This window comes from Phocoena phocoena, chromosome 7, assembly GCF_963924675.1.
Source record: "Phocoena phocoena chromosome 7, mPhoPho1.1, whole genome shotgun sequence".
NCBI classification, from domain to species: Eukaryota; Metazoa; Chordata; class Mammalia; order Artiodactyla; family Phocoenidae; genus Phocoena; species Phocoena phocoena.
In genome coordinates, this window is record NC_089225.1 from 71,774,470 (window position 1) to 71,889,074 (window position 114,605).

General features: G+C 36.3%; 1 protein-coding gene across 2 annotated transcripts; it reads left to right on the forward strand.

Moving 5' to 3' along the window:
• Nucleotides 1-34,707: 34,707 nt before the first annotated feature.
• Nucleotides 34,708-113,466, forward strand: GLS (glutaminase). Of its 2 annotated transcripts, XM_065881220.1 has the most exons (18): nt 34,708-35,150; nt 49,495-49,591; nt 49,947-50,068; nt 54,809-54,938; nt 55,659-55,738; nt 58,566-58,729; nt 63,352-63,410; nt 71,124-71,156; nt 71,246-71,304; nt 74,506-74,572; nt 75,183-75,233; nt 77,678-77,854; nt 80,014-80,145; nt 81,520-81,612; nt 109,381-109,442; nt 110,562-110,638; nt 110,723-110,786; nt 113,310-113,466. In XM_065881220.1, the coding sequence occupies exons 1-18, from the start codon at nt 34,708-34,710 to the stop codon at nt 113,464-113,466; spliced, it is 2,067 nt and encodes a 688-aa protein (XP_065737292.1). The 2 variants fall into 2 exon arrangements, with proteins under 2 accessions (XP_065737292.1, XP_065737293.1); XM_065881221.1 differs by lacking the exons at nt 109,381-109,442; nt 110,562-110,638; nt 110,723-110,786; nt 113,310-113,466 and adding an exon at nt 82,649-82,795.
• The last annotated feature ends 1,139 nt before the right edge of the window (nt 113,467-114,605 follow it).

Sequence of the window (114,605 nt, forward strand, 5' to 3'; positions counted from 1 at the left end):
TTTACGGTTTTTTGTTCTACTTCTGTAAAAAATGCCATTGGTAATTTGATAGGGATTGCATTGAATCTGTAGATTGCTTTGGGTAGCATAGTCATTTTCACAATATTGATTCCTCCAATCCAAGAACATGGAATACCTCTCCATCTGTTGGTATCATCTTTAATTTCTTTCAACAGTGTCTTATAGTTTTCTGCATACAGGTCTTTTGTCTCCCTAGGTAGGTTTATTCCTAGGTATTTTATTCTTTTTGTTGCAATGGTAAATGGGAGTGTTTCCTTAATTTCTCTTTCAGATTTTTCATCATTAGTGTATAGGAATGCAAGAGACTTCTGTGCATTAATTTTGTTTCCTGCAACTTTACCAAATTCATTGATTAGCTCTAGTAGTTTTCTGGTGGCATCTTTAGGATTCTCTGTATAGTATCATGTCATCTGCAAAGAGTGACAGTTATACTTCTTCTTTTCCAATTTGTTCCTTTTATTTCTTTTTCTTCTCTGATTGCCATGGCTAGGACTTCCAAAACTATGTTGAATAATAATGGCGAGAGTGGACTTCTTTGTCTCCTTCCTGATCTTAGAGGAAATGCTTTCAGTTTTTCAACATTGAGAATGATGTTTATGTGGGTTTGTCATATATGGCCTTTATTATGTTGAGGTAGGTTCCCTCTATGCCCACTTTCTGGAGAGTTTTTATAATAAATGAGTGTTGAATTTTGTCGAAAGCTTTTTCTGCATCTACTGAGATGATCATATGGTTTTTATTCTTCAATTTGTTAAGATGTTGTATCACATTGATTGATTTGCTTATATTGAAGAATCCTTGCATCCCTGGGATATATCCCACTTGATCATGGTGTATGATCCTTTTAATGTGTTGCTGGATTCTGTTTGCTAGTATTTTGTTGAGGATATTTGCATCTATATTCAACAGTGATATTGGCCTGTAATTTTCTTTTTTGGTAGTATCTTTGTCTGGTTTTGGTATCAGTGTGATGGTGGCCTCATAGAATGAGTTTGAGAGTGTTCCTTCCTCTGCAATTTTTGGAAGAGTTTGAGAAGGATAGGTGTTAGCTCTTGTCTAAATGTTTGATAGAATTCACCTGTGAAGCCATCTGGTCCTGGACTTTTGTTTGTTGGAAGATTTTTAATCACAGTTTCAATTTCATTACTTGTGATTGGTCTGTTCATATTTTCTGTTTCCTCCTGGTTCATTCTTGGAAGGTTATACCTTTCTAAGAATTTGTCCATTTCTTCCAGGTTGTCCATTTTATTGGCATAGAGTTGCTTGTAGTAGTCTCTTAGGATGCTTTGTATTTCTGCAGTGTCTCTAATTACTTCTCCTTTTTCATTTCTAATTATATTGATTTGAGTCCTCTCCCTCTTTTTCTTGATGAGTCTGGCTAATGTAATGGTTTATCAATTTTGTTTATCTTTTCAAAGAACCACCTTTTAGTTTTACTGATCTTTGCTATTGTTTTCTTTGTTTCTATTTCATTTATTTCTGCTCTGATCTTTATGATTTCTTTCCTTCTGCTATCTTTGGGTTTTGTTTGTTTTTCTTTCTTTAGTTCCTTTAGGTGTAAGGTTAGATTGTTTACTTGAGATTTTTCTTGTTTCTTGAGGTAGGCTTGTATAGCTATAAACTTCCCTCTTAGAACTGCTTTTGCTGCATCCCATAGATTTTGGATCATCGTGTTTTCATTGTCATTTGTCTCTAGGTATTTTTTGATTTCCTCTTTGATTTCTTCAGTGATCTCTTGGTTATTTAGTAACGTATTGTTTAGCCTCCATGTGTTTGTGTTTTTAACGTTTTTTTCCCCTGTAACTCATTTCTTTTTTTAAATAAATTTATTTATTTATTATTTTTTTATTTTTTATTTATTTATTTTTGGCTTCATTGGGTCTTTGTTGCTGTGTGGGCTTTCTCTAGTTGCAGAGAGCGGGGGCTACTCTTCGTTGTGGTATGCAGGCTTCTCACTGCGGTGGCTTCTCATTGCGGAGCACAGGCTCTAGGTGTGTGGGCTTCAGTAGTTGTGGCTCGTGGGCTCTAGAGCACAGGCTCAGTAGTTGTGGCGCACGGGCCCAGCTGCTCCGCAGCATGTGGGATCCTCCCGGACCAGGGATCGAACGCATGTCCCCTACATTGGCAGGCAGATTCCCAACTGCTGTGCCACCAGGGAAGTCCCTGTAATTCATTTCTAATCTCATAGCATTGTGGTCAGAAAAGATGCTTGACATGATTTCAATTTTCTTAAATTTAACAAGGCTCGATTTGTGACCCAAGATGTGATCTATCCTGGAGAATGTTCCGTGTGCACTTGAGAAGAAATTGTAATCTGCGGTTTTTGGATGAAATGTCCTATAAATATCAATTAAATCTATCTGGTCTATTGTGTCATTTAAAGTTTCTGTTTCCTTATTTATTTTCATTTTGGATGATCTGTCCATTTGTGTAAGTGAGGTGTTAAAGTTCCCCACTATTATTGTGTCACTGTTGATTTCCTCTTTTATAGCAGTTAGCAGTTGCCTTATGTATTGAGGTACTCCTATGTTGGGTGCATATATATTTATAATTGTTATATCTTCTTCTTGGATTGATCCCTTGATCATTATGTAGTGTCCTTCCTTGTCTCTTATAACATTCTTTATTTTAAAGTCTATTTTATCTGATATGAGTATAGCTACTCCAGCTTTCTTGTGATATCCGTTTGCATGGAATCAGTTTTTCCATCCCCTCACTTTCAGTCTGTATGTGTCCCTTGGTCTGAAGTGGGTCTCTTGTAGACAGCATATATATGGGTCTTGTTTTTGTATCTATTCAGCAAGCCTGTGTCTTTTGGTTGGAGCATTTAATCCATTCAGGTTTAAGGTAATTATCCATATGTATGTTCCTGTGACCATTTTATGAATTGTTTTGGGTGTGTTTTTGTAGTTCCTTTTCTTCTCTTGTGTTTCCCACTTAGAGAAGTTCCTTTAGCGTTTGTTGCAGAGCTGGTTTGGTGGTGCTGAATTCTCTTAGCTTTTGCTTGTTTGTAAAGCTTTTGATTTCTCCGTGGAATCTGAATGAGATCCTTTCCAGGTAGAGTAATTTTGGTTGTAGTTTCTTCCCTTTCATCACTTTAAGTATATCATGCCACTCCCTTCTGGCTTGTAGAGTTTCTGCTGAGAAATCAGCTGTTAACCTTATCAGAGTTCCCTTGTATTTTTTTTTTCATTTTTCCCTTGCTGCTTTCAATAATTTTTCTTTGTCTTTAATTTTTGCCAATTTAATTACTATGTGTCTTGGTGTGTTTCTCCTTGGGTTTATCCTGTATGGGACTCTCTGTGCTTCCTGGACTTGGGTGGCTATTTCTTTTCCCATGTGAGGGAAATTTTCAACTATAATCTCATCAAATATTTTCTCAGGTCCTTTCTCTCTCTCTTCTCCTTCTGGGACCCCTATAATGTGAATGTTGTTGCGTTGAATGTTGTCCCAGTGGTCTCTTAGGCTGTCTTCATTTCTTTTCATTCTTTTTTCTTTATTATGTTCCACAGCAGTGAATTCCACCATTCTGTCTTCCAGGTCACGTATCTGTTCTTCTGACTCAGTTATTCTGCTATTGATTCCTTCTATTGTAGTTTTCATTTCAGTTATTGCATTGTTCATCTCTGTTTGTTTGTTCTTTAATTCTTCTAGATCTTTGTTAAACATTTCTTTCATCTTCTCGATCTTTGCCTCCGTTCTTTTTCCGAGGTCCTGGATCATCTTCACTATCATTACTCTGAATTCTTTTTCTGGAAGGTTGCCTATCTCCATTTCATTTAGTTGTTTTTCTGGGGTTTTATCTTGTTCCTTCATCTGGTACATAGCACTCTGCCTTTTCATCTTGTCTATCTTTCTGTGAATGTGGTTTTTGTTCCATAGGCTGCAGGATTGTAGTTCTTCTTGCTTCTGCTGTCTGCCCTGTGGTGGATGAGGCTATCTAAGAGGCTTGTGCAAGTATCCTGATGGGAAGGACTGGTGGTGGGTAGAGCTGGCTGTTGCTTTGGTTGTCAGAGCTCAGTAAAACTTTAATCCACTTGTCTTCTGGTGGGTGGGGCTGGGTTCCCTCCCTGTTGGTTGGTTGGCCTGAGGCGACCCAACACTGGAGCCTACCCAGGCTCTTTGGTGGGGCTAATGGCAGACTCTGGGAGGGCTCACGCCAAGGGGTACTTCCCACAACTTCTGCTGCCAGTGTCCTCGTCCTCACGGTGACATACAGCCACCCCCCGCCTCTGTAGAAGACCCTCCAACACTAGCAGGTAGGTCTGCTTCAGTCTCCTATGGGATCACTGCTCCTTCCCGTGGGTCCCGATGAGCACACTACTTTGTGTGTGCCCTCCAAGAATGGAGTCTCTGTTTCCCCCAGTCCTGTCATTGCCGTGCAATCAAATCCCACTATCCTTCAAAGTCTGACTCTCTAGGAATTCCTCCTCCCATTGCCAGACCCCCAGATTGGGAAACCTGGTGTAGGGCTCAGAACTTTCATTCCGGTGGGTGGACTTCTGTGGTATAAGTGTTCTCCCATTTGTGAGTCACCCACCCAGCAGTTATAGGATTTGATTTTATTGTGATTGTGCCCCTCCTCCTGTCTCATTGTGGCTTCTCCTCTGTCTTTGTTTGTGGGGTATCTTTTTTGGTGAGTTCCAGTGTCTTCCTGTCAATGATTGTTCAGCAGTTAGTTGTGATTCTGGTGTTCTTGTAAGAGGGAGTGAGAGCACGTCTTTCTAGTCTGCCATCTTGAACCAATCTCGGCAATACATTCTTTGACATAAATTATAGCAATATTTTTTTTTGGATCTGTCTCCCCAGGCAAACGAAACAAAAGCAAAAATAAAAAAGTGGGGCCTAATTTAACTTAAAAGCTTTTGCACAGCAAAGGAAAACATCAACAAAATAAAAGAACAACCTATTGAATGGTAACAAATATTTGCAAGTTATATGAGATAAAGGGTAATATCCAAAATATATAAATAACTCATACAATTCAGTATCAAAAAAACAAACAACCCAGACTTCCCTGGTGGCACAGTGGTTAAGAATCCACCTGCCAATGCAGGGGACAGGGGTTCGATCCCTGGTCCAGGAAGATCCCACATGCCATGGAGTAACTAAGCCCATGCACCACAACTATTGAGCCTGTGCTCTAGAGCCAATAAGGCACAACTGCTGAGCCCACATGCAACAACTACTGAAGCCTGCGTGCCTAGAGCCCGTGCTCTGCAACAAGAGAAGCCACTGAAATGAGAAGTCTGCACACTGCAACGAGGAGTAGCCCCCGCTCACTGCAACTAGAGAAAGTCCGTGCCCAGCAATGAAGACCCAACCCAGCCAAAAATAATAAATTAATTAATTAATTTAAAAAAAGATACTCAAGTGCTTTAAAAAACAAACAAACAACCCAATTAAAAAGCGGTCATAAGACCTAAATAGACATTTTTCCAAATGAGACAGACAGATGGCCAACAGGCACATAAAAAGATACTCAATACTGCTAATCATCAGAGAAATGCAAATCAAAACCACAATAAGATATCATCTCATGGTTGTCAGAAAGGCTATCATCAAAATGACGACAAATAACAAATGTCGCAAAGGATACGGAGAAAAGGGAACCCTTGTACACTGTTGATGGGAATGTAAATTGGTGCAGCCACTATAGAATACCGTATGGCGGCTCCTCAAAAACTAAAAATAGGGGGCTTCCCTGGTGGCACAGTGGTTGAGAGTCCACCTGCCGATGCAGGGGACACGGGTTCGTGCCCCGGTCTGGGAAGATCCCACATGCCGCGGAGCGGCTGGGCCTGTGAGCCATGGCCGCTGAGCCTGCGCGTCCGGAGCCTGTGCTCCACAACGGGAGAGGCCACAACAGTGAGAGGCCCGTGTACCGCCAAAAAAAAAAAAAAAAAAAACTAAAAATAGAACTACCATATGATCCAGTAATTCCACTCCTGGGTATATATCCAAAGAAAACAAAAACACTAATATGAAAAGATATGTGTGTGTGTGTATGTATATATATATATATATATATATGTCACACACACAATGGAATATTACTCAGCCATAAAAATAGAACAAAACAATGTCATTTGCAGTGACATGGATGGACCTAGAAATGGTTATACTGAGTGAAGTAAGTCAGACAGAGAAAGACAAATATCATTTGATATCACTTATATGTGGAATCTAAAAAAATAGTACAAATGAACCTATTTACAAAACCGAAATAGAGCAACAGATGTAGAAAAGAAACTTATGGTTACCAAGGGAGCAAGGGTGGAGGGAGAGATAAATTGGGAAATTGGGATTGACATATATACACTACTATATATAAAATAGATAACTAGTAAGAACCTACTCTATAGCACAGAGAACTGTACTCAATACTCTGTAATGACCTATATGGGAATAGAATCTAAAAGAGTGGATATATTTTTTAAAAAAAGAAAAGATACATACACCTCAATATTTGTAGCACCATTATTTACAATAGCCAAGATAGAGAAGCAACCTACTTGTCTACCAACAAATGAATGGTTAAAGAAGATGTGGTACATATATACAATAGAATATTACTCATCCATTTAAAAAGAACGATAATTTGCCATTTGCAACAACATGGATGGACCTGGAAGGTATTATGCTAAGTGAAATAAGTCAGACAGAGAAAGACAAATACTGTATGTTATCACTTATATGTGGAATCTAAAAAATAAAACAAATTAATGAATATAATAAAACAGCAAACACTCATAGATATAGAGGTTACCAGCTGGAAGAGGTCAGAGGGAAGGGGTGACATAGGGGTAGGGGACTAGGAGGTACAAACTAGCATGTATAAAATAAATAAGCTACTTTGTGACCACCTAGAGGGGTGGGATAGGGAGGGTGGGAGAGAGACGCAAGAGGGAGGGGGTATGGGGATATATGTATACATATAGCTGATATACTTTGTTATACAACAGAAACTAACACAACATTGTAAAGCAGTTATACTCCAATAAAGATGTTAAATAAATAAATAAGCTACCAGGATATATTGTACACCACAGGGAACATAGCCAATATTTTATAATAACTTTATTATTTTTTTAAAGATTTTTTGATGTGGACCATTTTTAAAGTCTTTATTGAATCTGTTACAATATTGCTTCTGTTTTTATGTTTTGGTTTTTTGGCCCCGAGGCATGTGGGAGGCATGTGGGATCTTAACTTCCCGATCAGGGATCGAACCTGTACCCCCTGCATTGGAAGGTGAAGTCCCAACCACTGGACTACCAGGGAAGTCCCCAGAGTACTTTAAATGGAGTACAATCTACAAAAATCACTATTTTACTATGAATCACTATGTTGTACACATGAAACTAATGTAATATTGTAAATCAACTATATTTCAACAAAAAGAAAGAAGGAAAGAAAAAGAAAGAAAAAACAACTGTCTTAAAGATGCTGAAAGAATTAAAGGAAGACATAGAGGAAGTCAAGAAAACACATTAAAAAATGGAAATATCAATAAAGAGATGGAAACCTAAAAAGAAACCAAAATTCTGGAGCTGAAAAGTATAATAACTGAAATGAAAGACTCACTCTAGGGACTCAAAAGCAGATTTGAGCACATGGAGAAAAGACTCAGCAAACTCAAAATAGGATAATGGAAATCATTGAGCCTGAGGAACATAAAGGAAAAGATTGAAGAAAAGTGAACAGAACATAAGGGACCTATAGGATACCATCAGGCAGACCAGCATACAGATAGTGGAAGTCCCAGAAGGAGAAGAGAGAGCAAAAGGGGTAGAGAGAATGTTTAACGAAATAAAGGACAAAAACCTTCCATATTTGATAAAAATCATGAATATAAATATTCAAAACCTCAATGAAACTCAAGCAGGATGAACTCAAAGAAGCACACACCGAGACACACTGTAATCAAATTGTCAAACACCAAAGGCAAAGAGATTCTTGAAAGCAGCAAGAGAGAAGCAACTTATCACATAAAAGGGATCCTCAATCAGATTACTAGCAGATTTCTCATCAGAAACTTTGGAAACAGAAGGCAGTGGGCTAATATATTCAACATTATAAAAGAAAAAACAAAGTCAACCAAGAATCCTTCAAAAGTGAGGGAGAAATTAAGACATTCCCAGATAAACAAAAGCTGAGGGAGTTCATGACCACTGGACCTGTCCTGCAAGAAATGCTCTAGGGAGTTCTGCAGATTGAAATGAAGGAACACTAGGCAGTAACTTGAAGCCATGTGAAGAAATAAAGATCTCAATAAAGGTAAATACATGGGCAATTATAAAAGCTAGTGTTTTTGCTACAATGTTTGTAACTCCTCTTTTTTCTGCATTGTTCAAGAGACTAATAACTTACAAATTATTTTATGGTTTGGACACACAATGTATAAAGATGTAATTTTGTGAAATCAACAACTAAAAGCAGTAGGAATGGGGATGCAAAGGAGCAGAGCTGCTTTTTTAAAAAAATTAATTAATTAATGTATTGGCTGTGTCAGGTCTTCCTTGCTGTGTGCCGGCTTTCTCTAGTTGTGGTGAGCAGGGGCTACTCCTCGTTGCAGCGCACAGGCTTCTCATTGTGGTGGCTTCTCTTGTTGCAGAGCACGGGCTCTAGGCACGCAGGCTTCAGTAGTTGTGGTATGTGGGCTCAGCAGTTGTGGCTCACGGGCTCCAGAGCACAGGTTCAGTAGTTGTGGCGCATGGGCTTAGTTGCTCTGCGGCATGTGGATCTTCCCGGACCAGGGCTCAAACCTGTGTCCCTTACATTAGCAGGTGGATTCTTAACCACTGCACCACCACGGAAGCCCAGGAGCAGAACTTCTATATGTTATTGAAGTTAAGAGGCATAAATCCAAATTTGAGTGTTGGGCTTCCCTGGTGGCTCAGTGGTTAAGAATCTACCTGCCAATGCAGGGGACACGGGTTCGAGCCCTGGTCCAGGAGGATCTCACATGCCGCAGAGTAGCTAAGCCCGTGCACCACAACTACTGAAGCCTGCACGCCACATCTGCTGAAGCCCACGTGCCTGGAGCCCGTGCTCTACAACAAGAGAGGCCACCGCAATGAGAAGCCTGCACACCGCAACGAAGAGTAGTCCCCTCTCACCCCAACTAGAGAAAGCTCACGCACAGCAATGAAGACTCAACACAGCCAAAAAATAAAATAAATTAATTAAAAATAAAACAAATTTGAGTGTTATAACTTTGGAATATTAAATGTCATTCCCATGGTAACTATAAATAAAATGATACCAAATATACACAAAAGAAAATGAGGAATTTAAACATTTCACTACAAAAAAAACTAAACACAAAAGAAGACAGAAATGCAGAAAATGAAGGACAAAAAAGCCAGAAAGCATATAGAAAACAAACAGCGAATGACACAATAAGTCCTTCATCAGTCAACTTTAAAAAGAAAGGAAATTCTGACATATGCTACAATGTAGATGAAATTTGAGGATGTTACATTAAGGGAAATAAGCCAGCCACAAAAGGACAAATGTTGTATTTCACTTACATGAGGTACTTAAGGAAGTCAAAATCATAAAGACAGAAAATGGAATTGTGGTTGCTAGGGGATGGGATAAGGGGGAAATGGAGGGTTATTGCCAAATGGATATAGAGTTTCAGTTTCACAGATGAAAAAAACTCTTGAGTGGATACATAGTGATGGATGCATAACAGTACCACTTAATACCACTGAACTGTACGTTTAAAAATTATTAAGATGACAAATTTTATGTTATGCGTATTTTACCAAAATAAAAAAATTGAAAAAAAATCCATAATAAGGGCCTAGGGAATGTTAGGGGTAATGGAGTTTCCTTTTGGGGTGTTGAAAATATTCTAAAGTTGATTGGGGGTGGTAGTTGCACAATTCTGTGACATATGCTAAAAAACTGAATTACACACTTTAAATAGGAGAATTATATGGTATGTAAATTATATCTCAAAAAAGCTGTTATAAAATAACAATAGTGATACTACTAATAATAAAGAGTTAATGAGGGCTTCCCTGGTGGCACAGTGGTTGAGAGTCCGCCTGCCGATGCAGGGGACACGGGTTCGTGCCCTGGTCCGGGAGGATCCCACATGCCGCGGAGCGGCTGGTCCCGTGACCCATGGCCGCTGAGCCTGCGCGTCCAGAGCCTGTGCTCTGCAACGGGAGAGGCCACAACAGTGAGAGGCCCGCGTACCGCAAAAAAAAAAAAAAAAAAAGAGTTAACGAGTCCTTAAAATTCTGCCAATTATGTGGTCTTAACTTTATAGAAAGACATAGACTCTGAAATATACCAGACCATAGGATTCCCTTGTCATTTGGAATCTTTCATTGATCAATAATTGAATAAGCAAACTGAACCTTAAAATATGGACTTCTAAATACAATCTCTATCAGTTCCACCATAACCAAACTTAAAACTTCAGTGCTATAAAGTAAGAGAGAATGGTTCAGGATTTTAAAAATAGGATAATCAGTCTTTTCTATTTAGAATGTTTCTTTAGTTATTTATTCATTTTTTTTGCAGTACGCGGGCCTCTCACTGTTGTGGCCTCTCCCGTTGCGGGTCACAGGCTCCGGACGTGCAGGCTCAGCGGCCATGGCTCACGGGCCCAGACGCTCCGCGGCATGTGGGATCTTCCCGGACCGGGTCCCGAACCCATGTCCCCTGCATCGGCAGGCGGGCTCTCAACCACTGCGCCACCAGGGAAGCCCTTAGTTAGATTTTTGATCAAACAAATAAAGCTTCTCTTGCATTATATTAATTTGTAATCATACATTTAGGGATTTCAAAATGAAGCCATAGCAAAACATATTTTGTTAGTATTGCTCGGAACTACTAATTACTCCTCCCGCCCTTTCCCCTTTTAAATGCATAAGGAAATGGAAACATGCCATCTCATAATAGGGTAAAATATGATGATGTGTCATAAACAAGTTCTGTGGGCAAAGCTAGTATCCAAAATTATTGCTGAGATACTCAAAAAATCTTGATTTCCAGAATCTGGGAAGCCTGCCAGTTTCTGGAAAAATCTGTACATTTAAATGGAAAAAATTAGGAAAATAACATAATCTCTTTGGAAATTCAAAATATCAAACAGCTCTTCATGTCAGTGAGGTATCAAAAATGAGACAGGTGGACCAATGCGATGGAGGATTTTGCACTATCTCCCTGGGTCCTCCATCCTTTTCTCAGCACCGTCAAGGACTGGGAAAGGCAGAGGTCAGCCTAGCTCATAGGACTCCTTGCAGGATGTCTACTGTAGTTCAGCCTTTTCTGCTCTGCTTGGACCTGTCCCCCAGGGGATCACTCCTGTAAAGATAAAATATCAGCTCTTCAAATCCAATTCATTCTTCTAGTAGAACTAAAATTGTGACTGTACCTTTCGTTGATCAAGCCTTGAAATTGGTTTGGATATTTCATTTATATTGTTCACCTTTATTCTTCTTTTCCTCTAATATCCGACCTATACTGACTCATACTTCAAAGTGTCTGTCCACCTTTCTCCATTTCCACCCCTGGGACCTAAGTCTACTCCACTATCATCTCTCACCTGGGGCCTCAGCAATAGCTTTCTAACTAGTATTCCTAATTCCACTTTTTGCCCTCTTCATCACATTCTCCACCCAGCAAGCCCATCAGGTCACATGACTCCCCCACTGAAAATCCTCCAGAGGCTTCCTGTTGCACAACTCCCTATTGGGCCTCTTCCTCCCTCTTCCTTGCTCTGGCCCCACTCACCTTATTGCAGCTACTGGAATACACTAAGCTTGTGTATGTCTCTCATTTGCCCTCCCTCTGCCTTGAGAGTTCTTTGTGTGGCATGTCCTTTGTGTCATCCCAGGCCTCAGTTTAATGTTGCCGGCTCAAAGAAGCCTGCAGTCAGAGGTAACACTCCTCCACCTTGGTCACCCACTATCACATCATGTTTGATGTTCTCCATGGTTACCATTCTCTAAAATTACTTTGTTCATTTCTTTGTTTATGTGTTTGTTGATATTTCTACCTCCATGCAGTGTGAGCTAAGAGCAGGACCTTTCTGTTTTGTTGACAGCTGTTTCTGCAGCACAAAGAACATATCGGCATATGATAGGGATTCAAAAATCATTTGCTGAATGAATAAATGAAAACAAAATTTGATTCTGTTTTCAAGATGGCATATCTCTCAATTTCACCCAAAACTTAGAGGCCCAGTGACTCAGGCTTGTCACCTTGTTATATTATCCTTGGTTTAGCGGGTTAAAAAAAAGCATTTTATAGACCAAATTTCGTATTTTGGGCCCTAGTTCACAGTCCCAAGCTCCATATAAAATTTCTAATCAACTACCTTCTCTTCAAACTTATTATTTTCAAACCTATAAAAGAGTTGAACGAAAAATAAAAGAGTACCCATATACTCTTCACCTAAATTCAACAGTTGTTAACATTTTGCTACGTTTGCAGTCTTTCTCTCTCTCTTTACACACACACACACACACACACACACACACACACACACACACACACACCCCTCCTAAATAAGTTATTATAGTGATGACTGCCAAATGGTAATTTTCTGTTTCTATTATTTCTTCTATATTTATTAACTGACATCACTCATAACCAATGACTTCTTGACACTAGAGCATATGGAGGCAGGTTTGTATTAACAGTAAAGTAGATTCAGAAGAAAATCTTTTAATGATCATGATGTACTTTTGAGTCAACCCTGTTAGTACAGTTCCCAAACAAAGAAAGTACATGGGGCTCAGAGCCCTGAATACTGGAATTTACCACTGTCAGAAAGATGAAATTCTGAAATATTCATTTCTCTTCTTTCAGTATAACACGTGTAAAAGTGTCGCTATATTATTCTGTTGTCTTCATTGTTCCATCTGATCTACAGACATTTTAAGTTATTTTGTTACTAACACTAAATCCAAAAAGAAAGAAATTGATATGTGTTTGAGGTAGGAGAAACATTTTGAAATTGAATGAAAGCTAATTTTGAATGTGTAAAACATTTTCAATTGGCCCCAGAGAATTGAAGAGGAAACTTGGCAGTCAACATTTCATTGTTGGCACTAATGCAGTGAGGCACTAATGCATTATTGCCATAATGCAGTCTAGATATTCTCAACAGGCAGATAAACCAAACATAATTTCTTAAGTTTAAAAATATTAAGTGGGCTTCCCTGGTGGCGCAGTGGTTGGGAGTCCACCTGCCGATGCAGGGGACGCGGGTTCGTGCGCCGGTCCGGGAAGATCCCGCATGCCACGGAGCGGCTGGAACCGTGAGCCATGGCCGCTGGGCCTGCACGTCCGGAGCCTGTGCTCCACAACGGGAGAGGCCACAACAGTGAGAGGCCCGCATACCGCAAAAAAATAAAAATAAAAATAAAAAAATTAGTAGGATTTTTGCCCCCAGCAGGTTTGACTAAAATTTTTTCTTCACAGGTTAGTATTAGGACTAGTCTGATGGGGGAGGTTTCTGGAAGAGGAGTCAAGGGGAGCCAATGTGGAAGTTGAAATCCTTCCAGAGGTATAGAAATTACCTCTTTTCAGGGTTTTAATACTGGATTTTCCACGAATCAAATGATGGGAACTTGGATTGCTTAACTAGTGAGATACCCTCATATGTGTTCATTTATTCATCCATCAAACATGAATGGGGTACATCATGCCACCTACATGCCAGATGCTGGGAATCCCCAGGTGAAATACCACCATTCCTGCCATCAAATGTCATCAGTCTCCTCTGGCTCTGTGGAAGTCTCTCCCTAAGAAAGCAGGATGGGGGAGAGGTGAGTGTAGGAAGGAATGGAAAGGAAACGAAAAGAATACTAAGGGGTCAACAAAGAGTCTAGGCAAAAATAAAGATTAACAGAAAATGCAGATGGACCTTAGAGGTGAGAAGACTTAAGACTATGAGATGTGAGTAGGGCAGCCACAGACAGATTTTCAGTGTGAGTGTTAGGCAGACACTTGATGGAACAGCTAGGGGAACTGAAATCCAGACCCAATTTCACTTATCAAAATTCATTCTGTGCGGGGTGGGGGAGACTTCATCTGCCCCTAAAAACAGGCACCTTTATTTAATTTGTGGAAAGACTGCATAGGCTGTGTCCCTGGATCCAAATGGGTACCTTTAAAACTAAAAACATTAAGGAAAGTGACAATTGGCAGTGCTGATACTCTGCACTCAATCAAGGGTCTTCTTTACAATTTTCTCACATGTACAGAATTCAAAAGCATATTTTTCAAGACTTCCAGGTATATATTTTGGGTTTACAATAAGCTATAGCAATAGATTTTTTAACACAGGGCTTAAGGTCTACTTCGAGAGTGTACTTTAAGAACATTTGAGATGTAATATGTTAAATAAAACAAAATACTCATGTCTCATTTACATTTATATTATAACATTTTAAGAATACATTTTAAGAATTTTAAGAATAACTTCTTGTTATTATTACTATTATTGTCTTACCCGAGGAAAACACCAACTTCCAGGGTAAACCGTGGTCATTTATTATTTCGACAGGATTATTTTCATTTACATTGCTTCAAATCTTAAAATTTGTGATTCTACATAAAATAAGAGAAAGTGGCCTAATCTTTTCAAATATAGAGTGCTGATGTGGAGTTTAAAGTCCACTTCACTTTTATCCAGTTTCAATTTGCTCTGAAACACCTGGAAGCATTCCTCATGCTTAAAGAAAGCAGCTTGTATGCTCAGGTTCATAAAAATTGTACTGTGAACTTAAAACACAAAACAAAACTTTGTGTGGGTGTATGTTTTCTTGAACCTGGAATTTGATAGCTTTCCAGCAAGCCAATCTAAGACACATTATTTTTTATTCCTTAAGTGTCAAATTTTATTGTGTTCATTGTACAAAGCACTGTGAAATTAAGCAAAGAAAAGATACTGTTTCTGCCCTCAAATAAGGTTATTTTGGCATTGAAATATTTCTTTTCAGAAAGCTTATAGCAGCACCAGTATGGGTAGAATATGGGCAAAATTGTTTAAGCTGTCTTCTATGTTTTGATCTCTATTTGAGGCACCCAATAGCCTCTCCTGATCTCTCAGAGGTCTCATGGCTCAGCTCTGGAAATTCTCTGCATTCCAATTCCTTCTTTTAATACGCCTGTATCAAAATCACTTGCTTATAATCTATTTTCTTAAGGACTATTTGCCAAAATGCCAACTAGCTAATCTGGTAAATTAATCCATACTAAGGTATGTTCTAATTTTATCCTTTTGAGTAACATATTTACATTTTACTCTCTTTTTTTTAGAGACAATATGTAAATGCATAGAAATGACTCTAATGGTGGGGATTTCCACATGCATGATTGATCAATCTTCTTGTGTCCATCAAATACATCATTTGAGGGGCTGCCCACATTGTTCCCCTGGGCTAAGTGTTTGCATTGCTTACAAGAGTTCCTAATAGCATGCTTACCAAAATCTGTGAGAGGCAGGTGGTTTCTTCCCCACCTTTGTAGCATTCTGTTTCAATAAGCCCAGGCCAGTTTTCCACAGTTCCTACTGGAAGAAAACTTATTTCTCAAAAAAGGGATGAAAGTGGCATTTGGGGCAGGACAATTCTTTGTTTTATAAAATGTTATTATACATGGCAGGCTATTTTAGTATCCCTGGTCTCAACCCACTAAATTCCAAAAGGATATCCCCTGCCACCCCACCTGCCCAGTCACTGTGACAACCAACATGCCTCCTACACATTTGCAAATGTGTGGAACAATCTTGGTGAGAACTTTTAGCCAACCCTTTTTAGAGTCCGTTAGAACCTTCTCTAATGGGAAATACAACATGCTCCAACATCCTCCAAGGGGTCGAGTTGCCTTGGACCTCCAGCGACCATATCTCTGTTCAGGAATACAGTGTGTGAATGGGCAAAAGCTGACATGAACTTTCCCTTCAATATCCTCAGACTAATGCCAGTCGACTCTCTTAACATGAGTCAGAAATTCAGACTAAAAGGATGGGAAATTTTTCTGATAATCAAGGCTTTCTTCAGATGGCATCTTAGTGAGGAGTCGTTCAGTGCTTTGACATTGATCTTTCTAATATTGTGACAGCATCCCTGGAAGAAACTATTCCCTTGGGGGGAACATAACTTCAGAATTTCATCTAACTACTGTTGGAGTCACAATTGGTCTCATTCAAAAGATCATTTTTAAAGAATCAGTACATAAGGAAAAATAAGAATGGAAGTACCATTGTCTCAAATGCCATGGTAACCCACTAAAATATAGATTTTTTTAAAAAAATTTCTCACTGGACACAGTTTTAATAAGTCAATTTCTACTACTGTCATTAATTTTTCACAATCTTAGGATTAAATGGTTTAAAGATGTGGGTAAGGATAAACACTATATAACATCATAGCAAAATGCGCTTCCAGTTTATGGTCGGTAGATCAAAGTTTCAGGGGCCATAAAGAGTTTCACTGAAGGAGTGAAGTCCTTTTGTTTTCATTTAGGTAAGATATATGTGTAGAAGGCTCGTGAGTGGCAATAGTGCTATTTTATTAAATAATGCTCAAAGAACTTGACTGACAAGAAAATCATATGGAAAATAAATTTTAAAACAGTTTATTTAAAAGTAAAATATATAATATCTGTGGTAGCTTTGAGAGGATGGAAGGTAGGGACATGGCTTTTGAGAAAATGGACATGTTCTCACAATATTAATGATTATTTCTGAACTAAGGATTAAGATTGGCTTCCACTGTAAATATTGGACACTTGGGACATAATGCTCCTGATCTGGTGTGATATAGGTGGTTAAATTGTTGGTTATGTGGATAAGAAAGTCAATTATATTTCTTCTCTAATGGTCCAAGTGTTGGTCGGATACCAACATAGGAAAATAAAGTGACTCTACTTCGAGTTCAGGAATGCAGGGGCCATGTTGATATTATTCTATCTCCAGTGCCTGAGCACAGTGCCTAGCCCATAGAAGGTCCTCGAAGGAGTGGATGCGTTGAAAAACATTCATTCCTTTCTTCTAGTGTAATAGCCATAGCTCTTGGTGATTCTTCCCCTGAACCATATTCAATTCAACAAACTCTGATTGTTAATAACAAGGCATCATAATGCATTTATTGTGTGCCAGACACAAGATGACCATTATTTCATTTGATTATTAAATCAACCTCAGGGCACAAGCATTATTATCAACATTTTCAAATAAAGAAGCTGGATGTTAGAGAGGTTAGTAATTTGTTTGGGATAACATGGCACTGAACTGCAAATCTAGGTCTCTAAGACCTGGGTTTATTTATTGAGTGCCTGGTAGGAGTGAGGCATTGAACCAGGAGGTAGAGGCTTCCATAAGACAAGCCTCTGCCCTCTAGTGGAGGAAAGGGCCACAGGTCATTCCATTCACTATTAAATGGGCTATAACAGAAGAAGTAACAAGGCAGCAACTAGTAGAATTTAAAGAGGAGTTAATCCTATGATGATGGGAGGATCACAGGATTTATATGTTGGCTCCCCAGATTCCCAGAGGCAAGCAAGTTATGTAAGATGAGCAAAACCATCATATCTGGGTGTCAAATAATCCTGTCCCCAGGCCCTAATTCTCTTCAGGCAGCTCTGCACAGCAGGCCAGCCAGTGTATATTGAGCAGCGCTGCTTAGCCTATACAAAGCTTACCTTGAATGCCACCAATACAACTCTTGTATGATAGCTGTACTTCACACACTACTCCTACCAACTTGAAAATCTTCTCCCTGTTATTTTCTGAGAGTCACCGACCGGGGTGCCTCACATGGAGAGACAAATCAAGTCTTTCCTCTCCTACTTGGGTTCCCTCTTGCCAAAGTCCACTGCAACTGAAGCTTCCTTAAGAAAACTGCTGCCACTACTGCTAAAGACTGTTAAGCATGTTGCATGTCAGGGATGCCACTCCTAATTCTGCCTTTACCCAGCAGAGCCATGGAAGGTGGGAGAAAGCCCCCCTCTACAGTCAACTGGTCTCCAAGACCTGCATTGCTAGCACCCAGTGTCTCTCAAAATAGAATTTCTTCCTCTAACACCTTTAAACAAAAACGTATCTCAACAGAAGGGAGAAGCAGCATTCTCTGTGAGTTCCCTATTCTGTTTATATGCTTCCAAGAAAAATGTTTTCTTTCCCTACCACTGAAATACAAGTAAACGTGAACACACACACTCACACTGGGGACTTGGAGATAGAAATCTAGCCCAAGGCTACACAATCAGCCATTTCCCTTCCCAAACCATAGTGTTTAATGTCCCATTCAGGTTAACAGTACTTGCTCTTTTTTTGCGTAACTAAAAGAAACCATTCTGTTTTTTTTCTTCCTAAAACAAAGACACAGTTTACATGAAAGATGAATGAATATTTATTTGTAGAAACCAAAAACACACAAAAAACCGTTCACAAATTTTAAAGTACATTCTAGCCAAGGCATTCTATTACATCTAGGTGAAGAAATGAAGAGCTGGGAATATTAAATTTGGTGGTTAAAATCATAGAGCAGCAGAGCCAGGATTAGAATCTAGGTTTTCTGATTCCTAGTCTAATGCTCTTTCTTCAGGGAGGGAGGTGGAAGGAGGTTAAGAGAGGTGTAGTGTGATACTTTTTCCTCTCTAGGAGAAAGAAGAATGGATTTCTCTGTTCTCTCTTGGTTAGCTTTTGGTCAGTTTTTGGTCATCTGCTTGGTATGTGTCATTTCTGGCTCTTGCATTTTCAACACAGCCGACCCTTGTATACTGAGCTCAGAGGCTCCATGGTTTTCTGGAATGCTCAACACGGGCCTCCTCCATAGGGAGAGCTGCACTGCCCTCCTTGTTCTAAAAATATGCTGTTTTGTTGAAATGGTTAAACTATTAAGGCTTGTTTTGCTATACTTTGAATTGTAGCTAAATTACTTTCATAGTTTTCCTTTTCGCTTCCTGTGTTCTGGTTTTTTGAACAAACTGACTATGATATGCTCCACATGGCCTAGATGCATTTACTTATGCTTCTTTATAAATTGCAGTTTCTCCAGACTGTCATTAATGTTCAAACCTTTTCCCTTAGTATGGTTGCCTAGATATACTGCCAGAGGGCCTGGAACATGATTTCCAGCACTAAGTGCGATGTTAATATTCTGCTCAGTCTCCCTCTCCTTGGTACAGGGAATGGCTTCTTTTCCTCATCTTCATCGGGAGGTAGAAACCTATGCATCTGCCAGCTTCATAACCGCTCTTGGCTGCCCTGAGTGTGATGTGGAAAAAAATGTTGAGGGTAGGTTTGTAGCAGCTGTTTTACCACATTCTTGTGAAAATGCCTGCAGGCATGGACTGCTCCACTCAAGGCACAAAAAGTCTTTCTCCAGCCCTGGTAAATCCACCTTGGCAGACCCCTGTTAGAATGCAGGGTCTCAGACTTTAGCATGCACAAGAAACACCTGGGGGTACAGACTCCTTCTGCACCCCACCCCGAGTCTAGGATTCTGTCCAACTAGGGTAGAGCCCAAGGACCCATCAGCAGCACCCAGGTGATTCTGATGCAGGCTGTCTGCAAAGCATTCTTTGAGAAATACTGATTAGGGTTTTAGAATTAGGCTCATTATTATTTTAAAAATCTTTTTCTTAAAACTGTGGCTGTATGGCCAATTTGAGGAATGTTAGAGGGATTAATGAACAGATAGGGGAGTGGGCTATATTTCTCAAGTCCCTGCCTTCTCACCTCTATGATTCTACACTTCTGTACTTTTTTGGACTAGACATAATACATCTGAATCCATGGTGTTTAGGCACAGTATGGAGAGATTCTTGGCCTCTTTTCTCCCTACTGACGCTCCTGCAAGATGAGGGGTTGTGCCAAAGTGTAGAAAATGTGTGACTAGAAGCACTGACACCTTTCTGAAGTTAGTCTTTGCTAACTAAATAAAACCACAGGCTACAGACTATGGTCTCTCCCCATTCTCATCTCCTGGGCAGTTTGCTTGGTTTTACAAGATTAGGACTGAAGTGGGTAGTTTCTGTAAATAGGAGCAGAGGAGGAATGTGCCCTGAGAATTGAGGTGACTGTTAGAACCCAAAGGGGAAGGTTTGGAACATCGGGACAGGGCAGGGCTCACTTATGGGTGGAACAGACAGATCTTCTGGGGTGTGATTTTTAGAGGAGACAAAGACACTATGGGATGAAATTTCTTTATAGGGGTTTAAGCAGTTGAATGCCAAAATCTTAAACTCTGTAAAGATAAAACTTAAAGATATCTACCTGGAAGATGATTTCTTAAATTCACACTATTATACACAAGAATTTCCATGAAAGTTTCCAGAAAGCTATTTTTAATGTAGCAAGGGAAAACTGCCATAGGAAGTTGGAGTGAAGGGGGCAAAGAAAGCAAATGAAATACAGTATAAAAAATAGATCATTGACACCATGACTGTTCTGATTCTGTTTATCGTATTCAGTAGGCAAGACACACAGTAGAATTTTGGAGACAAAGACCAGAATATGTGGCCATCTCAACTAATGGAAGGATAGAAATTCTGAGCAAACTTAAAACACAAAGGGCCCTGACAAAGCAGATGCCACTGTGTTCTCATACTTCAGAGGAAGGGCCTCGGGTCCTTACTCAGAGGAGCCTCAGACCAGGTGGTTAAGCGGTAATATATATTTAAACACAGACACGGAAATCTCTCCAAGAACTTCCCTAGGACCTACCTTCCACATTGGGAGTTTCCAAACAGGCATAGTCTAAAGGATGATGTGAGACCAGGCTGGGGAAAGGAACCTTAAAGAAAAATCAAAGCTAGATAGGAGGAAAGACTCAAAATGGATAAGAAAATGCAGGAGAGACTGTCAATCTAGATAGACTGCCAAGGCCAGAGAATACAGAAGGGGTAGTACCTATCACTGTCTTTGGCACTTAGGGACATTTCATTAAGTATCATGGAAGGAAGGGAGGGAAGACGGAGTCTCCTATAAAAGCATCCTGAGTTGTTGGAAGAGGTGGCAGGCTATAAAGTGTGCTATCATGACTAAAACAAACATGGGGCCGAATCTGGAATCCAAACAGAAAAGGATATTACTACTTCTCTTCAGAGACCTATGCAAAAGCACAACTCAGGAAACTAAAACAGGTAGCTTAGCTCATTGATAAATGAGCCAAAGCACATGTGACACAGACTAGAAGCAAGGTACAAAGATAATACCTGGCAGGGTCTTTTCTGCTAAGAGCTCAGGAAAAGGAATGCCTTGAGGCAGTACTCGTGGCTTATCTCTTCTGTTCATAGTTGGTGGCCTCTGCACTTCCTCCTTCTCAAATCCCTCTTTCTACATAAAGTTTAGTTTTGCTCCAGAACCATCTGTTGAAGTGTAGTGAAAGGAAGGAAAGGAAGGAAAGAAAGGAAGTGAGTTAAAGAAGAGAAAAGAAGGAAAGAAAGGAAGTGAGTTAAAGAGGAAGTAGAAAGAGCCCAGGATACAAAGGTACAGTCTTTGATGGAGGCATTTTCTTTCTCTTTTGCTCCTGCATGTTGACTCAAGATGCACCCTCAAAATTTGACATCAGGCTGGCTGGAGTAATGCTCTTCAATTTTTCATGTCAGGGTCAGACCTTCTGCTATACCTTTGGGTGGACTTTATTAGTTAGTAAATCTTTGACGTCAGCAAAAAGTATTTCCCACATCCCTTCTCTATGTCAGACTATGGCCTTGAATGAAGCAGCCGTGCTTTCCTGGCCCTTATGAACCTTAGAGTCCAGTAGGAGAGAAATAGTCACATAGGATTATCCATTTTCTTGAAAGAAAAGAACAAGAGCTATGAGAGTTCTTAACAAGCAAGCATATTTGACTAGGTGACATTTAAGCTGAGACCTAAAGAGTAAGATTTCACCAGCAACAAAGAGGAAAGGTAAGGGTTTCAGGCAGAGGGAACAGCAAGTGCAGAAGCAGTGACAGTTCCCAAATTACAATTTAGGAGGGCCTTAGAGGCAGCGATTTGACTCTGAGTGGCGGGCTACAAGCTGTTTTTGCATAGCATTTTACATAGATTTTTAAAATATCAATTGTGCATATCAAAGAAAAGATGGGCTTGATGAATAGAATATTAAAAGATAAAGCCCCCCAACTCTCCCCTTGTACTACTATCATGCAGGAGCCATGAGATAGGTCTGGCTTATTTGAAGACCTGAAAGAAGGCAGTTGTGGCCAGAGCATAAACCTCAGTGGGAGACTGGCTGAAGATGCAGCTACAATTTAGGTAGAGCCAAGGAGGCCTTCTAAGGAAGACTGCAAATTTTTAATTTTATCCTAAGGGTAGTGGGAAGCCATTAACGGTTTTAAGCTGGAGAGTAACATGATCTGATTTATAGTTTAAGGAGATCACTCTGGCTTCTGGATAGAAATGAACTGCAAGGGACAAGGAGCTAACATCTGTTGAATTTCTGCGTGGGCCTGTCCCTGAACAACACACATGCATTACTCACTTAATTCTCACAACAGCCCCCCCAAAGTGGGTGTTAGCATCTTCATGTTACAAGTAAGGGAACTCAGAGGCCCTTTGAGATTATATAAACTGCCCAGCATAACACAGGGAGAAGCAAGGAAATGAGTGCAATTTGTTTTATTATTGTGCAGTGAATGCATAGGGCTTACTTTACAGCCAATAAAATCCAATGATTGTTTTCTCATAAAATTCTGTAGGTAGTTGATAGTCATATCCAGAATGCAGTGATCACAGAAAGGTTAATACATGTTTTTTTTTCAGCAAGGGTATTCCTGACCCTGGCTGTTCATCTGAGAGATAGTGGATATAGCTGTACGATTGGAGCTATTATAGGATTCTGCTCTTAAAACCTCTCTTATCATTGTTAAATATGCGAAAGACCTCTTTTCACTGTTTTGATCTTTTTGTCAGGTTGTTTTCCAGGAAGTGGTTGCTAGGAGTGAAAAGTTTTATTATTTAGAGATAAGTGGAGCCTAGATATCCCATCCCCTTAAAAAGTACAAAAAAAAAAAAGCCTACAGTAATTGACTTGAAAAGTATTTTTGCAACACCATTTGTACCAGTCCACCTGCTTTCTATTTACTTCTGGTTATCTCCTTTCGCTAATGATTCTCTGAAAGCACACACTAAGGTTTGCACCAAAATACTGTCCTGGAGACTGTTGGAGGAGTCTGCAGGGCTCTTAGAGCCAACAGCTGCCTCTAATGACAGTGAGCACGTGCACACTGAGTGACTACAGAGCCCCCTGCCATAAGTGTGCGTGTCAGCCAGCTACACAGTACATGAATTACCCTTGAATATAATTGCCTTTACATTCTGATAATGTCTACCACCGGGGGAAAATCCATCGAGATTGAAGTTGTACCAACCAGGTTACAGGGACACTGTTCCACACACTGGGACAAGTTCCTACCCAGGCCCTGAGGTTCTTAGCTGTGTATGCCTTTGTCCCTTCTCATACCATTCCTTTAAAAATCTTTGATTATTAAGCAAAAGGTGTGTGAACCCTTCATTGCTCTTGCAAAACTGCTATATGTTAGGCTCCTCATAACTTTTGTCTGGTGACTTGTCTGGTGACTGGACTTGAAACATTCTGTAACCTTGTTTGATATTTATAATGTATGACCTGCAATTCCCATAATATCTGTTGGGAAAAAAATAGACATGAGATTTCATCAGTAAGTGACTAATAATCTCTAGATAAAAGCCACAACTGCTTGTAACCAGTGCTCAGAATCACAGTTCAGACCCAGGTGGCACATTTAAGGTCACTTAGGCTAATCTTCCCACGAGGCAACTGAGGCACTGGCAGATCAAGGGACTTCCTAGGTCCACCAGGGATGCAATGGCCAGGCTCAAGCTAAATTCTACTTGCCTGACTCTCAGTTCAGAAAGACTTTAGAGACCCATATACATTTTTACACTTTTTAATAAAGAACCACAAATTTAGACTTCAAAATTAGACTTAGAATTTATTTATTGTATTTCTTACTGTACAAGGACTTGATTTTCCTCTCAATATTTGGGCAGATCCCCAGTATAAACACTTGAGGCATTTCCTTTGGCCTATGTCACAAATTACTTAGGAAAAACAACATTATGAAGGAAACTAAGTTTATCTCCAGAGTTATTGTCTTTTTCCCCATCCTCTCCCTTTGGTTTTCCTCTTAGTGTTTCTGGTGTCTTAAGATGTGTATCCCAACCTATTCATGGGTCCTTGGCCTTACATGCTTACAGCTTAGGATACCCCTTCACATCTAGACCTTTTTAGACCTCATTTTCTCTGCCTATAAACTTACCTATACAGTATATACTATCTTCTTAGCTCCTCCTTTCAGGTAGTATGTTAGCAAAACTCACGTGCTAACTAACACAAAGTCCTCCTGTTTTTGCCTATCACAAGATGTCAAGTTCTCACTATTTTAGTCACTCTCTTGGATTAAGACATTATTTCTACAAACCCCTGTTAAAATGAATCACTTTTAGCTGGGAGGTAAAATCCATGAAGACAGTACTGTGTGAAGGCACTCCACCATGCTGGAATTAATACATAAGCCTGTCCCCCTCCGAAATGGTAAGCATTTTCATTTGTACCATGCCTCTTGCAGTAGAAATGTACTAGCACCCAGTCCTAATCACCAAGTGTAGCTAATATATATCAAGGCGGCAGATACCTCTGGATACTTTTTTCTGCATCTGGAACACTGATGGGAATAAGTCAGTTATTATGTAACTGTGAGATTAAGTAAAGATAGATTATGAAGACACCTATTTCTTGATTCAAATTACATTTGTCAGCTTCAGAGTTAGTTACAGAAATAAGAACAGCTAGTCAGAAGTGGAATTTAACTGAAAAAGCATAAAATATATTTACATGAATTCACTGATTCAAATATTTTGTGCAAACACTTTTAGGTAAATGGTCATTTTATAGGCTGACCTTTCTATGTGCTACCAGTAGGACTGGCTTCTCTATGATCCAAAGCTCTTTCTCCTACCTTCCTCTCATATTAGATGGATCAATCAGGAAAGGGCAGCCCCAAAAGCAGAGAAGCTTAAAGTAACAGTTTCTTTCTCTGAACTCGGAGACCTAGGTAGACAGCAGCCACCAGCTTTAATCATTAATAGTTAGAATGGCATAGGGAAAGAGATAATAAAAAATTATGCATTGGCTTTTTTTTTTTTATGCATTGGCTTTTTAAGCTTATAATCACATTTCCCTGGCCAAAGCAAGCTGCATGGATACATCCAACTTCTAGGGAGCAGGGACATACAGTCCTACACAGGAGGAGACTGGAAATATTTAGTGGAGAGTGTTAATAATACCACACCAGATTGCTCTGGTAATTAATTACCTGAACCTACCATTTAACTTCACTCTTTTTTGTTCTTGACAGAATGCCCTTGTTAACCTCTTACACCTGAGTTTCTATCTGGCCAATATCACCTACTTTCTAGAATATTCCATAATCTCCCTGAAAGAACTTATTTTATATCATCTTTATCCATTGAATATACATATATACATAATATTTATGGCATCCAGAATACTATATTTTAATTAGGACTTTATGTATCTGTGTTTCATCTATCTCCTTAGACCAAAATACTATGTCTTATTCATCTGTGCAATCTAAGCTCCTGTACGGTGGTTGGCACAGGCAGACAGTCACTAAAACACAGGGTGCTTATAAAGTCCTTTTGCAGTTTGAATTTTTAATAAGCATCCTCCTTTTTGTATAATATAATAGGGAAGGAATTTACTCAAGATTCAAATAAAACTGTGAAAGTTTTATTTGTTCTAATATATTTCTTTTATTTTCTAGTTAATAAGCTCCTATGTTATATTAAACAGCCTCAATTATGTTATTGAAAATGATATTCAAAATGGTAGTGGATATGTTAAAAGCTAAAAAGTTTAAATTATCCTGTCCAGTTGGGACAGAGGTGAATATGAATAATTAGAGTAATAGAATAAATGAAGATATCACCAAATAAGCCCTGATATAGAGTAAAAGAACCCTTGAACTCTTCCCAGAGAGGTCAAGGAAGGCTTTGAAGAGGAGACAATATTTGAGCTGAGTTCTTAGGAAACAGAAGGTATATCCAGATGCGAATGGTATATCCAGATGCGAATGGTAAGGGGTAATAGTAAGGGTAGAGTTAAGAAATATGTGGTACTTTTAAGGCAACTCACTAAAATGTTGAACAGATTATTTAATGTTTGTGTCAATTTTCTCACCTGCAAAATAAGACTGTATGTACCTGCCCATCTCAAATGGCTTGTTATGAGGCAAAAGGCTATTATGTGAGAAATTGGAGAGCACCATGAAGATATAAGATGGGGACCCTGAAGGGTCAGTGGAATTTTGATGGATAGAGAAAGGGGCTTAGGACATATAAGGTGATAAGAATGGTATAAGGAAAGACTCCAAGGAGGAAAGTTGGTTAAGCCAAGGAAAATTGATCATTTTGGCAAGAATAAATAACAGCAAGTTAAGGTTCAAACACTAACCAATCAGAAACAGGTAGAGAAGTCTAGTTTAGCAAAAAGGTAAAGTTGGTTGTCTTAATATGTCTCAGTATTTTTTGTTGGGATAGAAGGGAAGCAAATCTAGAGTTATAGAAGTGATTCAGGATCCAAACTGAAGGTTGGGGCAGGCTCCTTAATGCTTACTGTATCTCTAACTCCATCCCTTTATTTTAAATCATGCAAGGGTATCATATATGGTCCCCAAACAATTGGGGGAGTCATATAATATGTAAATAGGTTAAAACATAGATAATATAATTTAGTGGGGTTAAAAAATGAGAGAGAAAAAGGTTTGATAAATTGCACTCAGGGCAAAGAGAAAGATAAACACAGAGAAAGAGTCTTCTATAATGTGATTTTGAATCAGTCAGGTTGTTTTAATGGAAACCCAGATCCAAGATGGTTTAAATACTAAAGAAATGTATCACATGTAACTAAGGAGGGAAGGCATCAGAGTTGGTTGAGTCAGTAGCCCATGAATGTCATGGAGATTCCAGATTCTTTCTATCTCTCCACTCTGTTGGCCTTGGTGTGTTGGGTTTGCCTTAAGGCAGGCTCTCTCCTGGTACTAAGATAGCTGCAGCAATTTCAAGGGAAATGGAATTTCCATAGCCGGCTAGGACTAATGGTCTGGAGTAGAATCTGCTCCAGGGATAAACCTCAAAAATGTTATATTGCTATCATCATCTGATTGTTCTGGGCAGAGTTGGAAACATGATGGCCCATACGCCAAATTATTCTTGTAGATGTTTTGTTTGACTAGCACAGTGTTAAAAGAAAATTGAATGAGCTGCATTTAAAAGTCAGATAATTTTGTTTATTTCTTAAAATAATATTTCTCTATTATCTTAAAGAATCTGAAGGTTTATCTAAATGTGCTTGCATTCCACTTAGCTAAAATTGGCTAGAGTGGATTAGCTACTGCCCCTTTAGACAGAGCATTCCGATTCCACCTTACTGGGCTTCATCATTCCCTAATGTATTAACCTGGTCTGCTTTACTCAAGTTACTTACGGAGCCTCTCACTGGGGAAATTACTCTTAAAGATTTTTAAGAGCCATGTGGTGTTTTTGCACCAATGAGCATATCTTTTGTAGGCACTTCATCAATGGTTCAAAAGAAATGAGGGCAAGGGCCACATCTTGCTGGAGGGCATGTCTTTGCCAACTCTATTATTAATTAGCTGTGCTATCTTATTAACTTATAATTTCTATAGCCATAAAATTTAACAATTAACACCTGTCCCCAACAGGAATGTTACAAAGATAAATAACTTCTTTAAATTCAAAGGAAAAAAGGATGTACTTTTATTCATATTGTATTAATTAAAGAATTGCTTTCATATTTGTTTGATATAGTCAAGAACCAGATAATTTTTATATAGGTTTTTCAGTTAAATATTAGTCACTTGTACCTTTTGTAAAGCCTTTAGTTCAAGGATATTGTTTGTTGGTTGCACACCTGAACTATATTTACAAGGTAAATATATGCCTACTACCTGTATCATCCAGCATTGGTTAGGCAAAATTAAAAAAGGTTTAAGGGCTTCCCTGGTGGCGCAGTGGTTGAGAGTCAGCCTGCCGATGCAGGGGATACAGGTTCGTGCCCCGGTCCGGGAAGATCCCACATGCCGCGGAGCGGCTGGGCCCATGAGCCATGGCCACTGAGCCTGCGCGTCCGGAGCCTGTGCTCCGCAATGAGAGAGGCCACAACAGTGAGAGGCCCACGTACCGCAAAAAAAAAAAAAAAAAGGTTTAAGAGGAAACATCAAAAATTGAATATTGGATTTGTAATATTTTCTACACTTATAATTTTTAGAGAAAAGTAATGGCTTTCAACATTATAACAAAGCTGCATTTCTTTAATTAGGAAATATTTCAACCACAGAGAAAAAGAGAATATAACAAATACCTGTGTATCAATTATCGCGGTACCATATTCACTTCAGATTTTAAAAATTATTATTTAAAAATTCAGTCATTACAAGGACTTCCCTGGTGGCACAGTGGTTAAAAACCTGCCTGCCAGGCTTCCCTGGTGGCGCAGTGGTTGAGAGTCCGCCTGCTGATGCAGGGGACACGGGTTCGTGCCCCGGTCCAGGAGGATCCCACATGCCGCAGAGCGGCTGGGCCCGTGAGCCATGGCCGCTGAGCCTGTGCATCCGGAATCTGTGCTCCGCAATGGGAGAGGCCACAAAAGTGAGAGGCCCGCATACCGCACAAGTAAAAAAAAATAAAAATAAAGAATCTGCCTGCCAATGCAGGGGACACGGGTTTGAGCCCTGGTCTGGGAACATCCCATATGCTGAGGATCAGCTAAGCCTGTGCGCCACAACTACTGAGCCTGCACCCTAGAGCCTGCAAGCCACAACTACGGAGCCCACGTGCCACAGCTACTGAAGCCGGCGAGCCTAGAGCCCGTGCTCCACAGCAAGAGAAGCCACCGCAATGAGAGAAGCCTGCGTACCACAACAAAGAGTAGCCCCCACTCGCTGCAACTAGAGAAAGCCTGAGCACAGCAACAAAGACCCAATGCAGCCAAAAATAAATTAAATTAAATTAAAAATTCAGTCATTACAGACAGTTCATTCATTACAATTGAAGCTCTTTGTATATTTCTTCAATCCCATTCCCCATTTTACACACCCAGAGATAATAACCACTGCACTGAATTAGATGTTTATCATTCTTATGCACATTTGAAACTTTTGAAACCATATATGTATCCATCTATAAATAATATATTGTTTTGCACATTTTACAATTTTATAATCATGGTATCATAAAATACATATCCATCTGTAATTTGTTTTTGAAACTTATCCACTTTAATACATGATACTGGGGATCATTCATTTTAAATAATATATTTTATCTCATTATGTAGAAATATCACATTATTTTAATCCATTCTCCTACTGATAAACGTTTAGATTGTTTCTACAGAGATTTTTTTTATACGTCACACCGTTCGTTTGTTGTACTATCTGGGGTGCATGTGAATAAAGCTCTGCGTCAGAACATACCACATGGTGTTGTCACTATGAGAAGCAGAGCTATCATAAGTCAACCTTTCTTTTGTAGAGTTGCCTCTTGCGACTTATAATTAGACAGAGGGACTCACATGCTAACTGTAAATGTCAGATGCTTGAAAAGTAAAGATTATTTGAAGGAACCTGCTCTTTACAGAGAATGAATACTGATTTCTCTTCACCCCAGAACATCAAAATACATTGCTGTGGACTCTGATGCTTTTTTCCCAAATGTCTGAATTTTGGATTTAGCTTCATAAATAGTGATTTCAGCAGAGTTCAGTAATTGTTTTCCAAACTGGTAATACGATCTTACCATTTGATGAGCATAAAGTGACAAAAGTCCAGGTTCATTTTTCTTTTCCAGGGCTTAGAAAATGTAACAAATTTCAGACGTGGAACCAACATTAGATTTCAGAGCATAAAACCAACATAGCATAATTGATATGGAGCTCATACTTCAAACCACTGTTAATTTTCCCCAAAGTGTCCAAATATATATATACATCAAACATCTCCTAGCTGAACTTTGGTTTTAATCATCCCTGAAAGAGAATGCCTATTCTGAATATGCCTATTCTGACTGTCCTCTTAGTGGTTCTCAGTTTCAACTGCTCTAGAGCAGGGGTCCCAAACCCGCAGGCTGCAGACAGGTACTGGTCCACAGCCTGTTAGGAATCAGGCCGCACAGGAGGTGAGAGGCAGGTGAGCGAGCGAAACTTCATCTGCTGCCCCCCCATCACTCTCCATCGTTCACATTACCGCCTGAACCTTCCCCCCCGACCCCCCGCACACATGGAAAAACTGTCTTCCAAGAAACCAGTCCCTAGTGCCAAAAAGGTTGGGGACCACTGCTCTAGATGACTGCCTATCTTTCAGAGTTCTCAAATACTCTTTGTTATCAATATTAGTCTCATGGCTGCCAAATTTTCACAAGTTGGATGATGTATCAGTCAACCTAAATCATTCTATGGTAATAATGCCCAAGTTGAGATTACTTACAGTAAGGTGTATTTCTCTTCATGTTGTTTGTCAATCAGTCATCTTCAGCTTTGTTCCATCAATCTGGGATCCAGGTAAAGGAATCATCCCGTCTTTGGAACCTGCTGTTCATGTACCAAAAGGAAAAGAGAGATGATAGAACCAAGTGATGACTCACATTATCTGCTCAGCAGTGGCCTACATTACTTCCATTCACATTTCGTTGAACAAAGGCATAAGGCCAAGCCTGCCATTTATCAAGGTGAGGAATTAAAGACCTCCCATTGAGAGGGACAAAAATATTTGGGAACAGTAATACAATCTACCACAGAGGTTGTTTTCATAGTCAAATAGGTATCCTTTTGGCTGACTTTTAGGATACTTGTAAAATCAAAACTTTTTTAGGTTTTGCTAATATACAAGTAAGACCTTCTGATATCTAGGATGGGATTTAGTCCAATTTAATATTTTCTGTGAATCTACAAAAAAATTAAAATCACTTTGAAAAATCAATAAATATCTGGAGGCCCCATGCATGTAATTGTGATCTAAGTCTAAACAATATTAATTTATAAACTGAACTAACTGAAATCTTTACCATATCACTCTGAATGAAGAAAAATGACTGATTACCACTGCACTTCCATCCCAGCCATCAGGGGACCCTCAAAAACAATTTCATATGGTTAGTATTTTAAATGAGACCATGCAAATAGTCTCTTCAGATGTGATTAAAATCTCTCTTGGCATTTTTGTGTGATGTTGCAAGGAACAGAAGTTCATTTTACTTTACATAGATGGCAAAGGATAGATTTTTAGCTTTAATTGTATGTGACATGTATATCCAGGCCAGCTTTTTTTTTTTGTCTAGCAATTCTTTGTTTACTACTTTTTTTTTTAGTTATTTGTAAGTAGCTTGTACGTTGGGCACTGAGCCCAGCTTTGCTTAATCTGACTGTCTTTGCAGCAGTCTCTCTCTGTTTTAAGATACTTTGGAAATTATTGGTTTGTTTTCTAAAAATGAAGAAAATGATCTCATTTTAGGGAGCTAGCTTCTTCTTAAATGCTATTTTATGATTAGATGGTTTAAAACAATTCCCAGTTTTCCTTTTCAATAATAGATGTGGCAACTAATCACATTGCACATCAAAATTTATTCACGCATGGAAAAATAATAATTATAGCTAACACTTATAGAATGCAACTAGCATTGTTCCAAGTGCTTTACATGTATTGATTCATTTAATACAACAACACTATGAGATATGATACCAATATTATCCCCATTTTATAGATGAGGGATTTATAATACTTTAATAAAGATCCAAATTCAGCTTTGGAAAAATAAGTTATGTTTGGCAGGGTTTATCAGCGAGGCTAGGAAGTTGGCCAGTTGAAGCAGGAAACCAAGAAAAGAAAGGGAAGTAGTAGTATTCTCTAAACAGAAGAATTTCAAACAAACCAACAAACCTAAAAAACTTAGGCAACACTTTTAAGCTGTTAGTCAAAGGAGAATTATTTTCTATTTAGTTTTTGTGATTATACCCTTTTAGTCTCTATGAAGGGCAAGATCTGGAACTTATATATAGGTTACATTACCATCTCGAAACATCAGCCTTTTCTAATCTTCAAAAGAACACAGAAGCTCAGGAACTGTTCTTCTAGTTAGAATAAATACAAAGTGCAAAAATTCCAATTTTTCCTTTCTATGACTGACTACCTTCTCAATGGCTATGAGACCACAACCTATTGTAGGATAGCTGCACGTATCTAGTAGCAAAGAGGAAGTCTAAGAGCAGCTCTTAGACCCAGCCACATGTTAATCTGAAGAGCCATTTTCTATTTGTAGGAATTTTGGTAGACTATTGTATGTGTATAAAATGCTTGTACAGTGATAGACTTTATTTTATATGATTATATGACTCAATAGGTGAATAATTAACCTAATGGAAATAGTAATTAACTCCAACTCATAGTTCCAAAGTTGTATTTGATTTAAAAAATCACTAAAGATTTAAAAAATTATATGATGAAGAAAATAATCAAATTAAAGTATTAATGAGTCACATTTTAATTCAATTTATAGTAGTTTCAATTTGCAAACTTTATTGGTCTTCTCAAACAAGGGGTTAAATTTCAGCAGACTCGAAGTTCTTCTAAATGTCAGGAGTAACATCAGTGCATTCTCACCAGCTCATCCTTGAAAGTAGAAACTCTAAAAAATTATCTTTTACTAGGTTTATTTTCTACATTTGTTAAGTATACTATAAAGTATTTAAACCCTTAAACACTAGAAAGAATTTTCATAGGAAAATTAGAGAAACTAAGAGAAAAAGCAGGAGGAAAATAATAATTGGATTTGTCAATAGCTTGGATGTGGCTGAGAGAAAGGAGGCAGTCCTTTAACTAGTTATATCGAAGAGATGGAACAATATTCAGGTTTATGTCTTTGGTAAGTCAGACTGGAAATGTTAGGCAAACGTAGTATGTCACCTTTCCTCCAAAACTTAATGTTCCTTTTCCTGAATATATTGTTACTTTGACTCTTATCAAATTTTAGTGACAGGTAACATTAAGTGGTAATAAAAGCCCTCTAAATAATTTGCAATTGTCTTAACTTAAAAAAATGTGGTTAAGTGCTCTACACATACAGCTTTTTCCATGTTCTTCTGGTTAAAGAGTGGATAGAAAAAACTTAAACATGGCAAGCCTGTGACATGCCAAAGGTCACATAACCTGTAGGTACAACCAGATTTCCTAATTACTAATCTAGTACAATATTTTAAGATGATGATTACTAAATCCGAGGATCAGTTAACGATGCCCCTGACACACACCCGTCCCGTTTCATAAAAATTATCCCAGTAACCTTTGTGAATCCATGCATTAAAACCTAATTGCTTCAGGATATCATCTAAAGTCTGTGGTTTTCGTTTTTTTGTTTGTTTTTTTGGCGTGGAGTGGACTGTACATGTAGGCTCAAAGAAAAATTCAGAGTTTATCACCTCCTTGGAACTCTTTTCCTACAGGTCCAAAAGGATAAATGGATAAAGTGATACTAGGCTGAAAACGATTTAGAGAACCAGTATCCGTATGCTTCTATTTTACAACAATTAAGCAGCTTTAAAGTAGGAGAGTGTCTACAATTTTGCATTTTAAAAAGCAATTTTTAAAAAGGAAAGCTGTCGTGTTCCGGAATTTCCCCCTCTCTCTTTGCGGTCCCCCGAACTCCAATCCTCCAAATGGCTAAGTCGCATAGCTGAAAGGATTTTGCTCATTTTTTCCAAAACACTTCACATCTGGGCAGTCGCCAACCATGGAAAGTTTCAAGTAAACGTAACATTTGGGAGAGGGACAAGCTCGTCTGGGGCTGCCGCCGCGGATCCGCGGCCCTCAGAGGCGTCGCCACACGCCCTTACCGGATAGCCGGGGACCAGCGGCAAGCTTTGACCAGCCGAGCTCCGACGGCCAAACTCCAGCCCCGGCCAAGCCCCCTGACCGTCGGCCCCTGGGCGGCAGGGGCTCTTGCCAATCAGTCTCCGAAACAGTTCGAGGCCCCAGAGTCCAGGAGCCCATCCTCTTCGTAAATGACGAGACCACTAAGGCCCCAGTTCTCAACGAGGGCACCCTCGGCGCTGACGAAGCGAGAGCAAAGGGGCTACTCCGGATCCCTGCCTGGCTCCCCTGCCTCACACGTCAGTTTGACTCCTCCCCCCCAGTCCCCCGCCAATCTTCCGCACCACTCTCCGGGCACCGGGCGCCGAGAGAAATTTGACTGCTCCAGTCACCAATCAGAAGCGAGGTCGGTGATCTGAGCTAATCGGAGCAGGCGAAGGGGGCAGGCCGCCGGCGTCCTCCCGCCCCCAGGAGGGTGAGCGCCGAATGTCTCGGGCCCGCCCCTGCGCCTCAGCCTCAGTGCGGAGTCCTCCGCGGTGTGAGAAGTAGCCGCGGTCAGCCTCAGAAGCAGCAGCAGCGGCAGTAGCGGCGGCGGCGGCGGCGCCTGTGAGAGCCGCAGCGGGGCCACACCCACCTCACTGCCCTCTTTTGCCCTCTGGCCGTTCCCGCCGGAGACCAAGTTCCCGGAGGAGAGCGGCCGCCCACGTCCGGAGCATCCTCCCCTGTTGAGCGGGCATTGACGGACCCGGCGGCATGATGCGGCTGCGAGGCTCGGCGATGCTGCGGGACCTGCTCCTTCGCCCGCCCGCCGACGCCTGCGCGGTTCTGAGGCGGGCGCAGCCCCTCGCCACCCTGTGCCGACGCCCCTGGGGCGGGGGACGAGCTGGCCAGGCGGCCGCCGCGCGGCTCTACCCGTGGTGGGGCGGGGGCGGCCGGCCTGCGGGGCCCATCGTGAGGGGCCTGTCCAGCTCCCCCTCGGAGATCCTGCAGGAGCTGGGCAAGGGGGGCACGCAGCAGCCGCAGCAGCAGCCGCAGCAGCAGCAGCCGCAGCAGCAGCAGCCGCCGCCTCCGCAGCAGCCGCAGCCCGGGGCGTCGCCGCCCGCGGCCCCGCCGGCGGCCGGCCCCAAGGACAGCTCGGGGGAGACAGACGGGTTCGGCAACAGCGAGGGCAAGGAGTTGGTGGCTTCAGGCGAAAAGTGAGTGTCTCCGCGAGGCGCAGGAGGCCTTGTCCCGCGTGGGGCCCGAGCCCGGGAGGGGCCTGCGGTGGGGAGGGATGGGAGCGGAGGTTCGAGAAGGAGAAAGAAAGAGATGCCGGGCGGCCTGCGCAGTCTGCGCCATGTGATTAGGCCCGGCCCCGCCCGCGCCTTCCCCGCCTGAGCCCCTCACTCGGCCCTCACTTCCCTTCCCCGCCGCCGGGTGGAGCAGCCAAGGGGCCGGAGGGGCCAGAGGGGCCAGCCTGCCACCCCCCTACCCCCCACCGCGCTGGAGCTGTGGCAGCCCGGCCCACGCCGCGTGCTCAGCGCCCCGGCTCCGGGCTGCAGTGCCTGGCCGCCCGCCCAGCTCTTGGTGGGTGGTGCCCCACGAACATCACCGAGTGACATTTAGGAGTCGGGCGATGGGCAAAGCGTGTGCCTTCCTGACTCGCTGCTTTTCTAGGCTCGAGTTTCCTCTCTGCCTGCCCTCCTTCGATCTCTGCCACCGTCTCTTTGGAAGCCTAACGTAGCAGAGTATTCTGAATATTTCTGGAGTGGCTTCTTCAGGCGTCTGTAGAGCCATGTGGGGCACCGGAAATAACGTTTCCGAAAGGAGATTAGGAGGAAAAGGGTCATGTGGCCGAGAAGACGGGGCACGCAGTACAGACCACCTGTTGGCACTGAGGACCAGCTTTGGCCTGTCTGACATCTTCCACAAGATGGGCGAATTTTTGAAAATACAACTCAAAATAGCCAAGATGAAATGTGACGGGTAAAACACTAACTCAGAAAAAACCCGAGTTAAGTAGCGTTTGTGGATTACATAAATTGTGATAGGGTGTTAACTCATCTATTCCGCACAGCAGCTGAGTTTTAAAACAAAATTGGTTTTTGCTACGCAGTATGAGAGGCAATTTCCTGGATATTTTGTCTTGAGTTAATATAAATGGATGCAAACTTTTTCTCACTGTAGGTAAAAATTTACCTGCCTGCTTTCTTTATATCCTGCTATTTTTCTGACTTTGCACTGACGTTATGTGACCTCTTTTGCTTCCCTTCTACTTACATTGCTTTTTCCAGCCCCATAGTATCATAAGTCAAACTGAAAGTGTGATTCTTATACTTTCAGTCTCAGACCTGGCTTAATGTTTCCTGTAATTGAAATTGGCACCTTCCTAAAACGTTCCAAGCTAAAGTTGTTTTCCCAGACTGAAAAATGTTATTTTAAAAAAAAATCACTTGGTGATGAGCAAAATTTGTGATATCCTGTGATAATGGTTTTATGCCACAAAGTAGCCTATGACTGTGGCAGGTCATTTAACATCTTCAGTTGGATGACTCAAATGTGTTCACCTTCTAAAAAGCTAGATTTTTGTCAAATTTCTACCTCTTTAATGTTCTTGAGAGACTAGAATGTGTATGCTTTTTTTTTTTAACATCTTTATTGGAGTATAATTGCTTTACAATGGTGTGTTAGTTTCTGCTTTATAACAAAGTGAATCAGTTATACATATACATATGTTCCCATATCTCTTCCCTCGTGCGTCTCCCACCCTCCCTATCCCACCCCTCTAGGTGGTCACAAAGCACCGATCTGATCTCCCTGTGTGCTAAGCTGATCTCCCTGTGCTATGCGGCTGCTTCCCACTAGCTATCTATTTTACGTTTGGTAGTGTATATATGTCCATGCCACTCTCTCACTTTGTCACAGTTTACCCTTCCCCCTCCCCATATCCTCAAGTCTATTCTCTAGTAGGTCTGTGTCTTTATTCCCGTCTTGCCCCTAGGTTCTTCGAATGTGTATGCTTAATTTCATTAGGTACTCACTTACCTTACTTAACATCATCTGAATTACCAGGCATGTAACAAGTTTAAGTACAGGTGCCCAGAATTGAAAAATGAGGTTACTAGCATTTAGAAGTTGTCCTTAAAGGTTATATGATGGGAACAGCTTTCTATTGAAAAGATGCCTTGCATTCTGTCTCTTCAGTGGTTCTTGTATCCCTCTTTTTTGCCCTTCTGTCAGATAGAAAATTGAGCAGCTTTTGTGATTTACATGTTTCCCAGAAGCTTCTAGCTCTATTGCCGTCAAAATAAGAAATCATTTCTTAGCAATAACTTTGAAACACTATTTTGTCTAATACTTATTGACAACTCTACATAAAAAATGTTCCATCCTGTCCCTCCCAGCCCCCCCAATAAAAACCTGTTTAGTGAGGGAATCCTTCAAGAATATTTGCTCAATCCCACTACTGGTCATATACCCTGAGAAAACTATAATTCAGAAAGAGTCATGTATCACAATGTTCATTGCAGCTCTATTTACAATAGCCAGGACATGGAAGCAACCTAAGTGTCCATCGACAGATGAATGGATAAAGAAGATGTGGCACATATATAGAATGGAATATTACTCAGCCATAAAAAGAAACGAAATTGAGTTATTTGTAGTGAGGTGGATGGACCTAGAGTCTGTCATGCAGAGTGAAGTAAGTCAGAAAGAGAAAAACAAATACCGTAAGCTAACACATATATATTGAATCTAAAAAAAAAAGGTTCTGAAGAATCTAGGGCCAGGACAGGAATAAAGATGCAGACGTAGAGAATGGACGTGAGGACACTGGGAGGGAGAAGGGTAAGCTGGGACAAAGTGAGAGAGTAGCATGGACATATATACACTACCAAATGTAAAATAGCTAGCTAGTGGGAAGCAGCTGCATAGCACAGGGAGATCAACTCGGTGCTCTGTGACCACCTAGAGGGGTGGGATAGGGAGGGTGGGAGGGAGACGCAAGAGGGAGGAGATATGGGGATATATGTATAGCTGATTCACTTTGTTATAAAGCAGAAACTAACACCATTGTAAAGCAATTATACTCCAATAAAGATGTTTAAAAAAACCAAAAAACCCTCAGTATATTAAAATTAATAAAAGTATTAAATATAATTATATTAAATATATAAAATAAACTTAAAAAAATTTTTTAAAAAAAAGGAATATTTGCTCAGATGCCCTGGGAGTTTGAATGGCCAATAGCAAAACCTTGTTTACCTTAGTTCAAAGGAGCCTGTTTCTGCCACCAAAGTTTGGAGCAATAGCTAGACGGGTTTAGGAGCAATCTAGGTATATGATAAACCTGAGAGCTTTCAATCAAGGATTTCAGGAGTGAACCCCAGCTATCTCCAATTTACATTATAAAATTAAGAGCATTGGCCTCAAGATTGTGAAAAAAATTTTTAATCTGGTTAAAGGTTTATTTCCTGAATGATCTTGTTTTTAAGTGTAGCTTTCTTCCCTTGACTTCATCCATTTTGACTTTATGTGGTAAACATTTCTTTTATTCTGGGAGGTAAGGTTCCAGCTGATCCTGTTATCCTTTCTTATGCTCAGCTTCCAAAGCATAGGTCATCCCTGAATCATCAAGCCACCTGGAATGCCAGCACTCAGGTTTCTGCCAGGTTCTATAGAGGATTATTAAAAGAAATAGCCACGTGAAAATTAAATGAGTTAACATTTTGTAAAAGGCTTATTGGGACAATATTTGTCATTTGTTAAATACTCTATTTTCTCATTTTAAAAAATTGCTTCATTTTTTGTAAAACCTTACAAGGACATTGGCCTTTGAATTTTAGGCTCAAATGAGAAATTTCTTTTTTTTTTTGGTTTCCAGAAAAAATTTCTCTTGAGAGATCGTTGTACTTCTGTGAAAATGTGATACGCACTGTTTACTTTTTTGCCCTGATTACCAGTAAGCTCAGAGTGAATTTAATACTTAACCATAGCAATTTTATTGGTTCATGTGGCTGGGATATTTGCTTTTCCTCCTTCCCTTGGTCTAACTTTATATTTTACTAACCATACCATATTATATTCTGGAAGGAGGTACGATGTAAGTGAGTTATCTTCTTTTTCCATAGTCAGACTCTTTGAACCACTGTCATCCTAGCCATCTCGTTCAACCAACTTCAATTCTGGTTTAGGTCACTGGTTAAGGTTAAGATTTTACTACTGTCCTAAATATCTTACAGAAAAATATAATGTTCATTGCTCAGTTTTCCCTGCAGTGCTCTTATTTAATTTTGTTATTATTCCATCATTTTGGAAACCACTTTGCATGGCTCTCTTCATTTTTTATTTTATTTTATTTTCCTCACAGATTTTATTTTATTAGTAGTATTTTTTTGGAATATAATTGCTTCACAACGTTGTGTTAGTTTTCTCTGTACAATGAAGTGAATCAGCTATACGTATACCTGTATCACCTCCCAGCCCAGCCCCCACATCACCCATCTAGGTTGTCACAGACTGCTGAGCTGAGCTTCCTGTGCTTTATAGCATCTCTTCATTTTTAAATTGTTCTCTCTTGTTCTGTGGCTCTTTTTGGATTTGCTCACTGGGTAAACCCTGAGGCTGAGAGGCCTTTGCTTCTTTCCCACTTGTCTACCTTCTCCATGGCATATCCTCTAATCTTTGTGTAGATAATAGTTCATCTTTCATCCAAGCTTTGTTCTCATATTTATCTCCACATATCTGATGACTTCAGATTTAAAATCTGTACCCCCATATCCATTCTTTTGTCTCATTTCAATCTATTTTGCATGTTGTTTCAAGATTAATTATAGAGTTTTAATTTCAAAATACCACTCCTTCCAGAAAACCAGTATGGACTGGGATGAGCATTATATCAAACAGTGCTATGTAGCATTTGAGATTCTTGATTAACCTTTATTTTAGGCCAATTATTGCCCAACATGAACGTTTTTATCACACTGTCTCTTCTCTCTCAAGAATGCCACACTTCATTTCTGTAAAACCCAGAAGTGTATATTCTTCTTAGTGAAGGATCTCTGGGAAGCGTTGGCAGGTGGGGAAGAGGGCACGTATTTTTAAGTTACTTTTTGTTAGGGCATTTTATTTTTTAATTAGAAAGGGAAAGAGAAAGAAGGACCATGCTGAGAAAGTATCAGCACGTGTATGCTCTTTAGAAAATAGGTAATTCATACAGGATACAATATTGAAAGCATTTCATTAAAATAAGATCATTTTCCCCCTGTCAGATTGGCAGATGTTAAATTAAGTGATGCCAAGGGTATAGGAAATAGGAACTCTTAAGTTGCTGATGGAAGTATAAATTCACCTGTTTTGGAAGGCAGTTTGGTAGTATCTGTTAAAAACTGCATACCCATGATGCAGTAATTGTATGTTTGCTCATCTATATAGTTACAAATATATTAAAAGAGAAGGTGCAAACAAAAATGATTTCCGCTAGCTTCAGATAATATGATTTTATTTTGGTAGTTCATATTCTTTTTTTTTTAACATCTTTATTGGAGTATAATTGCTTTACAATGGTGTTAGTTTCTGCTTTATAACAAAGTGAATCAGTTATACATATACATATGTTCCCATATCTCTTCCTTGCGTCTCCCTCCCACCCTCCCTATCCCATCCCTCTAGGTGGTCACAATCAATGGAAATCAAGGGGGAAAGAATCGTTACCCCACATGCTGTGCAAATTGAATTTCAAAGATTAAGTACTTAAGCATTTCAGCAACATTGAATTAGGTCTGTTGTATAGAATAGTACTGATAACGAGGTTGAAGCAGTATTTGGGAAATATAGATAATATATTTTGGAATAGAAAGAACCTGTGTTGAAATAGGGGACAAATTCTGTTATGATCCTTTAATAATGCATTTGCTTTTAATTTGTAAAAGTGAACATGTTTACAATTCACTTAAACTAAAATCAAGATTGGAAATACATTTAATTTTGGGTGTGGGCCTTCTCAGTGAACCCCTCAGTCATCTTATTTGCGATTTCCTCAATATTAAAATTCTATTCTAGATTACAGTTATCAGTGAGTTTGAGTTTTGTTTGAATGGCCAGCCATAATATACATCATAACATTTTTTGCTGCCTAATGTTTATTTTAAACCACATGTATCTATTTAGCTATTGATAATATCTGGACATAATCTGTAATAAACTGCAAGCTCTTAATTAATACTTAGATGTAATTCACTGAAGGAGCATGAACGAGATCCTGAAGTTTAGTCTACTTGAGTTTCAGCTTCTTGTTTCTAGGCTTTACTTTTTTTTTTTTTTGCGGTACACGGGCCTCTCATTGTTGTGGCCTCTCCTGTTGCAGAGCACAGGCTCCGGACGCGGAGGCTTAGTGGCTATGGCTCACGGTCCCAGCCGCTCCGCGGCATGTGGGATCTTCCCGGACCGGGGCACGAACCCGTGTCCCCTGCATCAGCAGGCGGACTCTCAACCACTGCACCACCAGGGAAGCCCGTAGGCTTTACATTTTTACAAAGAAGTCTGCCTACCTAAAAATCAACTAACTCAGGAAGTGCCTACCAAATAGAATTCAGTCTTTTTTGGTGAAGGCTTTTATGTAGGGAACAGTGGGGGTGGGGTGGAGGGGGGGAGGCACAATTTTAGTCTGAAAAAGATAAAAGTCACCTTGAAGAGAAATTTGTTGGAAGATATTTGTGGGTTTCTTCAGGTTTTAAAAAATCAGTAAAAAGCTGCACTACTTCCTTCTTGTGACATTGAGGTGGAGAAAAATTATGACTGTAGAAACTGAAAGTCTACTTGTAGGATTTGCATTTTTTAAGGACCTCAGCCTTCAAATCCTATATAAACCAAGGAGTTGCCTTTGTGTGCCATTTCACTTGTTAAGTCATTTGATACTAAGGGGAATGCTTAAAGCTAAGTGAACAGATATATATCTAAATTATAGATATCTCTAAATAAGGTAAATAGCTTTCAGGTAGAGACGCTGTTACTATGATTTTATCCTGGAATCTACTCAGGTATAAAATTGCTTTGGTTATGAAACACAGGTGCATAGGACTGAGAACTGTGCTTGGTGGTTTTTCTGACCACCTACAGTGTAATAGAAGCAAAATGTTAATCTTGGCTTCCTTTGGGAAGTATTCTCTGGTTGGTGATTTCTAAAGAAATGTTTACAGTGGAAGTACTATTTTAAAACAATGAACTATCAATGTTGCATAATGAACAAAAGATTGATAGCTTTCAGGATTTAGACTTTTTTTTTCCCCTACTAATTTCTGGTATAGGCCTCAAAAGAAGATTTTTAAATTGTCACCTTGATGAGGATATTTTGAATGACATAGGCACTTAGATTCTTGGTGGGAGTTATTAAAAGAGTACAGACTTTCTGAAGAACAGGTTTTAAGCTGTAGAAAAGCTTTAACTATATTTGTACCTTTTTAGGAATCTAGGCTAACAAAACAAACTGAGGTGTAGAAAGATTTATTCACTAATATTTTTGGCACAGTATTATACTTATTAGAGAAAAGTGGGGAAAAACTTGTGGTCCACATAAGTGGAATGGTTAAGTCAGTTATGGTACATCCACATGAGAATTTCTTATTCAGTAATATAAAATGAATACAGATAACTTTTTAGGGATATAGGAGAATATAATGTTAAGTCAGAAGTTATAATACAAAATTTTCCATGCGGTTTGATCTCCAGTTGCTTACAAAAAGTAGTAGAAGGGGGCTTCCCTGGTGGCGCAGTGGTTGAGAGTCCGCCTGCTGATGCAGGGGACACAGGTTCGTGTCCCGGTCCGGGAAGATCCCACATGCCGCGGAGCGGCTGGGCCCGTGAGCCATGGCCGCTGAGCCTGCGCGTCTGGAGCCTGTGCTCCGCAACAGGAGAGGCCACAACAGTGAGAGGCCCGTGTACCGCAAAAAAAAAAAAAAAAAAAAGGTAGTAGAAGGAAATAAACCAAAATGATGTTAGCAGTTGTGGTTTGCGAGAATAGACGTTGTTTTTCCTTGCCTCCTTATAATTACTTTTAAGATTTCTCATTATGATAACTCCTGTCATCAGAGAAAACACATCTGTTAAATTTAAAATTTGTAAATCTCTACCTTACTGTCCTAGTCTGCTATCCTAATAGCCTGTTTTTAGTATGTATAACGGTAAGCATCCTCACATTGAAAAAAGTTATGAAAAAGTTTATGAATGGATTTATACAGCTATTTATCAGCATTATCTAATTGTCTTCTCTTTTATCCTCAAACATCAAACTTTTTAATTTCTAAACTGTTTTCGGCGTAAGTCTCCTTAGAAAATGTTGCCTATTTTTCTAACGTATTAAAATTTATATTATAAAATATAGAGTTTAAGATTTCTTGTTCAACTTAGGTTTACTGTAAGGGGGTGTTATTGTACTGTGCTAAAATACAGTTATGTTCTAAGACAAGTATTGGCAAACTTTTTCTCTGAAGGGTCAAATAGTACATATTTTTGGCTTCACAAGCTATCTGGTCTGTTAAAATTATTCAGATCAGCTGTTGTAGTGAAGAAGCCATAGACAATAGGTAAATGAGTGGGCATGGCTGTCTTGCGATAGAACTTGATTTACAAAAACCTGTGGCCATTGCGGTAGTTTGCTATTAGTGGCCCCTGCACTAAAATGTATTTATTTGTGTAAGGTTTTCTCTCATACTCTGATTGGTTCTGTTTTGAATGGTTTGTTCTTCTGTGGATTTTTGCATCTTGTATCAGTTGCTACATTTTGTTCTTGGCCTCCATGTCCCCACTTTAGCTATTTTCCCTCACTTTCACCTTCTGTATCTAATTCCCCTTAGCTAAAAAAAATTTGAGGTAAAATTAATGTAACATAAAATGTACTCTTTTGACCATTTTTAAGTGTACAGTTCAGTGGTATTAAGTACTACCATTACTTTTTTAAAGAACCCAGATAATTAAGCTTTATATGTAAAATATGTATCTATAGATCCTTTATGTCTACATAGGTCCTGAGTGAGTAAAGTTTATGATATTTAGTATAGGAGTTTAGGAGGACATCTATTTTGAGCAGCTCAAAAACTGAGAGTTAGAGTTGGAAGTGACTTTAAAGACATCTAGTTCCACCTCATTTTACATATTTTATAAACTGGCTACAGGTATTAAATGACCTAACCAAGTTCGTACAATATTAGGACTTATTGTGTTTTTTCTTCCAATATTAGGAGAATAATAAAGTACTTTATTGAATTGATTACTTTTTTAGGTTCAGTATTCGAAGAGACCTTAAAAACCCATCTTCACAGCTGAAGGTTTTTTCTCTTCTGTTATACTCCCTACAGGTTGTTATTCATCTCTGCTTGAATACTTCTTGACAAGAGAATTTAGTCCCTTTGAAGGCAGACCATTCCATTTTCAGAGTTGTTTTGTTTTTCCTTATGTGTAGCTAGTCTGCCTTTTGTTAACTTCTACCTATATATTTTAGTTATTTTGAAGAAGTCATCTCTAGTGTGATATCAAAGTGATTGCAGTAACAGAATTCACACATCTGTATTTTTACAACTAGAATGATTTGCTAACGGATACTTGACTGAAGGAATACAAGGTTGGAAGGACTAACAGAATTGGACCTTAGGGACTTGATCTGCCCAGGTCCTCATTCTCCCATCGGAGTCAGGCAGACTGTCCCCCTGGGTTAGACTTCTAAAGCTCTACACATGGACAAATTGCCATCAGCTGATGTGGACAGCCTGGCCACTTCCTTACGTAAAGCTGGCTTTTGTGCTTCTTACTTTGACTTGCTCTTGAATAAATTTAAATAAAGTCCAGCCAAAACAGCAGCCCTAATTTAATATAATCTCATCCTTGCTTTGTACAAGGTACAGTTTCAACAAGGCAGAATAACAATTTAGTCATCTAACATAAGTAATTCCCCTATTAGCATTTTGGTTAGAAATTCTTCGATATGTAAGGAGTCTCATCTTTCATTATTCTGAATAAACTCCAGGTATTCCTCCTAAAATGGAGTGTAACAACTCAGCACAGCCAGTGTGGCATAGCAGGAGGAATCTGGGATTAGGAACCAAGTACTGGCTTTCTAGGACTAAATCTGGTCCAGTCACTTAAGAGTTGTGTGACATTGGACATACATATTGCTTGACTTTGAGACTCTGTCCTTATCTGTAAATAGGGGACAGTTTACCCACTTTGCTTTATCATATGAAGTTATAAGATGAAACAACAGAAAATCCTTTTTTAACAATAAAACTTTAAAAGATGTAAGATTTTGTTTTTAAATTCCCCAATAATTAGCCTTGGGACAAAATGATTTAGAGATTGAGCAGAATTTATCACTTTGTCAGATTTACAATGGTATATGGTCAGCCACTATCAATTCAGCTTTCATCCTTCACAGGTTTAATCTGCTAATTTACTGGTGTTGATGGACACTTTCTATCAGTCAGATCACTCTGAAAATCAAAATGATAAACTGATTTAGAAACAACTCCAGATATTTTTTAAAGATCATTGTTTTAAAATGAAGACAAAAGTAAAAACACCAAACCATTCTTTTTTATTCTATCAGTGAGCATCATTTTTTTTAAACCTAGTTGAAAGTTTTTGACTATCTAATAGGTTTACCACACTACACTGTATTACGCATTTGAGTTATATGGGGTTGACAAAAAAAAAAAAAAAGACATTACTCCAGCTTTTATAGTTTGGAAAGGTCAAATGATATGAAACTTTATTTAACAATAAGACAATATAGTTAGTTTCCATTTCTTTTCCTCTTCTCATTTTGCAGTTCATTTTCCTCCTTTCATTTGATAGTACAGTTTTTTATGTAGAAAATTTTGATAGAATAGATAGTACCAAGCCAAATTATAAACTGAATATCAGACTGAGGAGTTTTTTTTTTTGCGGTACGCGGGCCTTTCACTGTTGTGGCCTCTCCCGTTGCGGAGCACAGGCTCCGGACGCGCAGGCTCAGCGGCCATGGCTCACGGGCCCAGCCGCTCCGCGGCATGTGGGATCCTCCCGGACCGGGGCACGAACCCGCATCCCCTGCATCGGCAGGCGGACTCGCAACCACTACGCCACCAGGGAAGCCCCCAGACTGAGGAGTTTTAATTGTCCTTTGGTATTGGGAAACTGGTTGATCAGTAATCAAAGACAGTGTCTCTTTTCATGTTTGCAGAAATGCCCCTGAATTTAAACTCCATATGTAAATTTTTGGTAGTCTCTTCATTTGGTTGATTTATATATATCTCTCTCAACCCTGAAAATTAGGTATTTTAACAGCTCATGGGTGGAAACAGGCACCTTAATTCACATATACTGTGCTCTAACTGTTCGCTGTTCTTTGTGAATACCCAGTGAATGGTTACCTTCATTGCTGTGGTCATTCTGTTTCCTTGGCCGGAAACCTCTTCTGTTGCCATATTTCCAGCTTCTACCCATCTTTCAAGTCTAGCTCTAATTCCACCTCTCCTAAAACTTTACCTTATTAGTCCACAGTGAAGTAATTTTCCAGTGATTGGATCCCATTGTTTCTTTCTTGTAATTCCTCATGATGTATGTCTTCTATTTCCCTTTTAGACTGTAAGTAATGACTACCATAATGCTGTACATGTTATAGATGCCAGTTAAATACATGGGATTTTTTAAAAAAATTTTTTAAAGAAGTCATTTCTGTGTTGTAGGCAGGTATTTTGTGAGGGTAAAGTAGGAGAAGGAATGAGTAAAAGAAGGAACAAAATAGCAGTGAAAAGATCTTAAAGGCAGAAATTAGAAAGAAAATGAGGGAGAATAAAAGGGAAGGAATAAAAAGGTATGAAACAAGGACTTTACTTTGGATTTAAATATCCCATTTTAGTTGCTGAGTGTCATAACCATTCATGTTTTTCCTTAAGGAATCTGAGGGCTTATCAACAATTGTTATTACAATTTGAAAGCCTGTTATAGTCTATTTTTTTTGTCATTAAAACTTAAATACTTCTCAGGAATATCCTAGTTACTATATAGTCTGAAAACTATAATTTTTAGCTTTTGAGTTTTAAGAGCAAAATGTATTATCATGAAGCGTTGCCACAAAACCATATTAAATTTGGGGAAAGAAAAGGGGGTAATACCAAGAAAGGTCTTTGGAATAACTTCTGTGTTGTTTGGGGAGAATCTGTGCATTTGTTCACCAGACTGTTGAAGTGAACTCATTCTCAAATAAGAGTCTGAGCTTTTAAATGCTGAGATTGGTAGTACATTTTTTTTAAAAAATCAACTTTGAACATTTATTTTGTGAGCATATTTTTTAGGGATGACTTAAATCTCTCTCCTATGGATAAAAATTAGTCTCTTCTCCAAAAGCAAGTAAATATTTACCTTTTTTTGCTGGCTGTGGAAGTAAACATGGTCATTTTAATTTTTTTGCCCTATGTACCATAAGCTAAAGAAGTGTATATTTTATGTTACTTACATAGCTTTTAGGCAAAACAAATACCATTTACTGCTGTGATAAATACATAGAAAGCTTATTCTGCAGTTTAAAGTGATAAACTACCACTATCTGAAGTTTATTTGACAAACCACTTTCTGTAAATAATTGGTATGTTATTTTCCACTGATTGTTTTTGACAGCTGGCTCAGTTTTTCTTTAAATGTATTATATTAAGTCATCAGTATTGTTGAATCCTGTTTAATGGTTTTAGATCAGGGTAAAACCTAGAAAAATTGTACCTTATAAAAGTAATAACTAGCTAGTACGTTTGAGAGCCAGTAAAACTGTAGTGGTATATAGTTTGGACTCTGGATTCAGAGAAACAGAGGTTCTAACTATATCTCTACCACTTTGCAGTCTTGGGAAGTTTGTTGACCTGTCTGAGCCTCTGTGAAATGGGGATAGAGTTAGTCATTTTTTTTTAATAAATAATGAATAAATTGAGCTTCTACTGTGTGCCGGGAACCACACTATATTTTGGATAATGGTACTTTCTGTTATGACATCTTTGGAGGGATTAAATTAGAACGAATGTAAAACAGCAGAGTACTTAACAAAAGTGATCAATAAATTTTAACTCTTATTATTAAAATATCCCAAATACATTTTTAAAAGTTCTTTAAGAGCCAAAATTGCTTCAGGGAATATTTATATATCTGGGATATATCATTAAATTACAATAATCCTATGTGTTAGGTTTTTTTTAAACATTGGTATGAAATTCCTATACTTTAGGGTTGACTTTAAAAGTTGGTATAACAGCTTTGAAAACAAGTATAAATGATATTAATGCCAACATTAATGTGTCTTTTAGGAGAAATTTTATATGTCCATATGTAAATGTACATGCTCTGTGAAACAACACTGTATTCTATTGACTTATGGACCACTCTCTAATTTTCTCTTTCTTGAAATACAGGTAAAGTCTTTCCAGATATTTTATATATGTACACATTCTATACATATACACACACGTATATATTTCTACCTTTGATTTTAATAAATAGTGATGGATGGAGAGGGGATTGGTCTACCCTAGATCTAAAATTCTCATAACATCACTATAATACTTATGGCAGTCATAGATGTTCAGAATATTGAAATGTATTCATTTCAGTTTCAGAGCCCCCAAAAAGAAGACATTAAATAGGTTCATTATAGTTTGTTTACCTGAAAGCTTTTCAACGGATAGGAAAAAATTTTTCTTGATTAAAAGTTTGGTTAATCATAGCACTTTATACTAGATTTTAATGTATTTTTATGGTAAAATTTTTATTCTAACAGTCTTTGTGATTTGTGGCATTTGATCTGTACATGTAAAAGCCTAGGTCACTTTAGAAATAGTAACTACAACTACCAACGATTGAGTACTTACTCTCTGCCAGGCAGTGCTCTAAAGATATTGAATGTATTAAGTCAACTGATTCTCACAAGAACACTGTGAGGCAGGCCCTATTATCTCACTTTCTCAGGTGAGGAAATTGATTAACAGAAAGGTTAATTAATTTATCCGGGGTGACTCAGCTAGTAAGTATTGTAGCCAGGATTCAAGGACTTACGCACTAGTCTTCACTGTCCAGTACTTAATTGTTCTCTCCCCCAGATTTACAATCAGGTTAACTTTGAACAATATATATGTGTAGTCATCATATTAAAAAACAATAACAACAAGAGAACAAAGTATTGACTCTTACCTGAGCATTGGCTAGGCTCCATAATTAATATTGGGTGATTGTATTAGGCTGTACAGGAAGGTATTACCATAACAGATGGCTAGGCATTAGCACCACTAGAAATAGTACTCAAGATTTTAAAACTTGGGATTAAAGGATATCTGTATTAATTAATGAATCATTTTTTAAACTTGTTTTTCAGTGCGGTTTCAGTAATACTGTTTGATTTTGGTAAATCAGCATTTATTATGATATTAGGTCTTGATAAATAGATCAACTCAACTGTAGTCTGGTTCAATGATGATTTTTAAATGGATATAGCTAAAATCCACTTGAATGTCCACATAAGGGTTAATTTTGTCTTCTTTTTTCCCCCTTTAGTAAAATAAAGCAGGGTCTGTTACCTAGCTTGGAAGATTTGCTATTCTATACAATCGCAGAAGGACAAGAGAAAATACCTGTTCATAAATTTATTACAGTAAGTTTTTATATTTTTCTATCTTCACTTTTTAAAAATCAGTAATACTGAATCAATAATATGGTAATATTGAAATGTAGTCTTAAAGGTCATCTGACGTGTAGATTCTGACTGACACTGTTTCTCTTATTTTCAAATTTTCGTCATGCTCATTTCAAGGTAATCAATGAAAGAAAATGAAAGAAACAATGAGAAACTTGTCTAGAAAGTGGGTAGTAGTGACACTAAAATGCCATATACATATTCAGGTCTTGTGTAGAAGTTTTTATATACAGGAATTAAAAACTTGTAGTTGGAATAAGCATATACCTTATTTGCACTATATATTTACAAACTCTTATTTTTTTAAAAACAGGCACTCAAATCTACAGGATTGCGAACGTCTGATCCCAGGTTGAAAGAGTGTATGGATATGTTAAGATTAACTCTTCAAACAACATCAGATGGTGTCATGCTAGACAAAGATCTTTTTAAAAAGTAAAAATTTCTGCCAAACCTTTAATGGTCACTTGCTATGCTATATGGTGATTTTTCTTTTAAAACGAAATTGCATCTTTGAAGACCAGTGCTTCCTGTGTAACTGAAAAAAAGGGGGGAGGGGACTTATAAACATAAATTGTTTGGAACAACTTGGTGCACATTAAAGTTCTGTAATACATTGGGGCTAAGAATATACTTTGAAACTGTTCTGAGGAAGCGTAGCCATGGATGTTTCCAATTTATAGTACCTGGAGATTGCATTCGGTTTGAATAGAGCACACTCATTGTCCTGTCATGGTTTAAATTGATCTCTTAATTCATCTGCATATCTTGCAGCCTTTCTCAGCATGGTCTCAGTTCTTTCCTACCAGGTGTTTTAGATGACACCGTAAAATGAGAAGGCTTCAGGCAGCCTATATTCGTTAGTTTTATATGTCTCTGTTGTCTGCTTCTCTCCTCTCTTCAGACATATTACTACATAGGCTTTTGGCTGTTTTTGTTTTTTTCATAATGTTTAAAAACTTAATGCTAATTTTGGACATGAATGCCTTCATTTGGTTGAATGAGAATATTTATTTTGACTTTCTTATATTTGCATATCTTTATTATTTATCTTCATTAATGTGTTCCTACTAGTCTGATTGCTTAGTGATTTAATAGACAGCAAGTTTGTCATGGATCCCAAGGAGGTAAATGGTATTTTACAACTAAAATTAAATGAAAACTTGTATAAAACTGTAAACACTACTGTAAGGTATTGGCTTTTTCCAGACCATAGGCTTAGGTTGGAATAGATCCAAAGAATTCCAGCATCTACCTTGAAAGTTTATTTGTATGTATGCATTTTTATTATTTTTTTCTTTTATTGTCTTTTGGGGGCTAGATGATTTGTTCTAGGTGTCTCCTGGGAATATCCTGGAATATTAAGTCATCTGAAGGTATAAGTATTTAACTGAGATCCTCCCAAGTATCTTGGCATACTGTGAAGCACTGCTGGCAATTTTAGATCTCTGTCTTTTCACCACAAGGTTCTTGATTCTGTGAACTCAGCCGACCTTATTAAGTGTAGATTTTAGTTCCATGTTGGAATTGGTGTTAGGAATTTTGAATCTTCAGAACCTGTTTCTTTGTGAAGGGAAGGAAATCACTTCTAGTTAGCTGTGCCTTTGCAGTAAAGATTATTTTATTTTTAGTGTTCATGAACTCTCTGTGCAAAGTATCTTGATTGTGGGGTGCCTTCTGGGGGGTTATTTTGGTATATCTGAGAATGAAGTTGTCAGAGAGTTGGTAGGTAGGTCTGTTGACAATGGGTATAAGGAATTGCTTTGGAATTCCTAAGTGAAAGCAGTATTTTATACCTTTTTAGTACTGGTTAAATTTCTTTTGTGCTTCATAAACATATTGCTCTGTTTAAATATGAAATTGAAAGTAATTTAAATACACTGAGTATGAAGCCAGGAAACAATCATAAAATTTTCTACCCATAAGTATATTAAAAACTAACAATTAGCATTATTTTAAACACTAATCCAATTTTTAAAAAAAATTGATGATTGTAATATAGGCAGTTCCCAACTTGACAAATGCTTAGTGGTATATGTGAACAAGCAATGGAAAAGTTTATGTCTATAGGCATATGATTTCTCTTTTCATCCCTAGAATGAGGTGATTCAAACCTCTGACTATTGGGCTTCCCTGGTGGCGCAGTGGTTGAGAGTCCGCCTGCCAATGCAGGGGACATGGATTCGTGCCCCGGTCCAGGAGGATCCCACATGCCGCGGAGCGGCTGGGCCCCTGAGCCATGGCCACTGAGCCTGCGCGTCCAGAGCCTGTGCTCCGCAATGGGAGAGGCCACAACACTGAGAGGCCCATGTACCGCCAAAAAAAACAAAACAAACAAACAAAAAACCTCTGACTATTAACCTTTTCAGGTCACCTGGAACGGTGATTGCTTCGGAGAAGTTTTTTCTCTGTTTTCAAAATGAGAAGTTTTCTAGTTAGTTTTGCCAGAAATAATCTCACCTCCATGCAGGTGGGTGCAATGGAATTCATCTTCCCAAAGAAGTAATTTATAAAGGAGAGTGGAAAGGTTTGGTTGAAGTCAACGTGTTGATATTTTACCTAAAATACATTGTTGCTTAATATATTTAGCCTTTGAGGGTAATCTGAGAAACATCTAATATGTAGAATTTTTTCTGAATGGGAAGATGAATTCTATGCATACTTTTTGGAGCATGGTCTGTTTGAAAGTTGGAGACTGCCTGTACCTATCTAGATAATCAATTGTTTTTAATACTAATAATCTCAATAGAAGTAGAAAATTTGTACTGAAAAGGAATGCCTTATTTATTCATGCATTTTTAGCCATATAAATATTAGAAATATTTTTATGTGTGATCATAATTTTTTTATCTTTTTTGTTTTGGAGGAAATGAATGGTAGTCTTTGTATTTGCTTTTTCTTAAAAAATTCTTATCCACTATGTTATTTTACTAATGAAAAATTATATGTGAGATATTTTGTAAAACATTGATGTGCATTACAGTTGCTAACCCTAAACATTTAAGTAAAGAAGGAAAGAAAAATTATTACCAGTTTACAGATGAGAAAACTGAAAAAAGCATGAGAAAGATGTGACTGTTGAAAAGCATAAGCACTTCCTCCTCAGGTCACTTTATATCCCTTCTGGTTTTCTACTTAGATTCATGACATCTATATTAAAATAACTCCCAAGAAAAACATTACAGTTTGTTCATCAGCGTGCAGCTAGACACTCTTTTGAATGGTATTGCCTTGGTTGGCCATAGTAATTCACCAGTGAAGGCTGTTCGCACAGCTTTATGAGCACCTTCTGATAGAGCAAAAAAAAAAAATCCCAGTTTCACTGACTGTACAATATTGTTAATGATAAAGCCTCCTTTTAAAAGTGCTGTTTAATTTTGAGTAGTTAAATAGTTAGTAGTAAGGTTAATAATTTATGTTTGGCAGTCCTCATATTTTCTCATGTAATACTTCTTGAAAAAGTGGGCATGTAGATTTGATTTGATACAGATATAGTGATTTAAGGTCAGGAATTGTCCTAACTTCTTTCTGCTGAGAAATGTGTCTTTTGTTATATATTACTTGCAACTCACGTGCAAGTTGAATTGCTGTTTGGAGCATATTAAATATTAAGTCAATGGCAAAAAGTATTTATTAGATTAACATTGAAACTATGTCAAAATTTATCAAAGTTTATTGAAGTAAATATTTGTTATCTCTTGGATGTCAATTATTTCTACATCTGTAGATTAATAATGGAAATTAGGACTGTAACTTTTTCATGTTGTAACTGAAGCACATCTTTATCACTGAAAATAACCTATTTTATTTTAAATCAGTGTTTTAATTTTATGTTGACCAAGTGAGTATATATTCTGGATTTTTATTAATAGTTAAAGTGTGATAGCTGGCTTTTAATTCTAATTTGTTTTATTTAGAACAACTTGAATTAAGATACTGAGATATAAAAATTTATCATTTACCATGGATTGAAAAAGAAATACCGAGAGTGTCTACTTCTCCGACTCTCCATTTATAATTAGTGCATGTTATTTACTTGAAAGTTAAACACAGATTTTTCTCATCTGTAAAGTGGGGAAATCATCTTCTCAGAGTGTTCATGTTTTGAAGGTTAAGCAGGATAAATAGTACTTGAAACTTAGTACTTTTTAGTCTGTTATGGGCTTAGTCTTAAGTTGATATTATGGCTTGATGCTCAGGTCTGCAAATGTCTTTATCAATTAACTATTCTGTTACTAAGTTTCTGAGACTCTCTTAAGAAGATGAATTTAGAGTATATGGCTGGCTGTTACCTATTTTTAAACTCTTTAAGGTTACATTAATAAGTTGATTTTCTAGCTTGAATCCTTTTTAAAACAAAGTAGAATATTGGTTCAAATCATTAGATTTCATGCTCTCCTATCCAGATGGTTTACCATATCTTTTAAATAATTTTTAACAGTGAAACAATTTTATTCTACAATGTATATACACATCTTACAGTGAATAGAATAATGTAATTTAACATTTTTGGTGATTCAAATAATATAAAATTATTATACTACTGTATATAATTTTTAAAGTTATACATTATTTTCATAAGCATTTTAATAAGTATTTCATATAAGAGACAAATCTGACTAAACGAAGTTGGTATTATTTCCCTTTTTTTAGCTTAGAAATGCAAATTTTTCAAAATGTAATTTAGGAAAAATTATTAAAATACAAAATGTTTATTTTTTTGTGAAATACTAGTAATATGTAGAAATTAAAGGATATGTGTCTGAGGTTATTTCATGGAAGAATAAACAGGATCTCAGCTATATATTAAAGTCTGATTTTTGTTAACCAAATGTCTTGCTGAATGCTTATCAACTCTGGTAGGCTGAAAAGCTTGTTTTTAGATGGTCTTGGTACTTAATCTGGTGGAATGCTCTGCTGTTTTAATCTTTGACACAATTTTTAGGCTAATTTATTTCTTTAACTTGTTCAACAGCTTACAAGCAGCTACATGAAAGGCTGCTTGAAGGAAAGAAAATAATGTGGAAAGAGTATAATTTATAGAATTTAGTTTGTTGTTTAAAATGTTGAATTTCTTTATTGTTTGAATATTCTCCTGATTAATATTGTTATTATTAGCAAGTACTAATATTTGAAAGGTACCCAGTCTATTAATTTTTTTCTTGTATTCCACAGATGTGTTCAAAGCAACATTGTTTTGTTGACACAAGCCTTTAGAAGAAAGTTTGTCATTCCTGACTTTATGTCTTTTACTTCACACATTGATGAGTTATATGAGAGTGCTAAAAAGCAGTCTGGAGGAAAGGTAACGTTTTTCCTAAGCCTATCACTTAATAAATTCAACTAAACTTGAGGTAGAGAGTAAAATTGTGTAGTTTTGTGTTTTGCTAATTAAGAAATTTAAGTGAAGCCACTGGAGTAAGTGCTTTTAAAATATTTCAAATAGTTAACTTAATTGTTATTTTGGCCAAAGAGAAATCTAAGCTTAAGAGTTCTTTTTGATTTTCAAATGATTGAGATGGCTTTTAAATTTTCAATTAATTAAAAAGTAGCTTACTGGGAATTTCTGCAGGTATGATATCCTTGAACATTAAATAAAATGTTCCCAGTTTTTAAAATCCTCTACATAATATAAGCGCTATTTTATTTATTCTCCATATTGAAAGTTTTTAGGTAATGAAACCCTATTAGCATGACCCCAATTAAAGAAGTTCTCTGTTTCCCTTAAAAAAAAAATCAAATCCTAGTTCTTTTAGACTGTGCTTTTTTAGGAAGACAGAATGCATTGGAAAACATAGTAGGTGATGGAGACTGAGAGAAGTCACTTAGATTTCACTTGTAATCCTCAAGTCTGTTGTACCCTTAGTTTTTATGAATATTGTTATAAAAGATAGACTACAAAGCCACTGAGTACTATAAAATAACTGTTCATTGGTAGAAGCTAAATTGAGATCAGTTTTTTGGTAGAAGAAAATACTATTTGCCTATATTATATCTGTTAATTTCTTTCCATTGTTTTGCATAGGTTGCAGATTATATTCCTCAGTTAGCCAAGTTCAGTCCTGATTTGTGGGGTGTGTCCGTTTGTACAGTAGATGGACAGAGGTAAGTTTATTTCAGATCCATCAAAACCAACTCTAAGCCTTAAATTTTGCATAACAGTGAACATGAGGTAGAGAGGAGCCTCTTCTGTAATAGTAATTAGCCCCCTGACCTGACATAAATTCAAGAAGGTAAAGAAGTTTAGATTTTAGTTTAAGTTAGAAAACTCAACTGAAACAATACCTTATACTAAATTTTATGAGGCATTTCATCTATCTTATTCACAGTTGTAGTCTTGTTACTTGAATGCTTATTGTTCAAGGAACTGCAGTTCCACATTTACTTAGGAAAAGTGGATTTGGCAGAACATGAAATTATTCACTAATGAACTGACCGCTAATAAAATTAGTCCACCTTTCTTGGCTTAACATGGGTTACCTATCCTGTCATTATCTTTGTTCCTCTTGCTGCTTATATGATTAGCATGGTAGTTAAGGCAATATAATGTAATAAAGTCTCTTACCCATCAGTCATTTTCAAAAGATTTCATGAAGTCTACGAAGGTGGTCTTTGGGATGTACTCACACTCCGGGCATAACCACTGACATTTGATGTAGAATTATAAAAAGGATAACAATATGAGGGCACTTCAAAGAGAATGATTTGATTTAAAAAGTCAATTAAAAAAAAAGTAAATTAAGAGAGGCCCTTGGAAAAATAGAGTTCTGAAATATTTTTTTAAGCATGACCTTTTTTATTATGCTATGAGTCAGACATAAGATTTCTTATTGTGTTGTAATTTGGTTTTATCAGTCAGAAAAATTATGCCAAAAAAAGAAAAATCAATATTTTTTTACTCATTGGAAGACTTTAGCTCAGAGGTATAATCTTTCTGGTTTTTTCTTTGCTTTTACTAAGGTAATTTTTTTTTCATTAAAATATAACTTAAATAAAATGAGATATACAACTCCGAGGTGTATATAGCTTGATGAATTTATATCAGAGATGTAATTTTATCCTAAATTTTGTTAAAACTACAAGTCATTTAGCCATATAATTTTAGATTTTATTTTTCAAGATAATGTCCCAGTTAAAGCTTTTCCACCCATTTATTACAATTTGTATCCCTTAAGTGCCTTCATTGTAAGTGATCCTTTTATTTTTTACTACTTATCTTCCTCAAATATTTACAGTTTAAAAAAACATGTGGTTTGGCTCATTCATTCTTATAATAAGGAATCTGAGGTTCAGAGTTTGTATAAAACTGGCAGAGGTGAAACTAGCACCTGGGTCTGTTAAATTCCAGTCCATTGTTCTCTCCATTATGACAGGCTTTTATCCTTATCTGGGCCTGTGAAATGTACTAAACACTTGTGTGTTGAATTAAATATTGGGTGCTATGAACAGACACAAATGCATGAGAAGACATGGCTTATCCTTACGGAGCAAATTCCAGTAGGGAGTGGTATTCCTATTTTTTTGTATTTGGAGGAAATGGTTTATCATGTAGTGGAAATTTTTATATTTGGAAGAAATTATTATCACCTAATTATTGCACATGTGTTTTTTCTTCTTAAACATACTTTGTGTGTAGAGATGATTCTTTTAGTTCAGATTTCTTATCTAGAGATAAGAAACTTGACTTTGGGCTAGAACATAGGTATTTTTAAATCCAGAGGTAGTAAGACAGGCTTTTGTCAGGTTTCAGAATGATTGCCAAATTGAAGTTATGGTCTGAATTAGAAGTTATTCATAAATTTGACAGGAAAAATATTATATATATTTTATATATTTATACACATATTTATTTATATTCCATCATATACTTAGAAGTAAGTGTCTCTTTGATGTCTCCATTAAACCCCCTGTTTGCCCAGGGGTAGTTATTATAGTGCCCAGTTTCACTGTGAATAAATTTCACTCAAATAAATGAGTGCCTGTAATGTGTTGGAACATTGTTTGGGGCACCTGGGATACTTCAGCAAATAAAACAAAGATCACTGCCCTTGTTAAGCTTACATTATAATGGGGCCAGTCACAGTTTTTTCATTTTCAAACCTATTCTCTATTTCATTTTCATCTTAGTTTGTTCTGTTGTTTATCTACATGGTGATTATGATTGCCGTTAGTGCCAGCTCTATCAGGTTTATAAAACTGGATGCTGTTTCTTTTAATGGGGCTGAAATTGTCAATAGATATGGTTCACAAGATGAGGTATTTATAGACAGGGTCTCAGAGAGTGGTATTGAATAAACTGAGCTTCATTTAAAAACTAACCACAGTTTAGCCATTATTAAAGCTATGAGTAAAAAAAATTGTGACTAATTTCTAAAAGGGCTAGTTCATTTTATATGATTGAATACAGATAGGAGTAAGGAGGGCCATACCCTGTTGCCCTCAGAGGCAATTTTTTCTTTTTCTTTTTCTTTTTTTTTTTGCGGTACGCGGGCCTCTCACTCTTGTGGCCTCTCCCGTTGCGGAGCACAGGCTCCGGATAAGCAGGCTCAGCGGCCATGGCTCACGGGCCCAGCCGCTCCGTGGCATGTGGGATCTTCCCGGACCGGGGCACGAACCCGCGTCCCCTGCATCGGCAGGCAGACTCTCAACCACTGCGCCACCAGGGAAGCCCCAGAGGCAATTTTTTACATTACTTATTATCTAATTTTGAACCAGTCTGTTACCTGAGTACTTGAAAGCTTTTGCCTTTTTATTGCAGTATCCCTGTTAAAATAAACATACTTATATTTATTCTTCAATATCCAAGTAAACTTGCTGTTGAATTATGGGAAAACTGTTATAAATTAGAATTAACATGTAAATAACAGCTCCAGTTATTGTTACATTTTTTCACAGTTGATCTTAATTATTTTTTAAATCTACTTTTAAATAGGCATTCTATTGGGGATACCAAAGTTCCATTTTGCCTTCAATCCTGTGTAAAACCTTTGAAATATGCCATTGCTGTTAATGATCTTGGAACAGAATATGTGCATCGATATGTTGGGAAAGAGCCAAGTGGATTAAGGTTCAACAAACTGTTCTTAAACGAAGATGGTAAGAATTATATAAAAGTTACTTGGAAGAAGAAATACCTCATTTTCCTGTGTAAATCTAACTACTTTTTTTTTTCGAAGAAAAAGAAAATTAAAAGCATTGATACTTTTTCATTTGTCATGGAACTTCTGTGAAACCCATAGAGATAGTTAACCTACTTTAAAAAACAGGTTTTTTAGGCGTCTCATACCACTGGAAAGTGGGCTAGAGAAAAGACAGAGGCAGGAAGTAAGATTTTCACTTTATAACCACCTATAGGGGAATATCTTATAAAGTCTCACAGGGTCCAGAATTTGCTTTAAGATAATTCAGTGGAGTGTAGCTGGGAGTGATGCATGTGATTATTACTCTATGTTGGTAATCATTGAAGCTAAATGATGGGTACATGCATGCTTATATACTTTTCTTTCTACTTTTGTATATTGTATATATTTGAAAACTTCCATAATAAAAAGCTTTAATGGTGGCCCTGGTTGAGGTGATGTTTTGTTTTTTCTCCTTCATAACATTTAGTATTTGAAAGAAATATCTTGTGTTAAATAGTTGGATAACTAACAAGTCTTATTGCTTTACAGGAATCCAAAAGAAAAGGGGAGGACAAAGGTAGTTAGTACTTTTGATCTGATAGAGGTTTTAAATCTAAACACCAACCTATAGATTGGTTTCTGTTTTTTAATCTTTCAGGCATATGCTAGGTTCCTCATTGTGTGACAAGTTAAAATAGAATTGAAGAAAACGAGTGAAGGAATTACAGTAATGGTTGTGAGAAATATACTTTTGTATTTTTTCTTTCTGCTGGATGAAAAATAAAAAATATGCCTTATACTCAGTATTGTTTTATGAGTTTTTAAAATGAAGTTACAAGACTGATACTTTCTTATGCTTCTCTTTCTATTTGTTTTGAGGGCAGTTGCATTTTCTTACTTATTTTACCATAATCTTTCTATCCTGATGCTACATTTGATTTTATGGAGATTACTGTAAACTAGCAACTTCAATAAGGACATATGCAGAAGTACCTTATTTATTAAATTCACTGACATCTAGATTTAATATGGAAAGAATATTTTTGTTCTCACAAGATTAAACATTTTACAAGAAAAATTACTATTTTCCCAAAAATACAAACTTGAATAAACTAGGTGGTTCTGGTGAATTGAGTGGTAAGAAATAAAATAGGCTTGGGGTAAATGACTTTAACATTGTAAGTAATACATTTTTTTGCCATATACATTTATTGACACTAAGTCTATAAGAAAAATCACAATAAGAACTCAGGAATTTAGCACTGTTTTGTAATAACTGAACATAAAGTTTAACAAGAGGTTTTGCCTTGATATTCTTTGACTTTTTCCAAGCCTGAGCCAATACCAGGAATCTGGGAAATAATGGGAAAATGAAGGCGTCACTATACCATACCACTCCTTCTTGAGTTCTGCATAGGTTCTGTGCTCTAGAGTCTTGGTTTTAGATTAGCCCCAGCAAGAAAAGAGTTTGTGGGTCTTTTTTATATTGAAAATTTCAAGGGTAATTTATGGTGAAACTGCACTCTGTGTATGTATGTGCATGTGTGTCTATCTAGCGTTATAAAATTAAAAGAAACAAATAATATTATCCTAGCTTTGTAAGATTATGATGATAAATTAACATTAATCTGAATATAATGAATAGATAAAGAAATTATAGTAGTTACTCTTTTACTATCAGCCTCAGTCATGACCCACATCTTTGTAAGGTTCATATACTTAGTTTGAAAAGCTTTTTCTGGTATAATATGGAAGAATTTTTTGCTTGTTTTATTCCCTTAGAATAAATATTTGTTAAAATTAATCATTTTTTTGCATTCTAGTTAAAAACATGCCCCAAAATTTCAGATGTCCATTTTGTCATTATACTAAGCTAATATATGTCATTACTTCAGATAGTAGCCTTTATTAATTAGCTTGTGTTATTTCTGTTGTCATAATTCTTTTTAAATTAAAAATTCTAAACTGAACCCTTCAGTTCTTTCCTTCTGACTATGGCAGAGCAGAGCGGAAAAGGAGATTTCCACTTTTAGACTGAGGTTTTATAATGCAGTAAAGCTGGTGTTTTAATCTCTGGTGTATTTCTAAGTGTTCAGATGTCTGGCTTTTAAGCCAAAGTCAGAGTGAGCAGTGCTTACATCTGAAAATTGCTCTGTCATCTGAAAATTGCTCTGTCATGCCATGAAATGCTTTAGTGTTCTTGGAAGATCTTCTTAAATGTAGCATATGTAGTATTTGCTGAATATTTATGATTTACAAAATAGTACAAAATAGTAAATGCCCACGTTTATGTGGTACCATTTGGAATACACACATTAGCTACCTCTTAGGGCCCTAGAGTCTAAACCTGATAACGTCCAAAAAAAAAAAAAATGAAAGGACAGATACATGAATATACACAAATACGAGTATAAACTAATTTAGCACAGCCTGATTTCCTTTTTTTTTTTTTTTTTGCGGTGCGCGGGCCTCTCACTGTTGTGGCCTCTCCAGTTGCGGGGCCCAGCCACTCCACAGCATGTGGGATCTTCCTGGACCGGGACATGAACCCGTGTCCCCTGCATCAGCAGGCGGACTCTCAACCACTGCGCCACCAGGGAAGCCCTGATTTCCATATTTTGATTTCTGTGTCTGCATTTGGTTTTTCTTTTACATAGATAATACTGGAAATTTTTTGTTTCTTGGCTTCCCTTTTGTTGCGTAGTATTTTTCTGTGACAACTATTACTGTCATTTTGTGTGATCTCAAAGAAAGCAGACTTCCCTTAGCATAATTTGAAATAGGTGAAATCCTGACTGTACTATTTAGATAGTATACCTGTACTGTTTTATTTTAACTTTTAGAACTTGTCATTATCATGAGTAACCGAAAATGTACACTATTTAAAGCCTAGCTAGCTACTAAATCATATTGTTGATCTTATATTGAGGAAAATGGTGTACTGTTAAGTTACCCAATTTTTTGTCATTATTGATTTTTTTAATTAAACATTTTTAACAGTTTTATTGAAATATACTTTACCTACTACATAATTTACTCATTCAAAATGTACAATTTAATGGCTTTTAGTATATTCATAGAGTTGTACAACCATGACCACAGTCGATTTGGGGACACTTTTATTACTCCCAAAAGATACCCTAGGTATTAGAGATATTAGTAGTCAATACCTATTTCTCTTCTACCCATGGAAACTAGTAATCTACTTTCCTTCTCTATGGATTTGCCTGTTCTGGACATTTCATATAAACAGAATCATTATATTTGGTCTTTACGTAAATGGAATCATTATATTTGGTTTTTCTGACTGGCCTGTTTTACTAAGCATAATGTTTTCAAGGTGCCTTCATGTTGTGGCTTATGTCAATACTTCATTTTTTTATTGCTGGATAATATTCCATTGTTTGGATAATAATACCACATTTTGTTTACCCATTCATCATTTGGCAGGATGTTTGGGTTGTGGGTTATTTTTCACTTTTTGACTATTATCAGTAATACTGCTGAGAACATTTGTGTACAAGTTTTTGTGTACACGTTTTTATTTCTCTTCGTTATATACCTGAGAGTGGAATTGCTGGGTCATATAGTAACTCTTCAACAGTTGAAGAATTTCCTTGTTTAGCTGTAGACTCATCTCACGGAAGGTAACTTGCTTAAAATTCAAGGAGACTAATAATGTAGCAATAACTTATGAATTCTGCTAGATGTGTCAAGTTAGATAAGAACTTGTTCCCAAAGAAGTAAATTACTACCACAAACAGATTAGGGATTATGCTTTCAAATAAATGTTTTCAGTGCCCTAAGAGTTTTGTGTTTGGCGTTTGTGCTGTGCTATGAATGACCATATAATCAGCTGAGATTTGAAATTCTGTTTGTTGTAAGAGTTAGGAGAAGAGGTAGGATTTTGGACGAACTTAAATTTTAAGTAATTTTGTAATTATACAAGAAATGCATCCTTATTGTCAGGAAATATAGAAGGCATGCTGAATACAACTTAAATACCCTGTAATCTTTTTATCCTATGTGTATCACCTGTTTTCATTTTCTGCATATGTATATGTATATACATAAACACAAAAATAAAATACTTTTAAAAAGGAAAATTGGGTCCACACCAGATATGCTTTTTCCAAGTTGATTTTTAATAATAATATTATTTGATTGCTTAGTGCTGTGCCAAAGCATTTTTTTTAATTCATTGAAGTATTATGACTTGCTGAGGTATTGGTGCTGTTATTACTCCCAGTTTACAGATGGGAAGATTGAGGCACAGTGAAGTTCAGTTACTTGCCCAGGATCAAATGGCAGAGTTAGGAAATTTGGATGTGCTCTTACAGCACTGTTCACTGTCTTTCTGTACCTGAATCTTTGTTTGCCTGTATAATTATAGCAGGTTCTTAAAAGTGTATTACTGGTTTGATGTGTAACTGACTTTAATGCACTCCTCCACTCTCCACCCCCGACCCCCAAAAAGAACTGTAACAATCAATGGCTTACATAAAGAAAATAGATGAATGTTCATGGGAAGTACCTGTGCATCACAGAAAATTTTATCAGGTATTTAAAGTAATGCTATTGCTTTTATATTTTCAGATAAACCACACAATCCTATGGTAAATGCTGGAGCAATTGTTGTGACTTCATTAATAAAGGTAAAATGTTGACATTTCCTTTTAATCCAGTAAAAATTTTAAATACTAAGGCATAAAGAGGAATCTTATTTATGTAGAAATGTGAAAATTTTTCTTTTGGTGTTAAATTAATGGTATGGCATAAGGTTAGGATTTTTATTTATTTCAAAATAAATGATGTAATTTCAAGGACAAAATTAAAATAGATGACATAAATTCCAACAGTTACTCTTGACCTGAAGATCTGGCAAAAATTCAAAAGGAAGTCTCTTCTGAACAGTAGTCACAGAAGTTTTTCTTCTTAAAGTTTTAATATTTTTTTCTTTCTCTTCTTTTTGACTCTTCTAGAATGAACAGATGTAAACAGAAGTAACAGCGTGTTACTGTTTGATATTTGTCATCAGCATATGTAGGGACAAATGTTCTGGTACTTTGTGTTAAAACAAAGTACATTTACCCTTGACTGTTCTCAAGTCCTTTATACTTTCATGAGCTGTAATCACAATTTTCATTTGAACTTGTTTCATTTGTTTTACTTGAATCATGTAATAACTAAATAAGACTTATTCCAGTTATTAAGTTACATTATTTTCCTACTCTTTGGTTTACATGGTATGTTTTGTTTCTTTTGTTAAGTGTCTAGTTTGCCTTAATAATTGGAAACACTAATGTATTGAAATAAGTATTTGAAAGTGGTTCTATTCTGTGATACTGCTTAGATTTTTAATTTCTAATTATAAGTTTCATTGGTATTCAATTATATTTCATTTGTGTTTGGAACATTTATATACTTTCTTCAGTAAATCTGTGCACATCTATTCCATGCTTGAAAAAAACATAGCTATGTGCCTTTGTAGATGCATTTCTGAAGATGGGATACCCTGGTTACACAAGGAATGTTTGAATATAAATTATACCCTTGGCCCAGTTAATAAAAATTCATCTAATTTGTATGCTAGAAATCCTCTCTTAACTTTAATGAATTTTTTTCTTCATTCATGAGAAAAGCCTTTAAAATAGAAGAGTACTATCTTAAGAATATATATGTTGTTATTTTAGAGCAAATGCTTCATAAGCACTGGCCCACTTAATCCTTGTAACTCTAGTGATGGAGATATTATAGACAAGTATTATTTTTTAATGTAACTAATTTTAGGCTATGCCCACTATAATCTAGTTGTCACTGTTTTACATAAGAGAAAAGTTGTCAGTTTGAGGTGAAAGAAACTACGTGTTTATTATAGAAAATAATATGAATATGTACTAAGTACAGTCATGCCACAACTTACAGTATAACATGGGGTATACACCAGTAAATGGGCCCTTACAATGAAATTCAGTAAATACTGTGATGAGAGAAAAGTCTCATTAATAATTGTTCAGATTTGAACAAATAAGTTAGAGGTAAGGAAAGTTATGATAATAAAATGTGTATTAGTGCTTGATGAGAAAACCACTAGAATGGTTCTGAACCTTTTTTGGGTCTTCCCAGAAAAAATGTTCACATACCATGATTTTATATAAACTGTAGGGAATTCACAGACCCATGGATCTCAGTTTAAGAACTCTTACACTGGAAAAAGATTAACATAGTACACCAATAGTATTTTCAAGAAAGGGACATATGTAAATGATTAATAGAAGTCTTGCTTAACTGCATGCAGTTAAACATCTTTTGTTTAATGATTCATGGGCTTAATATACTACACTGAAATGCTGCATGTGGGAAATGCATGTCTGGTCATATCACATCATGATATGATGTTTAGTCACAAGCCATAAACTATACAATGAGCAACATTAATATGAGTACTTAGAAACAGTTAAAAAAACACACATACACAGCATAAGTGTGGTTACATCCAACTGTGCAAACATTTAACTAAGTTGTCTTGTATTTACAAATTTGATCAGTGTTTTTAAATTTAGAAAAATTGTAAATTTACTGACAGTTGGAAATGAGGCTTTGGGATACGGTTCATATTTAAGGTCAGTTTCTTTGACCTTTTTTGTTTTATTTTTAGAAGTTGTTTCACAAGTTTTGGGGGGTTTTTTTGGTTTGGGTTTTTTTTTTTTTTAATGAAGTTCATCTAAATCTTGAAGGGATAAGCTTGACATACCTCTGTGTAAAACTGACTGTCCCAGAATGTAATACTTTTCTTGGACTTTTTAAAAAAGAATTCAAAACTTTTATAAATAACTATCTGTGATCTCTGCAGATTATATGATCACATAATATTGATGAATTGGTAGTTGAAATTGAAGTAATAAAACTTCAATTACTGAAGGAGTTTTCAAGCTCAGCCTTCTTACTCCTTCTTACTCCTTAAATAGATAAGATGAGGAAACAGACTGGATAGGTTCTAACAGCAGTAGAATTGGGCTTGAGCTAAGTCTCCCAATTTTCTGTTTGCTATTCATTCAAATTTACTCTGCCATTTTTAATGTAGATGTTTGCTATTTCTCTTGATGACATTTTGTCTTTACCTAGCATAGTTATATTGTCCAAAAGGCAGACATTTTATTTTCCTAATTTAACTTTTACAGAAGATACCAGTTATTGGATTAAAAGTAAATCTAATTTTCAGTGAGTGTATACAGTCATTCTTTGGACATTAGTCAGTGCTTGCTATCCATAAGGAACTAGGCTTCTTCTCAAGGAGGTTGTGCTTTGAGTACCCAAAGTGTGGCCATTTTACCATGGCTATTAGATGTGAATTCTGTTTTTTAGCTTTTAGCTGATGACCTTAAGGCTATATTTTTCTTTAAAAATTCAGAACTTTATTATGGTGCTATTAAAACATTCCCCTCATGTTATTCCCCCTCCCCCCACACACAAATTACTAGAATCTTTAGTAAGACTTTATTTCATAATTTTGTAGTATTGATATTTTTCCTTTGTGGGATTGATGGTGGTCCTCAGGAAAATGGGGGAAGAGGCAGAGCAAATGTTCAAAAGGATTAGCAGATTGTGTAAAAAAGGAGAATTTGGACAGAAGGAACCTGTTGCATAAATTCTTAACTACTAAACTTGTAGGAAAACTCCAATATTTAAAATTTTAAACACTATATAGGTAAATGCCTTCATAAAAACAAATGTCATTTTTGTACTTAAAAGGCACATAATTTTAAAAACCATGAAGGTACTATACTTCCTGTCTCTTTCTCTGTGGTAGCTGCTAAACTTAAAGGAATACTTTTTGATGCAGTTGATTTTATTTGATGATGGTAATCTGGTTGCTTGATTTAAAGGAAAGAGTAAAAATAAATTTGAAAGCACAGTTACTCTGGATGAAATAGCAGCATCCTTACATAATTTTTTAATCTCACCTAGTTTCAGTTTAAAAGTTAAGATCTTCTGATAACTTGAGGGCTAGAGTGGAAAAATGAGGACAACATATTATAATTGTCACACTTCTGCTTTTTAATTTTAAAGATAAAGTCACATTGTCTTCTATGTTTGTGTCTCTATTCTCGTGGTAGTTTCTGGTTTTTGTCATTTGAAGAACTTGATTTTTTTTAAAATCAGAAGTATTTTTGAATTTAAAATATTGGAGGTTTTTTTCCTCTCTTTTTTAAAATAATAATTTAATCATGCTCCATTAAAAAATCAAGACAAATTTAGTTAATATGTGTGTAATGTTCAGTTTGGTCATGTTAGCAATCACCTGTTACACATGCTTATAAGCCACATTTTTAAGGCAGTTTGTGGCTCTGGGGAGCAATGGATGATGCCTTGAACTTGGTAACATTCATAAGAAAGGATTATATTGGCTTATTATGATTATATCAGTTCTTCATGATTATATCAGGTGATGTGCTTGAGGGTTTTTTTCCTCAAATAAAAGGCGGGTAATTTGTCAACAGAATTCCCTTTTTTGTTACTTTATTTTTAGGGCTAATCTATGAAAATACTAGATTTAGAACATTATTTTTCACCTGTAATATTTATATTAATTCTCACGTATTATTTAGCTTTAAAGCATTTTCTTTGGAGAGATTAAACCAAATGTTTTGTAAAATCATTTTTAGTTACCTCTTTTTGCCTCTTTCTTCTGTGCCTTTTTCCTCTATGATTTCTAATTTTCAATTTGCTTCTACACCTCCATACTTTATGAATGGAATCAAGTGATTTACTTACAAAATAACTGTGATTAATGCATTGACTTTAAATGAGTCATATTAATATTACATTTATTGGCACATGTCCCAGTTAATAGTGATATTTTCACCTGTGTTGTGATGTATAATACATAAATCAGTTCATGAGTATATTGTATAAACAGGTTATAAAACTACTCCAGTATACTTACTAATTCTTTTAATAGCCAGTGTTAAAACTCAGTGCTTCTTTGTCAAATTTTCATTCATAAAAGTTTTCCTCAAAGGAATGTAAATTCTTTAACTTGGTAGATATGTTTATAGAAAAATAAATTTGTATAATTTTCTAATCTCAAGGTCTGATTACTAACCTTTTCAAACAAACCACATGGTTTGCTTTTTAAAAGTCATGTGGTAAATGGGTTAGAAATTTTGGTAACTGTATTTTGTCCAGTTTATCTTTAAGTTTTCCTACCATACTTAATATAAATTACTGTAATTTTAAGATTAAAATAATGTGATATCTAATAATGTGCAGTGACTTAAAGCTGAAATAAACATATCCCTGGGCATGGGAATATTTTTCCAAGAGATAAAGAGGCATTGATAGTTTTAAGACTATCAGTTTCTAAATCTGTTTCCATAGGTGCCTTTCTTAAAATTAACCTGCCTTTGGTCTAGGTTTCTTCCCATTTTCCAAAAGGTATATACTTCTCGTGTCCTAAATTTTACTGTGGTGCACTGCTTCATGTTGTAAAAACGTCTTGGGCACCATCAAAAGGGAACATTTTGAAATATTGTGGTCATGGTATTGAGGATGTGAATCACTGTAATCACTGTAGTGACTGGGAACAAATCTTATACCAGGTTGTTTCCAGATTTTTGGTTTCAACAAAATGGAAAGAGGATCTGATCAAGTTGTTAGTTAATGAGAGCATTAAGTGTAGTTTTTGAGGGTATATTTTACTGTGTGACCTTTGTATGTAATGAGATAAATGTGTAAAGGATTGTGTACATTGCCATAACAAAGTCTTTCCTATTTCCATCTACTCATCTATTATCAGCAGAATTTCTCAACTTGTACATCTGTAAAAATTTAGAATAGTAAGAGAATTTATACTTCTATTCTAGCAATAGAAAATATCCACTGATACATGAAATAATTAAAAATTATTTACTATTTCAAAAAAAGAAAATATTCTAAAGGAACAGTTTTGTAATTACTGTGCAAAGTTATTAGCAAATAAACTTTTTTCCTTTAATTTTGTATGAAAAATTTCAAACATGCACAAAATAAACAGAAAAGTATAACCATCCCCCATCTACCCATTCCTGGCTTCAGTTTTCATAACATCTGTTCCTTCACCCCTCTGTACCTCTCTACTGGAGAAATGATGATTTTTTTTTTTTAACAGTTTGTGTTTTTGCTTTGGCAGGGCGGTGCAGGGGCTGGGGGCATTTACTCTAGGTTATTTGGTATGTGTATGTGTGTTTTTTTCTAACATCTTTGCACATAAACTTTATAATGTAAATTTTTCAAAATTAAAATAATGTGACATCTGATAATGATTACTAAATCCCACATATCCCTGGGGAACGTGAAATCTTTCCAAGAGATTACAGGGGGGAATATATTTTATTGACTTCAATTAAATGCTCTTTCTAGGTAGATAATAAGAAGAAACATTAATCCTTTTACATTTAAATTGGGAAATTTTGAGTAGAGACTTTCTTGAGTCAACACAGTCATTCAAATATTTTATTTTGTTTATTTACATAATCTGCCAGGACATTTCAGGTAGCTTACCCAAAATGTTATATAATGATAGACATTGATAAATACCAGTTGTTTCTTTAAAATAGCATAGAAGTAAAATCTAATTGTACTTTAATTTAGTATGCTGCAAAGTAGACCAAGAATGTGACCATAGTCAAGAGTTGAGACAGTATTTGGTTTTTTAAAAATTAAACATGACAGCTAAACAAAGAAAATTTGTATTAGTTTTATAGGGTACAGTTTAGGTCAGAGAATGAAAGTTCAAATATAACTTGTTTATTTTACATTGATTAATTGTATAACCAGTAATTATCCATGTGACATCCCAATGCAAATGCTGACATCCTTTTCCAAAAGAGTTGTTTTTTTGTGCTTTTTCAAAGGTTAAAAAGGTTTTTGTGGTTTAAATGTTGTTACATATTTTACAGCATTAGGATCTATGGAATATTTTGACAACTGCAACAGTTCAATGAAGTTGGTAATTTCTTCTTTTAATTATTTTTCATTGAACAGCTTTGGAGTTACATTTCTACATTTTGATTTCTGGTGTATTATAAAGAAAGAAAACTTAAAAATATGTCAAAGGACGCTTTAGAGAAAATACATAGATAGTGATTACTATATGGTTGTAGCTAAATTATTCTTAACTTGTTTAAACTTTGTGAATGCCTGATTTTGATGAAATAGTGTGGTGTTCTTTCCAGCTACTGATTGTGTATGTCATTGCACATTCTTTCTCAAATAAGTTGATTTGTAGGGTTTCACAGATTATCAGCCACATCCTAATCCACTTGTAAAGTGGATAATGAACCTGGCTTTATTCAATTAAATAATACTCTGGTACAAGTTCCCCCCCACACCAAATAAAATTTTAAAGTGTATTGTTTTGGGTTTTTGAGGGTAAAGTTAAAAATTTTCGTTTTTACAATTTTAGTTGTCAAATTACTTCATTTTAAACTTGTTTTAAAAATTAGAGATGTATTGTTTCTTTTGGGTGCATATCACCAATTAATACGTTTGATTTCAGATCTACAACTTACTGCTTTGTAAACTTCGCCGAGGTAAAATGAAACCATTTGGCTACTTGAACTGATCTACATTACATAGGTTTTTCCTATTGACATTTGCAGTAGCTAACATGTCAGAAATAGAAGTGATGAAACAATACATCTTCCATACTCTGAATTGGCATAATGCTAAATACAAATGTAGCTAATTTTTTTAGACTATGAAATATAATTTTTTTAGTTCAAGTATTGTTGTAACAAGTGAGATATTAAAGGTAGAGCTTTCTCTACATTAGTAAAATGTATCCAGAATGTTTACATATACTAGAATTGTAAAAGATAGCTTTGCAACATAACTCATTTTCTAACTAATACTGGTTTAAGTTTATTTTAGAAATATAAGTAGATTGTTCTTAATTGAAAACCATAATTTATATATACCTAATTCTTTGCTAAGGGTAAAACTTTATTTTAAGTTTTTTTAAAATGTGAAATTAAATAAATAACATACATTGTAGCAGATTATGTGGTGTTATGAAGGATAAGGGGGTTTGAGGAGCTTATATTTAAACTTTTCTGTAACTTTGAGTTGGGAAAAGTTATACTTAAAATAAAGCATTCCCTTTGTAATTCAGATCCATTCTCAACATATGGGTGTTAATGTAAGAACATATAAAAAAGCTTATGTAAATATTGAATTACCTTAGAAGTATTTCCTAGATTTAAAAGTACTAATGTGCAGTATATTAATTATAATGATAGCAGTTTGGAATTTTGATATTATATTCACTTAAAGCTTAACTGGGGTGGGGCCCTATATTAACATATTTATGTCTCATTTCTTTGCAGCAAGGAGTGAATAATGCTGAAAAATTTGACTATGTAAGTACAATATAGAATTCAGTTTTCATGCTACATTCTTTATATTTGTTCTTTGATTACTAAAAATACTTTCTAATTTTGGTTTATAGGTAATGCAATTTTTGAATAAGATGGCTGGTAATGAGTATGTTGGATTCAGTAATGCAACGTGAGTCTGATTTATGATTTAGGTTTTTATGATAGGTTAGATCTCTTGAAATTAATTTTTAAAATCTACATTATAGAATTTTATTTTAAATACTGTTTTGTGACTCCATGTATGTATACTTCAGTGAATAAATAATTAGAATTTGATCGTTAGAGAGAAATGTATGATTTCTAAATTACCTGAGGGAGGACACTGAAAATGCTTTAACTAGTTTTGATAAACTTCTTGTGGTAAATCATGGAATTAGAAGAAACCCTAAGTTTACCTTAAGTGACTGGCACTTTCTCAGTTTTCTCTTTGTCTATAAATACTGTCTTACCTCTCATAATCTCTCTGTGCCTGGCTAACTTGATTTTTACCCCGACTTTTTATTTTGAAATTTGCAAATCTACAGAAAAGTTGAAAAACAAAATATGAAAATCTGATATCTTTCACTTATATTTTCTGATTAATATTGTGTCTCATTTGCTTTTTCTCAACCTGTCTCTCTCTTTAGATGGACAGTTTAAAATAAGTGTGTTATCTCTACATACATATACATGTACGTATGTGTAAATATAAATGTATGTGGGGTTTTTTTTTCCAGAACTGTTTGAAATTAAGTTGTAGACCTCATGCTACTTCACGCTTAAATTACTCAGCATGTGTGTGCTAAGAATAAGCACATTTTCCTTTATAACCACAATGCCAGCAACACATTTATTAAGAACATTAACATTAATTTTAAAATACGATATTAATCAATATATAAATGTCCTCAACTGTCCTGTAAATGCCTTTTATGGCTTTTATTTTTTTCAGGAACAAATCAGTGTCATGCATAACTTTTGTTATGTCTTTTTAAAATAGAACAGTCCCCCTACCCTAGACCCTTTTTAAAATTTTACTAACTGGCTTTTTTCGAAGAGTACCAACCATTTGTCTTATAGAACAGGAATTAACTTTTTCTGTGAAGGACCAGATAGTAAATATTTTGTACTTGGGGGCCATATGGTCTCTGTTGCAACTATTCAATTCCACTGTTGCAGTAGGAAAGCAAGCAATAAACACTATGAGGCTGTGTTCCAGAAAACTTTATTTATAAAAGCATGGGCCACATTAGGCCCATGGGCTGTAGTAGACATTCCTTATTTTGAATAGGTCTGATTGTTTCCTTGTGATTAGATAAAGCTTAAGCAGTTTTGGGATGCTTAAGCTTTATCTAATCACAAGGAAATGTGATGAGGCATGATCATACCTCTCCTTCCATTCCTAAACTAGGTGATGCTTTGTATTTCGTCTGCCTTACCAGCTTTTATTCATCAGCTTAAGGATCTTTTCCAGGAAGTTTTTTATGAATCTCATCTCACCTTCCTTCTGTGCTCTATTACCATATTTTATTGAACTTATTCTGTGATTCTATGTCTCTTTTTGCCTCGTCATCACCATTAGACTCTGACTTCCTTAAGACCTGGATAGAGTATCTTCGAATTCATTTCTGTATTCCTGTTATCTATTGGATAGTAAGTACTGAACACAATGTTTGATGAACAGAACTATGTGGTAGGCACTGTGATCATTGCTGAATTGTTAGTACTTTATCTATACTATATTGATTTTTTTTTAAGTATGACAAGTTGACAAGTTCATTTCCAAGAACTTTTCCATATCCAACATTTTTTTCCCGACCATAGAAATACGAAAATGTGCAGTTAGAAGGAGCTGTCCACCCCTGATCAGTAATAAGAAGAGTGTCACGCACAGTTCCTCTTTCAGCAGCAGCCTTCTGAACTCTTTTTTTAAATTTTATTTATTTTTGGCTGTGTTGGGTCTTTGTTGCTGCGCGCAGGCTTTCTCTAGTTGCGGTGAGCAGGGGCTACTCTTTGTTCCAGTGCGTAGGCTTCTCACTGTGGTGGCTTCTCTTGTTGTGGAGCACGGGCTCTAGGCACGTGGGCTTCAGTAGTTGTGGCTCACGGGCCCTAGAGCACAGCCTCAGTAATTGTGGCGCATGGGCTTAGTTGCTCTGCGGCATGTGGGATCTTCCTGGACCAGGGCTCAAACCCATGTCCCCTGCATTGGTAGGTGGATTCTTAACCACTGTGCCACCAGGGAAGTCCCCCTTCTGAACTCTTACAGGTTGAGCTCTCAAATGTACCACAGATAAAATCTGTCTAAATCAAAACTCATTCTCTTCCTTACTAAACTGCTTGTTGCCCTAAGGATCCCAATGTCAGTTGATATTGCCATCCTTTCTGTAGACTACGTTAGAAATCTAGACTTTGTACCAAACTTTACCCTGTTTCTCCTCTTTCCTATTAGGTTGGAAGACTTGTCCACTGATCTCATGTTTGATCATACCTCTCCTTACATTCCTATCATCACTACCTAAGTTAAGGCTTCCTATAGCTCTCATTACAGTAGTCTTCTAATATCATTCATCCTTTCTTTTTCCCTTTTCCCAAACTGATGTTAGAGTTATCCTTCTAAAATGTAGATCTGATAAGGTAACTTGTTTGAAAGCCTTCAAGCTTTCATTTTGAAGGTAATCAGTAGACATTACATTTTTTAGCATTTATCAGTCTTGATAATTTGGTCCTAGTCTCCTTTGTTGGTTTGGTATTTCTCCACTCTTCTCCATGAAACTGTTTTCCGAGATACATCAGAATATATATATTTTTTTTCATCAGAATATTTGCCATGCTTTAATGAAGTCCTGTCTTTTATAACTTTGTTCATGCTGTATAATATTTGCCACTTCCTCGGCTTCCCCCAGAAATTTATTAATCCAGCAAATGCTGTAAGGTCCATTTCATGTCTCTCTCTCTCAGTGAAATTTCCATAGATTCTCTCAGTTGGAATTGACTATTTAGTGTACTTTGGTGGGGAGTCAGAAGAGTCTGTAATTAATAGTAAATTTTAACAGTTGAATATTTGATAATTTAAAAATTAGCTTCTTTATTCACAAAATATGAAGACTAGAAAGGACCTAGTTCATTTCAGTCCTTTTACAGCTGAGAAAATTAAGGCAGAAAGAATTGTTACTTAAATGACTTGCCCAAGGCCACATAGCTAACCTGTTGACAGAACTGGGACTGGAACCCAGCAGCCTTGACTCTTAGGTCAGTGTTCTTTATACTGCACTTTGCTATACAAATTAACCTACAGAACAATCATGCTTTTACAGAAAGTAAATAAATGGAGCAAATGTTTTTTTTCTTTTAGGTTTCAGTCTGAAAGAGAAAGTGGAGATCGAAATTTTGCAATAGGATATTACTTAAAAGAAAAAAAGGTTTTTAAATTCTGTTTCTATTTCAAATTATTATTTTATTTATTAAATAAACAATTTTATTAAAATACATGAAATATAATAAAACTCAACAATAGCTTTTAAGCAGCTATCTATGACTATGGTGCAGAGGTTTTTGCAAAACACTCTTGAGTTAATACTATCAAAGTGTTAATATTCAAGCAATTTGTATTTGGTAATATTCAAATATTTGACTAGTTATAGTAATGCAAATTTTGTGTAAGGATTGGCCCATTTTTCAAAAGCATAACGCTTGACTATTGCTGGTTACACTTGATTTTTAAATTTAAGGCACGTGGGCTTAAATTTTAAGTGGCTGGTCTAGTAACTTGGTTCATGAATTATGAATCAGTTTATCATTGCCAGCCCAGTTAAACTGGTATCTAGAAATCTAGATAATTACATCGTGTAATTTTGATTTATTGTTCCTCATTATTTCATGTTTGCACCCTTTTATAGGTTGTGTGCTATTTTGTTCTCAATTAGAATGAAACGTGTGTATATTTTAAATTTAATCTCCATGTATCTTTTACTTGTGTGCATTTTTTTTTCCCGTGTGCCTATATTTTTAATTGCCTTTCTATTTTTTCAGTGTTTTCCAGAAGGTACAGACATGGTTGGTATATTAGACTTCTATTTCCAGGTAATTTATTTTAACTGTATGAATTATGTACATAAATGGGTGTGTCACATTTTGCAGAATATAGATGTCTCTGAAATCTTGGCTTTAGTCAGAGAGAAAATAACATTTCCCATTGACTTTTGAAAAAATGTCCTTGTTAAAGGCAGTCTCGTGTCTGTATCTCCTAAAAAGTGATGTCTCAGAATGTAACAGGGAAATGTTTTTTTCTATAAAAATATTATATTTAAGAAGCATGAAAAATAATGTACAGCTCCAGCAATTGGCTTCTCTTTATTATAAACCGAGCTCTGTTTTCTTAGTTTTAAAATTTTGTTTGAAGGAGTTACTTGTTTCTTTATCAGAAGGTTCATATTCAGCATTCTAAAGTGGCATTTTCTCAGTTTGTTTAGTTCATTTCTACAATGTCACATAATGGATTTTCCAGTAAGTTAGAGTAGCCTTCCATATTCATGGGGGAGGTGTCCATTTACATAATCTTCTGTGGTATAGAACTCAAGATAGCCTTCCTGGACATCCCTCTCTTCCCCCCATATTTTCAATTCAATTCATTCTTACAGATTTAATGCCATTGGTGCTTCTGATGAGTTTGTAATGTGAAGCTATGTAGTAACATTAATTACTGTTAATTTCTGTTTTACTTTACATTGCCTGCCTTTACTTTTTAAGGTAACCTTTTAGTAATCGTAAAGAATATATAAGGAAAGCTGGTAACAAGTAGATTTTGATGGAAGTCCAGGTCACAGTTTGTCACTTGCCCATTGTGAAGAACTATGAATTGGGAATCCAGACTATCAATAGAAAATCAGTCTAACCTGGCTAGTTTTAGCCATGTGACTTAGTTTCAATTACTGAACCCTGGTTTCATTATCTGTAGCATATGCTTGACCTAACTTCCTGCATTACATTGGACAAGTACATGAGATGTATGTGAAATTCCTTTGAAACTATAAAATGTTATATGAAATACAGTGTCATATTTACTTTTTATCCAGTGTCCCTTATTTTTTCCCTAGCCTATATGGATTTCTTCCATATGTTAATGTTTCTTTTCCTTTGGTACATGTATTTAACTTTGGCTGTCATAGCTTAGGTGCTACTAATCTACTGTGAAATTTCTATACTTCAGGGCAAAAATCAAGAGACAGCCATAGAAAACTTACTTGCTCTTTTGGAGAAAGGCTGCATCTAACTGAACATCTGTCAGGCTACCAGGAGAGTACTCTTAAATTGCGATTTGTCAAATTGAAAGTGTATCACCTTATGACAAACAAAATTTCCATTAATACTAATTATAAAGTAGGAATTGGTCATTGGAGTTTAAGTCTTCTTTTAGGAAGCCTTTCATAATTAAATCACCTGTACTATGTCTTTGCTATGTGGGTCCGTATAATAAGTAGATTCTGTATTTTTGAAGAAATAGGGAAGGGGTTTTAACATAAATAGGCAAAAGTGGAAGTCAGTCAAAAAGTGGCTTCTAATCAGTTTTCAAATTCACTGAGGTTAGTTAGTTTCCTTACTGCTATTTCCAAACCCCTTTGTGCCTCTTAAAGATCTTGGTATGAGAAAGGAAAATTATAAGTTGAGAACTGTCATATCTTTTTCTTCCTACTTCCTACCTTCTCCTTCTCTTCTACTTTCCTCTCAGTTTTGGTTACTGTTAGTGAAAAGTAAAATATAGCATTTACTTATTGTTTTAGTATTATGGGTAAATTTGGGTTTGGTTTGGTAAACTATTTCCATTATTTTGATTATATTGAAATGCAAAAATTTCACCCTACAGTGTACCTGGACTTCGCTTTTTTCATTCATTATAGTATATCTAGCACCCATAGTCAGTATCAAATAACTATTTGAATGTTAATAAATGGTTTAAAATGTAACATTTTGGTTTTAGGCACACAGAGCATGTAGGCTAGAACTGTCTTAGATTTTTTCCCTTTAGTCCTTTGCATGTTGCCGTATGGGGATGCTGAGTTTTGGTACAGGCAAGATGTCAGTAAATTTTTTCTTAAAGTAGCAGTTTCTCATGTAGATGCTAGCTATCATAATACTGATGAATGTTGCTTTATTTTAAAAATCTCGGCTCTTTTTTCCCTGTTGAGTTAAAAATAATTATGTTTGTATATCCTACAGAAAGCATTACTATTTAAGCAAATATGAATATCACATGAGGCAATTACAAATCTTAGTGCTTAGGAGCTGGCTCTTCCTATCTTAGGTCTGCCATTAAAAGACTGAATAACTGGGCAAATTAGGATAAACCTTAAAGGGGCTAGAACATTGTTCACATTTAAATCTTTCTGTGTCATCAGGTTATCCCTTTGGAAGAAATATTTCAGATCTGTATGAAATACCAGATGACACAGATTATCTTAGAGGTCAACTGTACTACTAAAAATAATGTGAGCCTAAATTTTCAGAATTTAGTTTTTCCTTCCTTTTAGCTATGCTCCATCGAAGTAACATGTGAATCAGCTAGTGTGATGGCGGCAACACTGGCTAATGGTGGCTTCTGCCCAATTACTGGGGAAAGAGTACTGAGTCCTGAAGCAGTTCGAAATACACTCAGTTTGATGCATTCCTGTGGCATGTATGATTTCTCGGGGCAGTTTGCTTTCCATGTAAGTAATTGTTTAATCTTAATTTCTCTGGCAGGAAACTAGTCTGGACTAGTTCCTTTAAAAATACAGTTTGAACTTTGCTTCTAGAGCTGTACATTAATTTTAGAGAGGCTTGTTTTCAAGGTTAATTTGTTACAGAATTGGTAAGAAATAGAGTTAAGCAGTGTACGACATGTTCTTAAGAACTTGAAGTTTAATTTATAGAACCTTATCACTTTTATTTTTAAGGCATTTCACTGTACAGGCTTAGTACAGACTTTACTTTTAGTTGCTAATGTTTAATATTATGGTGATTACATACCTCAGGAATTCTTTAAGTTCAGAAGGAGTGCATAACTGTGATGTTTAACATCTTTGGTTACAGCCATAGGTGTTTTAAAGGACTTAAAGTATATTAAAGTTAAAACTTAACAAAAATATACTCCTTTAAGCTCTGTTGTGAAATGTTATAGACTTTTCTTGTTTCGTTCTATGTCTAGTCTAGTCATAATGCCCTAAAAATTTATTTTGAAAATTTTAAAAATAGAAAAATAGATGCATTTAAAGTTAGAGAAAGACCAGTATCATATGATATCACTTATGTGTGGAATCTAAAAGAAAAATGATACAAATGAAATTATATACAGGACAGAAATAGATCCACAGACATAGAAAACAAACTTATGGTTACCAAAGGGGAAGAGGGTGAGGCATAAATTAAGAGTTTGGGATTAACATATACACACTACTATATATAAAAGAGAAAGCCAGCAGGACCTACTGTATACCACAGGGAACTCTGCTCAATATTTTGTAATAACATATAAGGGAAAAGAATCTAAAAAAAAAAAAAATATATATATATATATATGTATGTATAACTGAATTACTTTGCTGTATACCTGAAATTAACACAACATTGTAAATTAACTATACTTCAATAAAAGTAAATAAATAGTTACCTGTTGCTCAACTTCAGTAATTATCAATTCATGACCAATCTTGTTTCATCTATATTACACCTAATTCCCCCACCCTTTTCATAGTTCAGTATGTCCTAAATGATAGTCCTAAATGATAAGGACTCTAAAAAATACACAGCACCATTGTTATGTATAAAATCTGAAAAGAATTTTAATCTTTAATATCATCAAAATATTTAGTCAATAATGGAAAAGAATATGAAAAAGAATATATGTATAATTGAGTCACTTTGCTGTACAGCAGAAAATAACGGTGTAAATCAACTGTACTTCAATAAAATACATTTAAAAAAATATTTAGTCAATATTCAGATTATCTGGATTATCTTAATTATTATTTTACAATTTGTTTCACTTGGATTACAAATAAGGGTCATACATTGTGATTGGTTGTGTCTCTATTATTATTTTTTAAATCTTTAGTCTCCCCCTTAACCTCTTTTTTCTTGTTATTTTGGTTGAAAAAACTAGGTCATTTTTTCCTGTAAAGTTTCTTAGAGTTTGGTTTGCTTATTATGTCCCTTCCTTTGTCCGTGGTATTCCCTGTAAATTGGTAGGTCCCATTCAGGTGATTATTTTGTTTTGTTACTTTTGTGCAAGATTACTTCTAGTAAAAGGTCTGAATGGTTAGTTAGCCATTAATGAACACTTCCCTGATGACATTAATTTTGTCTTTTATCATAATTGTCAAATTTTATATATGTAAGCTTAAATGTTTTGAAGAGGATTAATTTGAATTAGTACCATCTTATCTCTATTCTTTAGAATTTCTCTGCCAGTATACAATAATCTTCTAAGAAGAGATAATTTCTCATTGTTTTAGTCATAAAATATTTTTTGAAATCACTTCATACTTAAAAGCAATACATGTTTATTATAAAACAATAAGAAAATATAGTCAAAAAGAATAAAATAAAAATGTGCATAGCCCCACAATTTAGATGTAATCTACTTTAATTCCTTAGAGTATATCTTTCACATATTTTCCTATATGTAAATATATCCCAACTGTTTTATAACTCTTTTCATTTACTATATTATAAACGTGTTGATAAATACATATCTACATTTTTAATGTTGGAATTCTATATGGATATATATACCATAATATTTTAACCAGTTCCCTTATTGTTGGACATAACTTTTCTTATTTTAAACTGTTAACATGAATGTCCATTTTTTTCAAATTATTTTCAGGTTGGTCTTCCTGCAAAATCTGGAGTTGCTGGGGGCATTCTTTTAGTTGTCCCCAATGTCATGGGCATGATGTGCTGGTCTCCTCCCCTGGACAAGATGGGCAACAGTGTTAAGGGAATTCACTTCTGTCACGTAAGCATATTTTCTTAATGAAAATAATGATCATATAAGTTGAGCCATCTGATGATTCTACTTTTTTACTCTTTTCCAGAGTTTATTGATTGTTGGCACTCTCACTGCCAGTCTGTCAGTTACTCAGTAGCCATGGACATGTTCATAAAGGAGCTTTAAATTGCCTCCACCACACAGCTCCCATATAATCATCGTCAGTAATTACAAATTACATTTGTTTGATGCTCATATTTTAATTTTCATGGTTATAATTAGTTTTCAGTTTCCAAAAGCTCAGCAAAAGATGCTAAACTTGGAGAAGTCATTTAAATTCCAACATAAATGAAAGATTATTATAGTTTACACTGTCATCTTTAATCGGCATGGTTGAATATCTTTATCCATAAACTACCTTTAAAAGTCTTTATTTTTTTGAGGACATAAGTACTGCAATTTAAAATTATTACTACTCTTAACCAGTTCAGTTTTTTTTTTTTAATTTTATTTTTATTCATTTTTTATTTTTGGCTGCTTTTGGGTCTTCGTTGCTGCACGCGGGCTTTTCTCTGGTGGCGACGAGCAGGGGCTACTCTTCGTTGTAGTGTGCAGGCGTCTCATTGCGGTGGCTTCTCTTATTGTGGAGCATGGGCTCTAGGCACATGGACTTAAGTAGTTGTAGCTCGCGGCCTTCAGTAGTTGTGGCTCGTGGGCCCTAGAGCGCAGGCTCAGTAGTTGTGGCACACGGGCTTAGTTGTTCTGCGGCATGTGGGATCTTCCGGGACCAGGGCTTGAACCCGTGTCTCCTGCATTGACAGGCGGATTCTTAACCACTGTGCCACCAAGGAAGCCCCTAGTTCAGTATTTTTTGTTGTTACCCAAGTCTTGCTAATATTTTATCTTCTGGTTTTATTTACATTTACTACTTCCTATAGTCTGCACTAAGTATAATTTTTTCTGCAGACTTTCTCAATTAAAATTCCAATTTATTTTTCAGTTTTACATATTTTACAAAAACTAGAGAATGACATTGGATTCCTTATAGATTATAACCAGAATATTTCTTTATATTTTTGTGCAGCTTTATAGTTATTTGATAGAAAAATTATTTCATGTGGCCTATTATTATAATGCCCATTTTACAGGAAACGGCAGTTAAACAATTTGAGTGGCGGAGCCCTAGGGTCAGGCTAGTAAGCAGTGTTTTCAAAATCTGTAACCCACGTCTTCTTATTCTAATTTTCTCTTCTTGACGCATCATGCTGCTTTATTAACACGCAGTGGTCCTTTCCATGAGATAGTAGTTAAGTTGGACAGTATTAGTGTAATTTATTACAATGTGAAAAAACAATAGCCAATGACTAGCCAGTTTCTTATACCTGTTTTGTTTAATTATAGGATCTTGTTTCTCTGTGTAATTTCCATAACTATGATAATTTGAGACACTTTGCAAAAAAACTTGATCCTCGAAGAGAAGGTGGTGATCAAAGGGTAAGCAAAATTCTTATTTAGATTATTATGTAATTTTTTTTAAGAGAGAGAAAATGAGGTTCACCAGTTTAAGTAAAACTTAGTTTGTTAGTGGCCTCATATCTTTACTAATAACAAATGAGTGTAAAAAAATTGTTGACATTATCATCCTGGACCAATAGTACATAGATATTAAATATTACTGTTTTATTTAAATTGGAACTGGTTAGCCTAGGAGCAGGGGTTTCTCCCTTCCCCCATTTTTCTGCTATTTTAAGCAATATTTTAAAAAATTGATTCTGTTAAAAGAAGACAAATTGGAAAGTGCTACATGCTATAAAGAGAAAGCCTGTTTTTACTCTTAATATTTGTCAGTTATAGTCTTAAATTGAAGTTTATTTTGATGTGGATTGATATGTAAATGGGAAAGGATTATAGTATTAGTGAGAGACCTGACAAAGCTTCATAGTAAGTTTTATATTGGTCACGATAGATGAAGTATTTTGCTGTAGAAATGCAATATTTAATGCAATATTCCTGACACTGTTAGTTGAAGGTAACATTTGTTATCAGTGTGTTTGGCTTCATATTTTTGCACATATATACTCCTTTTTAAAGGAGTCAGAGCTCACATTCCAGGAACAAGATTTTTTTTTGTCTTTGTTGTTGTTCACTGCACTAAAGGACTTGTTTTGAATTTAAATTTCTTTGCATCCCAAATGGAAAATGTTTAGAGTAAAATTATCTAACTAGACTTGAAGCTAATATGTATGAAGCACTTATAAGTAGAAAAAAATTTTAACGCTTACTAAGTAAATTTTCCTATCGTTAGTTCCAATCAAAGTAACTTCTAATAATATATGAGAATTATGCAAAGCCGACAGAATAGAAACTTCCATGGGCATCAACATGAGTAACATGGAGCAAAACATCAGATGGTGGTGGGTGAAAATGTTAACAGATTTTAATAACATTCATTGAAAAATACCGTTTTATAGCTTGGACCTTTCTTCACTCAAGTGCACTAATAAATTATGTATGTTGCTTGAACAACTAGCATTCCTTTGGACCATTGGACTATGAAAGTCTCCAACAAGAACTTGCTTTAAAAGAGACAGTATGGAAAAAAGTGTCACCTGAGTCAAATGAGGACATCTCTACAACTGTAGTATATAGAATGGAAAGTCTGGGAGAGAAAAGCTAAAGAAATGGGTTCTAGTTTCAGAATGTTCTTCATTTAACCTTTCAAACATCTTTAGTTTTCTGGCATACTATATTTATTTGAATTTTTTGTGTTCTCAACCTTGGGTGCTGGAGCCATAAAGCTTTTTTTTCTTTTAATCTTTGTGTAAAGTTAATAGATTAAAAAGTGGATTTGTCAGTCTTTTTAAAAGTATTTATAAGTAAATAAAGCAAATTTGCTTTATTTTAAAAAAATGAAAGGAGAAATTTCTTAAAAATTTTTCTTGGTGTAATTAAAATTTTAACTATATATGTAGTAAGATAATCCCATTTTAACATAGTAACAAATTTGTAATTTCTTGGTTCTGAAACCCACACACTGAACTCAAATTTCATCCATTTTGTTTTTTCCAGTTTTAAAACTGACATGATGTCTCTAGTAGCAATAGAGCTAAATACAAAAATAAAAAGACTTAATAATAAATTCCAAATTATTTAATATAGCAGTAGATTATAAAATTAGCTTAAGATATTGTGCTATTTTTAGTAATAGATTGGCTTTAACTTTTTTTTTCGGCTTTAAAGTTTTAAAAATTTATTTAAAATTTTATCAAACACTTTAAAATGTCTTTGTGTTTTCACTTTGCAACTCCTTTGTTCTGTCAGAATTGTCATGTACAGGAGTGTCTTATGTTATTAAAGCATTCCAGCCAAAGAATTTCAGATGTAATATGACATGTTTCATTGTTAAAAAGCTATAATGGTTACTCAGAAGGAGCAACAGGGAGTGTCTTCAAGTGAAATGTTTACCTGGACAATTTTATTTTCGTAATATCCACGTAACTTTTTCCATGTTGTATTTAAATATGAATAGTGAATCTTGGTTTTTAGCTTTTAATAATTTCACAAATGCTAATGAATCTTCTATGATAAATTATAATAACATCTCATAAAGTTTGTTTTATTTGAATTCTTTTAGAGTATTTAGGAAATGAATTCAGTCTGAAGGTAGTTAGTATGCTACTAAAATGCCTGTTAGATCTGAATCCTTTTGTTTGGTTATATAAATGCAATATTGAGAATCAAAACTTGTTTTTAAGAAAAGGACTATAGGTTCTACACAACCTGATTTCAAATAATTCACAATGTTTAAAGTCAGTCTTGGCAAAGTGATTGTAAAATTGTGTAGGACCTATTCACACTTCTTCCTTCCTCTGTATACTTCTCTGGTTCTCCCCATAGTTCTCCCGCAGCTTCAGGATTTTGGAGGGCAGGGGTGAGGTCAGAAGGAGAACTTGATAGTTTCTTAGTATCATGGCATACATGTGGTAGGGTAAAGTCTATAAAAGTAATTGTAGTGTAGCAAAAAGTTTTTTTCTGGACGATTTAGATGCTAGTGCAAATACAGATATAGAAAGTCTTGATTATATGAGTTTGGGAACTATGATATTAGGAAAAGAAGTTCCTTTCCAAACTTGGTCAAAAGTCTTTTGGCCTAACTGAAGTATTAAACATATATTTAAATAATTATACGTTAGGTTTTAGAGGATACTACCAAGGATTTTATGGCTAATTCAGTGTTCCTCTGATGTACAGATGCATATCTTAACTGGATGCTTCTGGTTTGGCCATTTATGTGAGAATGGTGTGGCTGAAGGCCTTACCTCTGCTACACCTTTGAACAGTGTCATTCGAATTAGTTTCACAGAGCTATTGTGCTTTGGGGAACTGAATGTCTAAATTTATAGTTTGCAAAACAGGCTTTATTTTTTTCCCCCCTGTGCTCTAATTGTTATATTTTACTGTTTCATTTGGAGGTAGGTTTTACTTTATAAAATGGAAACTTAATGTTTCATATTGTGTCCATATTTGTATAGATTTCAAAATTATGTTAATTTGTGCCACTTACTGTGTTTGTAAGGCTTAAATATACACTTACCAATGGAGTAGGGTTACCTACGCTACTTTGTTTATAGAATCTTGTTAAGGATGAGCATCCAGAAATTTTTGTAGGAAGGTATAAATGGAAGAAGAGGGAAGATATTGTGAATAGGCCCCCAAACTTTATTTAAAAAAAAAAAAAAAAAAAGGAAAACCTTTGCCGGATTTAAAGACATTATTTTGATTCTTTCAGTATTTTAAATACCTTTTCAAATAAAATTCTTGTATAGTACCCAGTATTTTTGGATTTAATGTTTTTTGCCATTACTGATTCTTGATATTCAAGCATTTTGAAGTTAGCATATTTGTTTTTCTTTTTTTTCATCATTAACATTTCATTTGAAATGCATATCCTTTCTGAAATACTTTATTTTTAGCATAAATGTTGTGCATTTTATCTTAGTGTTTGGATTAAACCATTTGTGTTATTTAGCTTTCTTTTATTTGCTTTGTATATTAATGTACCTTTTATTTTCCAGTATACCTACTTTTTGTATTGTACAATAAATTTATTTTAAGCTGATTTTATGGGTTTTTTTTATGAAAGCAACTTCATTTTAAGTACAGTAGTTGGAATTTTAACTTAAAAAGTCATCCTTTATGAAGATATTAAAATGCTTTATATTTTTAGCTAATTCTGAGGCTGCTGTGAAGAGAAAGTGTAGAAATACTCAAGGGCGTCATTTGATTCTTTTTTTTTTCAGGCAGTATAGCGTTGGTGAGTTCTTTTTTTTGCAGGGAGGACGTTTTTCTATTGGTTGTACTAGAAGTATTTGAATAAAGACTTTTCTCCCAATTTTTTTTTTTTTTTTTCTATTTGACAACTTAAAAAAAAAAACCCACTACCCCATTTGCAGGTTCTTTCTGCTTTCTGAGGAAGAATATCAATGATTCACTATGTAATTGTTTTACCTATTGTCCAGAGTAGGAATAACATGTTGCTAAAATCAAATGAAGAGTATTATTGCTTTAGAATAGAACTGTCAGTCTCAGTAGAATGTATATTGAGTAGAATAACTGTAATATTAAAATTCACCCTAACTACTTTTTAAGGAATTTAACTTTCAGAAGGAAGTTAGTATATTTACACAGCATGATCCAAATTATAATGAGGTTACATGCATTGTAGATCAAATACAATACTTTAAATTTTTGTTTGATGAAATCTTCCATTCATATCCAGAGAAGACATCCCAAATACAGAAGTTTTAAAAACTCTTTGAAGGGGAAATACTGTTGTTTACAGGAATTTGTATTTATCTGTGGGCTTTTTTCATAAAGTTCTTTTGGGATTAGTAAATAGGCAGTTCCATTGTCATGGTATATTCAATATGTAAGTTTGTGATCACTTGCTATTAAAGATACATTTGGCGTTGTTTTTGTTGTTGATGTTTTTAATCCATTTGAAACAGAGAGGTAACTCAGAGCTTGATCTGACAGTGTAGTTTCATAGGCATGTACGTATGTGGAAAGAACCACTGATATTGTCAGTCGGTATCTTGATAATTTATATACAATGTATGTGTTTATGTGTATATCTAATAGATGTCTATCTATATATTTATCTATGTCCATTATCCATAGCCTAAAAATCAGCAGCAATTATTTTTACATAGTATGTCACGTGTAAATGGTTCATCGATCTATTCCAGGTTTTGTCGTAAGAGAACTTCGAACATTTTTGCTGCCCCAGAATTTATAAAATATAACATATTTTACTTGTTCAGTTTACCTTTAAAGATTTGTGGTTTCTGTTTTGCTCCCATTCACTACTAGCACTGTCAGAGTAGAATAATGATATTGGAGAACTCCACAAAAGGGAAAGCAAGAACATCAGATTTCATGTGGAAGCTGACTTTAGTGTCCAGAATTATTATATTGAAGGATTGTATTCAACTTAAAATAATGTACTTCTTAGTTTGAACAGTTTACTTTATGGAATAGTTTTATTCTAAAAATTGTGCACAATTTTTAGTTTTAAGAGTCTCCGCTATTCATTTGTAAAAATTTGTTTTTCTCCATGATGGTCTTGAAAATGCTAGAATGCATTTTTTTTTTTTTAAGTAACATGCTTTCTGTTCAGTTCCTTCTTTACCATTTTATATTAAATACAATATTTAATTAAAACCAGATGTTGGAGATGGGGCTTGTTATGATTCATCATGGCTCATCCCTCAAATTTTTACGCACATTTATTCAGGTTACTTTAGTCCATTCACTGTCATGAAATTCAAGGCCAAAATTATACATGAACATACATTCAAGTATATCATTCATCCACATTTATTTCAGATTGTAACACAGTTAAAACATTTGTTTTCTACACTGTTTAGAAGTGGAAGGAATTTAACTGGACTAGGAGAGATTCTTTTTTTCCTCTTCTCCCTCTTTCTGACCCAGTAGTAGTTTATTAATGTGAATACCATACAATGCACATTGAAGAAATTTAGAAATTACACTTAGTCTGGACTTTTTGCTTTTAAAATTACTATAAGGTCATCTAGGGCAAAAATCTATCCAATATAAAAGAGAGCTGGCAAAACTTGACTTTTTAGAGTCCTTAACTACTTAAATAGTAATAGAAAAGGTACTTTTTTTTTAAATTGTTAAATAGACTGATAAATCTTTATTTAATGAACTGATTTTATTACTGCGGTTTTAAAACATTCTAAATTTATATTGTGAGCATACGAAAGGAAGGAAATTTATTTTAAGTTTGACTTAGTTAACCTTACCTGTTTTGTAGATTGTAGATCTGTTAGTAATTTTAATAAGTTGTAGCTATAGAGATTTTTAAGATGTGTAAAACCAGCACTGATCAAAACTTTTATAATGGCTTCCTGATCCATTGACCTTTAATTAAAATGAATAGGCTACTAATTAGCACTTAGCACATTGCTTTTCTGGTGGCGTCCGTGGTATTTTTGGCATAAATTACAAAACACTTCTTATTGGGAATTGTTATGTTTTGGTTAAATAAAGAAGTGATGATCCTTGATTCCAAGTGCTTTGATGAACTCTGTAAGCAGTCCAGTATGGAGGCTCATAGAAAAGAGTAATAAAATGACAAATTCTGGCAGTTGATCTCATAACACTGTTGTTATTATTATTAGACTTCTAACTCTAAATTTCATCTACTAATTCGAAAATATTTTAGTTAAAATCTCAGTGGTAGAGAACAATTTGGTATACTTACTTTTAGGCCAAATTTTATATCTGAGGACCTGATTTTTCTGGATATAGTATTATAAAAAATAATGATTTTTATTTTATCAAGTATTTACCTTGCTGAAATGTTTTCAGTCCTAATGTATCAGATGATTAAAATTATCTATTTGGAGGGCTTAGCTTTTAAAAGGACAAATTCTTACCTGAGACAGTTTTAAATGTCTGTTTCATATTATATTTCTGGTGATTTTTGTTTACATAATGAAAATCTCTTTGGCCTAGCAATTCCACTTGGAACCCTTAGTTATAATTTTAATTCATATCCTGTAAACAGTTGAAGAATTTTTTTTTATTTTTAAAACATAGTTTATGCTTTCTAGATATTTGATGTTCTTTCATTTACCGTAATCTTGTAATTTATTAGAATCACATGGTTGAGCTGGAAAGTAATCTTAAAGGTTATCTGGTGCAAACTCCCATTCCTCCCAGCCCTCTTTCCCAGGTAGCACCTTGCTTTCTCAATTAATGTATTTACTTTTATTTTCTCTTTTTTGATGGGGTTGGTTTATGTTTTTTGGGACAGTTATTTGTTGGTTGTTTATTTTTATTGAGAAGCATAACTAGCAGTACTGGTTAATATGATTGTAAGTTATTTGGCAAACTGATTGTCCCATCATTGTTTATTAAAACTACTTAATTGTATTTTTCTAGTATATAGTTATATGCCATGTTTATAAAGACTAGTAAAGTTAGAAGTGAATGTCACAATTATACAGTAGTTCTAAAAATAAAAACATTACCCCAGAACCTTTGAAAGAAAGTAAAGAGTAGCAGAAATGTGACTCTAAAAATGAATGTTGCACCACTGGCTTTTTAAATTAAATTCCTTTGGGATTAGGCTAAATATATAAGTAAAAAGATTTTAAGTAACCAAAAGATTATTGGAGTTCTAAACAAATGTTTTCTCGAAAAAAAAAATATTTTTTTTTCTTTTTAGGTTGTCTTTTTTTCCCAGCACATTGTTTTTATTTTAGATGTTTGGATCTTTGAGTGGCTTCAGAATAAGGCTCTGTGTTTGTCTATTACTCTGTTGTGTGTCTTGTCCTTAGCATCCACCTTTTTCATAATTCTGGGATTTTTATTTTTTATTCATGAAGTAAATGTATATTGCTGTTCTTGAAATGCATTAATTTTTAAAAGACTTAGTTGACTTAAATGTTAAAACTTAAATATTATTACTCTTTAAAAAAAGTACCAGTTTCTTCTCAGAATTTAAACTTGCCTAGGAAGCTTTTCTCCCCACAAGTTTGTATAGGTGAGAACCTGAACTTTTAAGTGACTGGCTCTTGTTCAAATAAGCTCTGCTTGCTTTCACCTTATATCTATTAAAATTAGAATGATGCTGAAATATTAGCATCAGTTATGCAAATATAACTATTCATGTTTGGACCATTTCATTGTAAGATCCAAATTAAAATGATGATCTTCAGCCTCTTGTTAAACTTTTCCTTAGCTCAGAATTAATAGTTTTCATTATTTTGTGTATGCCTTTCACGAAACATCGCTAAGGATCATTACAATTCGTCCTTTGAGGGGATAACATAAAACTTAAGTGTTGTTTCCATTTAAAAGAGATTAAATGATGTGATATAAATTATTTATTGAACTCAATCCAAGGTCTGTTTTTTGTTCTTTCTCATAGTGCCTCAAAATTAAAGATCCTAATTGAAAAACTCAAAATCTGTTAATCTCGAGTATTCTCTTTTTCACCCTTTCCTATCGTAATTAACTTTTGGCTGAAAATGAGGTAACTTTAAAAATTATATCAAAGTTACTCATAAAATGGCTTTTCATTTTCAAATCTTCACATTGCTGATATGTTCATTTCCAAATCTTTTAATGTTGTTGACATTTGCCACTACTTTTATTTAAAATATTTTTTTTTAATCCATAAGTGTTAAAGTGTAAACTTTTTTTCAATATGATATAGCTTATTGTTGGTAATTTGTTTTACAATCAACTTTGAATACATGCATCTGTGGGTCCAGGCCTATGCACAAGTTTTATAACTTAAAGAAATGAACTAAATAATATTGTTTCTACTTTGAATTGAAATGAATAAATGCTACATTTTCTGCAAAATGGAACTTCATTTTGACATCCTTTGAAGTTGCAGGACAAGTGATTTTGTTAAAATTTTTGTGGTGACTAATACTATTAACCCTCTTTAATCATACCAATAAAATATTTCTGCCTTAATATTTCCTCTTTTTACCCAAAAGAGAAACTTTAGAGAATGGTTTTCGGGAGGAGGGAAGTAGAGCTTAACTTTCTATTACCTGTTTGTGAAGTGTTTCAACTAAAATATGCTGTTACAACAGTCATTGTATGACATTTTTTCTTTTTCACCTAAAGGAGAAACAAAGGAGAAAAAACGAATTGCTGTGTTTTTAGCCAAGTAATAAAAACTGGAGAAGCTTTAATTTTTATTTTGTCTCTGTTGTGCAATTTTATTTTACATCCACCATATATGTCTGCCACAGAACCATCACTGTTGTTTATTTGGTATCCCTTATATGTTGGGCTTTGTCATGTAATGATCTACTTACTGGCATGTTAGTACATTTACCTTGTACATGTGGGGCTTTTGGATAGAGAGCTGCTGCTGTTTGCATATTGTGTTTTACAGTTTTTGCTTTGTGTAAGTTCTTATTCATTGCCATTGCAAGGTTTAGAATTTTGCGTTAGTTAAGAATTAGGGATCTTCTGCAGAAGTTTTTAATAGATTGAAACTTTTGGTTTACCTAGTATTTTTTGGACTTATATAGCATCAATGAGTGCTGGCGTTTGGGCATAGGATCTGAGTGGGTAGCCTGATGTGATACACTGTGGGCATGAATTTCTGAGTTTTGTTTTGCTTTTCTTTTTATTTTTCTATTTACACACACACACACATGCACACACACAGTGTTCAGGCAGTATGTTATGTGTTGGAGATGCTGCTCTAAGAGGCAAGGTTCCTCCCCCTGTGATGGTTACAATCTGTAGAAACAGGGAGGCTGCCTCAATTCTCTAACTCTAGGATTGACGGGGCTGAGTTTTCTGTGCCATATACCAGCAAGCATATTAAATAACACTGGCATCTAAACATCCTTGGGACTCCTAGATAAAATTTCAATTCCATCAATTGTATGTTTGGCTCACTTAATTCCACTCAGCTAGAGAGGTTCAGAAATATGCCATTCTTTAGTATTATATTGGCACAAATTTGTTACCCTGTGCCAACTCAATATGGTAAATCAGTGAGTTACTTTTTTTCATTTCTTATCTAGAAAACTTTAGAATATAAAGCTTGAAGAAAAAAAAAGCCAGGTGTTTGATAACTAAGCAATCCCTGGAAGGTTGAAGGGATAAAATGAAGGGTGGTAACCAAAAAGTCTTTAAATATGTACCAAGAGAAAAAATAATAGCCAACATTTTTATGTCACTGTCAGCTTTTCTTCAGTAAGTAACAATAGACACTGACTTGTCTGTAGATGTACATAATGCCAAGTGAGTTTGACATAAAGTTTTAAGGCTCAAGTCTAATATTGATAAAGGAAATTTTGTACAGTGAATCTACCACTGATTTTTCACTATAATTCTTAAAATTTCAAAGAAATATTTCCAATTTGGTAAGTTAATAAAGTTCACCCTCCAGGGCTTCCCTGGTGGCACAGTGGTTGAGAGTCCGCCTGCCGATGCAGGGGACACGGGTTCGTGCCCCGGTCAGGGAAGATCCCACACATGCCGCAGAGCGGCTGGGCCCGTGTGCCATGGCCGCTGAGCCTGCGCGTCCAGAGCCTCTGCTCCGCAACGGGAGGCCACAACAGTGAGCGGCCCGCGTACCAAAAAAAAAAAAAAAATCATTCAAATCCTGACATTTATTTAAAGTACAATTATCTGTTCACCCACTCCTACCAAATAGATGACTGAATATAAGCCTAAGAGTCTATAAACACATGCATTTTTTTTTGTTTTTTGTTTTTGTTTGTTTGTGGTACGCGGGTCTCTCACTGTTGTGGCCTCTCCCGTTGCGGAGCAGCAGGCTCAGCGGCCATGGCCCACGGGCACAGCCGCTCCGCAGCATGTGGGATCTTCCTGGACCGGGGCACGAACCCATGGCCCCTGCATTGGCAGGCGGACTCTCAACCACTGCGCCACCAGGGAAGCCCAAACTTTTTTTTTTTTAAGCTCACTTTAAAACCAACTGCATGTTGACTGTAAATCTTCAGCAGAAAGGAGAAAAGAGAAAGGACTGGTTCAGACTATGAAGTAATAATGTGCCACCCTCCTGATTAGAAAACTACAATTAGCTTTCTTCATTAAGTATTTGCTCGCTGCTGGACCAAATGCACAAAAACAAACAGGTTTTATAGGACTTGGGGCCAAATCCAGTGACCGTGTTGTAATTTATTTTGCCATAGACAACTTTCTTTGTAGAGATGCAAGGAAAAGGGAGGAAGGCAGTACTACTAGAGAAGTTAAAAAGTGTTTTACAAATAACGTGCAGAATAGGTGCAAAAGTTTATTCATTTGTTCATTTACCTTTATGCAGCAATTTGGAGCACCTCCTACAAGACAGGAACTACTCTATGTTCTGGGCAAGATCACATGAGACATGATCTCATAGACCATAAATACCAGGAGTCAATACAGGAAATAACAGCCTAGATAAGTAACTACATAAGATAATTTCAAATAGTGTTATATCTACAAAATATGAACTTATGTCACTGTTCTATCTTAATAATTTTGAAATCTCAAACTTTGTTAAGCAGGCACCCCCAAAAAAGGCTAACTTAGGTACTTCAGTCTGTATCATTACATAGTTAATTGTGGAACCAAGAAAAAGCCTTCTTTAGCTGGATTCTTGGAGTTAATGGCCACCTGGACCACCTGACAGAATAGTGTTTATCTTTTTGGAATGTTAAAATTACAAATTTTTTTAAGTATAGGAAACAATAAAGAACTTCTTTAAGAACTGATACTGGTGATAATGGCCCATTTGCAAAGTTTCTACCTAATTCTGAGTAGGCTCTTCAATGCTCTAGAAGTCGGTTTGGTGGCTCTTCACCCATTTTCCCCACCCTCCACTCCTACCTCTTACAGCCACCAATCTGTCCTCTGTATCTATGAGCTTGATTTTTTGTTTTTAGATTCCAAATATGAGAGAGATCATATAGTATTTGTCTTTCTCTGTGTGCCTTACTTCATGTGGTACAATGCCCTTGAAGTCTATCCATGTTGTCTTAAATGGCAAGATTTCGTTCTTTTTTATGGCTCAGTAATATTCCTGTGTGTCTCACAACTTTTTATCCACTCATCCATTCATGGGCACTTTGTTTCTGTATGTTGACTATTACAAATAATGCTGCAGTGAAAATGGGGGTGCATATATCTTTTCAAGTTAGTGTTTTCATTTTCTTCAGTAAATGCCTAGAAATGGAATTGCCGGATCATATGGTAGTTCTGTTTTTAATTTTTTGAGTAACCTCCATACTGTTTTCCATAGTGCTGCACCAATTTACATTCCCACCAACGGTGTACAAGGGTTTCCTTTTCTCTGCATCCTCGCCAACACCTGTTGTTTCTAGTCTTTTTGATAATAACCATTCTAACAGGTGTGATATTTCACTGTGGTTTAGATTTACATTTCCCCAATAATGATGTAGAGCATATTTTTATGTACCTGTTGGCCGTCTGAATGTCTTTGGAAAAATGTTTGTTTATATCTCATTCTTTAATTGGACTATTTATTGTGTTGCTGAGTTGTATGAATTCTTTACATATTTTGGATATTAGCCCCTTATCAGACATATGATTTGCAAATATTTTCTCATATTAAGTAGGTTGCCTTTTCATTTTGTTGATGGTTTCCGTTGCTGTGTAGAAACTTTTTAGTTTGATATAGTCCTGCTTGTTTATTTTTGTTTTTGGTGTCAGATTCAAAAATATCATCACAAGACCTGTGTCAGGGAGCTTACTGCTTATGTTTTTTCTAGGAGTTTTACGATTTTAGGTCTTAGGTTCAAGTTTTTTAATCCATTTTTAGTTAATTTTTCTGTATAGTGTATGATAGTGGTCCAGTGTCATTCTTTTGCATGTGCCTGTCCAGTTTCCCCAACACTGTTTATTGAAGAGGCTGTCCTTTCTCCATTGTATATATTTGGTTCCTTTGTTGTAAATTAATTGACCATATATGTTTGGGTTTATATCTGGGTTCTATTCTGGTCCATTGGTCTCTGTATCTGTTTTTATACCAATACCATCTGTTTTAATTATTGTAGCTTTGTAATATGATTTGACATCAGGGAGTGTGATGCCTCCAGTGTTGTTTTTCTTAAGATTGCTGTGGTTATTTGGGGTCTTTTGTGGTTCTGTACAAATTTTAGATTTATTTTCTATTTCTGTGAAAAATACCATTGTAATTTTTATAGGGATTGCATTGAATCTGTATATTAATTTGGGCAGTATGGACATTTTAACAGTATTCCAGTTCATGAACACAGAATATTTTTTTGTTTATTTGTGTTGTCTTCAGTTCCTTTCATTAATGCCTTGTAGTTTTCAATACAGGTCTTTCACCTACTTGGTTAAAGTTATTCCTAGGTGTTTTATTCTTTTTGATGCAATTGCAAATGAGATTATTTTCTTAATTTCTCTTTTTTGATAGTTTGTTATTAGTGTATAGAAATGCAACAGACTTATTGTGTATTGATTTTGTATCTTACAACTTCACCGAATTCGGTTATTCTAACAGTTTTTTGATGGAGCCTTTAAATTTCTATATATAATATCACGTCATCTGCAAATAGTGACAGTTTGACTTTTTCCTTTCCAATTTGGATTTCTTTTTCTTGTCTTGATTGCTTTTTATCTAGGACTTCCAATACTATGTTGAATAAAAATGGTGAGTGGGCATCCTTATTTTGTTCCTGATCTTAGAAGAAAAGCTTTCAGCTTTTCACTGTTGAGTGTGGTGTTAGCTGTGGACTTGTCATATATGGCCTTTATTATGTTGAGATACATTCCCTCTATGCCCACTTTGTTGAGAGTTTTTATCCTAAATAGTTGTTGAATTTTGTCAAATGCTTTTTCTGCATCTATTGAGATGATCATAATGATTTTTATCCTTTATTTTGTTAATTTGGTGGAACACATTTACTGATTTGTGGATGTTGAACCATCCTTGCATCCCTGCAATAAATCCTACTTGATCATGCTGTATGATCCTTTTAATGAATTGCTGAATTTGCTTTGCTAATATTTTGTTGAGGATTTTTGCATCTATGTTCATCAGGAATATTGACATGTAATTGTCTTTTATTGTGATATCTGTCCGGTTTTGGTATCAGGGTGATGGTGACCTTGTAAAATGAGTTTGGTAGAGTTCCCCCCGCTTCCAGATTCAGAAGATGCATTTTTCAGTCCTTTTGTTTGTCTCCTCTAAATGTCTATTAGCTAAACTCAATTTATTAAAACGTTTATAAATCCTTACTTTTCACAGAACTCAAAGTTAGGGGTTTTCATTAATCCTATTTATGTATAAAAGTTCTATGATCTGGAACTTTATTATCCAAAAATGAATATCTTTATTCACATCTGCACTTTTTTAAAAATTAATTAATTTATTTGTTTTTATTTTTGGCTGTCTTGGGTCTTTGTTGCTCCACACAGGCTTTCTCTAGTTGCAGCAAGCAGGGGCTACTCTTTGCGGTGTGCGGGCTTCTCATTGTCGTGACTTCTCTTGTTGCAGAGCATGGGCTCTAGGCACGTGAGCTTCAGTAGTTGTGGCATGCGGGCTCAGTAGTTGTGGCTTGTGGGATCTAGAGTGCAGGCTCAGTAGTTGTGGCACATGGGCTTAGTTGCTCTGCAGCATGTGGGATCTTCCCAGGCCAGGGATCGAACCCGTATCCCCTGCATTGGCAGGCGGATTCTTAACCACTGTGCTACTAGGGAAGCCCCTGCACTTGTTTTTAGTGTAAATTTTTTTTTGGAAACCAACAAAACTAGAATGATTCAGTGATGAAAAGATGAAATAATGAAATATTCTATCCTCATTTAGAGACAGTTACAGTTGTCCTTCTATACATTTGATTTTTAGTTTAATGACTGTTAAATATAAGCAAAAATCACAAAAATATGCCATGTATACTAGACTATGAAGAAACAATTCTGCTATTAAAGTGTATTTAAAAAATAACTTCTGCCTTTCCCAATGTCTGTATTCTGGTGGTGAGCGGTAAATGTACGCATTTTCCATCTGTTCTCCTTTCTTCCAGAATTGCATTTATAATAATGTAGTACGGTACAAAAGTGGTCAAGTAGTCCATTTTTTCTCTGAAGTTGCTTTCCCACTTACATAACTGTAAGAAAGTGGCTAAGACTCTTCTGGTCTCTAGGTTTCCTCTTCAATATTGTTAGTCCCTGTTTTACTTAGTTACCAAACAATTTTTCATCTCTTCTATATACCAAGAATTTTGTTTTCCTCTTGAGTGTGTTTTCTCCTCTTCTTTTCTGTTGCTATGTGTAGGTCCCCCACCAATGTCCAAAATTAGATCCTTTTATATAAGTTAATACATATAACCTTTAAAGTTATTTTTCTTTCTTTCTATTAAGAACCAGTTATCCCTCAGTATTTATTAGTTTTTGTTTAAACAGCATGTAACAGAATTAATTCAAGATATTTAGCTAATTTAATTTGGCAGAGAGTGAGATTTTATATAAACCTTAGCATTATCTTGTTCATTATTCATTCATGAATTAGTTCTTCATTCAACTAGTGTTTATTTATTTATTGCCTATTATGTGCTAGAAACTGCAGAGTGCTTAATGTATGCAGTGGTTAATGAGACAAGTATGATCCAGCTCCTGGTGTTTGCAATCTAGAGGGGGTTGCAGATATGGAATAAATCATTACTAAAATAATTAAAAGGTGATAAGTGATTTGTTCATACTGATACATGTAGATCTATCTAGTTCATTTTAACTGCTATAAAGGAGGTGAAATGATATATACCATATGACACTTTTTATATACCCATGACAGACTTTTTGAGACAAATACACAACACAGTTAAAAGTATAAGAACATGCACTCAGGTCTTCAGTAAAAAAAAAGCTTACCTCTGGGAGGAAAGGGAGTGGATGCAGGGGAAATAGTTAACTGTATCTTTAATATTTTATCTCTTTAAAAAATCCTAATCAAATATGATGGTAATAAATGAAAGGAAAAGTACAGAGTAGAGTGCTAGGAGAGGGTATAACACGAAGACCGCATTTTACCTGGATGAAGAGGTATGGTTAGTTTTCCATGAAAGGCGATAGTTAAATTTAGAAGGAGTTAGAGGAAGGGCAGAGTAGGATTAATAGGATAGTCTGGGTTTAAAGGCTCCAGGACAGGAAGGAGTTTAGTACATCTCAGAAGGTGAAAGAAAGCAAATGTGAGGCAAGGTGAACAGAGATTGGCCCTGGATGAGTCTTAGAGATAAGATCACATCATGTAAGCGTAGGCCTTCTCATATTTTAATGTGCATCTGAATTGTTAGTGTCCTAATTTTAAAATGGAGATTCCTGAAGCCCAACCCCGAAGACTGATTTTAAAATCTGCATTTTTAGTAAGCATCCCAGGTGTTTCTGCTGCAGGTACTTCTCTGAACACAGTTTGGCAAACATTTATGTAGGGTTTTATATGCCATATTAAGAGTTCTGGACTATTCAAAGTGCAGTTGGAAACTTGAAGACTTTTAAGAAGAGGAGTGACACGATTTGGTCTTTAAACACTGCTCTGTGGGAACAGATTAGAAGGAGACAAAAGTTGAAGTTCTGGGCCCGAAATGAGATGTGGTAGTGCCTTAGAATAGGGTATTAGAGGTGGAAAAAGTAGACAGATATGTGTTTAAGAGATGAAATTGGCAGCACTTGTTGATAGTATTTGGTGGGTGAAAAAGAATGAGATACCAAGTTGACTACCATGTTTTTAGTAGGAACAATAGGGCAGTTTGCTCCTGCAAACTTTGGAAGTACAGAAAGAAATTAATTTTGGTTATAACAGTTAGGGATCTATTTGACTACAGATATCAGGAGGTTGATCAACAGTGGTTTAGACAAATGGGGTTATTTTTCTAATATAACAAGTCTGGGGGTAGATAATACAGGACTAGTGCTATCAGTAAGGTATGCTTTCTGTTGTGACCAACCTTAGTGTGTGGATGTTAGACTTCATGCCTGCCACCTTATAGTTGCCAGATAGGTGTTTCACTTTTGGCCTCATTTGTATGGTCAAAGTAGAAGAAAGAGTGACACCTAAATCAGGTAAAAGAAGTTTCCCAGACACCCATCTGACACTGGCCAGACTAGATGTAAGGGAATCTAGGGAACTATTTTTTAATTGGGCTTATTGCTACCCCTAACAAGTAGAAATTCTGTTAGTCCATACCTACAGGGTAGGAAATGGATAATGGGTAGGCAATTAGCAGTGTGTGAAAGCTAACGTCTTTTTGGCATGTCTGTATTTGTGAGATATCCAAGTAGTGATGTTGAGTAAGTGTCAGATACAGGCCTAGAATTAGGAGGTTGGTCCAAGCTGGAGATAGACTTGTGTGAGTGGTCAGCATGGAAGAGTAGATTCAGAGCTGTGGGGAGGTATGTGAGATTGCTCCAGGAGACGGTGTGAAATGAGAAGGAACCCTAAGGAACTCCCATTTTGAAAGTAAGATAGAGTAGTAGGCTCCGTTTGGGGAAAGTGGCCAGAGAAGAGAAAATCCAGCATAGTGTAGTATCAGAAGTCAAAGAAAGTATTTTAAGAATCTTTGAGCAGTCATCTGTACCAAAGCAGGTAAGTGTTAAGTAAGATGAGGAGTGTTCATTTACATGATGTCCCTCCTAATTTTCTTTCTTTTGGTGTAACAATGTCTTTTTATTTAGTAAATGATAATAGTAGATGGTAGGATTGTTTTTATTGTTTGCACTCAGAAAATACAATATTGGTAACTTCCTCCCCACCTTCTAAGAATATTTTATTGGCTTTGAGATTTAAAGGTCAGAGAACTATTTGGAGTAGAGCAGGTTTGGCTGCTGATAGAAAAGTAAAGAAGGAAAGCTTGAAGTAGATACAAAAGAGAAGAAAAGGCCAATAAAGTGAGATCCCTGGAAAGAGATGGAGCTCTCAGCACAGTGGAAGATTAGGTTTGGTGGAAGGAAGAGCATCTCCTCCAATAAAGTAGGTCATTGAGAGGCAAGCAGGCAGGTAGGTAGATTTACAGACATGGTAGGAGGAGGTTGAGAGAGTTTCTGTCCATTGGTTTCCATTTTCCTGAAGAATATGAAAGAAGGCTTTCTGCTAAGAATGAGTTGTGGGATTGGAGTGAGGCTGTGAGGTTTCAGAGCATAGAGGAGATAGGAAATGTTTGTTCTTGGAGGGTGGGAGAGAGAGCTGAGGGAAACATGGTGACATTGTTAGAATACTATTGAGGTTGGTAACCACAGATTTATGGTCCTGGCAGTCTGTTCTGTTGTACCTCCCACTCCCACCCCATCCTGTATCCTATGGCTGTATCCCAAATTTGGGCTTAGGAACTGCAGAAGATCAGGCAAGGGGTTTTAGAGCATTTACCAGAAGTTGATTTTAACAGTAGGCTTTCGAATGTACTTTAGACCCTTCCTACATAGAAGGCATGCTTTTAGGGTATTTTAGACCTAGAAGGTCTTTTTCCCTTTTAGAAGCTGGTTCTACTTAAAGAATTTTCAACTAATATAGATTACACTAACAAGTGAATTTTGGGTATAATTTTGTCATGTCCATCCTCCTTGCTTCACAGAATAAAGTATTACTGATAAGAATTATGAATGTTTAAATATAGATAGGTGTAAACAGTCTCAGGATAAGGCCTAATTATGTATATATAAAATGTTATGTTGCTTTATTTTTCTATTTTTAAATTTTTTAAAAAGTATTTTTTCTGTTGTTTAATTCTTCCATTGTTGTGTTTTATTCTTTTATTTTATTTTTTTGTCTGTGCCGCACAGCATGTGGGATCCTAGTTCCCTAACCAGGGATCGAACCCGTGGCCCCTGCAGTGGAAGCACAGATTCTTAACCACTGGACCGCCAGGGGATTCCCTATTGCTTTATTTTTGAGGGTCTTAAAAACATCCTGTTCTCCAGCAGCTTCTTATATTATATGCGGGAGTAATATGTTCTCATAACTTGAATAGTAATCAAATTAGAACGTCTTTGAAAGCATTTTGAAAAGTACATAGCACTAGAGAAACATATCCTTAATGTACGTGTTCTCTGTGTGTTGTCCATAAAGCACACATGTTGGAGTTTTCACAATAGAACTGTGAAATGAACATTAAAGAATGTAGAGACTTAAGTATGGCTCTCTGGAGACCAATGAAAATGAGGGATTTTTTTTTTCCTAAAAGCAATCAGTAAGGATGTATTGTGGTTGGAATAACTGTAGAGTAGTCATGTACATGTACCTTGCTTTGTTGTGGTAGCAATATTCAGGGCATGCAAAGGAGAGACAGGTCCTTTAACCCTAAACTGAAATAATTCTGTCTCTATTGCTGCCAAAACTTTGTTTTGTTTCTCATCAGAAAGAGAACCCTATCTCTCTCAGGGAACTTGTTTGTATTTCCTTATTTTAAATTTATACCACACAGTATAGCATCTTGTAATTCCAGTGGCCCTGATCCTGATTTTTTTTTAAGTAGTGTGTACAAGCATTTGGTGACCAATTTTTTTTTTCCTGTCTTCTTACTCTTTGCTTTCAGTTTCTTTGACTCTTTGGAGTTTTGTGTACTCGTCTTTTTCGTTAATAATAATCGTAAATAAGCATGACACTTTATCGTGCCAGAAGTGTGGCACCTTGTTTTCTGTCTGAACACGAATGTTAACTGATCTTCATAGAGTTTTATAAATATTTATTTGCATAAGAGAGGAAGAGAACAAGGAAGATAGTGAATATAAATAAAACTTTGATAGTTGTCAGTGCAGTACAAATACTCTTAGGTCTGCCAAATGGAAAAGGCACTTTTTGTTCTTCAAAGGAATAGCTGCCTTTGCCCTGCTTATTTCTCCTGTTTGCTGCTTGCTTCTTCATTAGAGTGCTGTTTGTCAGCCCACACAAAGATATGTTGTTAGCTACTTTTATACTCGGATATAAAAGGAGGGTTGCTTATGAGCCCATTGGTATCTTTAGACCATTCATTGGCATTTACCAGCAATAATATGAGCCACTGAGATAAGAAGTTTATTTGCTGCCAAGGCTGTAGCAGTCATACTTGCTCTATTCACATTAACCCAAAACTCGTATTTCATTTTTAGAGACTTAAACATAAAGAATGAAGATACTTTCTTTTTTCCCTTTTTGGTATTGATAGGCTGAATTGAATGATTTGTTTTGTTCCCTTATTTTCTCTTCAATTAAAAAAAGCACCTCAATAGAAAATTAGTATCTCTGATTTCCCTATAAATTGTTTCTTAGTTGCTATTTTCTGATTTTCTATCACAACATATTTTAGTCTTGGTACCATATTGGTGAGGAAATCTCATCTCAGGTTTTGTTAGGAATCTCTTGGCCCAGTGGATACTGAGTAGAGATTGAAAGAACACTGTCCCTGGCGTCAGACAGACTGCGCCTGAGCCCTCATTCTGCCACTTACCAGCACTGTTACCTTGCTCAAGTTCCTTTGAATAATAACAGGGATGACAACAACAAAGCACTTAGTTCAGTCCAGGGAGAGTAGGTGCTATATATTAGCTATTTTGTTTTAAAAAATATATAATCCTAATTATTTTGTCTTCATGGGTTGTTAGATTTCTTTGATATAATTGTGACTTCTTAGTTTAAGAGTAAGTAAATTTATTACAAGTTAATCTACTCATTGAGAAATTTTGAAAATGGTAATGCTTAAGAGAGTCTATCACTTAGCTGACAGAGAGCAAAGTGCAGTGTTTGGAGCTGCCATTTTGAGGTTGTATTTTGTAAGTGAAATTTCTATACTCTCTTTTAGAGTAAAATATACTGTTTGATTTATTCTTCTCTACTAAAATTATAGTATGAGAACCTCCTGCATTTGTGTAGAAATTTGGAAATGTGGTCATGAAATTGCTGAACTGTTATTCCTATAAAGGGTTTTCTCTAATCCTCTGATCATGTCAGTTGGATTAGTTTTGTCTATATATAGCAAGAGTCGTCCCTCGGTATCCTTGGAGATTGGTTCCAGGATTCCTCCTTATCCCACCACAGATATTAAAATCCGAGGATGCTTACAGTCAGCCCTCTGTATTCCATATGCGGAACCCACGGATATGGAAGGCCAACTATATATTAATAATTGTGTCTGAATAAGTCATTGGAGAGCTTAGGAACATGTGGCCTCATACTCAGACTGTCTCATCATAACTTCGTTTTACACATCCATACAAATGTTAAACTCAGTAGTAAGGGAAAGAGAGAATATCTTTGATCACATACACGTTGTACAGGTTTATATTTCTAACCTTGTTGGCAAGTGGTTAATTTACATTTGCTGGAAATTTAAAGTTTTTCTTTAGCTACACTATACAGGCTTGTATTTTTTAACCTGACTTTAAGAAAAATATTTATGAAAGAAGGCTGAAAATTTATTTTCATTAAAAGGCTATAAAAGGCCAAGTTGGAGGTAAGCATTTAAAACAGAATCGGATCTGGAGTGATGATGGTTTATTTAACAGATGGAGAAGAGTATCCGTTCCACAGCAACAGATACTGTAGTGAGCTAGAAATGAGAGAGCAGCTTACGTCAAACTGGACATAGTAGGAACAGAAGGATGGCTTTTCAGTTACCTGCTTTTTTTCGTTAAAGCCTTTCCAAAAGGACGAATTAGTCTTTGTATGAAGACAGAAACTAATGATGAAAAACAAGGGAAACCACAGTTTTGCAGCTGGTAATAGAATTGGAAATAAAATACTTGGAGTAAAGTGTCAAGCCAACGTACCCATCTTCCCTCCCTCCCTCCCTCATCTCTCTCCTCCTCTACCTTCTCCACTCCTGTCCTCCCATATTTCCTTCCTTCCTTCCAGTATTTAGGCAAAGGATCTTTATGGATTAAAGTTAAATTGCTATTTAGTCTTTTAGTTTACTTCTATCCTTTGGATACAGTCTGAGATCTATTAAGAATTGGAAATGTATCCCAGCTACATTACTAATTCATATGCTATATGACCTTGAGCCAAGGCCTTTAACCTTAGTGGTAGTAATAAATATATTTTACAGCAAGCCTGTCAAAGATGTTTAAAAACAGTTATAATTTTTATGTTGAATTTTTCAAGGTCATTCACTATAAATTACTATAAATACAAAGTAATATGCTTATGTAATTCTAAAAATTCCTACTTGTACAGAATTGGGGTATTTGGGAGGAAGATACAAAAGATACATAAGATACGCAATTCAACTTTTAAACAGGCTCAAAATAAATAGAATGATAGGATTGGAGAGAGGAATGTCATGTTTTAGACTTGTAAAATTGGTAGAATCTATAACTGCTTCTAGCTTTTCTGGGAAAAAAAGTATGATTTTGATAGGCCAAGCATGCCAGTGTTAAATGAACTCATATGAACTGTTACATTTTTGTTCCACTGTTGTCATAACTTTGTACAAATAAACTAAGATAAGGTTGTCTGGTTCTGGCAGGTTCCGATAAAGATATTTGATAAGGAAAATCTAGTAGTACTGGGAAATCTGCAAATAAAAGGAGAACTTAACGTTTAATTTATAAATTTTTAGTGGCTACCTGCCCAAGTGAAGTTTCTTTTTGCTAGGCAGAGACATACATTAGACCTCAGAGTCCTTGATTTACATGAGGTACTGTTCTGCTGTATAAGCTCTGTTTCTTTGTACTGAGGAATGATTCATCAAAACACAGGCTCCATGCCTCTGGCAGCTTCTGTTAGTTAACTCACTGTTTTCTGGACCCTGGCCTTCTTGACAGGTATTTCAAAATTAATATAACTCAAGTATTCATTGGGAAATTAGGAGAATGAGGCTTGATCAGTAGCTAGCACACCTACATCCTTTGCAACAGTTGGCTTGGAGTTGGATGAGTCATCTTATAGATTGTCCTCTCCTTCAGTTTGGTTTGTCATAGCAGTCATTCCAGAGGGTGTGTCAGTTTGAGGAGTATTTGTGGAACTCTTGTAACAGGCCACGAAGTGGACTGTCCCTAAGTGAAATAACACTCCATCTGCTGTCTCAAAACTGTTAAACTGTTCCATTGTCTTTCTTGGCGTTCTACTCATAGCTCATTTCTTGATTTATGCAAACCTTAAAAATATAGGTGGCTATTTGCTAAAGAGACATTCGTAGTTTTAGTTTTAAATGGTGCTTTGTGCATGTGCTGCCTCCTAGTGTTTTTCTGTCTTGGAGTGAATGACACATTTTATACTTCTCTGTGAGCTGAAACGTGCTTGTGAATAAAGTGTTAGTAGTATATCCTCAAGAAATTGATTATACCCTAAAATCAGCCTTTCTTGGGTCTCATTAATAAGGAATTTTCTTTTAGAGCTTTGGAAATATTGAATAATTAAGTGACTAAGTGGTATGTACGATATACAATAAAATGTCTTCAAAGTTGCTTGGTCTAAATACAGAATTTTAAAAAGGGATGTAGTTCATGCATACAGTAACTGAAATAGGTCAAGGATTTATTGCTTAGAAGGATAATATATTTTAAAGAGTAAGAACTATGGGTAGTTAATATATCAATGGTTTGCACATAAGAATTCTGGATTTCTCTTGAGTAGTGGGGGAGATAAGAAACACAAGTAAATATACCATATGTGATAGTGCCATAGTGAGGCAAATGTAATAGAGATGACTTCTGATTTAAGAGATTGGTGTAGGGCTCACAGAGAAGGGATTAAGAATAACACTGCAGTGAGAAAGGGGTGGTGAAAAGGTACTTTCAGGAAATAAATAGTATGCACTATGGTTTAGTAGGAGCAGAAGGTATGTAACTGATGACTCCTTGGCACTTGCTGTCACAAAGCGCTATGTGGGTAACTGACAACAGGCTGTGTGGATAGTGAATGCTGGATGGGATGCTTGGGGGAAGGGGCTTTCAAGCTAGCCCTTGCAGGAAGGGAAGGATTTGATTAGGAATCTAGATGTTCCAAAGAAAGGAGCATAGGCACTAAGATAAAAACAAAACAAGGGTAGTGAGAGAGACCAGTTTTTTACTCTGTTGAAGTTGAGGTTTACACTGAAGAATCTTGAATGCAAGGCTAATGAATTGAAATTTTATCAGGAATGATTTGGGGATTTTTTTTCTTTTTTTTTTTTTTGGATACTCCCTTGCTGAGAAACCTTTAGTGGTTACAGCACCGTTATGAGAAGATGATTAGACGTATGTGGGAAGGTTTTGGAGGGTGGAAGAAGGACTAGAAGCAGAGGCACCAGTTAGGAGGATTGAATAAATGTGGTAATGATATTTGAAGAAGTAAAAGTCAAGGGAGGTAGAAGAATTAATAATGATTACAATTTAATCCCCAAATGCTGGTAGGAATTTGAATATTTGATGCTTCTGGAGAGAATATTGATTTAGTCAGTCAACACTGGTTAATTGAAATATAATTGACATATAACATTGTGTAAGTTTAACTTGTACAGTGTGTTGATTTGAGTCAACCTATATTTAATGAGTACTTATGTGTGGTAGGCACTGTGGTTATAGTGGGGAAGAGAAAAGACAAGGTCTCTGCCTACTTGGACCGTATGTTTAGAAGGGGAGACGAGAAACGTGTGTGTGTGTGTGTGTGTGTAAGTGTATATATGTCAGATAATGATAAGTCCTCTGAAGAGAAAAGAAAGATAAGGGATAAGAAGTGATGAAAAAGAGGGCAGTGTTTTAGAGTCAGTGAGCTTACATTTGAGTAGAGACCTGAATGAAGTGAGGAGTGGAGGCTCCCCACTACCTGGGGAAAGAGCATCCCAGGCAGCAGCACAGCAAGTATAGGCCCTGAGTGCCCCGAGGACCAGCAAGAAGACACACCTGCCTGGAGAGAGCCGCAAGGGGCAGAGCGGTGGGGAATGAGATGCACAATGTAACCAGGGAACAGAGCATTTGGTGTCGTGAAAGCCACGGTAAGGAGTTTGGATTTTATTCTAGGTTTCACAGAAAGTCACTGGGAGTGCAACAATCTATGTTTTCAAAAGATCCCTGTGGCAGCAGAGTTGAACAAGTGGAACAGTTAGGAGGCAGTCTGCCAGGTGAGATAAGGTGGTGACTCAGAGCCTAGGGTGATAGTGATGGAGGTGGTAAGTGGTGGGATTCCAAATATATTTTGGAAGTGGAGCAAATGCGTTTGAGCTAGATGTGGGTTGTATGAAATAGAATGCAGGAATACTCCCAGAGTCTATATGGTCGGTTTTCGTGAATTAGAAAAAGCTAGTTCTGCCTCTTGGTGTAAGCAGACCCTCTCAGCACGTTTCTGTGAAGAGGGCTCCCTTCCTCCCATAGACATACCTGGGCGCTGGGCACCAGAGGTAGGTGAGAGGAGCACGGGCTGAGTACGCCTACTTGGCCAGGCATCCTGGTGGGGGGGCTCAGTCTGTGCCATCAAATGCAGCAGCCCTGGATCATGACTCAGTTTTTGGCCTCAGCAACTGGATAAATTGTAGTGTCATCCCAGAATGAGAGACTGTGCAAGAGGAGCTAACTTGGGGTGAGGGAAGGTGGTGGAAATCAAATTCTAATTCGAGCAGTGTCAAGTAGGCAGATGAACATGGACTTTTGGAGGCCAGGCCGTTGGGGCTACAGAGAGGTTTGCTCTCTGTAGTTTGAGTTTGAAGTGACAGCATGACAAGCAAGTGGAGCTGTAGAATCAGGGTTTAGGAATAGAGATTTAGATTAAAGATGTGCATCGGGAAGTCATTCTGCCCAAAGGGATATATGAAACCTTTGAGGAAAATTACATTGATAAACAAGAAGTACGGAGACTGCCTTTGGGGTGTTATCAGGCAGTGGAAAGTGGGAAATGATTCTGCAAAGCAGTCAACAGGAGGACGACCCTGGTAATCAGCATTATGGAAGACAAGGAGTGAGGGCGGGGCATGTTGGAGAGGTCAGAAAGGATCAGGGCTAAGGAAGGCTGCTGAAGATTTTGAGGGAACTACTGCGAGGTAATAGTGGGTATGAAGGTAATTTGCAGGGAATTAAAAATATAAACTATTTTCAGAAAACATGCACTGAAAGGGGGTAACAATGGGGTTATATATTGGTTTTTCAAAATAGGATGGTTGTGTCCTTATTAAGGCAGAGATGAGGGAACCAGTAAAGGAGGAAAGGAAAAGAGAATAGGTATTCGAAGCCGATGTTTTGCGTAAGAGAGGAAGGAGAGATGGAAATAATTTATCATCTTAGTAAAGTTGTGGTTGGGGTCATATGTTTTGGGGGTCACCACTGGTATTAAAGGTCTGAATAAAGTATAAAAGGGAACCAATAAGAGAAAAAATTGTCAAGCAGTGATGAGAGACCAGTTGGAAATATGGAGAATCATTTGTAATAGCCCATAGTGTTTTTCTGTGGGCCCAAGAGCACAAGGGAATTGAGAATTCCAAATTTATCCAATTTTTAAACGTTAAGGGCACCTGAAACCGTGGTTCATGACCCAGAAGAGTGCATATCAAAATCACCTGGAGACTTTTTTCAAAATATTATATCCCCTAAAATGTGTCAAATTGAGGTGTGGGAATAGAACGACTAGAAATGGGAGGAGAGATGCTTACATATACTTTTAAAACATTCTGGGTGATTCTGTTAAACTCCCACCCACATTGAGAAAACTGTTCTTGACTTGGGGTTAGTAGGAGAGTGACAGAGTGCAGGCTGGGCAGGAGTAGTAAAGGGTAGCCCGAAGGGAAGCTAATGGACTGAAAGATTAAGAGTAAGGCTTTTTGGAGTGATCTCAAAAATAACAGTAAGTAGCAGCAAAATTTGGGGGGTGTGCTCAGCTGGTTAAGTTCCTGTACTGCAGAACTTTTCATGTGCATACGAAAGGCTGTGTATCTCCAAGAAGGGGATTTAATATTTTAAGAAAATAGCTGATCACGGAACCCTTTTTTTCATGGCGCCTTTGTGAACTAGTTTCTGCAGAACACATTTTGAAAATGCTGAATTAGGGAAGTCCAGCAATGGTTAGTCCCAGTTCGATTTAAAAGTTCACAGGTTGTGGGAAAGGGAAGCTGTAGTGGAAAGGTAGAATGTCCAGGTTAAGATCTAGATCTTCCAGGGCTGTGGCTTTGTTTGGGGACAGCTGGGTTACTTTCCATCCCTCCAGGTAAACTGTTTTCTACCACTGAGTCCAATATCAGTTGGATCATCGGTATGAATGTTGAAGTTGCAAAGTTTAAGACAAAAGTGGGGATTTATGAAGTATTTACAAACAGTGTATGTTCAATAGTTTGGTTTCTCAAAAACAGGGTTGGATGGTCTTTATGAAAGCTGACCAAAATCCAGTGACCTTTAGGATAACTAGCCTCTTCCTTAATTAGTGACAAGAAAGTGGATAATATCAAAAGAACATACACTTTGAATTCTTGGAGCACTCAATGTCAGTGACTTAATATTTTGGGAGTCTATCCACCTTTTGGGCTGAGGCAGTGTCACAGGCTCTGAGAATGCCCCCATTGGTACTGCCTGGCCATTGAACTGAAGACTGCCTTTCCAGTGAAGTATAGTTCACTGAAGTGTGGTAAGTTTGAGATGATTAGTACTGAATGTTGTCGCTGAAGATTTCCAAAGAAGCCAGTGATTGGTGAGGACAGGGATTGTTGGCAGGGATTAGACATTTATATAGCATGACTTAGTTTTTAATAATGATGTGATGTGAATTTTATGAGTATACAAGTCAGCTCCCACCACTGAGACATACTAAATGAGAAAGGTTCCAATTTTCAGTTGCCCCAACTATGTGTGTTTCACGGGTCAGAAGTTTCCATTCTTTTGTGCCAATTGATATCATTCCATTCCTTCCCTCATGTCTCTTTATTGTTGGATTTCCCCTCATAATCGTCTTTTTTTTTTTTTTTTTTTTTGGCGGTACGTGGGCCTCTCACTGTTGTGGCCTCTCCCATTGCGGAGCACAGGCTCAGCGGCCATGGCCCACGCGCCCAGCCGCTCCGCAGCATGTGGGATCTTCCCAGACCGGGGCACGAACCCGTGTCCCCTGCATCGGCAGGTGGACTCTCAACCACTGCGCCACCAGGGAAGCCCCATAATCGTCTATTTAAAAAGAAAAAAACACACGTGTGTTCTTTGTGATTACAGCAGTACACTTATGATAAATTTTTGTGTGTGACCCAGTTGAAGTGTTCAAAGCACATGGAAGTCACTTACCTGGTGACAGTTGTACATTCTATTTATTTATTTTCCCCTGTGGATACCTCAACTTTCTTTTCTTCACAGGTAAAGTCGGTGATAAACCTTTTGTTTGCTGCGTATACTGGAGATGTATCTGCACTTCGAAGGTATGTTAACAGGGTGGGTGAGCATATGGCTTACAGATGTTTATGAAGTTGCTTCTGGGCACAGGGCCACTTTAAAGCTAAATAAAGTCTCACTTCCATTTCCCTCTAATAAAAATGATCCAAAGTTATATCAAGTTCCCACTTCCAGTGCCTTAGTCTCGCTGTACAGTCTTTCCTTTTCAACCTCCTATAAAAGCCCAGTCCTCTGTTTTCCCAAGTGGTAACTGTTCAATTAATCTGGCTAATTGGTATTAGTGTTTTACTGGAATTGGACAATGACTTTTCAATCTCCATCTACCCACCACTGTCCATCTTTGGAGGTGAGGGGGATGGGCAAATAGGGGTATTTGGTGTTCTGCAGATCCCCAGTGTTGGAAAGGTCATATAGGACTGTATACTTAACATAAGGTCTCTTGTAGAGAGTTGCAGCTGAACTTTAAGGTGGAAAAATGTCTATGCTTAATTTCCACCTTCATTTTAAAGTGTGATTAGTACTTGCATCAGCAGTACTGTATTATAAACTTCAAAGCTGCTAAGAGACTAGATCTTAATTGTTCTCACAAAAAAGAAATGAAAATTATGCCACATGAATATTTGCCAACACTACAGTGGTAATCGTCTTGCAATACATAAATGTATCAAATCAACATGTTGTGTACCTTAAACTCACATACCTTTATTTCAATAAAAATGTGCACTTTACTTTTTTAATTTTAAAGTCTGATTAGTACTTGTAGACTGTAAAATGTTAAAGAATGGGAGCCTTAGTGAAAACATTTAACTTTAGTATAGTTGTTAGTTTCTTGCCCTTCCGAGGTACAAATTTAGGGTATCGTTGTGCCACCATTCTTGAGTTTTGGACAATAATGTAATGAAGCTTAATTCTGTGAGAGATGGTGAACATTTCCTCTTATCCAAAAAGAGCAAAGCTAAGGAAGAACGGTGAAGTGGCATCTACTCAAGGTGTCTGTGTACTGGTTGAACAGGGTGTCCCATTAGTGAGCCTGGTGAAGGATGACACCTTTCTCACAGGACCTTAGACTGAACTGATGGAGGAAATGTTACAAAAGTGAATTAAATTTTTTATATAATGAATAGCTATACTTAACAAATTTTCAGATTTGCTTTGTCAGCCATGGACATGGAACAGCGAGACTACGATTCTAGAACAGCACTCCATGTAGCTGCTGCAGAGGGTAATATATGAACCATTCATTTCTTTATTTTCAGACTTAATTTCTACTTAATACTAAAACCTGCTTGTTTTGTTTTCGATGTAGGTCATGTTGAAGTTGTTAAATTTTTGCTGGAAGCCTGCAAAGTAAATCCTTTCCCCAAGGACAGGTGAGCCCTTAAGTTACTTTCTAAGATATAATTGGCAAGCCAGTGTTTTATCATACAGGGCTATCATAGTTAAATGGTGGTATATTTAAATCCACTATGTATATGTTGGAGTCATTATTAAACTTGCTATGGAGCCTTCTAAAGGCAGCCAACAAAACCTTGTTTCTGTTCAGTAGATCATTCTCTCTCCTATATCCTCTTTCTTACCTAAGGAAGTTCTCTTAGAAGTTTCTTGGTTAGTCTGTCAGTCATTGTATTGTATGAAGAAAACAATGCTTGGTGTCTGGAAAGATAAAATAGGAATTTTATCCTCATGGGCCTTTTGACTACACAGGGTAGACAATATAAACATTTGCAGGGGCATATGAAATATGTGTAAGGAGATTACTGTTACCTCTAAAATGAATATATTGGAGTTTGTTGAAATTCCTGGATTGGGTTGGAGTCAGTTTTAGAAAGCTTCATGGAAGTTGAATTTTAACCAGTGCTTTGGGGAAGAGATGAGATTTGAGGGCACAGAAGGAAGAGAAGGACACTCCAGATAGAGTGGGAGAAATATGCCTGGAATATGTTCTGGTCCACATGGAAAATTGACATTCATCCTGCGGTAAAATACTGTTCACAAAGTGGATAGCCAAGGGAGGGGTAAGAGTACAGCTTACATATATGCATATGCTTAAAGTAAAGCCTGTACTAATATACTGGCATGTTATATAACTGGAGTTACATAACTGGATGAGTCAGTGAGTAATGAGAATAAAGGTTTAGAAGAACGGAAAAAAAATATTTGGTGGGAGAGGTTTGATATTTATGATTAGGAGTTTGGGTATTTGAGGACTATATGAAGTAAGTTTGGAGCAAGTTGATTATTCTCTAGCTATTAGATCTTTCTGTTTTAGTAAGGTTTTACTATTTTTTAAATTAGTGGTTTGGGTTTTATTAGCTCAGCTTGCAAGATATGCAGAAAAGTTATGACATCAGTGTCTGAAAACTGTTAGCAATTTTGTAAGTATGGTAACACTTGGATTACCTAAAATCATGATCTTTATTGGCAATATTCTAAAACCTCATGTTAGGGTGACAGTGCTCCCTTTTATCCTCAAATGTAATGCCCATACCAGCTCTTTCTAGAGCAAGAAACTGAAGAGAGTGTTTTCCCCTGCCCCCAGTATTTATAATCCCAAGTAAAACGCTATTACAGGCTGGAAATATTTACTGTGCTTTGCATGTATAAGGATCAAAATGTTTTGTTTTGGGTTTTGCCTTAAATTGGCCCCTAGGAATGTGAAAGCAGAAACACCCATCTGAGAGGCAAAAGTTAGCTCAGTAACTAACTTGGTAACTGAGTATTCATGATTTGAGAATGTAAGCTAGACCAACACGTCTTCTTTCTCTATGTCATAGAATCCGTGTCACCTCAAATTGTCAAATAGGCTTGAGCAGACTTAGTGTATACTTTAGAGCTGATACTTTGCATTACTTCACGGAAAAGAAGCGTTGTAAAAAAAAAAAAAAGATAACTTGCAGTTAACATTCAGTTTTTCCAGAAAGACAGATAATTATATGCTGTAGATGATTGAAAAGTCACCCCACCTCCCGGTTTCAGGCCACTGACTCCCTAACTTAATGAAGGCCAATGTAGAAGTAAAAGGCAACTTAATTCAGCAGTTTTTTTGAGAAGCACAGAGATACATGTACAATGTTACTTACCTGACTTTAAAAATTAAGAACAGGTTACCAAACTTTATTCAAAAATATTTTGCTCTGTCATTTACTTGGGTTGTGCTTTACAGTGTTGGCTCCTCTTTCAAAAGGCTAATTAGCTGGTTAACCACTGCTGGCAACTCTTCCTTTCTTCTTATCTCCAGTCTTCATCTATATGACTCTAAAGAGCACAGCTCAGAAGCACACTTCCTAGGGAAAGGGTAGTTGTTCTTCTGGTTGTGCAGTGGTCCAACTGAGCCCCTAGAGTCCCATCCTTACCAGAGATGAAGAAAATGTCAGTTCCTCTGAGGCCAGTCTTGCTCCTCCAAAGTATATTTGAGCCCTAATAAGATCGTGGTTATTACCAGACTTCTGAGATTTACTGTGATTTTACATTGACGGGAACACACATTTTCTACCAAAGGCTACGGTGATAGATGCTATAGAGCTGATTTTTCTTTGAACATTCTATTTAAAGAATGATCCTTTGGGCTTTCCATGAAGTTAAAGTTTAGAAATACTAGAGTCTATCTTATCTGTCAACACTAGAACTTCCCATTCATAAGCACTTAGATAATGTGAACAAGACCCTTTTGCACAAGGTAGTTTTCTCTTCCTCCCCATATCCCAAGTTGTCTCCAAGACCACTTTTTGGATTATAAATCCCTTTCTGCATTTCTTCAATATTACTTGTAATATTGCTTAAACAGCTAAATTTGAATGGCCCTTTAACCGGCATTTAAAATCTAAGAATGCTAGAGTATCATCTTTGTACAGAAATTATCTAATGACCCAGTCCATGCTGTGCTACTTGTTTAGGTGGAATAATACTCCCATGGATGAAGCGCTGCACTTCGGACACCATGATGTATTTAAAATCCTGCAGGAATACCAAGTCCAGTACACGCCTCAAGGAGATTCCGACAATGGAAAGGAGAACCAAACCGTCCATAAGAATCTTGATGGACTGTTATAATGGTCTTAAGCCCAAGATTTAAATCACTTACCTATTTAATTGTGGAAAATGATTATGAAGAACATGTGTATTTCTATCTGGTAGTGATGTATATTTTACAACATTTGTCATTTCAGTGTTACTGGAGTTTTCTTCATTGTGCACACAGGACAAATCTGATCTCTTTGGGAAAAAATAGAAATAAAACAATCTCCCTCCATAATGTGAGCAATATTTACCTCGCGCATTGTATAATTTGATGTAAAAGAAACAGTTACCAATGCTAGCTTAACTGTGTGGTCTTCGTGATTTATTTTTGTGTATTTTGTGACTTTTCAATTTATGGTGATGATCTGCTGATATGCATTTATAAACTAAACTCTGTTGTACAGTCTGTCCAAATGGGTCAAGGCTGCCTTTAGAAGCAAAACTGTGTGATTTTCATGACTTCAAATATGTATTTAGTTTGAGTGTTTGAACAGTTATATGCACTTATGGTTATGTGTTTGAAATATCACCTGTCACCCTAGGTTCATGATGTGACTCTTTAGAAAGTATAATAGTTAATAACTATTAGTAGGATAGACCAATTCTGACTAGCTTTTATCAGGGAATCTGTTTAAGATATGTTTGGTGATCAAAACATATGTGTGAATGTAGTTAAACTAATTTTTGAAATAATTTCCTTTTTCTATATCCCCTTAGACCAGCCTCTCTTCCCAGATGTTTAGCTATTTGCCTCTTTCCTTTAGCTGGGAAAGTGGGTGCTGGCATACTATGCAGTTTTCATGTTTTCCACAATAAATCAGAAAACGCCTCATGTACCTGGCGTCCGAGCCGTGACCATGCCATTTGTCTATAGGAGATGAACCAGAGACAAATTACTAAGCTAAGTACAAATTAGTCGAATTTATCGGCCAATAAAAGGAAGGGATGTGCTACTTCAGCTCTTTAAGAAGATATTTTTCAGCTTTCAGGATAAAGATAAATTCAGAAGTGCTCTAAGCTACCAAAGTTATTATGAAGGTGTGGGAACTGCTACAAATAACATTTGTTTTTAAACCTGTCATTAAGAGTCTGCATCAAGATATTTGTTCTATTTGGGGGATCATTAGATCACTCCAGTTTTCTCCTGATTTTCTACCATATATTTTTTGTGG

Bases quoted from the DNA above. Each gene is read 5' to 3' on its own strand.
- GLS (XM_065881220.1), top strand. From the start codon at position 34,708: ATGATGCGGCTGCGAGGCTCGGCGATGCTGCGGGACCTGCTCCTTCGC. The intron at 54,939-55,658 runs GTAACGTTTTTC...TGTTTTGCATAG, and splicing joins AAAAGCAGTCTGGAGGAAAG to GTTGCAGATTATATTCCTCA. The intron at 71,157-71,245 runs GTAAGTACAATA...TTTGGTTTATAG, and splicing joins ATGCTGAAAAATTTGACTAT to GTAATGCAATTTTTGAATAA.